Source organism: Bombus terrestris, chromosome 7, assembly GCF_910591885.1.
Source record: "Bombus terrestris chromosome 7, iyBomTerr1.2, whole genome shotgun sequence".
NCBI lineage: Eukaryota > Metazoa > Arthropoda > Insecta > Hymenoptera > Apidae > Bombus > Bombus terrestris.
The window spans coordinates 13,615,953-13,760,131 of record NC_063275.1 but is presented as its reverse complement, the minus strand read 5'-3'; the positions used below and the strand labels follow the sequence as shown (position 1 = coordinate 13,760,131).

Sequence of the window (144,179 nt, the reverse complement as noted above, 5' to 3'; positions counted from 1 at the left end):
ACCGCTCATTACCGAAACCGTTTTTATTGGTTACCGCGCGTGAAGATGTACACACTGAAGAGAAAAGAGAAGGCCGAGGTGGCCGCGAAAGGAAAGGAAACGACGTAAAGAAAAACAGGGGTTCGCGCGGGGCGGTTGGGGGAGTTCAGGGGAGGGGGAGGGGGACAAGAAAGAGGCAGAAAGAGAACGCAAGCAAGCCATCATCCAGCAGTGGCGGGCCAAGAAGCCTGATTATATGGTGGGAGTGGCATGAGGAGCTCCAGTTGGGCATCGGGTTCCTTCGTAATTCGTAATACGTCGAGATATTGCGCCCGCGGCAGAGAAAAAGGTCTTCTTTCGCGTCCGTACGTTTGCGAAATGGGCAGAAAAGGAACGAGAAAAAATGAAAAATAGGGGAAAAAGTGAAAAACGATGGATTTCATAGAGCCATTGCATGCGATATCGGATCGTCGAACTTGGTTTTGTAGTCTTCTACGCAGAGCTTTGAGGAATTTAGATGTGATAATCGATCGTCGATGAAGAAGAGCCAGTCTTGATTTGTTCTCTTTTTATCAAGCGAAGATTTATCGAATTTTGTGTAATTGTCATGTTATGTAGCTATTAGGTAAATCTCAGGTTAGAAGATGATATTTGCCTATTATTGATTTATTTTGTTCGCTCTTGATGTTTTTATTCGTTGTTTTGCTTGCTACAATATAGGTAATGAGTAGCATTTAAATTAACATACGAATATGGACAGATGTGTCCCTGTCAAATTCTCTACTACATTTTCTGATTTCTTTTTAAGGAATTGCTAGAGACAATTAGACGATCGATATTATGAACAACTCTATTGTATAAACCAAGCGAACAGCTACGAAGAAGTCGTATAGAATTGATAGACTGACATATTGTTGATATATTGATAATATGGTAAGCTTCAAGATAATCATTAAAAAACAACATACAGGAATGGGTATAAAAATCAAAGCGATGTTGAAGATGATCACGCGTAATCGTAAAAGCACACTTTGAAGATTTCAAACGTTCTTCTCATTGGGATGGAATTCTAATGGTCGTCACGCTTCTTTCCTCCTACTAGATTGACGGTAGCTTTCCGTCGAATCGTGTCATCTTTCTTCATGAGTAAACAGCAGCAAGTCTGACAATCTTGTCGCGAACGACGGATTGCATTGGTTCGTGGAGCTATTCGAAGAACGTTTCCTCCGATGAGAACCGTAAACCAACGGAAATGAGTCCCATCTGATGACCGCTACGGCTGTACAGTTACACTTTCGAATCTTCATAAATGAAATTAAATAGTCGGAAACTTCTAACTTTGTTTATACCACACAGATCAACGCAAATTGTTTTTTCGGAAATATTTAGAAATTTAACGCTAGATCAATTTTTGGGAATTATGAAGATTTAAGAATAGTAAGGATATGTCATATAGAATAGATATACTTTCGTAGTCTACGTAAATCAATTCGAAGCTGAATTCACGAAGTATGGATTATGGCTTATTACAGAATATTATATCATATTAAAATATTCGAAAGATAAAAAGAAAAGGAAAAATATACATATATAAAGGATGCAGTGACACGAAAATCGGTAGAGTGCAGGTACTTTCACCCAACAGCGTCACAAGAAATTAATATTACAGATTCGTTTGTAATTGATTCGAACGTCGGACCTTCTGGCCCGAAAATAAGATGCGGCGAATCGATACGATTTATCAAACGATGACTTAATTTCGTCGTGTGCCTGGAGATTTACAGGCGGTCGTTGAATCAATAATACGCCTAGCCAGGGGATCTCAGTGATATTTTATCGAAGACAGGTCCACGATTAGAGGCCAGGCCTGGGTTCCAGTTTATGGTTTCTAATTCTATTGGATCGGTTCGCGATAGATCAAGACGGATGGTTTGTGACGGGGCGACCGCGTAATGGATAGGATCATGATGGATACATCGCGTTCCACAGATATATTGTCGATCGTGAATTGCCACATATGGAATTAGGCGGCATAGTCACCGTTTCAGATTCGTCTCTGCGTTAGACGTATCGATTTCCCAATCGATCGGTTTCCTTAATTATTCGACCGCCCGTTAGATCGATCCCTTTCGTTTCACGTTACAAAATTGCTTTATCGGTGAACGGACTACGTGATTCTATTACTGTACCGAATGTAGTGAGTAAATAGAAACAAGCGCCGGGAGCATATTTCAACTGGGCCATGTTTCATATCGCGTTATGTAAGTTGTAATAGAGGAGAAGGAAAGCATGGAAAATATAAAAGTGTAAAACATCGTGTATCGTTAGATCGATATCGAAACCCGAGAGTAATTGCCGCTGTTCTGATGTGAACGAGCGCGTGCGTCGCTCTCGAGAATTTTGCAGGGATTATAAGGGAAAGGTGTAAATTATTGCCGCAACGTTTCACCTTGTGCATTAGTTTAGTTTTTATTGTAAACTCGTCGAGAATGGAAACATATGGCGTATTCAAATAAGTTGCACAGCAATGGAACCGAATAACTCTATATTCTTTTAACTTTGAGTTTTTTAATATCAGCATGCATGATCAATGTTTAGTTTCTCAAAAATCAGCTCATCAATTTCTCTAGACGAGGCTTACTTTCCAGTCACCGAGGTAATCAAATTGTAATAAAGTATACCTATTATATCCACGTATAACTTGATGCATCAGTTAAATATTGTAAGGTGTAAGGAAAACTTGAAATACTTGGTCTTTGTCGGCATACATCGATATGCGTTGAACAAAGATATAAAAGTACAGAAATATCAACATTTTCTACCTCTCTACTTTATTATCGCCTATTATTATTTCTTAACTGTCACTACTTTATTATCGATAAAATACTACACACGATACCAGTCAAAAATATTAATAATGTCGTCGAATCTCCAATAACATCCGAAAAATGTTTACCTTCGCTGCCAGTCGTGTACTTTTTGAATCGCAAGAACTTTGAACAACATTCAAGATTCCATATCGAGGCGATGCAATAGTTTGAATCTGCCGAAACGGGGAGAAGAAGCCGGGACACGTTTGCAGGTGTCCTGTTCGCGATCGTAGAAATGACCGATCGTAAAGAGTTCGAGGAACAGAGTCGTCAGAGGTGCGGCGTTGGCGTGGGTCAGGATGCCGTCGCGTCGTTGAAGTCGTGGAGGGAGGGCCGTGTGTCGTTCGCGAAGAATCCGCGGCAGAACGATCGATCAGAAGGGGGGCTGACACTAATTGCGGAGAACACTTGGAGGAACACGCGTGGTTCCAGGCTGGAACGGTTGGAACGAAAGCCGCGTGATTTATCGCTTATCGGAGGTGCTCGTCCCGTTGATTGGCTGACGAGCAAGACTCTGCCTCGCCGCGACACTCTTGTCTCTCGTCGATTTACGATCCGCGCGCACTCGACGACGAGCATCGTACCGGACACCGGCGTCCTGGTCGTGTCAACCGACGAACCGTTCGGTCCGCGAGCTGATTGGCAGCGAAATCGGACAGGAATCGACCTTCGACGGTCTATTAGCTCGCCGGAAGAGATACGCGACAGATCTAATAGGCGCGCCGGTCGGTCCTCGTGCTCGTTCCCCGACCAAGTAATGAGCCTTACGATAAGCTGTAACCGCTACGCAACGTTATTCGATGTGTTTCATTAATTTCTTCCTGGAAATCGGATGGCCGTAACTTTTTCTCACGAACGAATCTATTTCTCTATTTCTCGGTTCTCTGAAGCGACTGAGTAGGTTACATATGGGCTGAGAAGAAGCTTCCTTGCTATTGACGATTGGAGGGAATAATCAAAGTAAGAACTTGACGATACCTATGACTTAGTATCGAGAATTTGAAAGAATTTCTTTGTAACGTTGGTAAAAATGCGAAGGGATATTTTGTAATGTTTCTTCGAAAATTGTTTCGCCAGTTTTAGTAGGTTTTAGGACGATTATGATAAAGTATCGTTTTATTGTATGTAGAAGTTGGTAATGATACACCACAGAAGAATGTTTTAGATAGTTACATAGTTGTTATATTTTTTGATATATTAGGTTTGTTTGTTCACATCCTAGCGTTATTTATTTACATCTACAGTTCGTTTATCCGCGCTGTGTTCTTTTCTTACATTTACCGTTTCTTCGCTTACTACAGTTCCAATTTATACGATATAAAAAAATATGGAATTCCCCAACTTAAATACCATACACATTTTCGTTTAAAGAAGAAAAAGCCATCAAATCCCACGGAGAGGACAGCACAAAAGGCGAGGAATAGTCGGCGGGGAGACAGTGCGCGGACAACAGGTCGGCAATTTGCGAGACACGCATTCCTAGAAGCGGCATGACCGGTCACAACAATGTCCGCCAATTTTTCTAATGCGATGCTTACGGGCATTGGCAACCTTCCGGGAAGCACCGGCATTGTGTCGACGATTTTTCCCTCGCTCTCTTAGCCAACTGGGAGAGGCACACAGCTGGTGGAAAGCGAGGGAGAAAACGTAGTCGCGGCCGTTCTTCGAGGAATCGAGCATGCACGATCCGCTATAGGAATCGATCGTACGATACTGTTCTGCCATTTGTAGATACCAGACATGCACGCGCGGGATCCTTCCTTCTCTCAGATCCGAGGGGAGATTGAAACGCGACACGGTGTAACGCCTTTTCGGGACACCCGCCTCGAGATCGACCAACGACAAATGGCCAAACGAACGATCCTTTCGATAAGAGATACTAGAAGCTCTGATACCATATAATTGACCTGTTACCATTGCGTTTTCATTCGTAATGATCGATCGAATCGTACACGGTTCGTGTCTTACACGTGTTTCTTCTCTGTATCGCTTCGTGTCTCATTTATTGGTTGTATAAATCGCTTGTGTATCGTCGTGAATGTTGAGACACGTTCAACGGTACTTCTGTGTTACGGTAATAAAGATACGAGAAACAATCGTTCGATTACTCCAGGAGGTTAATATGCAAATGAAACGTTGATTTTACCGTTTTGAATAAATAACAGTTTTTAATCACTGGTAGATTTATAGATATCTTTTAAAATTCGTTAGAGTACGAACTGCTTCTTTTTTCTGGGTATAAACGTAAATTATAAGAAAAATGGGACGAAATGTATGAAGTATAAAATAAGTATAAAAGTGATAAAATATATTAGTAAGTATATGAAGTATAAGATATATTAGTCCACGAAATACGATTTTTATTGCCACAAGTTTCAGAAATTATTGAATATTTACATGCGGAAATAGTGGGGCATTGAAATATGCTTTCTATTCCTTTGACCCTTCTCCTTTCATTTTGATTGAAATCGGGACATATACAAAACCTCGATAATCGCGCTCCAACAAATTACTACGCTATAAATAATATCGATTTTTTTAAATGCAATTTTGACAGATTAATATCTGTGTCCGAATGGCCGAATTAATTTTACCTTGCGATTTAATCGATCCTGCTTCGTTTATTTCCAGATCAATTGCGTTTCCACGTAACAGATTAAAAAGTATCTTGTCCACGTAAAATAATAACGTATATTGCAAGGCATGAGCGCGATCGAATAAAATTATCAAGTTAAATACATCGAATTGATTTCAAATTTTACCAGTGTAACCGCGATAGTCGTGTCTCATTATAGTGTTAATGAAATTTCCAAAAATTTCACATATGCATTCTTAAAATTCTTCCATAATAAATGTTCAAATTAAAATACATACCATAACCAATTATGTATCATTTTGTGAAAGTACCTACGTAATAAATAATTCTCTTCGAATCTTACCAAATTGTATAATACACTGAATATAATCAAATAAATCAATCACAAAAAAACACTTGGGTCAATCAATATATCGTCCAAATTATTATCATCAACCTGTTGCATCAATATTACGTTTCCAGGTAGCGGAAGAAAGAGTATCGGTGGACGTGATTCTCGTACCTGATGAAGTACCGATTCTGAGAGAGCGCCTGAACCGGAAGTGGCTGTAGACGGACCCAATTACCTCGGCCCGAGGTTCAAGAGCGTACCGTTACGAGAAGCGTACGTATGTTGGTAAGTCCAAGAGAAAAGAGCCGGGCCACCCCGAATCAAATTGCGCGGCGTGCTTGCGCAGTTTCGCAAAGTTCCCGCGAGCCGGAAAGGCCGCATATTGGTGGCCCAGGCCGATATCAAGCGAGAACCAAGAGAGACAGCCCTCGGGATATATCGCGTTTCCGGGCTGCCCTCGGCTCGCGACCTCTTCCTCGTCGCGAATTCCTTCACGCCGCGCCGCGCCGTGCCGCTGCGCACGCTCGTCTTGGAGGTCTGCTCTTTCGTTTCTTTTTCTACTGCGTCTGCCGTGTACCTCAGTTTCTACCGAATTTAAGGCAAAGTAAATATTTAGTGGGAGTTGTCTGTTACTTTCTGTCCATTTCCACTTGCAACAGTTAGACTGGTAGTTTACTTCGTTGGTTGATTGACGTTCGATTTCTGCCAGTTCTTGAAATTCACTTCATGGAGTGAGCTTTCAGTATGTAAAATTACTTCAAGAAAAACTCTACATCTTTACTTTTGTATATCCGTGACTTGGAGACCACTGTTACGAAGAGATTAGAATTTAGTGAAACAAAAAATAATTCGAAATAAGAAGAGGACCATATTATTGTGCCCTTGAATATAAATTATGTTTTGGTTTACAAGGTCTAGAAACGAAAGAGCTATAAGTAGATTTCTATTGCTGTTTCTTGTAGCCTTCGACTAGAGCTACGAGGTAAACTTTTTGGTAATGTCCTTTGCTATAAATATATGAACGTGCTCCCTATCATAGCTTCTTCTATTGTATTGTAACACTGTAAGAGTGAGGATCTGGTTCAGCATACACTATACTTATACCTTTATTTATTTCAATATATTTCTCTATTACAAATTCATCCATTCGTTATTCTATCAGTCAACCTCAACAAAAATAAACAAATATACTAGATATCCGTATCCTACACTCAGAAGACAGAAGTTCGAAATTTCCTAGAAATATACCTCTTTCGACGATCGGCCAGATAATGTGCCGAATCGTACTTACTATAGCTGAATACGACTATACTTTTGATTCTTTGCTAAATTTGAAAATTTCTACGGCACATTGAAGAAACCGAAACTTGGTCAGTTGTGAAGATTTTTAGAGATCTTTTGTCTTACCAACTTATGCTTGAAATTGATGGAAAGTTATACTAACGTGAGATAAAATATACGATATTTGCGAGTCGTATCAAATAGATCGATAATACGGATTCTACCGTTGCCTGTTCGAAGCATCGACCTCGTTTCTGCAAAAAAGTTCACACGCTCCACCGGATGAGCGGATGTGCATTTCGGAACAGCTGATTACATATTTCGAGCCGGTCGACTTCCCGTTGTCCAAAACCTCTCCGTTATCCAAAAACGCTCTCCGAAAGTTAAGCTCTTTAAGAACCCTGTTCAAACTATAACCAACCGGATCTCGCTATCTAAACGAATTACGGTTACCAATCCGACAGATTCCACAATCAATTGTGTCGTTTCCACGGCGCTATCACGAGAAATCTTCTCGTCTGTGCCGAAGTAGGTTTCAAGAACGTGAGAATATAATACGATCGTCTTGTCCATCGACTCAGAGAGAATCGTTCATTGAATTAATAACGAGATTTTCCTCGCTGGCAAAAATAAATTTCTCGGGAATATTTTTAAGAAGAAAAGATAGAGGAAGCAAGGGAAATAAATAATCGGCAGCAGCAAGTACCGGTCATGAGGGTTGTTTAAATATATTTCACACTTCGTATATCCTCGTAGCGAGTTTTCGACCTTCGACCTCGGCCAAATTATCGACCCTATAAAAACCACGCTACCCGCCATTAGCATTCGATGGTGGCTGTTTTACGAGACACGCGTTCAAGGGCCACGGTTGCCGCCGATAGATCTCTTTCCTCTTCTCTCTTCTTCGATCATCGCCTCGAGTGATTTACCCGTAGGCGAATCGGCTGACAGTTTTACGATCGCAACAATAAATTCGCGAATTCGCTGCTGCGTGTAGAAACTTCTGATGACAGCAGGAAAAATTTGGTTGAGTCGGAAAGAACGTTAAGACATCGATTTCAATCAAATTTTACATTTACCTTCTTAGCCACGATTTTTCACGGAGCTGCTATAAAATATTACGAACTTGTGTGTTTCGTAATTTACTGTGATTTTTACAATTGTTTCTTTTCTAATTTTCCAACCAATATTGTCGGAATACATGGATATATCGTTTAGGATCAGCGATGAAAGGATATCGACATTTTCTCACTTGAGGATGCAATTTGTCCGTGAAAAAAGGAGAGCGACTATTACAACTATAACGTGTTAAATGATCCATGTACATCATGTTTATTCAATGATATTCTTGTATCAAGTTACTTTACCTTCAAGTGCTTCACAATCCGTATTTTGCTATTGCTTTGCTATTACTGTAAAATTAGAAGATCAGCAGAATTGTATCAAAAATTGAAATTGCGTATTGCGAACAGTTTCTTAACAAACATTCTGACCATTGAAAACAGTCTCTTACAAGATATTCCGACATTTAAAAACAATTTCTTACCTATTAATGAAATCCAACATTTAAATCTGTTGAGGTTATTATTATAGATGTATAAAGAGAGAAAACGCGTGGATAAAGTGTAAGGTAGAAAATATATATTTAATAGAGAAATGTAATAATAAGTAGGAATACAATTTGAGCTGGTCCAGATCCGAACGCTAACAGTGTTACCTTATAACTGAAAACCCCGAAGCCAATGTCGCCTATCTATTCTTTATGGTCTGCCTTCGTGCCAGTCTTTTGTCTATATGGTGTCGATGGCTTCAGCGCTTGAGAAAACTAAAAAGACCAGATGTAGAGTTTTCGTAGAAGTGGTGACCACTTCAACAAAATCCCCTCAACTTCTTTGATCGTGTTCACCCAAACATTCCATTGGACACACATATTCCCACATAATCAATAACAACTTCATTTCTTCGTTCCAAAGTTCATGATAATTATCGAGATCCAAAGAAGGGAAACACTGGCTCCGAATTCTCGAAAGTATTCTCTAAGAAGCAAACGACGCGATCTAAAAGGGAGCAAAGATCTCGTGGACGTGAGGTAAAAATCGCGAGGAGGCGGTGCGAAGCCAAAAGAAGCTCGCGATCGGAAAAGGACGAGGTGGAATTCTTTTTACATCGTACTGACCTGACCGACGCGATACGATCGATCGATCGATCGGCGGATGATCGTCGACGACCCAGACGAACCGTCGACTCGTGACCAGCCAGATCTACACAAGCGGTGCCGCAACGCGAGGAGGAGAGAAACACTTTTTACGATGATGGATCGCCGGTCGAACCGGCAGGAACGTTGGTTCGCTTGGTTCCTCGTGTTGGTACCAGTGCGCGCGCGCGACCAGCGGGCCAAAGGGATACGTCATGTCCCCTGGACGCACATAAATTCGTGTAAATCCCCATAAATCCCGGCAGAGGCGCGAGCGGAAAGCGACACACGAGAGGACGGACAGTCGAGTTGAAGCGGATACGCGCTTGAAATGCCGACTCCCTAGCAGACTCGAATTCTGGATGGTCTTCTCGGTAAATTTTGGAACTTCGCGAGCTACGAAATCGCGCTGCGTGATCTTCACTCGCATGAAATTCTTCGGAGTCATTGTCTTTTGCGAAATTTGGTGTTCGAGATGGGAGGTAGTGCAGGTAGAAATAATTTTCTGGTTCACCGACCTCTTGGGTTGCGAAGCTTAAAATTAGTAATATGCTGTTTGAATCAAACGTAGAAGACACGGATATAATATTATTCTTTAACTTTGATTCGTGGTTTATTTGTAGATCGAATTAGATAGTTGCACAGTCAAAAGCCTCTGAGGAGACACGTTAATGAATTCCACTTTTGGCAAGAACTCGTTAAAGCAAGTTCTTAAATTAGGTGTTTGTATCATTTCATCTATCCCTCGATACATTATACCACTATAGACAATGCAAAAAAAGAAAATAAAAGATAATACTGAAACCTAAAACACAGGCCCAAAAATACCACTATCGATCCGCTATCATGCAACGCCCTACTAAAAGAAAAAAAAAAGAAAACAAGACGAGAATGAAAAGAGTTCTCGCAAATGGGCAAAAACTACGATTCCCCAAAGGCCAGAAGAAACCTGCGAGTTTCCAGGTTAGCATCCTCCCCGATTTCGTCCGTGACGGTGCACAACGCCCCAATTAAGTCCGGGCAATTATCAGCGGCTAATGGAAGAGGAACGGGTCCGCGTCGCGTCGGACCGAGATTCCTTCACGGAAAGAAACACAGGAAGAACGGTTTCGGGACATCTAGCGAGGAGGCGGTGGTAGCAGGTGTACGGTCTCGAATCCAGCAAAAGGATGAAAGAGGAGCGATACTGGTGATGCTCCTTGGCTTCTCTCGGCTGTTTCAGTCGGCGAGAGACCACGAGAAGCGGAGCAGGAGATCGAAGAGTAGTCAGAGGGAGGCCGAAGAAGGTGGAGTAACCGTAGGAGGAGATTGCCGACCGACGAGACCACTATTCCAACAAGCGAGGCGACCGGCAAAAAGTTAATGAAATAATATCAATGCGGAACGCGTATCGCGGGGGTACAAGTAGTGGGCCAACGAGTATGTGATCCCCCTGTCTACCTCCCCCGCCCCACCACGCTCCACGCTGATGGCCTCCCTTCTTTTCCGCTGCGCGCCGAGACCCTCTGGATCCGGAATATACCGGGAGCAGAACCGGCACTCGGCTTCGTCCATGTCCCTATTGGCCTCCGGTAAACTTATCATTTTGTTGTATCGTGAATTTTTCTAATTGCTGAGACAAAGAATAGTGGTTTTGAGTGATGGTGTTTGCCTAGTTGAAGGGATGGAACATGGGAATTTTTATGTTTGTGAAAGTTTGGAGTAGACTAGCCGAGATAGTTTACGTATACGTTCGTTTGCTTTGTACTAGGAATTTTTTGTTAATATTCTTGTTATCAAATTTCCTTATTTAATAATTGTATTTAAAATACGTGCACTGTTCTTACATTTTAGAAATAATTATCGAAAAGGATCTTATCATTTTAAACGAAAGTTAAAGGAAGATACACATCTTTCAAATCCGAAGATACTCATCGTCTAAAACTTGAAACATAATTCCTATTGGACACGGCCTACACTTGATTCACACGAATTAGCCTCGTTTTATATGAATTGTAATTATATGAACATCAAAGTACAAAATTCGTGAAACTATAGCTTGATCGATCAAAAAGTGAAGACTCTTGACTGAGAAATACTTAGAAAACTATACTTGAACTCGTCATCCCGAGGCACGTTCCTCTGAAACATTAATCGCAACACCCTATGCACGCATGACGGAACAAAATCTCAACGACTGTACGGATAACGAAAACACCAAAAATCGTTGCGTGATCGATCGGACTCGCGAGGATCGCGTGCGATTCGGGTGCGAGCGTTCGCGTTGCCCTCCACGCGTACGGTTCAGAAAATTAATTTTATCGATCTCCCTGCATCGCTCTTCCGCAGTGGATCGATTAATAATGCAACGCGTTATCGGCGCGATCTCGAGCGAAGAACGCATCCCGGATTCGGTCATCCCGTTCCCGCTTCCTCGATCGCTCGTGCCCCGCCGCTTGCCGGCTCGCGAGCTGCGCCGTTCTTAAAAAAAGATCGCCGCTTTATTAACGAGGCGTTCCGCAATAAAGCGGGACGCGCGTATTGCTCTGCAACTCCGAAGGCATGGCACAGGGGCTGCACCCGTTATCGGTCGATCTTTCGAGCGGTTCCGCGCGAGTTCCTCCTCGAGAAGGAGGCAGAAGGCGTGTTCGAGCCACGGAAGGGTAGCTACGCGTAATCGTTCCTCTCTTTGTTTCTTCTTTTAACCGTTCTTTCGCTTTATGCCTACCGAACATGTTAGAATTTTTGGTTAAAGCAGATGTGATTGTGGCGTGTTTGAGGATAGTTTGAAATGAGATGGTAGAAGGGATAAATTGGTAGTATAATATTGCGGTGTCTTTCATTAACGAACGTCGTTCAAGGAGTAGCTTGCTACGTTTTACGTTCTTTTTAGACGTAATTTCTGTCGGCTGTGCTGTATGTGTTAGGATTTTAGAGATTCTGATTAGTTGAGTACATCGATACGATGATGGTATGTGGATGGATTTCATGGTACAACATCATCGATACTACGATAGATAAATGGGTGGTACAGTATTGGTGTGTCATATGCTGTACGATTACTTGAGCAAAGTTACAAATTTTAGTTATGAACATACCTGGTAAACCTCGTTGACCTATTCTACTTATACTCCTCTTACTCTACGTCTTACTATTATACTTATTCTACTTCTTCGTTTATATGGCACTTACTGTACCGATCTTCAAAAGACTATACGTACATATGATAATACTATTATTACGTTATTACTTCGAAATCTCCTAATATCTTCAAAATATTCTCTTCACTAAGAGGGAGAGAAACTAAAACCTCTCTTAAATTTTCCAGAAGAAACCATGACTGCTATTGAACCTAGAAAGGGAATAATAACTCGCAATCACCCATAGCCGTTAATCTCTTAAGCATAAATGTGTATAACGATAAGCAACTCCACTGAAAAGTCAGCGTGCCCCTGGAATTATCCGCGAAACATAGTCGCGGTGTTTGCGTTCCTTGGAGCGAGCCGTCAACGGGCAGAATCTACGAGGCGATCGCGTGCGCTCGTGCCTCCTTGGCTAGAACCGGCGGCGAAAGGGGAGCGTTATTTATCCAAGAGGCGCAACGCTCGAAATTATTCTATTAATAAATATCGCGGAGAGAGTCACGCGACTAGACGTCCAAGGAAATGTGGACAGGATACTGGGCGAGTCTGGGATGCCGCGACCTCAACTATGTCAGACTCGCGGACGTCGACGCGGAGGACGCGATCAGAAGAGCCAGCTTTCGTTATACGTGGTACACGCGCAATTCCAATAGGGGCCTGCATTAAACATTAAGGCATACCTCCCGCAGGAGGTGCACCAGGCGATTCCGATAAAAACCAGTCCCATTTTCCACGCGTACAACCGATCTGACGCCCCACTATGGCATCGAACGATCGCGGTTCTCCCTTCCAGCTGGCGTCCAGAGTTTCTTTCTGACCCTCTCTCGCGTCTTCCTTTTCCCTGATCGCCCTCGTGTCTTTCACTGACCACGGAGACTACGTCGCGTCGGTTGGTTCGAGCCAGTAAATCGAACCACGTCGATAATTCGTGCCCGATGCGCCCATGATCTTCTTCATTTTCTTCTCCTTCGTTTTTTATTTCCTCCTCCCCTTCTTCTTCTTCTTCTTCTTCTTCTTCTTCTTCTTCTTCCTTTTCCTCTTCTTCTTCTTCTTCTTGTTCCTCTATTTTCCATCGTTCATTCCCTCTTTTAGTCGGTCGATATTGATCGCACAGTAAGATTTCGAACGAAACGTTCTTCTTCGGGGCGTGTTGCATATCGCGCGAGCTTTCCTGGAATTCCAGCAAAGGAGGATGATGCGCGAGCGTGCCGCCGCGCGTTCCAGAAATTCGTTCACCGACTGAGCCGTTTGTAACTTCACCGTTAAACTCGGAAGTTTGTACGTCGAAAGCTGCCGCCAGTGACCGTGACGGTGGCTCTCCGATGCTTCGAGCCGACCACCTCTTATCGAGACCCTCCATTCGACAAGTAGATCGAACTGTTCGTAATAAAGTTCCGTGTATTCGTATACGTGTAAATTCGAAATGCGAGTTTATATCTTCTGCGAAAAACTGCAGATTGAAATATTATCGTTTTTAACTACTGTATATTAACTCTTCCGGTATGAACTGTTTTTTATGTCACGCATTAATAAATATTTGAACTACTAAGGCATATTCATGATTTAAATATGTACGTTTTTCGTGTCTCTCCAAGGATGACGAATAAATGGTACAAAAATCTAGGAAAGAATGCTGCTAATCGCTAGACAGATTCCAAAGTCGCTAAATTTTTCAATTGCAAACAAGATCCAGCTATAATGTATATCTTTGTTCGAATAACGTGGTTATAGATTCTGTTGAATGCACGTAAGCCGAATTTTCTCACATTGAAGTGAAAATTTTGGAGAGTCCTAATCATCAGTCATTTAATTCTCGAGAAGTATAACTACTATTACCAAAGCATCGTGATATAAAATTCTAATAAATTCGAAAAACTTATAAAAAATTCAGATGACCTAAGTAGCTCATATGCGCGTGTAACTTAAAAGTACACGGTTTATTTACACGCGTAAACGTTTATAGAGTTAAAATTACTAGTACCCATCGAATATAGAAATCAGTAAAAATCGATAAACGCGATTATCGCAAATAAAAATATTTCCTCCTAAGATGGAGAAAAAAAAAAATTAATCGTGTTCATTGAATAAAACGCGAGACACGGGTGGTCAACTGCATACTACGTGCTCCCGGTAATTTCGATTTGACAAAACCGAACGTTGAAACGACATAGTTGTTCGTGGTAAAAAAGGAAATCCCTCGCGGAGGTTCGTATCTTTATTCCACGGCGGTCCCCGTTTGTTTGCTCCGCTCGAATTCCATCGAACCGGACGCGCGCGTCTATCGACCATCGAGAATCTCGCAACCAGAGAAATCCCATCGACTTAGAGAGATCGGTGGCGCATATCGAAAACTCTCGGCCGAGATACACGCAGAGGGGTGACGAGTGCGTGGCCTTTTACGCGTTAAACGTTCATTCCGAAGGCGATCGGCGAACTCGCGACAAAGCGGCCGTTTTCCGTTTCTTCTTGCGGACGCGGGACGGTTTTGCTTTTGCCATAGGACGACACAGATCATCCGTCTTCCGACAGGCGGACAGGCGCGGTTCTTTCTCTCTTCCTCTTCCTCTTTCTCTCCACTTTCCTTCTTTCTCTTCTAGTACCGGCGTCGGTGAAGCAGCTCGCGACGAGACAAAAATCTTGGTCGATATATTTCTCCCGGATGCGCGGCGCGTCGACAGGATGATTGCGAATGTGAGAATCCTTATCTGTTCAGGCTGTAACAGCCGGCCGTTTTGTCGCGTTAGGCCAGAAGAATATTTATTACCAGGCTTTTTGAGGCGTGAAGGCGTCGGGTCCTTGAGAGAACCAAAGTTTTGGTAACGGCAGAGCCGGTTTGACGATCAAAGGCCTGTTGCACACCAATACACCAACAAATTCATTAATAAATTGACAAGCCATTCCTTTTTTACGATTTTATAATGTTTCGTTAAATAGGATAACGATGACAGATGTCACCGATAACGATATTTTAGTCATGTTATTTTGCAAGTTAAAAAAATGTTTCTATGTTTCTATGTTAATAACGATGTGATTTCTTTTCTAATTTCTTTTTAGGATGTAGATATGTAGATATGTAGATTAGAATAATAATATACTTGACACTCTCATAAGGTAAATTCTATATCTATTTCTTGTTCGATGTTTATTCCTCACTTTTGAGTAATATGGTGCTTGAATCGCTAGCATAGTTTCTTACTATTTATCACTTTTATTCAGCACATTCGATGCACATGGATGTTCCTTGAATAATACGGCGCATTGAGCGACCAATCGGACAGTTTTGTTATTTTATTTATCTACATTAAATATAAATGTCTGTGAAAGTAATACTCTCTACTAGAGTTCGAATTGCACAAAGAAGTGAAGGTTTCAGTGTTTGCTGCCTTTCTTATCCAAATATTGTTACGAACTCTTCAATTAATATATAACCAATTAACCATATTCCTCCTGGGACGCTCGTAAGTATTTAATTTCATACATAAAGATACGTGACAAGTAAATTGATATTCAGCCTGTCATAAAAGTCGTCGAAATAAAAGGGAGAACAGGAATCTGCGCCGATGCCAGCCGCTTCCATAAGACGCCTCCTGTTAAGACTGTCAACTACGGATTCATTTATGAAGCCACAAAGAGAACACTGAAAATCTTACCACATTCCTATTAACGAATGATCAAGTCGTTAAGCAGCCACTAAACAAACGAAACGAGTAAAACACTGTTCTCCTTGTCCGTTCTCCGTCTCCTGCTTCGGTACCGGTGCATCGGACAGATCGACCTCGGCCATAAGGAAAAGAAACACACGAAAGGAAGGGTAGTCGACAGGACGTCCACGGTATTACGAGGGAATACACGCGTGGAATATTAAACCTTTGCAGTAATCTCGTTCCCATGTGGTCGTTTGCAGTAACAATCAACCGATACCACATCGCTTCTGCGGTATAATAATATAAACGTCGATTAATTAGCTAACTCAAGGGGGACGGAACCGCTTGCAAGGCATTCACAGACAAAACGATAGAAATGAGTTGCGCCATGGGGTTGTTTCTCCATTTTCCTAAACTCTCATCCGACGCTATGGAGATTTAGAAGCCCGAGTCGTGGTTTATGTTTATGAACGATGCGTGGGACTCTGTGTTCGAACGTTGACATTAAATTATATTAAATGTATTAAATAATATTACCCATCAGAATAGTATGCAGAAAATCGGGAACAAACCAGAGATACAAGTCTTGCTTTTTCGAATCTTCAACAAGAACCTTCGCTATTTTATTAAACAAAGGTGACAATTGGAAGGTAGGCGAAAACCAAACATTAAAGTTATCAGTTTGTCATTATAAAACAAATAAAACGTGGCACTTCCTAATGCCTATGGAACTTGGAGCGTTAAAGTTGCAATCTTAAAACTTCAAAGATTTAAACATTACCCGTTGTTCGTTCCAAAGGCACAAATTTCAACGTTGATACTTAAAGCTTCGAAGCCTCAACTTCTGCAAGACTTGCATCTTCCATTGTTGTTGCATGGTACTCGGATCCCTTTGGCACGACAGGAAATTCGTGGCATGCGACGTCAAAGAGGAGGCAGTAACACAGCAGGTTCGCGGCTTTAATTGCCGGTGGAACGTGCACGCCGACGACGCGCATGCGAAACATTTATCACGATTCTCCGCGGCAGGAATTAATAAGCAATATCGTTAGGGATTATACGGGTGAGAGTGTGCAATTATCGAACATAAAATACGATTTTTGCGGAACACGCGAATGCGAAATATCAACGGAGAAGAGCCACGTTAGGAACGTGCTGGCGTCCCGTCACACCAATAACACGCCGCTCGACCGACTGCCATCAGCTACCGTATAATAATACGCGATTAATTATCCGCTCGAGCCTGTGGACGAGACCAGCTAACGTGGCGCGACGTACGCTGTGCCTGGCGCAGCTTGGAAATTAATGAAAGAAGCGTGGGCGTGCAGAGAAAAGCAAAAATCCAGAGGAATCGCTCGACCGATCTCGAGAGACGCGAGATGAATTAATAGAGAAACCCTGGCGCCCGACCACTCGAACATTTGATTTAATCAAAAAAACAAAAGCCGATATCCTGCTGAGATTCTACGGAGATTTACGACCACCTATTAATGATCTAAATAGCTTCGATTTGAATATCTTTAGGACGATATTTATTATTGGAAAATGGGAAGATCTCGAGGTAAAGATAATCATGATCGAACGTTTGTGCACGTGTGATTCTCTCGGTAATTCTCTAATTTCCCGTAAAGTCGGTTTTGCTGATTGGCTTTGCTGATAGGAGAGATTAGAATGAAGGAAAGGTGGTAATTGATTCTTGATTCTTGACACTCGATAATTATTATGATTAAACGTTTCACTTAAAAGTCTCCTGGGAAGTTTCAAAACTTTTTGTATAATAAATCGACTTTTCTTTTTTTTTTTTTTTCATTGGTAAGCGGATACAGAATGAAGGAAAAGTTGAGTCGTAGTATACGCGAAAGCAACACGGCCCATTCACTGCCAGTGCTTTATTCCTCCGAGCCGAGCCGAAGCGAGATTTATCGACGTAGATAAAGGGAGAATTTTAAGTGAAATCTGTCTCGTTATAAATTCGCCTATCGAAATGTCCGGTTTAACGAGTCTACTGGTTCGTGCGTCGCGCGTAAAGCATCGATTTTTCGCATATGCGAAAAATGGTCCGCTAAAGTACGCGCTGCCACGATGTCGTTCGTAATAGGCGTCGTTGGAATTTCCTGGCTGTCTTTTCGTCGATGTGTGTCTCGTCTGTTTACGACGTCGGGTCGTAAGCAGGAAGTCGAGAGAACGTGCGTCGGGAGAGGAAGAAAAAGGCGGAACAAATAGGTGGGGAAAGAGAAGAAAATGGCGTGGAAGATTGAAGAGGCAACTCTCGATGGAGATTCGAGAGTAGTTATTGTCATTTCGCGTTGCACAATAATACGGGGCTTTGATTAATTAGCGGTTTGATAGATTGCCTCGCAGTGGCGCGGAGTATGCAAAATAATGAATCCGGTATACTAACTAGGAAGATGAAGATGAATTATTATAACTAGAAGAAGAAGTGGAGAATGGGGATGGGAAGGGACGATAATAATAATGATGATGACCATGTGAATGGAGAAGGCCCTTTGCCAGTAGCTAGACCGTCCACGTTGTGTCGTCCGTTGATTTTCTTTTCAAATTCAATCGGTGTATCAATTTTACTTCTATAGACGGCTCGATTTTTTTCGCCTGCGAAAAAGACGTTAAACCCGAAGAAATATTGCTTCTGGTATTATTACAGTCAGCGAACGACGATTCGTCCAGGCCCTATAGTATGCGTGTCTCATTTGTTGCATTCACTCGTCAAACGTGGTTGAAACGTTGCGAATTGTAATATTCGAATACGTAGCAAACGCTTAATTCTGTGTAAAGATGAATGGATAACCGAGGTGTCTTCGACGAAGCTACCTGGTTACAATGATCGTCGCGAAAGCAAACTAGGGTCAGGGAGTAGCATTGACTCTCTTCGAACGAATGTACCAACGATCGATCATAGACATTAGAGAAGGGTAGTTGCTGATTATCATAAAAGACAATAGAATTAACTTCGCGTTGTTTAACGACCGTCGTAAATTTCTGACGCCAGGTTTGCATACATCATATGAATTGTCTCTCCTTTCTTTGTACGTACACGTTTATGTTAGTAATTTGCTGACAAGATTTCCTATGGATCGTACGTAGTTACGCAAGATTCGATACATCCATAATAACGATGGAGGAAATAGATTGCAAGAAATTGAAAGAATTTCTGTCCATATACCGAGTCCTCTAGAATTTTATAGAAACTGCCCTAATTTCTTCTATGGATAAAGTATCGCACGAACAAGGATTCTGGAAAGGATTGTAATACGTAGAAATTTAAGAATTAAATAACTTGATCAAACAATTCCATATCATATCGATAACGATAAAATCGTTTCGGATAAAGTTCCAGATCTTCGTATTCGATTTTCTAAAATGTACAATTTTAAATACATAGAATGAAAATCGAATAATATTTAGATAGTTCTCCGAACCATATGCATACGTGCAGACTGCAAAGTATAAAACTCGCGTGAACGTTTACAGTAGCCCTTTAGGAAAATTCACGAGCCACGAAATACGTAAAAACAAACTAGTAGGTGTTCAGTTTCGATGCCGAAAGAGGCGAGTTCCCCGGGATACGAGACGATCGAGTGACAATTACCAAAACGATCTCCGGTATAAGATGCTATATTTACACCGGCGCATTCGAAAACGTGAGTTCGAGGCTGCAGGGAGTCTGTTGCAACCACGCCGCTCAACCTGTTCTTGGATCGCCGTGCCATCGAATCGGCATCACTCCCGACGAAGAAGAAGAGAACGATCTCCACAAGGAGAGAGTGCACAGTAGAGGAGGAGACGGGGTCCTCGTTCGTTCAATAAAACTGGAGAAATCGCCGGCAGTAAAGCAAACGTACGAGGGGTCTAGACCCCACCCCTTCCCACATTGTCCCATGTAATTAGGTGGCCGTTCGGTGGAAGGCCGATCGCCGTAGAAACGCGGGTGCTCCAAGCGTTAATGGGAACCATCCTGGCCTATCATTACGCGTAATACGGACGTGTAATACCGGCTTCAAACCACGCACATTCGCACGGCCGGTCGTATGTATGTATAAAAGTTGGAGAGCGCGCGTAAAACCGACGTTTTCTACCTGACGACTCGTTCATCTTTTCTCTTTCTATCCTCTTTTCGACGTGCATTTTCTGGACAAGGGGCACGTCCACGAAACGAAAAAAGAGGCTAATAGAAAGGAGAGCGGCCAGACAGAAGATACACGATGGAACGTAACGTTCTCTATCCTCCTGGCGCGCCTAGATGTACGCGCGCGTGCACGAACACGCGCAATACGGAAGAATTCAGCGTGGCCGTGATCACGCCATTCCGAGAACCTTATATTGTTACCATTATCATTAGCATCGAAACGACGCAGGAGCGTCTCTCGAGGGACCCGGCTCTAGGCTATTTTGCGGGCTGGTTGACGCGGAAACCGACATTACACGGCTAGGCCAAGGGGATCCATTAGAAACCATTAGGCGCTTTACAGGTTAGGTTCGTCGCGGTGGTGTTCCCGTGACTAGCGAAGAAACAGAATTATCACCGGCTTTAATGTAGGGGCAGCCTTTTTACCGAGCTTCCTGAGATTTCCTAGGCTGGACACGCCTCGCTCAGAGACACCAAAGTCGCAATCTTCGCGGTACCGTTAGAACATCGTAAATTAATTATCCCTTCGCACCTCTAAGAGACCGTTAGTTAGTGGTTCACGGGAGACTTAATCTTATCGGCGTTCCTACGAATGATTCATTCGTATCAGTATAATATAGGGCTATGGTATTGAGAATTTTCTAAGGCATTGGAATTTCTACCCTTCGTACTATAATTCATTTCCTAGTTTGTTCTCAACTTTGGTCTTATTCCTTCCGGTCTTTGATGTTTCATCGAGAGACATCGATATGCGTATAAAGATATTATTACACATGAATTTTAAAATATAAGTGCAGCAAGTAACGAATTTACAGATTCCGATGACGAAGATAGGGATAGTTAGTTATGCATAAAGTGATTGCTTAAAAGAAACTGAAAATACGTACTCGTGTTTGAACGATTTTAACAGGAAACGTAAAAATTATTTGAAGATCAAGAAGTATTAAACACCGGATCCTTATATATCTTCAAAATAATTTTTGACCAAATCAGCCAGATAAACTCTTCGCTTGTTCTATCATCGAAATAAAATGTTACATCAAGGTTGATTCACGAATTCCAAGAAAAAGTATCAAGTCCAATAACAGTCTCATGGAAGAAGGCGTTAATTTACTCTATTCGATTACTAAGTACTTCTAAATGAAATTTTATAGTTAGAAATCCAATCGCATCGCTCGTGTACTCGTCACGTTCTTGGTAACACGAGAATATAGAAACGTTTCTCCGAGTCGATTCCTCTGGGCACGCCATTACTAACGACCGGATATCAGGCTGGTATCGCATTATCGCGGTTGATACCACTCGGACCAATAGAGACATTCCTATTAACGCTTTCTGTAGGTGGAATCGAGACGCTTCGAGCGGTTGGCGAGAAGGAAACATGTATCGCGACGCCCAAGGCGTTGTGAAGAAGATTCGCGTTATCCAGAAGCATTGTCGGTGCATTTCACGTGCGTGCTCCAACCAGATATCGCGGAACTTTATGACAGCTGTCAATAATCAAGCAACATGGAAATACTTTGGCCAGGTGAATTTAAAAATCTGTTTTCATTTTTATAACTTTTCTACTAGAGCGGACTGATACAAATTGCCGGATCGATACGAGTTAAAGCTGGTAGAAGTAGATTGATGTATGTTAAAGTTTTTAATTTCAACATTGGAGAGATAAATTTATAGCTAACTGATATTCATAGCGATAAACTATTGCAGTCTCGACTATGATACCTACTTTCTCTTCCAATAAATACGATTTCAATATTGCTGCTACTACCTCCTTGTCGCTGCAAACTCTTTCTCTTCCGAGATTGTTCAAATGCCAATGTGGATGGTCTCTTTGGCTATCACAATATCTGAATCCTAATTTTAATATTAATCATCATTGATCTTGTGTCTGTAATGACGCGCAACAGCTCGCTCGAATCACTAAATCTTAAAACATTCTACATTTTAAGATATTCTCTTATCGCCAGACTGCTGATATCCCAACGTAATTAAAGAAAAGCAACCTAGACAGAGGATTGTTTCACTTACTAGATATCCTAACGGGCACTATACTTTGGATATTTCACGTATTATACGAACAATCGCCGTCCACGATAACACGAAACAATCTTCGATCCTGAACCTTCGAAGAAACGCTCTTCCAAAAATTTATCCGCACCTTACCAATTTGTTCTGTTATCGCTCTATTACGGGAAAGATCCGGGCTTGCCAGTGGCACGAATTAATTGCCGCGTTCGAGCGGATAAATGATGGCTTGTCAGGACGATAACCGAAAAACAGTAGAAGCAAAGCGAAGAGGCTCGCTATCATAGATGTAACGCCTGTGCCGCGAGAGGCGGCCCGCTATTATCTTGCGGCGCGCATTCACCCATGCCACAGAGGATCTCTGAAGTTTATGGTGGTTGTCAAAGCAGCTGAATGCTGGCCGGGACGCGGAGGTCCTTTCGTCGGCGAAACGACGTCGTGATCTTCCTTTTCCCTTTATTACCCTCCGCTTCATCGTTTTTCCCGAGATGCTTCTCACCGCGGCTAGCGATTTTGCTTGGCATCTTCGTGAACGTCCACCGTGCCGGGTCGTGCGTGCTATTACGCGTGAATTTTACTCGCGCAAAGCATTATGTCTGATTTAAAGCCCTGTTTGCAATGACGCGACATTTTATTAAGGAATATCGGCGGGATAAGATGGTCGAAAGGGGTTGCTTCTGCGACCTTGGATGCTGGAAAGTCGATGGATGCTGCTTGCTGAAAATTCATATACAACCGGTGGATCTTGCACTTGCGAATTTATATGAACGATCTTGATAAAGAGTAATCTTGCGAACTCGTGTGAACGATCTTGACAAATACTTATCTTTTATTTTTTTCTAGTTAAAGAGAAGATTCCACACTTTGATTTGAAATACCTTTTTCAATGTATGACAAGGATGTTTATTTTACGTGCATAAAAATACATTTGGAAGTTGGTATTTTGGAGAGCAAAGTAGCAAACAGAAGTAAATCGGAAAGATGCGAATAGAGTATAGAATTTGATTAGAAGTTGGTTTCTTTTAAAAAGAAAAAGACTATAGATTATAGATGTTCATTGATGGTACTTGTATATTATATATAAGAATGTGATCTTTAAGATGACTCACGTAAATGGTCATTACAAGTTATATCAAGGCAATTGAAGAGTATTTAAATGTCGCTCAGCCTTATTCAGGATTACCTGCTACTTCTAGAAATAAGTATAGACAAATTAAAAATCATTATAAACAAAATTCGTCAAATTTTTACGTCAAAATATCTCCACTGTCCCAAACATTTGAACAACTTCATTCTAAGAGTTCAACAACTTTGACACACGAATTGTGGAAGTAATATTAGAAGGAGAATTGTTCTTTAAATCTCAAAATCAACTTCTATAAAATTCTGAGGAAGATTGAATTGCAATTTTCAAGATTACATACGTCCTTACGGGACTGTCAGACATTAGCAAAGCAATTGTCAAAACTGACGAGCGTGCGGTTCATCGCACCGTTGTAAACGAACCCTCAGCGAGTTGATGTTGATGTGACCCTGTCTCACGGATGCATTAGGCGATTAAGAGGCAACAAGTCTCTTTATCTAGCTGTAAGTACCTTTCTTTCGCAACCGATAAGCTTTACTGCGCCGCGTTTCGTTTCATTAACGTCTTCTTTTTTCCTCGCCTTTCCTTCGATATCCTCCTGTTCGACAATCCCAGTCGAGCATCCGCGAAGCTTCTTCGAAAGCGATCGAAGTGAAACGAACGATGATGAAACGTTCGTACGAGGGCGACGATCAAACTAAGAACGAGTATGCGTGTACACATTTTATCGACGGGTGTTGCATTCGAGAGGCTGCTTCTTCTCGTAGATTTTACGAGCTCGGCAATCTTCTCGAGGGTAACTAAGTTTCATCGAGGTAATTTAGTCGTAACCAGCCGGGACGTTCCAAGATTTCTAATTTTATTAGCCAGCGAATTTAGATAACGATAAGGAAAGCGAACTAGGATATAGTAGTATATCGGTATCTGGTTCCTAGTTGCGTTAGCCATCGTCCGTACCATCGCGATACTTACGATGCCGATAATTACAGTAATTGTTAAACGTTGTATGCACAGGCGAAAAAAATGACAACCAGAATGTGCGGAGTGTACCTGTTCCTCTGCAGTCGCGTTGAATGACTTTTCTCGATTTCATACTCGTTCCACGTTGCACAACCATCGCCACCGTACTACTCTCTCCCTCTCCCCTCTCTCCCTCGTTCCTCGATTCATGGCGACCGAGAGAGAGAAAATTACTAATACCAGAAAATTACGAAACGACCTCTAAAGTAAAAGAAGTTAAACACGGGACGATTTACGTTAACGTCTCTCCCCAGCCTGGCTTCCACGAAATCCTCCACCTCGAGGTCCTTTTTCCTTAGGCGTATCCTGTACTCGGCTGCTTTTACGAGCAAGAAGGAGCCAGGGACCGGCTGCACACGCCGGGCAACAGGTACACCAGCCGCGTGCGCGCGACCCGATCGCGTGTGTACAAACTCCAACGAAAAAGGAGGAAACGAGGCGGACGTCGGTGGTAGCGGGTGATACCACCCATTTCCGGCAGCCCTCAGGCCATCAGGTATCGGACGACGACTGCAAATAGCTTACGTGCTGCTGCGTGCCACCGTTCCACTCCTTTCGAACTCGATTCTTTTTCCGTTTATGTTTCTCTGGCTGCTTCTTCCAGCCTGATGGTCTCTTCCTTCGTGGATCACGCTTCATCGTCGCGGACGAACGAACTGGAAAACTTTTTTCGACCATCGTTTTAGAGTAAGATGGTGTAGTTTACGATGATCTGGTTAATAGAATTACTTGCTTTACGAACCAGATTTAGTAGGTTTTCGTATTATTGATTGATCAGAAGATATTAACGAGGATTGAAAGATAATACTCGTTAGAAGATTGGTGGAGAAGGTAGCAGTGGAAAATGAAAATGAAGACTGTGATCAAAGATTTGTTTAACGTCGGAGTTCTCATACCATCTGGATTTTCTATCATATCGACATCTTGAATAGCTCGGAGGAGTGGCTAGAAAAATCATTAGCTTCTGGATAGTTATAGGATAATAATATTATGTGCGTTTCTGAATACAGATTATTATTTCTTCAAACGATGATTACGGACGTTCTCAATTTGCACGATAATAATCTCGATAGAGTTGTACGTAATTAACACCAAAGGTCAATGAGTGCTTGCGATCCTAGTAGAGTTTTTATAAGTTTAATTGCATTCGTACTAATAATAATAATAATGATAATAATAATAATAAAGGCAATACAAAACCATCTTAAACTTTCGTACACTGTATCCAATTCCATCAAAACTCGATTCTAATCCATTTTGATGGGCTCGTTAGAAACGCACGACTGTCGAAAATGATCTTAGGAAGTTGAAATTAAAAATCTACTTCCTAAGAAGTTTTTGGATTTAAATTTTTGGATTTAATCCAAATGATAAGGAAACGTACAATCTCGTCGCGTTTTATATTCTCCTATCATCTTGTTACATCTAAAAGCACATTTAAATACATACGTTAAAAATATCGTTTCAAAAACGAAATTAAAAACCTACGACGAGCAAAGTAACATGAAATCTCGTTGCACTTCATATTCTCCTATCGTCTCGTTACATCTAAAAATGCATCTAATACCTGTTTATATTTGAGTCTTACTTGTACAATATTCCACGATGAAATAACTTCGCAACATTTGAAACAAAAAATTCTTCTCCATGCCTTACACGGATTAAACGAATTCTAAATAACTTGAACTTAAGATTATAACCTCGTTTACGAGATAGCGCGAATAGAAACATCTGGAGGTGAACGTATCGGCTCGTTGGATGTTCGCTAGGTTAGCTGACCCGGAACACTGCGTTTAGCCGGTCGTTATTTTTGCTTGTTCGCTCGCGTGCGGTGCGTGCGGATACGCGATATTCCTGAAGGAAATCCAGGAATGCTGATCCGCTCCGGTGGACGCGCGCGAGCGGTCGTCCGCGTATGGGCGGGCATTGCGCGCGGAGCAATAAACTATCGTTAATATACCCGCCGATCGAATACATTATCGTTCTAACGATTCGATATATAGAACGTCTCTGGTAATCGGCCATAAATTTCGTGCAACGAAAATTAAACGAAGAAACTGCGGGGTGACTTACCGCAGATTCTTTCAGAGCTTCAAAAGAAACCTGAAAAAATGAACAAACTCGTATTGTATGATGCTAGTCGTCGTTGCATTTATGCGGCAGTTTTATTGTCTTACTTAGTAATCTTTTTGTTCATTGTAAATATCTTTTAATTGCTGCAGATTATTACTATCGAGTGTATACGAATAAGTGACATAGATTTTGCGATTCAGTATTTAATCCTGGTATTTAATTCTGGTTGTGAGAAATATTTTCTAATTCAATGTTTTGACACTTCTTCTATCGACATCATTTCGTTTATTTATAACGTGAAAATTATTTGATATTACTTATATTCAGCGATACCTGGAAAGCACGAAAACAAAAAAGGAAAACTACTTTGTAAATAAATTCACGAATATTTAGAAGCTTCCTCTTCTCAAATCAGAACATTTCCTATCAAACAATTCAATCACAAAAGTATCTTTTAGTTTCTAGTCTATCGTATAATAAAAAATCGTCCAAGTGTAGAGAGTTAACGAAGATTAAGGATAACGTTGCTCGATAATATTTCGTACTTTGAAAAGGTATCTTCTGGCGACATTTTTCTCAGCTTCCCTCGATCGAGATATCGATACGAGCATTTGTCATACGGAGCGCATATTTATTTTCAAGAGGATATCTCGCCTCGAGGGCGGTTACGCAAGAATAATAATTATCGTTCCGATGTACCTGGAGAATCATGAGCGGCGCTGATCAAACGAATCTTCCGAACGAGTCGCCGGGAGTCGTGAAGGGTGGGGAATAGGGAGAAACGAGCCTAAGGGACCCAACGAAGTACCACAGGACCCAGCAGCACCTGCCGCGATCGAGCCCTTAAGACCTCGAGGTCGCGACACGCGGTATCGATCGTGTTCGATTCGCGGAACTTCAATTTTTATTAACAAACTTTCCTTCTATCCGTAACTGTTTACGAATTAATTCTTAAGAGTTGAAACTGCAAACGCTAATTTAAACCTTTAAACTCGATTTAAAAAAACACATATGTATCTACCATTTTCGATTGTTCTTCAAATCAACAAAGTTTCATCCTGATCCAAATCAAACTGTTCGCGAGCCTTCCTTGCACGAGATAATAAAAGAGTAACTGGAATCGACCCAACTCTCGAGTACAACATTTGAAGCACACCTCATAGCACATCTACTTTCTCAATATCGTTTTCTCTCGCATCCTCGAAATCTTCCACAAAGCATTAACCTCGTGATTCTTTATTAAAACTGCCATAAAGCCGGTGAACGAAAAATGTTGGGCTCGTAACTCCGAGTCAAGGAGGTGCAACAGGTAGCAAGGGTATAATCGTTCGATGCAATCAAGATCGTGAAGATTAACCTGAACGAACCGGGGGATGTACGCGTCAGGCTAGGAGCGTCATGCGTTCCGCAATTTTCACGCGGTGTTCGCGCCGAAATCGGCTCCGCGTAGGCAGATAATTGCTAATAGGTGGCCAAGCGCACGGCTAGTAGCTTGGTCTTCCACGTGGGAACGTATTCTCTCCCGGTAGAAAAGCGTAAAACCAGTGATCCACTGGGAAGTTGAGCCAAGAAATGTTATGCTACGTTAAATATAAAGATATTTGTTTCGATGTTCCAATAGATATATATGTATTTGTATATGCGACATACATAGATATTTTTAAAGTCAAAGCATAACATAGCTTAGCCTGGCTTCTCAGACTTCAAGCCGCCTTTGGCCTTGTTGTCCGCGGCCGCCAAGTCGGAAGGGAACGCTTATCAGCCAGCGGAATTGCAGCTCTCGCGGCTCCCGATGCCACCGCGTTCACCGCAGATAGACGTGCGATTAGAAATGTCTTGCTTCGATGTCAGCCGGCAATTAACCGTGCCTCGGTACGTTCTGGTTTATGAGAAACTTAGCCGACTTGATCAATCAGAATGGTATCTCCAGCTCCACTGAAAACCGTTTTCTAGGATCGAGTAGAGTTTTTAATCGGGTTTAATATTGTTAGCTTAATACCAACACTTCCGTATACTTCTACATACCTTTATTTGCAAAGTAAACTATCTCGCAATCCTGCCTGTTCCATCTAAATCGATATAACGATACTAAATAGAATTTCTACATTATACATTTAACGATCGCATTAATTATAAATCAAGATCAAACGATATGAATTTCTTTCGATTAATCTTCGCAGCTTCGAAGAATTCTAATTCGATGCTATTAGATTTTTAACGATGATTAAGACACAAGAATAGACAATGGGCTGCGCTTATTAATAATTAACGAGCGTCCTTTAACGACCACAAACGTTGAGAAAAATCAGAGCGCGTTAAATTATTTATTAAGAAGGATCAGATGCCACGGTAGCGATGCAGGAGCCACCGTTCCCTCGTTAGAGTAACCTCGCCGAAGAATCGCCGCGGGTGACATCGTTTAGCCTTTAATTAGTTCCACAGGATATTAAGATTTGCGGGCTACGTACACACATGTTCCATTTCCTACCATGTAAGTACGTGATGCGAAGATGAATAGGCATAGGAAACGAAAATCGATATCGCTGAATCACGAGTTGCTACGCCTTCTGACCGGAGGCGTCACAAGATATAATATATCGATTCCCGCCCGGCAACCGAGCTTCTCGAGAAGCTGAGGCGGTGGAGAAAAATATTTATTTGCTACTACCTATAAAATGAATGAAAATACATATGTAACTTAATAACGACGCGATGTCGAAGAGCGAATGGAACTTTATGAAGATCAAGCAATAAAAATATATAAAATAGCGTTTTGCACGGAAGACGTTTCCCTTTTGATATATCGATATTGAACTAAAGAGTATTTGGAAATTCAATTTGTGGACCGTGTTCACTTTAGAAAATTGCTAATAAAAAATATATTGTATTAGGAAAGTAAAAAATGAAGATTATATCGAATTTTTTTAACCAACAAAATATATTTCAGAAATGTTAATTATTTTAAATTATTCCATCTTCTGTTTTTTTTTTTGTCAGCATTAAGGTAAAGTAATTTTATGTATCTAGAAATGCTTTAATGAAATTACATTAGCTTATCAATCCGTTACTCGAGGAAGTTAACAAGAAGTGTTGATTCGACGTTAATTCGACGATATTAGAATTACTACTATCTTAAATAGAATAATTTCTTTATTAGATGGGGAAGCGAGAAATAAAATATGTTTCTTCTTCGCACGCTTAAATAGAAGCTTCGTCTAATTGCACAAAATTTGCAATAATAAATTTGCATAAACACGAGCAGTTTGGTAATTAGCTTAAAATGTAATTCATGTAAATAGTTGTACTTTCGGTGTACTTATTAAACTTATCCGAACAAAGTAGCAACCTGTGTAGCTTTCACGATATACCGGTTGCCAGTTAGATGTCAACGAACGAGTAAATACTACAAAGTTGTTCCTTGCGGCCAACTTAAACGGTGGAAAGAATGCGGGCAACGAGTCACCGCGATATTAATTCGTTCGAGCGAGCACACGGCGTTGATCGACGCGTGGAAGAAGCATATAACGAGGAAATAAATAGAGACAAGCTGGTCCGTTCGTTCGACCGAGACACGATAGGACGACAAACGGCGCCGACGTTCCGAGCCTTTTAATTTTCGTCGTCCAGCCTGGACACCGACCAACTTAAATCCTACGATCGTCGCATCGCATGCTGACGCGTCCGTTGTCGCATCTTCGCGATGTCGATCGATCACGTTCACGAGGAAACACCTGCGGTTCCGTTCTCGAAAAAATAAATCGCACGTGCTCGTAGGAATCGTTTTTTCGGGCCATCTGTGCTTAGCTTTAGAGAAAGAAAACGGAAAATTTAATCGGTCGATCTTTACTTAACCACGACTATAGCTAGTGTTTGTCAAACGAGAGAAAATAATATCATTGAACCGTTGTTGTCGTTGTTTATTGTTTTCATACTGTCACAAAATGTCCAGGTATCGTTTACAAGATCGATTAGTTTTTTAATTTCTTCGTTTCACTTTATACGTAATCATCGACATTGATCTGGGATTGATATTTTGTACGAATATTAAAACGAATCACTTAATGGATAAAATTAAATGATCGCTTATATAACCCATTGATCCCTGTTACGATTCTCGGTTGGTATCCCAAAAGAAGAAGTTAGAGTATACTCGTGATGCAAAAACTCGTACAATGGTGGGGCTTACTAACAGCCAAACTCATCATAACGAAAGAATCCATACAATTCAATCCTAACAATAGTTTCTCCGCAGAGACTCAGGGTCTAAAAAACCTCAAAGAATTCCACTAAACTGCTCGTTCGCCAAGGGAACCACGAAACACACCGATCAAAGGAACAACCAACGTAGAACAACAAGAGCCAGCATCAACCAGAGTCACGCATTTCCCTTCGCGCACCCGTGAGACTCTCTCATGCCCCTGACTCGAAAAAGCCACAGCTTCTTCACTACGTTCCAGAAACACAGCGTTCAAACGACGATCACGTAGACTCGCGGTGATACACACGCTTAACCACCAACGACCACGGCTCTGCAGTGGTATAATCGTTGGGTTAGCGTGGACTGTGTATTTTCACATTCCACGAGTTTACACGGTTTTGCTGCGAGTTTCCACCAAGCAAAGAGTTCCGTAGGTGGGCATGTAGGAGCCAGACAGACTATCCGAGTATCGGCCCTTGCGAACTCTCTGGACGATATCGACGTTTCTATAGGAGGCCTTATGCCGGGAGACCGAGGTGTGGACAGGACTCGATCTACATGAGAATACGATGGGCCCCATAACGAGAGAACGTGTAACGCCCACGCGATCGCTCTGGTATCCGCACTTCTACACGCGGCTCATACACGAACACCTTATCCTCTATTCTCTCCTCCTCTTCTTCTTCTTACTCTCTTTCGTTCGACCTTCTTGTCTGTAAGCAGAGGAACGATGATGAAGAGCAAGCTGCGCTCGGGGAGATCCATTCTAACGAACGTTGCTCGCTGGATTTATGTCGCCGTTTATCAAGCGTCCGATGAAAACGTAAGCCCCTACGAATAGAGGGAGGCCGACTGCTACATCCAAGTTCCGACGAGAAACTCGTTGATACCCCTATATTCTGACGTTGTGTTATTATTCCTGGAACAGCAGCCCCGGTAACTCGGTAGCCGTCTTACGAGTTCGTTGCGCGTCCCTGCTGTTTCGCTCAACTTGTACCTCTTTAAGGTGGGATCTGCCATGAACGTCAGACGCGAGCTTCTAGATTCATCACTCGTTTACCGTAACAATGACCTATATAAAAAATTACAATTTTTTAATGTTCTAATTTTGTAAGAATATCGCATTAAACGTGTCAATTGATACAATCGAAAATATAAACTTATCTTTTTATATAAACATATTATAGTATTTTTCTTTTAATTTGATAAATCCACATTTATTCGTAGAATCTTCTGTGTTATGACACACTTTGTTTAATGTTGCGTCGTTGCATGAAAAACGAAACGTAAGAAGAAAATTTCAACCAACGTTATGCACATTATCTCGTCGACGAACTCAAAAATTAAAGTAATACGACATTAATGAGAACGAAAAAAAAGGAAAAGAAGCTACAATAACCAATTGACGATTGAAAATCGCTTAGAAAATAACAGAAACGTGCTTCTCTCCATTGCATCTGTATTCCGTATAAAAGTACGTACAAGTGCGCCTGACCTTTATGGGAGATCCACCTTCAGGTTTTTACCGACCTTTGCGGTTTATGTAGATCAAGTTGGCGAAATGGGACCCGTCAAGGGATCCTAAATAGGACGTATCGGTAAGATTGGATCGCTCTTGTCGTTTGAAATTGTGGGAAGAGCGAGTCGATTCTTGAAACGTTCGTTCGTTGAACGTGATGAGTTAGAAACGATCCTTCGAGCAAGTTTGAATAAGAATGAGAGTACGAGCGGTGAACGGTGGCTGATGATGAGTTGGACTACGTTGAATGGACGCGTGGTGAAAGGGATGCATAATGCGTGCTGATGAGTTTGATATTTACGATTCTACGTTACTGTGAGCTATAAGGATTAGAATTCATATGAACAGATTAGATTGATATATGAATTCTAATTCATATAGAGATCGATAGAGCGTAATTCTAATCGATATAGTTGCATTTCCACAACTTAACGTCCGATTCTTAAATATGAAAAGTCTAACAGAGGCTGGATTATTATTATCGCGAGCATTAAATAATTAAATCTACTATCCTTCGCATAGTTCGATAGAATAATAAATACGTAAATATCATTTGAAATATAATAAACGTGTAATGTCAGCGTGATAAGGAAGCGTGATTTTTCCGGCGAAGTTGCAAAGGTTGAGAAAGTAATTGTAGACTTCATACTTTCCTTCGTTAAACGGAATATAAAGACGCGGCAGGGATGTAAGAAGGAAGAAGACCTTCGAGCAAACCCTAATGGATTAAATTTTACGCGATAACCATGGTTACGGGGTAGCAGCTATTCACTGGACTTACGCGATCAACCACGAAGAGAAACAGAGGGATGTTCCACGGGGTTGCGACGCTACGCTTCGCAGCAGTGTATCAACGTGGTAGAAGAAAATTTACAATTTCAAAAAATTGTTAATTAGATCAACCGTTCGTAGCTACGTAAAAAATTCTATAAGTGGATAAAAATACACGAATTTTTGTGCACCACTTGCACTATATGTATAGAGCATTGTTGGAAAGAAGATGGTCTGATTAGTTGTATCGTATAAACTCAACACAATCGTAAAGATAGATAAAACGGTACAGCAACGCGTGACGATGAACGATACAGCAGTACCTCCCTTGCTCCTGTGCCGTCTCGTTAGTCGTCTTTCCAGCAACGCATAGTCCTATCTTTCATGCAGAATTATTCTTTACTTATTTACGTTTCCTGTCTGATTTTTCACGTGCTTCATTCGTCTGCTTATATCTTGTCTCTATTCCTTTATATTCTATCCTTGTTTGTTAATATTCCACGTTATCCGTTTACTGTGTATGCTTATATTATATGCTATGTGTTGTTCGATTATTTACATCCTGGGTTTGCCCCTGCAAATCTTAAGTTTATATTTATGTTTATTTACATTTTGAATTTATTCATCCATATACTAGTTTGCTTCAACTACATTCTTGATTTATTTATCCTTTACATTTTCACTCTACCCGTTTACATTTTTCATCTTATTTAAATTCTCACCTCGTCCGATTATATTTCCCTATGTTCTGGTACCAATAGCGCATAATATGTACCTATATGTATGCGTAACACGGAACTCGTCGGATAACACAAACCGCCTCAAACTTGACTTCGAGAAAGGCTTACACCTCGAACAACCTATAAATTCTCTCAGACAACCCAGCTTCGTTTAACACACCACGCGTTCGACAAATAAACCTCTCCATTAAAGAAGCACTTAACCCTCGCGTATCTCGCAGCCCTCTTCTACACAACGTTTACAAATCATCGACTAATTGTACGCGTTTTCCAGTAGCCGACGATTAATACATAGCATAACCAAGTCTCTCGTAGAGGCGATCCGCGGCGTCGACCGGTCGCTGAAGGCGTACAAGCCGTTGGAGCGGCTTTTCGCCGATTTCCGTCGATTCATCCCGCCACGATCCTACGCCTGCACATATGTATGTACATACACCGTCATCATCGCACGAACGCCGCGTAATTACAGCTTCCGCCGTCTAAGCAAGCTAATGACTTACCAGGAACGATATTCGATCCTCGATCCTCGTCACACGTGACGTTCGATCGCGGAAGCGACGAGTAAGAACTGATACAAACGAGTAAATGACGCACAATGGTTCCATAGTCCAATGGTTCGTACTAGTAAATTTTACTCGTGACATTGTTATTTGTGCGTTACTCATTAAGAACGAGCTGGTTTTAAGGATTTCCTAGCTGTAAAATTTGCATTTAATAGTATTTTCTTATTAGGAGAAGAAACTGGTCTTACGTAACGAACATAGCGATTACTTTTATATTACGATGGTAAAATTCTTAATAATTCTTTGTCATTTTTGTATTTGTTCCTTTCTTTATACTTTTTCCATTACACGCGAAAATTCGCAATTCGGAAGGGATTTTTTAGTAGTATAATAGGATCATAGTAGTTCTAATATTTGGTACTAATATTTCACCTCAAATTTCTTTCGTATAAATGAGCTACTACTTTAATAAATAATAATCGGATCAATTTTCTCGATTTGATAACCATTGTAAAATACTATTCGTTACAACCCTCGCCCGTACCAAGCCTACGCAAAGACGTAAAGGGAAACGTGGTTCGTCTATTCCAGGAACGTACGCCGCGGCTAGATCGTGGTAAAATTATGAAAAAAACCGCGTACTACATCTTCATCAATTAGCGATGCCATGCGACCGGTCGAAAGCGACGTGTAGGAAGCTTGGAATCCATTGTACCAGGAATCGACGTCTCCTGGTTGCACGATCAGTACCCGATTCAGTGTAGCGTATCGTGCCTCGCCAAGCCGAAGAACCAGGCGGAGGACTCTCCCTAGGGAAACCGGGACGACGCGGGGAATGCGATTTGATTCCTTTAGCATCTCGATCCACACGAGGATAGGCGATTTCATTTCTCGAAACAGCGCGCATGACCTTCAAAGGAAAGTTCAGCATGGTGGATTCTGAAAACAGGAGGTCGGGACGCTGGAACACTTGCACCGGAGTAAAAACCATTCTCGCTGATTAGAATCGCGATTTGTCGGTTGTGCATCGTGTGAAAATTGCTAGACAATATAAAAATACATGGTTTACGTAATTTTCTCAGTGAGTAGGTTAAGTTCAGTTAACGAGGAAGAATCGTCTATTAACACGTTGACTGACACGCGAATTTTTTCCATATCTTTCCCTGGGAATTGCGATAAGTTGAAATTTACTACGCTGTAACATTGAATTTTTTCGAAATATTCCATAAAATTCGCACGCCTTTTTTCCGGCGATGAGTATCTTAATCATTTGCAACGTTAAAAATTTGTTAGTCCATGAAATTTATCTTGCTCTGATCGTTCTAACAAATTCGGTAACGTGGATCACCGATGGCCTATATAGGGATGATGCAGCTTTAGTTTTTGCCCAATTTAATCAAACCTTTTTCAAACGAACCGAGCGTATCGAATGCATTAGACGGAACAAATAAGTTTATTCGCATGCAAAGTTCATAAAGAAGTAGAAAAACAGACGTAAAATAACCGACACGAGAAGCAATTTAATGCAAATTTCCTGCTACAAATAAGGTTAATTGCCGAACAATTGCACATAGAATACAAGGAATGTATCAAGAGACATAACAAACCGTATCTTTGATACGTTGGAAAGGATCGATAGCTCCTCCTCTCGCGATCACCTAGGGCCTAGACCACACGTATGGCCTTTCCCGCGGATCGAAGCAATCGTTTCTGAGCGCGTTTAATTACAGCTTTCGATAATTGTAGTTTTTGCCGATGATCGTTCGATCGGACCGTAACGTTCCAGTTGTGGTTAATCTCTGCGAGGCGAAGTTTCTTTTTTTCACCAAAGCCCTTTTCATCCAGCTCATTAGAGCTCGTTTGTCCATCAATAAAGAATTTTTCTACATATTGCTGGGAGAAACGATCGGTTTTACGGCCGTTTTTAATCAGTTTGTATTCCTGCGAGTCTTTAAGTGCTTCCTATCGACAATTGCAACGCGCAAGAGAAGATCGCGCCACGAAATCGACGGATGGTCGCGTAAAACGTTTTATTTCAATCCTTTCCAGAACTTTCAACTCCTGGCGAGCAAAAATTCTCCATATAATAACATGCTGGTGATTCGCGAGCCTTTGCTACAACGCGGTTACGTTCTTCTCGGTCGATTCGAGTCTTTTCTAAATCGAAGATTTAATGGATATCGTATGCGAGAAAAATTATCGGTATGTTTCGTATGCTATCGCAACCGCGTGTAATAATTTGATGGAATCTACTTTAAATTTATCGCGTATGATGATTTTTCTGCTACAGAAACCATTAAAAAACCATACTGATCAATCCCGTAAATTAAAAATTACTTAAAGGTGGGAAAGTGATGATATTACGAACGCTGTTCCTCAAACTCACTTTAGAGTTTAAACATTATTTGTGTCATCTTCTTGCGACGAATAGCCTCGTGAAAACAAGTAATTTGTTTTTTAAGAATCGGATATTAATTGCATGCTTGTGTAACGAAATGAAGGAATTAATAAAAAGTGAAATTGATCGGCTTGGTCAGAGCGGCTCGTATCTTATTTCATCTTATGTAGTCGCATTAAAATTGCGTTTGTGAAAGGCGCATTCACCAACGAAACGGTTGCATCCGTGTAAACGCGGCCTAACGAATAGCGGGGCTTTTTGTTGGGACGTGGTAACGATTCGAGGGGACGCGAGGCAAAAGTCACGGCGTCGACGTAGCCAGAGCCTGGCCATCAGCAGCTCCTCTCTCCTTTCTCTGCGGTATCGTCCACTTTACTTTCTGGCCCTGATGAACCGCGTTACTACGTGAGCCTTGTTATACACGCCGCCTGCACGAAAGAGACGGAGGAACAATCAAGACAGGCGGAAAAGCTCATCAACGGACCAGCAACGAAGGAGAAGGGGCACAGAGATTAGGATTGAATCGAAGCCAGGCCTGTTTCGTTGGAAAAATACCAACTCCGGATGATTTATATGCCCGCTACGCGACGTTCGATTAACCACAAACAAGAAAAAGTTGATTCTTTTCTCCTTTCTCTTTTTTGTTCTTCGCAAAGTACGGAAGGTTTCGACGATCTGTTGTTAATTAGACAGTAACCCTTTGTGGCTCGAATTTTTATAATCGATGGATTAGATTATTCTCGTATTAACAATGGACAATTCACATAGGAATTGGGATATACTAACGTTTGTCAGAAGATACTTTTCAAAATTACCTCCAGAAGGTGATAATTCGAGAATTGAGAACCACAATGGAGTAAGCCGATCCACTGTTATTTTTATAAAATAAGCGTCTCGCGTTTATTACTATATTTTTTCATTATGAAATTTTCACGATAAGAATAGAACGACGACATTTCAAAAGCAGAAATTATCTACTTAATTAAATCTTACACCACTATGATTTTCACCTCGCATATTAGGATGATGATTAGCTTCTAATAAAAATGATTGCCATATAGCAAACGATTAGATCGCCTGATTCACAGAAGGTTTAGGATACGTTAAAGTTCGTCAAATTGTCTTCAAAACGCACCTTCCATAATTATCGTGAATATTAGCTTCGAATGAAAAGATTCGCATATGGCGAACGATCGGATCGGATCAGACATATGGCGATATAAATCTTGATTCATTCTATGGCTTAATATGATTTTTCATTATATCAGACACTCGATAATTAATTGTCATAACCAATAGCGGATCGATATTAGAAATATGTCGAATCAAGATCGTGACATCATGGCACCGAGTCAAAGGAACCGGACGTCATCGCTGGCGTCGACAAAAAATCAAGAAGAGATTCTATCGTAATTGATCGACGGGGTATCTATTTCGTTAGCGACTACCGTTCGGCTCGATTGGTTATCGAGAATCGATCAGGAAAGCTTCCGGACCGTTGGTTGTTCGCAGTCGTAGAAATTTCTTGCCTTTCTCGTTGGCTCGTAGCCGTTGAAAGATATGACGTTGATTGCTCGTCGTGAAGGACCTCGGGATGAACCGCGCGAGTCGATGACCTCAAGGGTGCTCGATTCACCACAGGACGAGCGGTGGAAGGGAAAAAGGACGAAGAGGCTAGAAGAGGGGAGAATCACTATCGGGGAAAAGTGGATTTCCATCGGACGTCGATCGTTCGCGCCGCTGATCACGGCACGTGTTTCTTCGTAATTTGCTTATATTATCTCGAAGATCGTGAAATTGAATGAAAGCTGAGGAAATATTGGAAGAGAGGAGAAAATAAACGTTAGTCGTTATTGCAAGTAATTGATAGGTTTATCTTTGTTGTATATGTAATGATTAACAAGAAGAGGAAAGAAAAATTCTACATCGCATTGGCCAACTACGCACATGCAGCAAACCGGAAGAGAAAAAGTGAAAACACCGTATGAAGATGCAGCGGCTCACAATACGCATAATCTGCATGTAACCCGGTAATTTTACGTTATTCTTCTTTTTAGTTGGATCTTGACGCTTTGCTTGTTCCAGATGATCTTCCACGGTAGAATTATGTGAAACATTTTCTCATCGTTGATATTTTTGCTTGGTGAACCTGAAGTACGCAATATTTTCTCGTTCTTCAATTACGAATTCGAAACTAATAATGTTTCATAATATACAAGTGTAATTATTGTGTGCAAAGTTTAAAATTAAACTTCAAGCTTAAACGATCTAAATAATACGAATTTGTTCCAGGTAAAAAGAAAGCGCAAAATTCAGACGTCTTTAATAATAATCATTAGTTTCATGGATTTTTCATGGACCAAAGGGGAAGAAAATGAGCGAAGGTGACGAAACCTGTCCGTCACGGTTCGTTGAACTATAAAAAGCATAATTAAGCCACTATTAACGCAGGCGTAAATCACGGTGGCCGGCACGAAGCGAAATTTCGTTTATCGCCGTGACTACGAGCTACAGGAATTTTAATTGCTCTTCAATTATCCCCGAAACTTTTGCTCGGCCGACCTGTGAACGCTGAATCTATCCGATGTCCAATCCACATCGCGGCAGCACCGATAAAATCCTTTCGAGTTAATCCTGTCTGAAAATAACCATTTAACGATTCGATTAAACGAAGCTCGACATAAATTTTTGCCGATCTTTCTTAACATCGACGGCCAGCGTGTAACTTTGCGAGAATTCAGAATTATCCTGTCAAGTACCATTATGGGGGACGAAATTTTAAAGTCGTGAAACAGCGGTAATTTCGATTTCCGTGTACGGTTTAGTACTTGAATCAATTTTTGGCAAAACCCTTTGGCCCACCGAGATTGAGGGATTTCAAGTTTCTTGAAAGAATAGAATTCTTTTCTTTGGTCTACGTTTATTGCATAGTTGATAGAACAAATCAAATCTTCTTCATTTTTTAAGCCGGTCACATAATTTATTGCCTAAGTGGCACTGCAATTACCAAATGCTTAAAGGTTACAATCAAATTAAAATTGGAGAAAAGGATGAAAAGTGGACGGATGAATTTCGTTTATTTATTTACAAGTATGTTTGGTTTGTGATAAATGATAGCATAAAGCAGATCTTCCTAATTTTTCAAATTGATAAAGTTGCTTAATTGTTCTTTGCACAAACTATTGCCTAAATAGCGATGGAACTGTGGAATATTGAAAGATGCAAATAAAATAAAAATTAAGAGATAAAAGGTAGATAAATCAATCTGGCGTGTTTATTTATTTACGAGAAACCTTCAGTGTCTATGGCGCGAATGATGAAGCAGATCTTGCCGACTTTTCAGGCCAACTTCTTCCCGTACCCTATTGTCTAAATAGCGATACGGCTAGTAAATGTTTAAAAATTAGAGTGAGATAAAAATTAGAAAAAGTATACAAAGATGACAAAAGGCGAATGTATCTACCTGAGGTGTTTATTTATTTAAGAGAAAACAGAAGTGCAAGACGTAAGTACGAAGGTGGAGAAACAGCAGCAGATTGGATCAAACGATGAAAAGAGCCGGTGAGTTTAGATACGCGCGTTCGACGCAGCCTCGAGAAGGCAGTTCGTTCCCCTGCCAGTACCTTTACTCTTCAAGGTGAATTTGTCGATAACGTCCCACGCCTACCCGTCCGAATAATTAATCACCTGTTCCCGATGAACTGACGTACCGTTAGAGAAGCCTGCCCTCGGGCTACGTTGATCTTCTAACGGGTGGAAAACAATTTTGGGAACATAATGGTCGCGCAACATCAAAGAGACCAAAGAAACAACGAAGCTACGATAACGGTGCATCGCTGTAATTGCTATGAATCGTGCTCTTACTTCCAATAGTAAAGTATCTTTGACGAATTTATAATCGTATTATTAAATATAGGAAAGGAAAATTTCGAGGAAATTAAGTGACAATCTGCAAAGAATAAAATTTTAATTATTTTTTAATATATGTAGAATACGTAATCGCAAAATCAAACATTACAACCAGTTCTTATACGCGTTTTCTTTTTTCCTGCGAGACTGCAATTTACAGGTTTAGGGGCAGCTTGTCGTAGAAGTAAGAGAATTACTTACGTTAATCTAAATGTATAGTTTTAAGAAATTATGCATACGTACGTATAATACAATTAATTAACCGATTTAATTGACGTAACTAAATAACGGAATAACATATTTCTGTCGCATGTATCAAGGAAAATTTCAAACAAGGAAACCAAACGAGAGGACCTGAAAGTGTCCCATATACAATTTCGAGAATTCTCGGCTGACTATAACACGATCCAGGTGACTATAAACCCGTGCATCCTATAGATCGTAACCCCGAAGCCTGGAAGGAGAAATTCGGTAACCCGATATCACCGAATTTTACCGAGAATTTTTATGTGGCCGCTTAATGGCGTTTTAATTGCGCTGCCTCAGCGCCTCGGTTGATTAAGCAGTAAATTCGTGTATTCATAAACCACTGTGCTTTACGAACGTGCATTTTACGTATGCATACATGCGTGCACACATTTGTACGGGCCCCTCGTGATTTTCATCTTGCTTTCGTACACCTTAAACCATCGTACCGCTTCTCCATGCCTGTGGTCCTTGTTGTATCTTTCTTTCAGACAATATTACAGGATGCGCATCGTTTGGATACTGAAGACGTCGCGATCAATCGCGAGATATCATTTGGTCTCGGTTTATGAGGCAATGGATAGTTGACGACAGCTCTTCGATAAAACAGAATAAAACAGAATTTAATTTGTAAGAGCTCTGGCTCTTACTTACGACGATAATTAATCTAACCGAGTTTGATACAGGATGATTCTTCCATTTCTGGTAACCAGAATAAGTAGTTTGAAAATAAATTTGAGAAACGAAGCAATGTACTGTGCACTTTATAATAATAAATAAATAAATAAATAATAGTTTCAATAATTTTGATAGACTGTTTAAAATAATTAGGGAATTCCTACTATTGCAAAGTTGAAAAGTTCTATCGCATCAACTAAGTGAATAGAAGCGAAGACTTTTCGTAGGCTTCGTGGCTAGATAGATTGACACGTTACTCGTATAATTTTGTGAACAAGAATAATTAATAATTTTATAGATGATACCTCCGATACTATACACAATCTACCTTTCGATTTACTTTCGTATTTATGTAAACTGCATTTTGTTTAATCCACATTTCAATGTGATATATAATTCATACTTTCCTGAGAATAATTAAAAAAGTACAACCTGAATAAATACTTTACTCTGAATATCGCGACTATTTTACTTTGGATAGTTTTTATACGACATAACATAAACATCTGAGATTTATACTTTTACTGGACTATACCCATCCAAGGGAAATCTCAGATAACATCAAACCAATAGATAATTCTTTAAGCGACTCGTTTCTCATTTAATTTCAAATATCTCTCCATCCCAGAAAAATTTTAAAGACACCCCCGGTATTTATCGCGCCCACGCGTATCAAAGGTTTCTCCTCTTTCCATGTCTCTTTTTTTTCTTTTTTTATTATTATCCGGTAAAGGGTAACAGTTTCGCCAGACACATTCTAGAGGCTTCCCTCAGAATGCCAGCCTCGTTGTATGGTGTTCGAAAATGAAGGAGGCGTGTGAACGAGAGAATCAGCTTCGGCAAAGCTGAAGCAGAAGAAGAAGAAGATAACGATAAAGAGGAAGGAGAAGACGAAGAAGAAGAGGAAGAGCGAAAGTGAAACAGGGATGAGGAAGAGGAGGACTGTGTCTGTGTATCAGCTACCTGCAAAACCACTCTCGGATGAGCTATATATCGCGAGTCCCTCCCCCGCGCGGTATCGCTTTAATTTTAAATTAAAATTCATGAGCGGGTTATTACCTTTTTGCCGGATCGAGTTACACACTTTTTCGGCAGGATACCACACGAATCCTCACGTGTCTATGCTCGTACCGCCACAAGAACGTTCGTTTCACGCCGTCAAGAAAGTTCAATGTATGCGTTCAGGTTTTCGCCAAACTGAAATTAAATTCGAATTAAAATTAATTCAGATTGGAAGTTTGGACAGACAAGCCGCCCTTCTTGCATGTTTGTTGATTAGATTAAAAGATGTTTTATATAGGAATACGTTGAACCTTTGGATTATAATTGCGCGCGTATCGCTTTCGGCAAGATTTGTTTCTTATTGTCATAAATATTAGGTACACTGAGGCTAGAATTATAGATAATTAAAGTGAGAAACTTGTACCGAAGAAAACAAAATGGAAAATTATATGTTTTACAAAAAAAATGTGACGTACGATACGTTATGAATCTGTAAAATTTTTATAAAAAATCACGAATTACTCACTTTGACCATTCTGTTAATAACAGCGTTTAATAATTTCTTCGTGATAAGATAATTGTCGTAGGATGCTATCCCAGTGTTTCTAACGAAACAAGAATGCCTATGTAGTTTCAATGTTCGACACGCGTCGATATGATTACCAGTTAGACGGAGTCCACGATTGGACTTCGAAACTGAAGCGAGTCCAAGGTGAGACGGTCGTTCCTTTTCAGCGGAGGAACCAGCTTCGGTGAACGAAGGACGACACTTTCGCGATAGCCTTGGTCCTTCGACTGAAATCATCATGATTCTTCGAATGCCAAGGACGGACATCTAACACAAGCCTCTTAGTCAACATTTAACAACCCCAAAATTATTTCGCGGACCATATTGAGACGATGATTTTGTCGAACAACTGGCAATTACTAGCAGAAAAGTCGAAAGAAAAAAGAAAAGAAAGCTAATGGTCAAAAATTCGACCGCTCGGTTCTCCCTACGACCAACGAGATCCGACTTTCTCCTCCATTATTTTTACACGCCAACGAGAAGGCATACGACGCGAAACCGAAATCCATCAGAATGGATCAATCGAAATGACTGGGCAGAAATTTTCGAGAATTCTATTAGCGTCGTTGAACAACGTAAATCTCGTTCACGATGACTCACGAACGAGATCGTTCGTTTGGTTGGGTCCCTCGCGTTCGCCAGAACGAAGCGTACCGCGTCATTAATTAGTGCCGCGTCTCGGGGATTCATTTGGGCCCCGGTAATGAAACTCGGCCAACACGCAACAGGTCTCGCCTTGATGTAGAAGAAGCTGGTAAATACAGAATTGTCTGTAAATACGGTCGACGATCGAGGAATCGAGGATAACGACTGAGGATCAAGCCCTCCGTCTCGATGCTTCTCTATTTCATAGCGCACAATAGCGGACAAAGTGGGTGCAATGGAGCCGCCTTGATTCGAGCTAAGCAGCTTTTCCAAACCTACGTGGGATTATTCGTGGCCCACGTTCGCCATTGTCGGCGGCTTCCGTAAAAATTCACTTCGATCCTCGCTCTCGACGACTTTTGTCTGCTGTATGAATTTTTTGGAATTAGCAGAGGCGATGTTCATGATAATATGAGCTAAGATCAACTCAAAGGGATTTCGAACAATAATTAACGTCAACGTCAAATTTTCGATCTCAGTTGACACTACGGATTTTTAATCACGATTGACATAACGATTGAACAAATATTAATTTACCAAAGATCTAACAGCAGTGGCAATGATTCTCGGCAAAAATGCTGTCGTTTTTAAACGACATCGAATTTCCAGCACGTTTGTAAAAATGATCAGATTTTAATTGATTTCGAGTCGACGTTTATTGGTTTACGCAAATTATGCAAATTAAAGTGGAGCAACCCCTTTGATTGTTAATATTTATCTACTATAAGGACTTGAAAGTGTGCTCGTACGTATATTTTTCTTACGTTTGATATAAAGAAAACAGAAAAGGATTATTTTCTAAATAGTTCGTTCTAAATTCTTCTTCGTTTTATCACGCTCGGCCAAACCAAAGGGTCAATAGTCCATTACCGGTGAAGGATAAACGAGAACGCGAGGATACTTTAAGGAACCCGAATACTGAGAAAGATCTCGCTGGAAGATCAAAATACAGATCCAAAAAACTCGAAGATCGATGACCTCGAATCGTTGGAAACTTAGCAGGCGCGTCGCAGGGACAAATCTGTGGTGTGGCACCGCAACCAGAAGAAAGGGATACCCCGGTCGTCTTTCCAAGGAACGGGGCAACGCGTCGCGGATGGCCGGTAAATCGAGATGAGAACGAGTTTCGAGAATTAAGGTAATCGAGCCGGCGCACCTGACAGAGGCTCGAATTACGGTCCCGTCTAAAGCCGGTATCCATCGTTGCAGGACATTTCCAAGCCACCCACGCCGAGTACAAACGGCGCTGGCTTCATCTGAAAACTGTTCGACCGGCTTTTGCTTCCCTTGGTTACGCGCGCCCACGCGCTTCCTAGACACGCGTAGCCGTCGCGACGTGGGAACGAGTTTCCACCAGATGTGATCTCCCTCTATCATTGTCGAGTAGTTTCACTTTCTGGCATCCGTATTATGCGGACACGATGCATGTTCCACGCCATAAATTTCGTTCGATTAGCCTTTAATCAGTATGCACATACATGAACCTTTTGCTAATGCTGCAACTATTCGAGTAAGTAAAGACAATCGAATAATTCAAAATTTTTCACAGGAATCTTATAAATTTAATTGAACGAATTCACAATTTTTCATAAGAGTTTTCCAAGTACAAGAGTGATCGAATCACAATCATCCACATCGACTCGTAATTCTTCGCAGGAATTCTATTTTCCTTCGTATAAACGCATTCTTTCGGTTTGATTCTATTAAAAGAATTTCTATATCTTAGTCGTTGGTGTTTGCTGGTGTTAAACGAACGGTTGCACCAACCAGAAAAATTTTAATACGATAGGAACGCCAGGAATGCGAGTTATTGATGGAAAAAAATATGGAAGGAAGAAAAATCTACGAACACGGTTCATAAACCATTGCCAGTCTGAAATCGCGCGAAACTTCCAAGATAACCGTAGGGATCATCCAGATACGTATTTGCCCCTCCTAATATTTTGATGTATTCGTTCCGATCGAGCGCGCGCAGTAGTGCGCAGGAGCCTTGCGAATTCGCGGGTAACGAGCGCGTAAATAGAAGCGGAAAAAGAGGGGAAAAAAGGAAGAAGCCTGGCCGCCGTAATGACTCTCCTCCCCAAGTACAGGTATAGTGACATTAACTGCCTGGTAGATTAACCATCGAGAAATAAGTCTCTCGCAACTACGGCTCGGCTGGAGAATTAATCCGTACGGCGTGCGTGTAAGCATCGACGATGGTCGGTCCCGTGGTCGTCGTCATCGGGAACGAAGGCTAGAGAGAGCTTGTTAAAACTTTAGTTAATCACGGCCTGGACATCGGTCACACGTTGTCATGCTTAATTCGCGATGTGCCCGTTCCCTTTCCCCCCCCCTTTCCTCTTCTCGTCTCTTTATCACACGTTCGGTATCCGTACGTTTCTCGTCCCTTTACTTCCTTTCTCTCCCTCTCCTCTTTCTTACATCCTACATAGATGTATCTCGGTCTTCGTATCGCCGGGCTGAAAACTCAATTACAGCTTAATGAATTGGCGCGCGGGACGACGGGACACGGGGAGCGGAGCTGAGGCCTCGGAAGAAGGTCCAGAAGAAGGACGAAGCTGCACAGAGTAACGGAGAGTAGCTGGTCGAGGCTCGGTAACAAGGCAGCCGCAACGCTCAGTCAGCGCACGTTGCTCTTACGGGGATACCAGATTCTAGATAGGAAGATCACGGGAATCGATTTTCCCTTGGCGGCTCCAAGATCGGCCCGCTCTCGCGGTATCGATCGCGCGCGATCATCTTGCCGCCGTTTCCCTCGATCCATCCGCGAATATCTATCTCTGGCGAGCAACGTTCTCCAGTTTCTCGGCTCTTCACACTGAACTGAATTCTCCTCGGTGAACCGGGCTTTCCCCTGCGAACTGAATTTTCCAGATTGAACCGATCTCTCGACGCTGAACTGAATTCTCTACGGTGGAACGAGTTCTCGACGGTGAACCGAGTTCTCTACGATGAATCGGGTACTGTACGGTAAAGCCAGTTCTCTGTACCGAACTGAACTCTCGGCGGTAAATCGAGCTCTCCGCACTGAACTGAATTCTGCACAATGAACCGAGTTCTCCGCAGGGAATCGACGTGTTCACGGTAGCACAGGCTTTTAATGGCAGTCCGTGGCATTCAATGGGAGTTTCATTCGCGGATGCGAGAGAATTTGTAAGATGGGAGTAATCGAGTTTTATTGGTTTTTATAAATCTTGGTCGAAGAGATAAGTCGTAAACGTTGGTGGCGATGGTAGCTTGATTTCCCTCGATGGAAACGCTGGAAGTCGTCGAAACGAATCGATAAAAGCGACAGTGATAATATATAGGCGACGTGTAGCAAACGAGTTTCTTGTTTCTGGCGCACGCCTAAAATGCCTCGTTGGTAGGGTAGCCGCGATCAGGTTCTACATTTCAAACGCGTGTTACCTGCGATCGTAAAAGCACCAATCCTATAAACCATCCTTATCTTTTCTAACGCTTTTTCTGAAATATTATTGATCCGTGGATTAGGAATATCGTAACTGAAAGAATTATTAAGGAAATATAAAATGAGTTACGTGCGTATAATAATATTATTTCAACTACAGATATACTTCAGCGATATATCATGTATTTTAAATCTCACCTGGAGCGATTTATTTCGTTTACGCGCCTTAAATTATTTCGCAGTATTTTATAGGTATCGGATAAACCTGCGTTGATATCGCGAAATTTTCAAATACGTTAAAAGCATCCGTCGAATCCACAGGTTTATTATCGTTATCGATCATATTTGAAAATATATCACGATAGCCTGAAACAGATTCGTGATTCCTTCTACCAGCCTCCTCGCCAGCGATACGGATCGATTAAATTCCTTCGTCAATCAAAGGATCCAATAATTAAACGATAACAAGAATCGAGATGAAGGAGCACGAGTGCGACGTGAGCCGCGTACCGACTCGAGGAGTCTTGGTAATTTCGACGATGCGAACCCGCCGCTCCGGTAATTTCAATGCCGGATACGAAGTGTACCAGCTCTTATTCGTCCCGTGAACTGTTTCGAATGTTTATATCGCGGTTTCGAAAACTGGTCGAACCGACTCCGTTCTCCGACCGATTCCACCTGGTACGCACGAAAGAAACGACGAGGAGAGAAGAAGACGAGGGTCGAAGAAGAAAAGAAACGGAAGAAAATGGGAGCAAAGAAAAAGTGGCAGAGAGCAAAGTTATCCCGGTTCTCAGAGGCGGCGCGAAACAGTTCGATTCGCATCCTGGCCTGGTCCAGCAGATTTCGGGGATACGGCTCGCGAAATTACCGGTAACTGCGTTCCGCGAGAAACGATCGTGCAAAGAAAAGTTACGGGCGCGAGCGGATAAAAAAGAGGCGCAGCTGGTTTCCTCTCGCGCCGTTTCGCGGAGAAACCGTGCTTCCTGTGCGCGCACACCCGTCCCTCTTCGCCGAGACTCGACATCGTTTCACAACGCGGGGCCCTCTCTCACCTGGGATTTATTTTTCGGCGAAGTGAAATTAAGTTTTATATCCAGCGGCTGTAACGAGGCTGCCTCGCTGGTGGGCGCCAGGAACCAGCAACAGAAACTACCGTGGCGATGATGACTCGCGTCCGCCGCAAGATTTCCAGATTCCCTTCACGGGTTACCTTCCCGTGGCTGTTCGCGAAATTCAGGATAACGACGCTGTATGGTCGATGAGGCACCGATAAAAATGCATTTCGGCAACCTTTGCTTCGAGAGGTTAATTAATGAACGGCGGATCTTGGGCGACCGATCACTTTGAGCAACGTTGCTCTTCTTTATTCCATAGCGGGGATAGAATCGTTTTATCGCCGATTCTATTTAAGATATCGACGTAATTAAGGTATTCGCGGTTATCTTTGTCAGATCGTTCCGGAATCCGTGACCTATGCATTACACCGCGATTTCCTGCGCCACGAGTGTCTTTTTAATCGATCGTTTTCATCAACGTTATTTATTGCGAATGTGAATAGTTTGTGGAAGAAGGATGACGTCAATGACAGCAAAAAGCTATCTTTGCTGGCTCATTCTATATTCACACTTTTCTGGGCAATTTCCCGACAGCGTCACATGTTCTTTAAACTAGATCGCTATCGAGAAACGTGTCAAGTATTATTGTCTGGGACAATCTGTGGCAAACAGCTTATTTAGGCAGAATAGATCATATTCTTTAACTTATTTAATAATAAGAAAGAAAATGTGAAAATTATTCTATCAAAAATATTGCAGAAGTTGCTGCAAGTGTTTAAACATAGCACGAGAGGAATATTCTGACGTGATCGCAAAAATTCTCCGGATTTTTGTCTTCAGTATGGAGGATGATTTACCATAACTTGTTTTCTTACGAACAAAGAAAAGTTCGAGTTCTTTTGCTCGAAATTGCAGCTGAAGTAACGCGTGCCTTCGCAACAATTTTCGTTTCTTTTACGATAAATAGGTAGCAGTAATATTACGTGATAAAAAATAGTCCGGCAATCGAACGAAAGTAAACTGGCGACCGACCTCGACTTTCAAAGGCGCGCAGGCTATTAAAATTCGGCTCTGGAACTTGGATCCCTTTCGTACGACCCTCCCACGCGTGTCGAGCGCCGTCTCTCACATGCAACAAGATTAAAAACGAGCGGCAAGAAAGTAAAAAAAAAAATAAGGAAAGAACAAGAGAAAGGGAAGGGCTAAGAGTCGTAAAATTCGAACAACTGTTTGTACGTTAATTAAGTTCGATAAATTCCATCGTGATATACCACGATTATCTTTTTGTGTATGCTATTGTTGTTGCTATTACAACGAGTTCCTTAAACTATACTTAATAGTATACCGTGACTTATATTAATAAAGGTGAATTAATATTAATAAGAATAAGGTTGATAATAATGCCTGTCATCCAATGTCTTTCAGGCCGTCAAAAGTATTGTCATTTAAAAATGAACCGTAAAGACGACGCACCGAGTACGTAGCAAGAAATGAACTTGCATTTAACAGTAATACACAAACAATTATACGCTTCAACATATTATTCTCTCTTGTGGAGGAATCCAATTATTTGGTAAAAGGTGAAAGAGTAATTGCTTTCTAACTAAAGGAGACTAGCAATTTTTGTCCTTTGCAATGTTACATCTCTTAACATTCGTGATAAGAAGACAGTGGATACTGGCAAATCAATGTTCTTACCAACACCATTAAATAAATGGAAACTAAATAGAAATTTGTCTTATTTATTATAACGACTACCCTATACAAGATATTTCACATAACTTTCTTTTTCGCATTTTCTGTGCACTGTTCTTTTACCTTGAAATTTCCAGCAATCGCCCTTGAAGAATCCATTATTTTAAAATACTCGTTATGTACAAACCTATCGTTCTCTTCGTAGCAATGTCGCCAAGCTCCGATAGCGGCTGGCAACGAAACGCTCGCAAGCGGAATCGATTAACGCGGAGTTCAAGGCACTCGAAAAATTATGCACGCCCGTCCTCCTACACCTCCCGAATGGCGAAGTGGAGCATCGAGCCGCGGGGCCGTGTATGAATATGCAACACGCACCTATAGGCTGGCCGTCGAGGGCCGTATAAAGGCGCGCTTACACGTGTGGTCCGGTGACGAATGCGTGCAGGTACATCGGTAAGCACATGTGTAAACCGTGCGTGCTTTACACGTGCGTGCCGAGGGTGGGGCACGTGGGTGACTTTCCGTTCCACCCACACGTCACGTTCGTGCCTCTCTCGGTCTTTCGATACACGTGAACGCGTGCGCTGCGATAAATATCCTACGGAAACCTCTCTTTTCTCCGTGTAACCGATACTTTAAAAGCGCGCCGGACGTCGGTTTTTAAGAGAATTAAAGCTTCTTAATTAGCCACGGAGACCGGTGTTCCTCGTCGTGTCTTCACGAACCCGTGCTCGACCATCGTCCGCTCGATGAATATTAATTGTCGCCTCATCCGGACGACGTTATCATGCCCGGTTACCCGGTGTGTCGTAAATAACGCGTTTGACGCGCGTGTACCGGTAATAATTTATTCGAATTGCCGTCCACTGGCGGACAAGCGCCGCGGTCACGTCCATTTTATGCTCGTTCGTGCGTCTCGTAAAGAGCGAGAAACGTTAAGAGCCACACGAACACGCGTACAACATATTTTCTAATGTCTTATTAATACGTTGAATTTAATCATTCCGTATAATCGGTATTAAGGAATCGTTGAAAGATCCTTGGCGTGATACCGGTAAGGAAGCATCGAAGAATTCCGTACCCGAGCCGTTTAGGAAATAGAACGGGTATAGGAAAACTATAGAGCTAACATAGCGTGCGACGATCATTCAAAGAGAATGATCACTGAGCTGGTTGATCTTAGGGATGCGGACAAGGAGGATGGAAAATTGCAGAAGAATGGAAAAGTTTCGGGTGAAGAACGAAGAAGAGGTACACGCGTATCGGCTGACAATGGGCCCGCCGGAATAAAGAGGATAGGGAGGGTATATCTGCTCGAACAACGACAATGCCCGTGCTCTTTTATGCGTCTTGCGTTGGCGATCCTCTTGTTCGCATAAACTGCGTCGAGCCAGATAGGCCTCGATGGCCGTACCCTCGATTAAAACTATCGATCGATACCTCACGCACCGTTTCTCTACCACTGTCACGCTTATTTTCTTGTGTTTCGCAACGTATAACGCAAGCTCACGTGTTCGAAACCTTTGCAGAACACGTATTAATCCGTTAAATAAATTCTCAGATAAACAATCTGAAAGATGAACTTTGTTGCAAATGGAATCACGAAAGAAAATTTTAAGTTGAATTCGTGGAACGAAATGGTGTCGTCGCGTCGATTATCATTAATGAGATACACGACATAGCGCGACGTCGTATGAAACCGCCGCTTTAAAAGTCACCTCGCGTACGTAATTAAGTTACGGCTCTTTGTCAACGAATGAGTCAGCTTTACTTTTGGCCGAACGGGTAACGCGATTCACACCCGCGCGTGCACGCGAGATTCGCCGAATTTACATCGTACCTTTATCGCGGTGCGTTCAGGTTTTCAGGGTTGTCGAATCGGTTCCGGTTATCTAAATTGCATCGGAATCGATGTCCATGCCCACGGTTTCCACTACGGTGTCATAAACCAACACCTGTTGATACCGACGCGTGTCCAGGGTGGTCTCCGACATTTCTGTTTCCAGCCAAAATATGTAACCTTTCTGTTCTCATTCTCGTTTTAAATATCTTACTTTCGTATAGGAAATATTTGGTTGTTTTTCAAATTTTACGATACCGATCTAGCCAATAATCGATTCGCAATGACGACATTTAAGCTTGATCAAGATGTATAAATCAACGATGAATCGAGAATTAGAAGTAGCGTTTCTAGCTTTTCATATCCATAAAAGGACTACAAAAATTAAATTACATATCGAAAGACACATAATAGCGAAAATATTTACTATTTAAGCATCGCTGGTTACATGAACGCGCAAAGATATTCCACTGGTCTGGCAGAATTTTCCTAATCAATCGATAATAGTAATCTGCAATTCAGAAATTAGAGAACCTGCAGATGAAGAGCTTGTCGAGTAACGAACTAGTCTTTTTACGAGATTTTTGAAAATCAATTTAACTATTATTATTTAATTATTACATATCATCTTACGTCAAATATAATCATACGTAGCTATGATTATAAAGAATAATATTATTGAGGTTCGATTGACTCGTAATTTAGCAATTAAGATGAATCTCGTGAAAAATAAACAAGTAACCTTCGTATTAAGTACGAACTTCTCAGGAATCAAGATGCGTTTTTTTTTCGGAGAGAATCGAGCGTAGAGTTCAGAGGTACCGATAAAACGTTTTTACAACGTGCGAATGGAACGTGCTGCACGTGGAGCGCAATTTATCACACCCACGGACGCGGCAGGTCTCTCTAACTATCAATCCGCGTCTCCCTCGTTCACCGGCAAAAAGAATATCGCCACGGCTTGCTTGATAAACGTTCCGTTTGAAATGTCGTTCATAAACGATGCTAAACGATCAACGATACCTAGTCCACCGTTAATGACTAATTAAATCTTCCAGCTTCTTCTTATCGCGTTATTGCTATCGTCGTCGTTTTCTTACGACTAGCTTCGCCTACATTGTGCTTCTTTCCTATGAATCGAAGCGAATATTCCACGCTACTATAAACCGGTAATTCTTTTCTGTACGAACATTCAGCGTTCTAACACTCATGAACGCGAAGAAATAAATATTAGATATCAGCGGGACAAGTTTCGAACGAGTGGCCGATCGTTTATGCTTTCTGAAACCGGTCGAGGTTATGTTCGTTCAACTTTTAGTATGTCCATCGGTGGTACACGGGTACACCGAGGGTATACGCCAGCTTCGATCCTTTGTGGAATATTTCATCGTCTGATTAGCGCTTCTGCTCTAATCACTCACACGCGCGTTTCCTGTGAACGGATACGGTCGGTGGCTTAAGGCGGGTTCACAGGCAGGTTCGCGGCCAGCATCCGTTAACGCCGCGCCGCGACAACACTTGTCACGCCATGATAATCTGACACTGAATAATGAACTGTGAATAATTACGCGAGGTGAAAGGCATACCATCGGTTCGTCCGCCGCCACCTCGGCACTGAGTTTCGACGTTTCCAATGGAACAGACGCCGTAATCGCGGTTGTGGGTGAGCCTTCAAAGGCCGAGGTCATCGAGCGACCTTCCAAGGTAACTAAGAAACTCATCGACGCGAGAATGGAAATATATAGGAAAGAATACGCAGCCGGCTACGAACATCTGGTTGAAAGCGATCTACGAGGTATTCGCTTTTCTAATTTACGATACGAGAGATCTCTGGCGCGAGTACGACGACTTGTACGTACGGAGATTTATGACGCTAGTTGATACGCGCGATGATTAAAATTTACCTTGCGAGGAAGATTTGTGAAGGTTAGGAAATTTAAATTTAGAAAGAAGTTTGTTTGTTTAAGATATGGATACTATTTGGCAGATGAATATTTTGGTAAACGATCAACATACGATATAGTGATATTTTTATAATACGAGGTTGTACACGTATAATGCTTGTGAATGTTAAGTAGGTTTTAAGATTTGATTGATAATTTCCATATTATGTACAATCCTTTATTAATACTACACGGTATTAAGTCCCTGTCACTTCTTGCTCAATAACAGTGTTGTGGTACTAGTAAAAATCAACATGTAGTTGTTAATATATTAACGATATTACGTTATATTACCTGTGTTTTTCTAACTGAACTATGCAGCTAGGTAGACCAATTACCAATGACCGAGGAAAGGAGAATTTCTTAGATTTCTTGAATCGATAATAAATAACACAAAATATGATATTTGAAAGCAAACTGTTCAAGTTTTCGTCGTTGCTTTAATTGCAGAAACTTCTACAATACTTTAGAATTTTCGCAAAATTACTATCCCCCAATACGAGAATGATCATATACTTTTGAAACAAACGAAAAGACACATTTCCAACTTAACCCTGCTGCGTTGTTTCACTCACTTTCTATCCAATTTAAATATGAAATAATTCTTATTATCTAATTTAACGCGTTAATCGTCTTCTTAAAATATTACAGATCCTTTTCGTTTACAAACGTGAAAGCAAAATTTAAATATGAAAATTTAAGGTAACATCGCCCTGAAAAAGGATCAAGGTTTTACTCTCTCCGAAAGTATCACAAATCACATGTTTCAGTGGTTGAATAATATTGTAAGCACCCCTTTATCCGTTTGTATTTTACTAAGACAAACTCCGTAATAAAACGATATTTGCATATCGGAAAGGAAAGTAATAGAAACGGAAGTCTATCGGATGAAGCGGTTGATCCCATGCTACAGGGCTCAGGAGATGGATAGAAGCCTCGGATAAATTCGTTTCTTCCTCGGACAACGATTGGTAGAGGCACGAACGCCGATGATTTATTTGTGAATCAACACGCGCTTCTAGGAGAGAGGCGCGTTGAAACGATCGCGTGGGACAAAGACGAAGCGAGTCGGCTCTACCGGCTCATTAATTTTCTCTATTAATGACTGCAATCAGCGGCGCGAGTATGAGCGCCTTGGTGAGCGCTTAATTCCGTTCTCGATTACGAATGATCCACGGGATGCAATGTTGACGCCTGACGACCATCGAAAGCAGGCAATCATCGAACCGGCTAAGATCTCTATATCAACCGCGTAATACTCTCGATAAGCCGGCTGGCGAAGATTGATGTCGGATAATCAATTCCCATGTAGCGTGTCGCGTCAAAATATCACGCACAATTCAACCAACAATCGAAAAATTGAAACGAATGACGAATGGCGTTTGTTTTCTCTGCTATCTATCGATAGCATATACATCTCGATACATATCGACAGATCTTTTCGAAGGGAGGCAAGCTGCGTGACGTTTGTCCTTTCACGGTAATCTTTATCGAAACGACGTTGCACGAAAGCTGCGTCCTTAGAGGTAACAATGTGAAACGTTTTATCGATATTCCATGTTTCTCGAAAAAGTTGCCAGTTGTTGCCCGGTGTTTCTCCGTGTTTCTTCAGGTTTCTGTTGGCTGATAACAAAAGTCGCTCTTTGCCGTTTCTCGCGGTGACAAAGGTGAAAAAAGAAGAAACAAAACACACCGCGTCAAAGACATATTTTCCTTCGGAAGAAATGTCGTTTTGGAACGGAAACAAAATTGTTCCTCTGATTACGTTATTTCGATGTGCACAAAATGTTTGCACAAGTCGATCTTTGTACCGTTTGCAACGTGCGACAATAGACGATAAAAAGTTCCTCGTTGTTGCTTCAATGAGTTCATTTCTAAAGATAGAACCACCACATGGTATTTTTAAACTCTGGACAAGAAACAGGGAGGATAATCTTGACTGGAAGGGGTGGAAAAGTACAGGAAGCATTTTGGGGTTGCGCCTGTCTTTCGCATCAGACTCGTCCTTTCTCCTCCTCCTTCCTTCCTTCCTTCTTTCTTTCCTCAGCTGTCCGTGTTTCCCACAGCTCACCCCGAAGGGGTGACTGTTGTTTTGGATAAAGATAAATTTCGCCTCTTCTCGGACCAGCAACTTCTCTCCCACCCTGAGAGGAAATATAGTCGGTTTTCACGACGCGAAATTTATCGAGGACGAGTCGTAAATGTCTGCAATTGTTTGCGTCCGGTTCCCGAAACGACCGGTGCCCCCTCCAGGGGTGGGTCTTGGAAAAACTCACCCTTCTTTTTTGAGCACGTATTTCACCCTCTTGATGGTCCTTTCTCGTGACACGTAATCAAAAGGAAATTTCGTGGTAGGAAACACAGCAGGGAAATACGGAGTACGAAATATAACGACGTAGCAAGACCATCGTTGAATCCGATGGAATTAATTACATCTTTGACCCAACTGCTTGGCAGACGTTTTGATGAGTAACGATGTTTCATTTGTAATCGTATATCGTAGAGATACACCGATCAACGAGATATCGTACTGTGAAGGCTCTGTGAAGAAGATGTCAGACGCCTACGGAAATTTGCAAAGAATAGTTACTGCACAGTTATGAAGTAGGCACATACTAATACGATTGCGTTAAATGAATAATACGGGTAATAGTAGTTTTGCAATAGGATTATGGTTACTAACATTTTTACAGAAAAATTATATAAGATGTAAAGATATAATGATCACGCTCGAACGTCTTTCGCTTTTCAATTTACCACTTGAAGATCCTAAAGTATGAATTATCCCTTGAATATATTATTCGACAATGTTCATAATGTATGATACATATAATATAATAATTACTCTACATTGTGTATTTATATTACTGGAATTCTTCTGCGCGATAATTTATCAACTAACTATATTGGTGACAAGTAACAAACCTCGAACGATCGTTTTATAATTTTTTCATGGTCACACTCCGAATGTGTCATTGTCATTCATAGTTATTAGTTATCCTTTCTTACATTTAAAATATTATTACGCCAAAGCGCAATACCTATGATTAACAGGATGAACAATTTATACGTAGTACCCTCGACAAAATTATTCCATAATTTGTTTATATATTATGCATATAAATCGATAAAGTTTCTAAATATTGTACTATATTCAAAAAGATCAGATGTTTAAGGGTTAACATCGGATAACCTAGTATCTCAAGAACAACCCCTGGACATCTGTTCAGAAATTCCCTCGTTCTTACGCATCTGCCGCTGTGACGTAATCTGACGTACACCAGGTAACGGGTCCCTTTTCGGTGACGTCACGAGGGAAGGGAGAGCACCCTTTGTCCCAAAACGATGCGAACATCTCGCGAGTAAAGACTACCATAGACGTTCGAAACACCAAAACAGTCGATCTTCCGTGAAAACGATTACGAACGATGGAAGACTCGGTTTCTTGCGGCGCTGATCGAGCAGCGGTCAGGATTTTTGCCGCTTTTAAATCGCGTGGATAAACGCCCGTTGGGGGCTGGCTGCTGCACGTCGAGAAGGCGACTACAAGAAAACCGGCAAGTGTTTGCACGTTCGAACGTTCGTACGAAGCGGAATGTCGTTCCGCGAAGAGACGATACGTCGAAGAAATCGTCCAGGGAGAAGAGGAATCGAACGATCACCGAACGTGACCGCTCGTGACGCCTACCGTAACTTATGCTAGGAAATCGAGGCCAGCAGGGGGGCAATAAGGATAACCGGGGAATTTGGTTTTTCTAGGCCGCGCGGAATTGAAGCGTTCCGTCCAAGCGTTTCGCTATTATTGCTAGCTATCTGCTTCGTGTCCAATTAACGCTAGAATATTATCGACCGATATAATATAAGATTTATATATTGAAGGGGAATAGAAAAAGTATGATAGATACGAGCCTCTGGATTATTCGTTTTTAATCTTGTTACGTAAGTACGTGATTAATATTCCATACTCGTGTGAAACAAAATATTTCCCATTTCCAAGACGTTAAATTCCAATAGAAAATTTGTAAAGAAGATAATTGCAATTGTACAATCTGATCCTGGTTACAAGGATATTCGCTGCGAAACGTATTTCCAGAAACTATTCACTTTATCGATTAGCCAATGTTGTATCATATGCAAGATATATATTTGAAATAAAGTAATTTCTACAAACATGATCAGCGTTTGAATTAATAATTTGAATGAACAATCCCGATATATTAGCAAGAAATCGATCGAATCCAAAAAAATCCATTGTAAATCTATACAGCTTCTATTTCGAAATTTATCTAGAAATTATGAATCGATCATTGACCGTGATACGAATCGTTCGCTTGGATCCTCGTTGTTGATCTCTTTTAAAAATAGTGCGACGATAATTGAGCGAAGCTTTTGCTATCTCGCCTGACCTCGACTAAAACACTTGCCTACCTTCGAAGGTCCTTCGTGGTCGAACAGGCCACGCTTGAATAATGCAGGAACCGGAAAGTGAATATTGATAGCCGATACGTTGTCTCGGGAAAGGACATAGCCAAGCAAACGAGAGCGAAGAATCGATATCGATGCGAAGATAAGAGCGTGCGCCCCACGTTTTCAACGCTGTTGGAAGCGGCTGAGAACGAAAAAGGGAACGTGAAAAAGGAGGATAGAAAAATTTGTTGTGGGCGTTTACGAGGATCATTTGTACTTTTTCGCGATATAAACCCAGGAGCTCGTTAATGCGCGTGCACACCGCAACATAATACGCCATAAGACACGCTAATAGTTGTTTCGTACCGACGACAACTTCGTGAAATAGGTCCTGTTTGCTGCCACGTACTTATACACGGAACACAGCTTGTCGAGCTCGTGTGTGCGACAAAGTCTCGGCTGCCCACGCGTTCAGGATGATTCACGCGACGCCTCTTCGACGAGCCGGCCAGGATAGCAAAAATTCGGGATTTCTTTTTTTGCCAGACTCGCTCTCGCAAATGAAAGACGCAGAAGCGCCGTGTAGACACCTTTTCATGTTGGATGGCTAATTAGAATGTAACATGGGTACAGACGTATTGTAGAACATCTACAAAGTTTACATTCATCGTCCACCGAGTTCGATCGGCAAAGAATATTGTTGCAACCGACTACGCTGTGGGCAGGGCAAACGAGATTCTGAAATATCATGAAAAATTGCTGAACGATTTTGTCAGGGTATCACAGGTACACGAAGTCTTGAAGTCTCGTACAAAAGTTCGGTGTACGATTTTTCTTATCGCGAATATTTCCAACAAATTCCTGGGTACCATGTACACACCTTCTCCGGTTGAATGGCTAATTAAAGTGTAATATAAAATACATACGTATATGGCAGAACTTCCATAGAATTTACATTCATTGTCCACTGAATTCGATCGGTGAAAAAATATTACCCAGCTACACAGTAGACAGGGTAATTAAGATACTGAAATATCGTGGAAAATTTGTCTACGATTTTTCTTATCGTGAACAATTTCCAACAAATCTCCGAGCTGCTTTATCTCTGGTCAAACAGCTAATTAAAATGAAACGCAAATAGACGCTTTTTGTAGAAAGTCTATAAGGTTTACATCCATCGCCCACTGAGTCCGATCAGCGAGAGATATTACGAACGAATGTATGTACATCGTAGAGGGGATCTCAAACAAGATCCTGAAATATCACTTTAAATCGATCCACGATTTTTCCAGCGACGTGTACTTATCGCGAATATTTCCAACGAACGATTGAGCGCCTACAAATCTCAATTAACTTCACGAATAAAATCACGATCCACGTTAATCACGGGCAACTCGATAAGCCTCGTATCCGGTTTAGATCGAACCTGGCCCCGTACGACTAAACGATTCTTCTCTTTACAACGAGCCTTCGCCTCCAATTAACTTATCTGCTTGGTCGAGCACACACTGGCACCTTGCTATCTTAATCCGCGCGATCATTTCGCGCCATTTGACGATTGGTATTATTCGACTACGATATTTCCCTGGCAACGACGTTTCGTTAGAGATACTGGAGAATCGATTCAACGAAAGCACGCGTGTAACTCTCGTTGTAACGAGCTTGGTTAGCACGCCATAACGACGGAATAATGGAACCTCTTAGTAGAACAATGGTGTTGGCAACACGACGCGTATACCGCTGGTTAGACACCTCCGATCGTGGGTAAACAGATTTCTTTCTCATGTTTGCGTCCTTTCGCAAGGAGACACCGATGCGTGGCAGACGCACCATTGTGTCCGCCGCGTTGTCAACCACCCACGCACGGGATGAGCTTTAAGAGCACGAACAGACTGTTCCGCTTGTTAATTTCGTATCCCGCAGCTTCTATCCCAATCGTGTACAAATCGGATCTTTTTTGTCGTACCTGACGATTATTATAGTTTCTTTTAGCAGGTTCCAGCGTCTACCTTTTAGATCTTTTTTGTAGCTTACTTTAAATTTATTCTCGTTCATTTATACGAAACTTAAATATGGTCATTTTAGAATTCGTTTCGGTGTACCTGGCGATTGTTCTACTTCTTTCTTTGCTTCTTGTTATTATTCTCGAGTCAACGTCCATAGTCATTCGTTAGTTTTCTGCTTGTTTTTGTGGAATTTGAATGTCCCTTTTGGAATACTTCCCGAGGAACTTGTCGATTAAGTTCTTTTTCCATTATTACTATCATTATACCGGTGTGAATATTTATGGCCATTTACAAGACTTTCATTTAGTTTCGTAAAGCACGTCTCTCTCGAGTACAGTTGACCGAATGAAACGCATTAGATGTAAAATATAAAAATTCTAATGACAAGTAAAAACGAGCTAAAACTGGCGGAGAAAAATATTTTTATCCATTAAGATCTAAATTTATGAAATAAATTATCACTATTTGAACTTCTCCAAACTTCAGATGATTTAATAAAAGAAGAAACAGTGAAATGAATGTCCAGCTAACCACTGAAGTTCTTTTTCATAACTTCAATATTGAAAACCAGAATGTAATAGCCACTAAAAAAGAATAATTTGAAATAAAATATTGCACGAACTTGTTTGATTTATTTTCTATTTCTTTAAAATCCTAGACATACGAATGATTGTCTGCAGGAAATGTCAAAAAATGCAGGTGTTACTTCGAAGAATAATCATTTACCGGGCTAAAGTAAACGACAGATTTCCCAGCAGTGGTGCTCGTGCGGTAGGGTAAGAACGTGCTTGGAGGAACGAGGGTGTGCCAAGAAAAAAAGTCAGCCACCTCTGTCAGGCTTCGTTTGCGGCACGAATCTTTCGAAGCCGCTTACTTGCATTCCCACACGTGCTCGCCCTTCCGTAGAGAATATACTGGGGGTAGCGACATACCCCACGTGGGAGTGCATGCTTGAAAAATTCTTTCACAATACTCGTTCCCCCACGGAGCCCGGATCCAAGAAAGAAATATCATTGTCCTCCGCGTAACGCGTTCAGTTATGCATTGTTTGAACGCGAAAGCCTGAATTCCCATAAGAATCTCTAGGCATTCTAGGATTACGCCCGTACTTTTCGCATTCTCTCCGTAATACCTGAGCTAAATGTCTATTGTATCGAAGACACTGTACTCGACATTTTTATTCTTTTCATAAGACTTTTATTCGTCTTATAAATAACATCTTCATTTATTCGTGTTAAACGTGTTCGTTTTGTAACACACCGAGTCTCGGATAAATATCGGGTCGTTCAATAAATCCTTTCTATAGTGTGTTTCACGAATACAAAACCATAAGATGCGCAATATATTATGAAGTCAAGAAAATAATCAGTGAATGACAAGTATGGTATTCTGGTTTTTACATATTAAAAAATTGTTAGCGAGATGCACTTACGAGATGCAAATATTTTATCACCATACAAAATGGTTTAATGATTCCCGAAAATAATATTAATCTTGAAAGATTTGTTTCATCCAAGAACTATTATAACGAGTAATATGTTTCGTCTATTTTATATATTTCTACGTATTATGCGTTTCCTGTGCATTCTTCTTTCTTTCAATTCCTCGTAAATAAATAGTCTATTTATGACAAATTTCAGTAAACATAGACGGAAGTCATGATCCGTTAAGTAAAACAGAAAGTTTGCTGATACAAGAGATGTTTAAAACCTTGAATATTTATCAATCAGCTATCCATTGAGATTAAAAAAAAAAAAAGGAAACAAAAGAAACGAAAATAAAATCAAAGTTGCAAGTATCCAAGTAACAAAATGATATAATAAAAACGAATAACAGGAACCTATTGGATGACCTGATATCAACCGGTGTATCTAATTTCTAAACGCTCCGCGTGAACATAGGGTGACAAAATTTGGCGGGAAACTGCACCCTCGTGTATCCTCGCTCTTAATAGACCCGACACGTCCTATCGTTGGCATTGTTCGGGGAAAAGCGATGACGCGATGCAAGTGTGTAACGAGGAACGATGACGTAAATGGGTCTCCACCGGCTTTTTGGCGGGAAGGAATAAGGTGTCCCGGCTCGAGAGAGGAGCACGCCTGCGCAGCTTGCCAGATTCCCACACGAGGAGGCTGCATGCTTCGAAATCCCCTACGTCTTTCCTCGTTAATAACTCCCTCGGCGACAATAGAACGACCGCTTCTCGTGTTCTTAGAGAGGGGGATGCTGACTGGAAGGATATTGCCAGTTGCCACCTGGAGGCACCGTGCGCTTCAACGTGGGAGCCCCACGCCTATGCCACCCCAAACAAAAACCAACGATTCCTCTCTTGCTAACTAAACTCTCCTTTGCCTCGGAATTTGCGTTAAATGTCAGGTTGAAGAAACTCGAATTAAAATTCTTCGTTACTGAATGCCTCGACTCGCCTGCACGAAAAATCTAATACAATGACTACAAGAAATATTCGCACATACCGATGAAGCGTTCTTTTCATTTCATTCTTATAGTTATCAAATTGTTGTGCTCGTATGAAACTAGATACTGCTAAATGATACGAAATTTAATACACTTGTACCTTGTATGCAAATATTCTTTATAGACACTGTATTACTAGTAGAATTGTAAGTCAGACATAATAAGTTATTGGTATTAATAAATTCCTATTTGATGTAAAATAAACAAAATTGTAAAATGGGAGGTCCGTAACCTACATTCTGTAATTTGCTAATTCGCTAATATTATTAGTTAGAAAGTTATTGTAGCAGAGGGGTCTAATTGTAAATTGTCAATTTTTCATCCTTCTAACAATAAGTGTTGGTATCTAGAAGAAGATATTGAGACACGTTTCATTGCCAAACTAAAATACATCGATGGTTTTGTCCTCTGCCACACAATTATAAAGATAAGTCAGGCAAATTTTCATTATTAGAAACATCAAATCTTCCATTCGTTTCGTATAACATTCCACGAGATGAAAAGAGCGAACGTGACGTATCAAAACCAGCTGCTTACCACATACTTACGTATACGTAACTTCGATATGTCAACTCCGATCGACCAATATAGCTCCAAGGACTTGGTAATAAATGAATCACGAATAGATTTATAAGAACAAAATCTGAGTACAGACATGGATATGAGCTCGAAATCCGTGAATTTCGTGTGTCGTCGAGCGATAAATCCGAGGTCACGAGGTTCTGACTCATCCCGATCCTTATCGATCCTGTCGACTCTCTCGTTGCACAGGGAAAGGTATCCGAGACAGGTAACCCTCGGGTGCCCGGAGATAAGTCACTGCATGTCTAAGCGTCGGACGATTATCAACCTCGTCGATCGTGCTTGATTATCTGCAATTCAAAATGCCACGAAGACGACGACAACGCCGGCGAACCGGGTACATCCGCCTTTATGCGGGAGTCCCGGTGAGTGATGCAGCCGGTGCGCTAGCTCTCCTGTTGCCAATCGAGCGGTGTTACGACATCCTGACCAACTCTGTATCCATTTCGGACCGTAACGGATTTCGTTTTGAGTTCATCATTCCCCTTTCGTCGTCTTCGTCGTGATCCAGTTATAACGGGACCATTATAACGTTTGCATTTGTACCGTGTGATATCCGTGCCACTTTGCCAAGATTATTTTTCACGATGTTAAACAACGACTACCGAGTAACGAACACGAGATCAAAACAGGCTCCGTTCTTAAATAGAATCCATTCTTGAGTAACCTAGTGCCGCAACAGCCTCTCCGGCGTCTTTTATAAGTAGGAACAATTACAACTTTCGAAGGTTGACAGCTTACAATTCGCATTGTTCGCGAAGAACAGCGACAATATTGGAACTTAATTAAAATACGCGACTGAGACAGGGTGCAACAGCGGAGCCACCGAGGGCGGTCGTGGGAACGCGACAGGGTCAATGCGTAGAAGGGATTTTCGAAAAAGGATATCGAGAAACTCTTTTTTTTTCCTCTCCACTCTGTGCGTTGTCGTAACACAGGACACGTAGCAACAGTGTGCGGTGAATGCCTCAGGGTCGTAGGAACCCTTTCTCGACGTCCGCGGCGACCCCTTCGAGACGTGGACGTTCTCTAATTTGCATTTGCAGGGTACAATCGGCCGCTCTTTTCTCGCACGTGTTTTCTTCTCCGCGTCGTCCTCGTCCTCGTCCTCGTCCTCGTCCTCGTCCTCGTCCTCCTCCTCCTTCTCTCTGTTGGGCCGACGAGTAAACGACGAGTAATCGTGACGTCACGTCACCGCCACTGGAAGCAAACCACCCCACAGCGTGGAACAGCTGCTCGCGATTTCTCACGCGCCCAAAAGCCATCGCGAGACAATTGAACTTGATTCCGGTTCGCCCGGGGTGGTGGCTCCTTCAAAGCGTATACGTGAGACGAGAAGGAGGAGAGGGAGAGAGCGAAGGTCCACCCATATGGGCACCTTCCTTCTACATCGTGGAACCGGTCCCTCTTGCTTCCGGAAAAATCGATAGACAGGTGGAGCAGATGTAATCGAAATGTCACCCCTCGCGGGGAGAACGCTGCTAATGCTTCTTCTAGATGGAAGACTTTATTGTCGCGAATTACCATCCGAACGATCTTCTCGACGGCCGGTCATCTGTTCGTCCTGTGATTTTCCCTGAGAAACGCGTAAGTACACGAGGGGTGGTCGAAATTTCTCGATTCATCGTCTTTCCATCATATCCATCCAAATTGTGGTGTTTATAAATTGACACGTTGCAGTGATAGAAGGCGCGCTGCTTAAACGTACGTTAAACAGATTTGTTTTAATCCCTGCAAATGTAAATATAATTTATTTTTAAAAATGATTAATTTTTATAATTTATTTTTACTACATCTATAACGAGTTGATAGAGTTTCTTGGTACCGTTATCGTTCCCAAAAACACTTTCATCTATCTAAACTATAAAATTGCGTAACTCGGATCGAAGCTCAGATACGCAATGGGTTTCACGAAATTCAGCAAAAAATTCAAAGCCCGTGCAGTTTGAACTATTCCATAAATGTATCGCGGCGATCTGTATGTTATTCGCGAGGTCAACCCGATTTCTGGCGGAAACATCGTCGAATATTCCGTCACGATTCTTTTTTGTAGGCTACGCGTATAGAAAGCGTTCCTCTTCGATCCAGGATCTCTGGATCCTGATCAAGGTGGGCCGACGGTTTTGGCCAGCGTTTATCGATACCGAACTATCTCCAGACGATTCGGCGATTCGGTCTCATATTCAGAGCAGAGGTCCTTGCATCCTGATCCCGCTGTTTGGCCTGGCTAGATAGTCCTGAGGTAATATGCATTCGCCGGCCAACCGAATGAATTATGCAGAATCCAAACAGACTCGATCCGCAGTCTCTCTTTATGCATCGATCTCTCTTTCTTCTCTTCTTTTTTATTTCTCTTCTACCAACACACGCTGCGTGTCGCACGCTCCTGCTGACCTAGAACCTAAAATCTAGGAGTCGGATTCTAGGAAGCTCGAGTCGTTCCATAGACCAAATATAGTTTTCGAATATTTTTCAACATCAGATTTACACTTGTTCACCCTCGGTTACCCTGGACTTTGTTATTTTATCGTATAATTAACCGTCTTTTTATCATATGGCTAATTGTAACTGTATCGTATCTGCATGTTTGGTTCTTATTATATACTTTGATACATATAATCGTATTGTATAGATCGTCGTTTGAAAAAGATAATCGAATAAATATCATATAACAAAATATATACTATGGTTCGTATATCACAGTACGTTTATTATAGTGGGTAGATATAAATGGACGTAATTACGAAATGAACTCGATGCTTATTAATTGCTTCTTCTTATATTAATAAGGAAAACTAAATTTAAATTATAGTTTAGTTATAGTTCGAAGATTTTATTATAGACTTGTTTTATTAAAGTTTCTGTTTAAAATTAGCAAGTGTTCGATGACTTATGGATGAAAATGTATATACTATTTGCGTTATTTATATTGTGGGTTATTTAAAACCGCCCTCGGCAAAATCTCTAATACCATGTAGTGTATCTTGAATATGATTTCTGTCGCCAGCAGTACCAGAAATTCTCCATTCGATAACTAGATTCAGAATCGTTGAAAGCCAAACAGAATGAGAGATATGGTTACGGTGTATTCAGACCAATAAGAGTTTCTGCAGCAACGATATAAAAGCGTGATTGATTATCGCATTAGCGAGTCATGTTTCACGTGGTAAAAATCGGTGGACCGAATCTGGCGGAAAATGACCGGCGACACACACACGATTCGATCAAGAGCAATTAACTTTGTTGTGGTCGGGCGACAAGTCGCAGATAACTGTCTCTTTCTCTAACCTTTTTCTTCTCTTTTTTTTTTCACGTGGCCGGCAACACGAGCATGTTGCTATGCGAATCTAGGTCCCATCCAAGAGTAGAAACTGCACTGAACAGACTCGCGTATCGAAATTCATTTATTCGGCCGCGCCGATCGGCGCAGTCCGATTTCCGCAAACGATGCTAATGCCGAAGCATAGCAATTCGTCCGTTTGCAATTGCCTCCCACTCCACCTTTCTACGTTCAACGTCGTTTCTAGGAATATTTGCGTACACGATATGACGATAGAGTTCCCGGATTGATGCTAAAGTTCGTTCTACTTGTCTTAAAACAGACGCTTGTGTGCCAAATAGGTTAATTTCGCAAGACGAAAAGAAACGTGTAGGCACTAAAATTTCAAAGCATCGCAAAGCTCCTGCTCGCAAGGGCATTACAGCGTAACAGTTTTTAGCCAAAAAGGAATTATACAGATTGGTTACATTTCTTATTCGGTAAAATGTATCCTTCTCGGAGTCTATGCTTTATCCATAACAAAAGACTATTATGAAAGGAGAAATTCTGTAAGACGTTACGTACGTTCAGAAAAATGCAACGCACGTTTTAAACGGTATACCGAACGTATGGTTCGAAAGAAGTTTTCATGCTTTATATGAAATATCTGTTAAGCATAAAATAATATAACTTGTTATTTGATATATTTACATACATGTTTGTGTATTATCGCAGTCGGAGCATTTCGTTGTCGCACAATGTGTATCCGTTCGAATACAGGTTGAACTTTATTTCCTACAATTTTACGCAGTTATACCTCGCTGTCGATAAAAACGAACACAAAATAATTCAAGAAACCGTTCATTTTCTAACGACTTTTCTCGCGAATAGTGTCCAGTTGTCAACATACCACCTCATTTTAACAGCATTTAAGAAGTGCTATCACGAGGTAAATCGATTCAACCGATACCGGTTTGCAACAAATTACAAAAATGAAAAACCATGATATTCGATTTACACCTGTAGCAAAAATTCCTTCAAGCTTATACGATACGCGTAATGTTTTGCGGATATCGTTGGCAATAAATTAATACAAACGTATACCGTTTAATACATCGGTAGCCTATTTCATTTTTTAATTCTTCTGTTTTTTACCTCGAAACCCCTTCGCCCTTGCAGTCTGTGGCTCACATAAGTTTCCCATAAACGTGTTGCATCGAAATCTCTCTGTCACGAGGCTCGCAGAACATAATAAGCGACACGTACGAGTATCCACGGTGATCGATCGATCTTGATCACAGCCCCTCTCGTGTATACGCATAACGTGACGAGAGAAGGCGCGCGACTGCAATATCTGTGCATACTTAATCGCTACGTGACCGTAGCGGATTATTGCAACGCGAAAAACGGTTAATTACTGGTGGTGTGGCGACACGCGAAACGCAATAAATGTGGCAAGTATTGGTAGCTATGTTACTCGTCGTGATAATTATTTATCGAGCAACGGTACCAAGTGCTCGTTCCCCAACGATAAATTGCATTTGCCACGATGTTATCCAATGGCTAAAAACTCAAATAATCTCACCGGAGATTTCGTTCTTTAAATAAACACATTCGACCAAAAAATTAAGGCTTCTATTCGATTACACCTGGTTGTTGGAGTTATGTGCAAGCATGTTCGCTATTAATCACTCTGTTAATTTTTGGTGAATTCTAAAGCATGAGACTTTGTCGCTCGAGGTTCTAACTTCGAAAGTACAACAAAATTGAAAGTGACACTGTATCGTGGAATTTTTGCAGCGACGATTTGCCTGTGACCCAGACGAATAATAGTCAGACGGTCAAGGACCTATTTTGACTGGAAGATCGAGTAGATGCGTATCGAACTCGCTACCAATTCGTTCATGAACCACCAAAATATTTGACGCGAGAAATCTAACCTCGTCGATCCCTATCTTTGTCTGTCATGGTTGATAATCGTGTAAGTTTCTCCGTTTATCTCATTTTATCTTATAACGTTCCTTAATTGAAAATTTTAACTGTTTATCTTTCTGTAAATTCATTAAATGAACTAACTTAACGCAACGACTATGTGATTAGGAAAGGAGGAATTTTACTGTTTTACGTAAGCTACAATTAGATATAAATAGCTCGTAAAACTTCAACGAACCTATTAACTTACTAACACGCTATAGATTATTAACAGCATCGTTTAGTAAGAAACTGATACTTTTAAAGACTTTGAAGCTTTGAAACCAAGTATAACTTACAAAATTGAATAAACATATTTTCCTAATTTTTCCAAAATTTTCTATCTTTAGACATCAAAGAACACATTAAGCATTTATTTCTTATGGAATTAAGACACGAGTTTTGATTAATAACCGATCGTCGAATAAAATGAATTTCGTTCGACTTTCACGGGATCGTGAGAAAAGATAGTTTCTAGATAGACGTTATTAACGGGAAGATTGATTAATTTGTTCAAAAGTGTGGGAGTAAGGTTGGTTCCGATCCCATGGACACTCGAACTGTCACGTCGATCTCAGCCGCTAATGAAACGTCCAATTGTCGCGATGCTGATTAATCGTCGGTCTATCGTTCGGGTGAGATCTCACTTTAATTTAATTGCCATCATCGAGCATACTCGAGGAGGGACGCTGCTTCTTCTTCTCTCCTGTTCCTTCTTCTGACCCAGAGTAGAGAGCTCCGCGTCTCCCTTGACGCGGTGGTTAATTAACTGAAGAGCCAGCAAATGAATGAGAAATAAACTTTCTACCATGACGAAGGATTGCTTGTGAACGATTCGATACTCGTCAGTTGATTTAACGCTATACAGTATCACGGAACACAGTCGAAATAATTATTATTTAATTCGTGTAAAAATAGAGCGGAATGGATGGTAAACGATGTAAGCGAAGATTTCCAATAGAAATAAAAATATACATTTCTGTTAATTTTATGTCATTTAGCATTTAGGTCATTTAGCACCTGAACGTTACAGATTTTCAATATTACCACCCTTACAGTAAAAAATGTATCGAATTAATTAAATTTATTCTAATTGGCATTTACGGTTATAGCTCTATGTTGCAACGACGTACGTAGAAACTGAAATAAATTATTCTACCAGTTATATCTTTTTCTACTGTATCCCACATTTATGTTTTCTCACTAAAAGGATCGTTCTTCATCTTTTCCGGCATTCACGGATCGTTTACCATATCAACTCTCGAATTACGCCACGCTGCTTCACGACTCTCCGCGAAGCTATGAATATTTGTCTCAAAACAGAGTTTTCTGTTCAAAGACTCGTCCAACATAAACACAAACCAAGTGAGAAAAGGCTTATCCTACTTTTCAAATCGTCCATTGAATCCCATTCATCCATAACAATTTAAGCAGACACGAGCACACAAAAAAAGAGAGAGAGAGAGAGAGAGAGATGTTTTAAAGGGGAGAAAAGGAGACTTTTACCTCCGACGCATTCGCGGAATACGGTACACGGCGGCGCCATAGAACATATAGAAACTGTTAAGCCAGAGAAAAGCAAAAGGGAAACGCTCAGTCGAGGCGAACTTCTCTCCTCTATTCACAATTTGCAGACGGGTGAAACGTCTCCGGCTGAGTGACACCGGCCGTATAGAGGTTCGTTTGTTTATATCGGCCAAATTATATTAATATTCTAGGTCCGTAGAACACATCTAGCTGCTGGGACGATTCTATGGATTTCACGCGTGCCTGCCATTGCAACGCGCGCAATGCGCACACGGCCTATCGTTCCGTTTCCTTCTCTTCTGTTTCACGCTGGCCTGGCCATTACCATTGCAACAGGAAGATTACACAGTGTCGTTGGTCGCGGCCCGGCAACGCGACAGCGACGCAAGATGAATGCTCCACGCTTTCGCGAACGTGCTCCTTGGGCGGGACGCGTGTTTCTACGCGGCTCTGCGAGACCCGTGCATCCGTGATGAATGCTCGATGTTAACCGAAACAATAATTCAGTTAAGACTACCGCTACGCTAGTCTCGCCTCGATGAAAGAGAGAGAGAGAGAGAGAGAGAGAGAGAGAGAGAGAGAGAGTCGTTGTTGGTACCATTCCATATTGCGTTCAGCCTGGTTTCCTTACTATTGCGTCGGTGTAATGGATTCTAGCTAGTGATGGCAACAAGTTCGACACTTACTGGATTACGAATCCAAGTCAATTCTCGTAAAAAAGTTTCATCTTATTGAGATTTAGGTATTGACTACTTGAGATACTTGACTTTCTGTATAGTACAATTCCGTTTGTACGAACCTGTCAGGAGATGAACAATTTGCAATGCTCAGAAGCTGAATTAGAGTCAACCAATTCGATGGAAGTTTTATCTCGTTAGGAATATTTATCTCGCAATATAAAAGCTCGCGATTAAAAAAGAAACTAACAGATTGAAAGAATTCAAATCTATTTCGTCCAAGTTTGAATCTGCTTGAAAGTGCGTCTTTCAGATGCTCGCGTTAATTCCGACGATCACAACAATTTATACGTTCTCTTCTGTCACGGTCGTTGACCAGCTGGTGAGACGAAACTCTCGAAACCCTCGACGACCGCACCTCTTAGATTTGGGTCAGTTGAACGATATGCGAGTAGAAACGAGAGTCATTATAACAGCACATCGGTTTTCGACCGGTTGTCGATCTGTTTTCTACCTTTTCTACGCAACACGAAATGATAACCGAGGTAGAAAGGTGGCGCCATGAGAGCTTGAAAAACCGGACGCGTGCTTCGAGGACATGGCGTCGAAGGAACACGGCGTCCTTTCGACGTTACATCCACGTAACCTTAACTCTGGTTCTCGCTGGAAAACGACGATGGTGTAGGAGATGAGGGTCTCTCAGCAAGTATAATTATTAGTCACGTTGTGGCCAGAGAATATATACCTGGCCGCGGACTGGCTGAGACCTACGTAGATTCCATGTTATTTTCGCTAATTACATTCATTATCGGATTTAAAGTTAGTAGACCCTTAGTTAGACGTGTTTCGAACGTCTTGTTGGTCTAACCCAACAACGAATCGGACTGTCTTCCCAACCTAAACTTTGTATTAATTGTAACAAACTGCAATCATTATTCTACGTTCAAGCTTTGTATTTTTATTTGATCTTAGCTTAAGGGCTCTGTCTATTTAATCCATTCGCGTACTCTCTGGACTCAACGAAAGATTAAGATAGGTAGTAAGAAAATATAACGAATTCAAACGCGTGGTCGATCGAGCGTACTTAGATTAAGATAGATACCTACTACGATAAATATACCACACGCTAATTAAAGCGATATAATGAAAACAAGCAGATAAATGCAATTATATTTTATCTCGATAAAAGTTGACATTAATCGTATAGAAAGTATCTAAATAAGTATCATGAATAATTGCAAAAATAGAAAATCTAAAATTCGTAGTCATAGTTTTAAGGGCGTCAAGAAGATTATCATCTATGAAAACAGTGAAAGAAAGTTCGATTGGAAACAATTTTATTGTCTTGTTTGCTTGGTAGTTTCATACCAGACCGGCATATTGTCGCAAAGAAGCAAATCGAAACAAATCAAAACTCTTTTTTGCCCGAACCGACAACCGTATTTATGAGATTCGCGTAGTTTTATCATGGACGAGCGTTACGCCCACGCACGATAACGTAAGCGTCGAGCGTATCGCGGAACAAAAATATTCCACTGGCCGAAAATCGAAGCTTTTGTCGTTGACTGACAGATACTGAGACAAAACGGGAGGAAATCGTTCGAATCGCGTGTCTGGGTCGTTCCGGGTCATCGGCTCGATGCAAAATATTTGCGAAAGCAACGCGAGTCTACGCTAAATCTCAACCGATCCGATGTGTTCTTTTCCTTTCCTATCAATGAAATTTTTTAAGCACAATCCTATCTGTAAGAACCAACACTGTCGATTACGTATATCGATCATCATTGATGTCCGTGACAATGTCACATCGATGGAAATAGAACTACGATGATAATAACAATTCGCAAGAAAATGATGTATCGTTACGAAGATCGGCGATCTTGATCTTTCGAGACATTTTAGCGAAACTTTCCACGGTCGATGCAAGGAGGATTGATTAGATTTCAGCCAATTACCGCTGTTTCTGTCGGGAGAAATGTTTTCGCAGTGGGTGGCTGACAGAGACAAACAAGTATCGTGACGAAAGCGATGCACCGTGCTGATTCGATGAATTATTATCGGAGAAATAACAGAATGCTTGGGTTACGAGTTGTTTATGATGTATTTCAGTTATGTTTAGAGCACCGTTTCATAATGTGACTTTCCAGAAGGAAATTCATTTAACTACAACAGATTCATCGAGTCTAACAGTGATTCTAATGGATGACACGTTGCATCATTTTAAGAACGAACAAGAAGTGATACGATTGAAATGAGAATACATACATATTTTTCGTATAAAAAAGCGATAAAAATTTTGAAAGAAACGACGAAAAAATCGTTTCTTCTGTTCCGATATCGACGTGTGCTACTACCGACGAGGGAATGGCGCGATCAATGAACAACGTCTGAGACGCCCACACCGAAAGTTACGCAAACAACGATAATCCCTCCATATCGGTATTTATTTATAGATCGGTCGGCTGGCTGGGTTAAACAATTCCTTTGATCGACTTGCACCGGGTTTTTCACGCCGAACAAAGAAACGCGTTCCAGTTCACGTGGAAACAGAATCTCCGTGTTCGACGCGCTAACCTCTTTCCTCTTACGAAACTCGTCGATCGTTTATCCCGCTTCGAAGCGTGAGTTTCATTCGCTAACATATTTCTAAAATAAGCAAAGCGCACGGATCGAATCGATATCGCGAATTCTCTCACGAACAACCGGACCTGGAAGAACCCTTACACGGAATTCGACAACTCGTCAAGCGATCATCGCGTGCCGATCGCGTGCTGTGTTTCGTGAAACGGCTACTCGATCCGACCACTCAATTACCACCTGCAATATACGTTTGATTAACATATTATATTTACTCTGGTATAATTAATCGGATCGAGTCCGACGATGGCGGCGATTTCACGTCAGAACGAAGGCAAGAGAGGGACAAGCGAACAAGAATGAAACATTCGCACGAGACGTAAGCTGAATTCGTTCAAGGAAATCGGCCCGCTACGAAGGCTACGAAGATCCTAATTATTATCGAAGGACCGTTGCGTGGGTTTCACTTCCAGACGATGTATCGTCTTCGGTGAAGCTCGATAAATCCGTGCTCGGCTGCTATCAATACATTAATTAAAACATCGGTGCACGGGTGCGGCTGACAGCGCGCTCACGCCCAGCCTCGATCACCAGAACATAAGAGTTCTTATTTTCATCCCTCGTGCTCCACCGATCTTATTTTTCCTCGTCGCAACCAATTTTTGTTTTTTCCCCGAACGAATTCTTCCTTCTACCGTTCGCTCGCATTCCACCACGACTTCTCGCTTTCTACCCGGTGTCGTGTACGATGATCACGCGCGTCTTCCGCGTGAATTAATCACGCAACTCTGTCGCATCTTCGCGATGACTCTGCACTGTCTATCTCTGTCTCTACCCAGAGATACGTCTCAAAACGTATAAACTCTGAATTACGTCGTTAAGTTCGGATTAAAAGCTGCTGAACCAACGATCGTTTAATCAAAGAAATTCTGTTACAAGGGTTGCACCAAGTCTGTTCGACGTGTGTACGCAGATAAACCGAAGAGCTCGCAGTCGAACCAAAAGTAAAGGAACGCTAACGCAGAACTAATTAAGATATCCGGTGTACGTGTCGGGACACGTACCGCTGCGCCGTGTCATAAATTCTTCGATACGGACGGAACGGTCTTCCACATCCTCCGAGGCTCGAGTACGTGATCAAAAGTGACTAGAGATTTCTAGCCGCGAGCGTGTGCCGCCACGATGCAACAACCGTGTGCGTACGTAGTCCCGGCTCGGCGATGCAACCAGTTGCATCCAGTTGGAGTAGCGAGTCAATCGTACGAGCTGCGCGACGCTTCTTCGTGCAACGTGGCGCGATGCGTCCCTCGCGTTTTCGAATAGGGGTGGCGGAACTGTTGGCGGGACACACGAAAGGGGGAGAAAAAGGTGTAGCAGTGGAGAGAGAGGGCGAGAGAACGAAAACAGGGGCTCGTCTTTGGTCTCCTCTGTTCGAATACCTCTTTCAAGGGAGGAGTCCTCGTCGGTGACGTCGATGAGGAAGCGGAGGAGGAGGAGAAGAAGAAAAGGGGAGGAGAGGAATCACGTCGTGGCGTGGGAATCAGAAGGGAGAGACCGCCTCGCCACCCCTCTTTTTGGATCCCTTCAGGGGGCGAGTTTTGCAACCTTCGAGACGCAGTTGCTTACCATAGTAATCGCCGTTGCTACTGCGTAGTCGTTCGCTGCGTGGGCTACCAGTGATGTGCTTAGCTTTATGATGCTCGCGAATTCGTAGATGCCATCTACAATTGGAAACTGTAACTTTCACGATTCGCGAAACGTGATTTCTTCGGTTCGAAAGTACGGGATTATTCTTTCGGACAATCTCCTGGTGATTTGAGATTTTGTGAAAGAAACGGTGAATAGGGGATGTTTTAACTCGGGGTGTTTTTCATATGACACGTCGGTGTGCTCGTTCATAAGGTTTGAAAGTTTGTTCAATTTACAATGGATATTAGTGAACGATCAGTGATAGAATTTTGGCAATGGTGTTAGAATGGTGGAGTTGACGTACTTCGCGGCGAGTCAAGAAAAAAGGCTCAAAGTGGTGAGTAAACATCTTCGCCCTATTTACTATCGAATCATAGCCTAACCATGAAATTCACTGCCTTCTATCGTGAAACTTAAACTACGTAATCTAAACGTCTCATCGACCCTTAAACTTAAACATTTCAAATCTCCCTACCAAAAAGTCCACCTATACTCGCGTCTCATCGATTCGTCATTGGAAATGACCGCTCCAGTCACAAGACTGGAAACGGGACGAAAAACCGAGCGAGCGCCTGGAGAAAAACGAGAACGGCGACACGGTCGTTCCAGTGGTCGGGGCAGAAAAGCGCGCGCGGGGAAGACGGTACCCCGCGTGAACCATTCGGAGTAGGGGAAAGAGGAACGAGGGGAGGTGATCCCCTCTTCCGATGACCCTCTCTCTCCCCCACCACTGGCTCGTGTCGCGTGTCCTACCTCCCACTCCTCCTACCACACGTACCGTACACCGACGCGAATCAGCGAAACACACACAGGCGCGCGTGCAAAGGAACGGAGAGAGTCGGTGTGCATCTGCGAGAGCGGTTGCAGTTGGTGCGTGGTGTTGGCGTGCTTGGAGAGGGACAAGGACGTGTGGCCGGGGTAAGAGAGAAGGAGAAAAAAAAGGGGGAGGGTACTGTAGGTGGGTTAAGGGTGGAGGGGTGAAGGAGGAGAAGGTGGTGTGGAGAGGAGAGTGAGAGCACAGCGGCAGAGGGTACACACCGGTGGCAAAGGGGAGGGGGAGAAGAAGGAACATCGTACGTGTTCCGAGGTGCATGCACGCACTCGTGTGTTGGCGGCCACACACGTGTGGCGCACAGAGAGAGACACACACGCGGCAGAAGAGAGGACGAGAAGAAGAGACGAAGGAGAGAGAGGTGACTCTCCTCGGGGCCTTTAGTTGCCGACTGTCCGCTACTACGCGCGGTGTTACGCCATCCTCATCGTTGTCCTTCTCTGTCTATCCTCGCTGCCTCCTCCTGTCGTCCTTTTCCGTTCTCTCTCCGCGTGTCTCTCTCACCTGTTGCGGCGCGTTTCTTTTAATCCGTGATTTTCGCCGCCCCGCACCGAACCAAGAAATCTCGTCGATCATCTCGCTACTCTCCGATGTTCTTTTCATCGGCAGGATATCGGGGGTTGACTTTCTCTCGAACACCAGGTCGCCTCGAACGAGCTACACCCGGTGAGTGATACGGGAGACGGTGGATCGAGAAGAAGAATCTTCTTGTACGGAGGACTGAATCCGTGAGAAGGGTGATAAAGTGATGGAATATTTATATCGTGAGACTGTATCGGAAAGATAGGTGCTTGAGTAAGAGACTAGTTGAAAGGAACGATGTAGATTAACGTAGAGGGATCGGAAGGTCGTGGTGTATTGACAACAGTAACGACAGAAGTTCGAATCGTTGCTCGAAAGCGTTGGTGTTACGTAGCGTATTGTAATCAATCGAATTCCAGGAACTTGTCTACTCGCTAGCTCATATAACTCGTGACACGGTGACCGACAATATTATGAGGACATTAACGAAGGTAAATGAACAAAAGTGTGGATACTCGGAATTACAAATAGGCAGTTAGTTACGAAGGTGGTGCTCGATCGAGAAGAATCGCCTGTATGTAAAAGACAAAAACACCGTCATGACATTCAACCTGCTTTGCGTTTAGTAATTTATCGATTCAGGAAATCAAGAATTAAAATAATTTAGATCGAAGAATTCCGCGAATTAATGCGTCTGCGCGCGTACATTTTTACATAACCACGATCACCGACATAAAATTATTTAAATGGTGTTTGGGAGAACAAGAGACATAAACGAGTTTGATGATACGAGTGAAGTGGAGTGATAGAAGTGACGTGTGCCTGGTCGAGCGCGTCTCTCGTCGCCACGATTGAACGACCGTCGACTAACAGATCCACGCTGCCGTCTGCACAAGAGGTGAGATAATTCCACCATTTGCACTCAAATCCTTTAACCTATATAGCATAAACTTCCCTCCATTTTCTCGCAGATTTTCAAGTTTAATCCTTAGACCTAAGGTTTAAACCGCCTCGACTACTATCTCGCTGTTCCATTATAACCCACGGAATACCATCTTCTAATTGATCCGTTACGAAGAAACCATCGTAAAACGTTCTCCCCCTTTAGAAAGTCGTTTCGCGGTCACATAGAAATCCGCTGGCTAGATCCACGCGATCGTCTTCGTTGACGTGTAAATGCTGTTGAATACGTCAGTAGTCTTATCAGAGCCAACTATCGAGAGACATGGCGTACTAATTGCTCCGAGACGGGGGTGGAATGTCTGGCTTAACGAGTAAAGTCGTCATTAAGACGAACGGTTGTTTCACTTATCGAGAATCGCTAATTACCGCCACGGTCATCGCGGTATCTCGCTTTCGATCATCGATACCACGTGCTCCTTCCCGTGTCGGTAATTAAATCACTCTTTTGTTCTCTACAACGTTTGCCTCCGCGCAAACCCCCGTTACAACAACGGGGAGAAAGAGCGGCGTAAAACTGTCAACGAGATAAGAGCGATAACTTTACGACACCTTTCCACAAAACGCTATTCGGCGGAGAGAAAATACCTTCAGAGTGATATCATTTACCGTGGAGCGTTCTATCGAGGGCAGCGCGTTTAACGAGCGGTAATAAAAGTATTTAATAAGCAACCGGCGAAATAATTAATTCCAACGATGGCGTTAATCGCGGTCATCGGGCCAGGAATTATATTTAAGGCACCGACCGTTACGCTCCTCGTAAAATTATATAGCAAACGTTTGTTTCCTACTCATTCGTTATTACTAGACTGCGCATCTTTATGAAAATTCATATTTTTATGGAACACGAGTCAAAGAAATAAAACCCACATAGAAATATCTGACTTTAAGCATCGCAACGAGCATTTCATTTTGCATATTTTATACGCAATATTCTTACGCATATATTATGTGCGCGTTGTACATTTTCGTGTATTTAAATGTCGCAAAAATACATAAGCATTCGCGGTCTAGTTATCGCACAGCTATAATTATCAGCAAGTAAAAGTTCTCAAAGAGAAAAGAATAGAAGAGATACGTATAATACCGAAAGGTACGAGAGGCACGAAACGTTTCGAAAAATGGCTAGCTTAGAAAAATCTCAAGGTACTTTATTAAGTTCCAAACCGATAAGTTCCCGAAGCCAGTACGCAGACCGACTACTGTGTAAATCGCATGCCGGGTATATGGAGTAGAAAAAAAGGTAAAAGGCGAGATAGTGGCGGTACAATGCAGATATGCGTGCCACGGGTAACGCATAATAACGATACTTTCATAATTCTCGTGCGCGCGCGATTCAGACGTTACGTAACTGGCAAATATCCGTGGAACGTCTCAGAATTGAAACCAGTTGTCGCACGATTCTACGATTTTCTTTCACACGCCTATGATCCACTGACTACCGCTATTCTACTATATGCCGCTTCACGATACGTCAATCCAAGTATGTATATATCTATATTTCATTCCGACCAAACAGACCAAAGAAATTCATTTCTTTCCATCCAAATGAATCGAGCTTTTCACCCAACTATATATCTCTGTTCCTATTCCATTTGGAGCAACGTAATTGTTACCGTCGATTAACAAGCCGAAGCCCGTAACGTTAGCCAGCTATTAATGAATTTGATTAATTGGCAAGTGGGTTGGCCAGGTACACGCTGTAGTAAGACGTCTCGTAATCACCCGCGTAGGAAGTTGTACCCATACCTTAATATCGTTAATTAACTTATTTTCGAGGCAGCGGGTTGTCAATGTACGTAGCGTTAACAGAGGCAAGCACCTGATCGGAATACGAGCACGTAATCAGTTTGATCCTTGGTACGCGGCAGGATATCCCGACGCGACAGGACAGTTAGAAAACCGGGCATTAAAATACATGGAGGAGCGGTCAGCATGTTAGTCGTTGCAAAAGAAATTCCACGGTCTGACATCGCTACGGTAACATTGTAACCCCGGTTGGTATTCCAGTAGCATAGCAACTAGTGACCGGCAGCGTACAGACAGCGGCATTTATTACGCGCGCTACGTAACGCGCGCTGCGCCGCGCGAGGAATCGTCTCGCGTGCCCGAAGTCGTTCGCTTCGACCCGCGTGTACAAGTACAGCGAGGGTCCGCGTCTTTGATTTTACATGCAATGTGGTTGAATTATGCCACGGCGCCCGGCCTCTCTCTAAGCGAGTAATAATTACTTCGGAAATTACCGCTTTAAAAAATTGGTTAATAACAACTGTTCCTGCGGAACGCTCGGCTAGAGATACTCATCGAGCCTGTTTCCTGTGTTGCGATGAGACGAGTCCGTGCGTCGTCAGCCGGAGGAAGCAAGCTTGGAAAATTTCTTCGCGCATGCAGGCGCAAACAGCCCTAACTACTTTAGGTACATAGATGCGTATCGTACACTTCCTGAAAATCTCGGCCGCTCTCGATCGCGGCTGAATCGCGCGATAATTACACGATGCTCATTCGCCGGCTTGTTTCTTGGTTCGTTCCTTGGGTCCGATGCAAATGAGCGAACTTTGTCGCGCGACAGTTCCTGCGGATAGACTGCGTTCCTGCAATCTATCGGATTATGCGAGGAAATACACACGAACGGTTGTATTCAAATAAAAATTGATACAAGCCCACGATTACGTTATTTATATATCTACATGTGTTACATGAACCGTACAGAAGCCACCATTGACCAACATCGTAAATTGAGAAGTGCAGAAAAGCGATGTTACGCTGTTTTCCAATGTACCGCAGAATTGATCATTCTCTTCGTTGAACATTGAATATTAATCGCGCGTTTATGTAGTCAAGTTAAAGAATTAAGAAAAACTGAAGTCGACCAATTTGTCTTCCGAGAGGCTCATATTAAATTGTTCTGTCATATTTATCAGAACAGCGAGTTCTTCGCGCATTCGCTGTAACGATAGACTTAGCTCGCTGGTGGATCTCTGGACTCGCGTGCGCCGCGTCAGCGCGCAAACACGCGCATACACAATACACGCTGGTGCGCGATTAGGCGTCGAACGGGTTTCGGTTTTTGCCACCAATCATTAAGCATTCCTGAATTATCGACGTATAGGTATATACAGAGGCGGTCAGAATTTCACTGGCAACGCGTCATAAAGAAATTCCAACGCCGCCGTAACCCCGGTTTCTTCCTGCACCGGTAGCGCTGTGACTAGTGGTTGTATGTAGTCGACCTTATACATATATCCGTCGTATATCACTATGCAGCTCTGTTGCGTGCACGAACTCGTTCGTCGTCGCGGTGACACGCGTGTGCGAGCTGCACCGACACGAACGCTCACACCGGCTCGCGCGTACCGAGTTACGTACACGCGTGCTACGTGCAAAGAACGCGTGTGCGTGTACACGCGTACCCCTAGAGGAGACAGATGCATAGCGCGCACGCATTTACATCTCGACACGCGAGACCCCTTCGATTCTTTTCTCGTTCTCTATCTCTCTCTCTCTCTCTCTTTCTCTTTCTAATTGACGTGCTCTCTTGTACTCTCTTCGCAAGTAAGTACTCGTTTGGCTCTATTCTACGATCAACCTCCTTGACCTATTGTTTAGCATTGGAAAATCAGTTTGCGCGGGATATCGAGCTTCTTGGCTTAGTTAACGGACCTCAGAAGAATTTTGTCGCTTAGAATGAATTTATTTACGAAATTCATGATAAAGGTGTATAAGTACAGGCGAGTACACAGAGATCGATGAATTTGATTTGATTATGGGATGTAAAGTCAAGAGGAATACGTTTCAGACAAACTAGTCGTTACAGAACGCTAGGTTTCTCTCTTAAAATGTTAGACCATAGTACGGATAATCATTGGAGCCTTTGACAGTTTTTTATTTTCTAAAAAACGTTAAGCTATTGCTCTTGGTTCTTATTCTTCTATAACGAAATTCATAGAAAAGTTTCAAACATTAAAGTTCCAAACGTACTTAGAACTTTGTTTATATAAACTTGTTTGGAAGCAAGTAGTTTACGTATAATTGGATTTCGTGTAATAGAAGTTCACTTTCAGACAAGTGGATTCAATCGGTATGATTTTATTTAATCAGCCACTAATCAAAATTTAATTTTCAACTAGGTGATCCTTGTATAAACAAAGCTCCATTATATTTATAGGTACATTGTCGGATAGTCGTAACATTTCGGTTGATAACACTGATAAACTGAACCTAGAAAAATTGAACTGGCAAACTCTTTTCGATTCAAGATTCTGATATTCTAATTTCCCGATTAGGTATCTAATACCCACGTGAATGACAATATGATGGTGATCAGCAAGGATGCGTTCGAAGCATATGTTACGTAAGCAGACTTGCAAATTCGATCGTCCTAAGAGCAGCTGCTATCGACTCCAAAGAAACAATCATCCTAGACGTTAAATTCTAGATCGTATAGGGAGACGGAAGATGGCCAAGCAGACAGACAAACAGAAAGAGAAAGATTGACAGGCAGAAGGTCCTGGTTGTCCAAAAGATTACGACGCCGCGCCGGTAGCACGTGCCCCATTCAAGACAAGTTGAAGGGGAACCACCCTCGTAACTTAACCTAACCTAATCCAACCTCCTTGCCGTGGCTATTCAGACCGTGACGAGGCAGGCTTCTTTGTGACCCAGGTTCAATCCAAGAGCCAGCGATTCAAACGTCTCTCCATCTCCGTTCCTTTTTCTCCTTTTTCCTTCCCGGACCTCGGCTTTCTCACTTTTTTATCGCGCCACGCATCAGGAAGTTATAACGTCTGCCCTTCGAACCTCTGGCTTTTGATTCTCGAATTCAGACAGCCAATTAGGATGAAACGACGAAGAAATAAAGAAGAGCAAAGAAGACGCGACACTAGCTGTTCGTGTTTTCGAGCGAAGATAATTCACTTTCGCAGTCGATGATTTAGTACTAGAATAATCAAAGCTCTGAAAATGAGTAATTTGTAATTTTTCATAGAAATGTTATAAATGTACTACAGCTTTTTTTCCAAGTTTTCTTACGAACGATTTTGATAAAGTTTTATTTCTTCCTTTGCATTATGTATCTTTTTCTATAAATAACTTTCATTTTTATTTCTTTGATACAAGTTACATAATTAAACTTTAGACAACGGTGACGAAAGTTCAAAAATTGTTGAACCGCCTCTCAATTGCGACAAGTTTCCAAATATCGTATTAGAGATATCGATGTTTCAATCTCGTCGTTTATCGCCCATAATTGTTTTCAATGTTTCAAAGGACAACGATCTTTAATAAACGTCAAGGAGAATCGACTACACTTTCGTCTTCTTGTCTGTCGTGCGGGCGCTTCTTCAAAACTCTGCTTACGTATCGGGAGCCACGCACTAAGCGGGCAATTTGTCAGTGGCAAACGGTTTCACGCTCCTTCGTGTACATAAATCACAGGAAGTTTCGGATAGTTAGGCCGTTTACACGCCCTTCAGAGTCCACGGGACTCCATTTACGAGCGTCTTGTGAAGCGAGTACCGCTTTTGCGACTCGCAGTTCCTTCGAGTTTTCTTCAGAGGGAGACGAAAAGTGCCAAGAGGCTTTGTAAGAATCGGCCACCCGCCGCTGCTGTTTGCCCCATTTAAGAACGACAACAATGCCAACACGCCTTCAGCTTGTAACGAACACCAATGTCACTGACCACTGACCAGTCGAAAATGGTATATACAAGCTCGTATCTCATCGCCATCAACAGAAAGAAGAAACGGATCGAACGCTTTTCGAAGAGAATAAAGGATTTTATGACCTCTTTCGAACCAGGTTAGGCTCACTTTGGCGACCGTTTAGGGACGTGTACCAAGAATGACCATCTAATCTGTTACGAGCTTCTTTCATCACGTTTATCCTCTGTTTTCGGCTATAACTAGATTCACAAAGAAAGCTATTTCATGCAATTTTCTGTGAGTAAATAATCATATACAATATTCTATGAAAATTGATCGAGTCTGATTATTCAATTACTCGTGCATATAATAAAGATATATTCCTCACTAGTAATTACTCTCAAAAACCTACATTCTTTCGAACGATAGCAATTTGCCATTACTTTTTGAATTATTAAATTTGCACATTTTTTTCGGTTAACCAGTTTGCTGCGAGTTTGATGTTCGATACCTGCTTTATATTGTACAATTTTTATTACGAAGATTATAGGGGAAAGATATGGTTATATGAATGACCTTCTGATTTTGATTATTAGGTGATTAAAAAGCCCAAAATATTTTTCAAAAGAGAGCTATGGGAGATTTAACGAAGAGAGAAAAAATGTCACTTGTCGTGTCTTTTCGCTATGATCTACATTTGAATTATTATGAGTTATATATTAATTATTATTATTATATATGAATTATTATATATTTTTTCACAACTTCTTGTTTTTTACCATATGCATAGCGACAGTCAGATTCACGCCGCACGCAGCGAACGTATTAATTACAACCCGTTGAAGATGAATTTTATTCTAAATTACCGTATGGTATTTGCGTAAAATTCCCGTGTCAGCTCTTGACATAAAGCGGAGCGTTATATTATCGTCGCGCCGCCTCTGTAAGCCACCGATAATAATATTTATTGGATGTTACCGGGCGCGTAACGCAACGGCAGAACAATTTACGTTCCCTTTGATGGGTCGAGGCTTCCTTTCAATGCCGTCTCGAAAGGATCGCGAAACTGTTCGGCAGGAAGGGAAGGGGCGAGGAAGCGTTTTGTGCTGCTGTTGCACTGAAAGGGAGGCTCTCCGGTTGCGAAACCATCGAAACGATGCCGCGGGCAATCGTTAATAATAAGAGTGTATTATGAGCCGCGGAATCAAAGTGTAGCGTGCAATTACGTGTCAATTCCGTCAACGTATTTCGTCACGCTGCAGGATGCCTTCGGTGACCAAAAAGGAACGCCCGTTCCTTCTCTGTGTGTACGTATACCTGGAGAGGCGTCGCGTGTTTGTTGCTTTCTTTTTCAACTTCACCTCTCCTCTCTGTACTTTCCTAGTCGCTGCCATTGGCGTCGGGACCGATTTAATTGCACAAGTTGAGGACTTGAACTTCAACTATACGTTCCTTTTCCTCAAATTTCCATCAAAGATTATCGATCGATTTTTGACGAATTTCATGGTAATATTACACCGCTGTATGAATTTCCTCCATACATAATTAAAGTATATGTTTAAAAGCGACTTCTACGATTCAATGCGGTTTCGTTTAAGGACCTGTGATCGCAGAAAGACACCCTCGACCAGTGGGTAACTTAATATAACTCCCGGTGTCATTATTCTTCCGGGGGCGAAAGAGAACAAATAGTGACAACGGAGGGTTACATCGCACCCCTACGGGTTTCGTTATTCCTGCGCCATTGTTTCGCGGTAACGTGCAACGTGGACGTGGGTCTAAAAGGCACGTATAGGCACGTAACACACACGCTCGGTTTACACGAGAAGCAAACGTACAAGGCAAGCTGCAACAGCGAACCTCGTCATAACGGTCGTCCAAGAGGTTATGGGGAATACGGGCGACAGGACAGCCAGCAGCCAGGGCCATTATTGTGTACGGACGACGATCTTTATGTAAGATCTTACACGGGAGAGACCCATGGGGTCCTGCGGCGCACGCCCATACCGTCGAGGGTGGCTGTGGTTTCACTATTTTTCTTCCCTTCTTGCTTCCTCCTTCGGGAGCACTGTAATCTTTCTTCTCGTCCTTTCCTCTCCCTCCCTTTTGCCGCCTCGTAAATCTCTTTAGGTGTTGAAACATTCGACGTAGAACGGGTTTTATGCCACGGGGTGGAGAACACGTCGAAAAAGAAACGTTCGGCTTCTTTGGCTCGATAAACTTTTATTTAATCGATACATCCACGTTCGCTTCTGTATATTTTTGAAAGTGTGTTACAGATTTAAAATTACGATATTGTCAAGAACGTATTCGTAAATTAATATTTAACATACACCGACTTAACGTCAATTTATCGAAGGCTATGGGTACCTCGTAACCGATTTCTTCCAATCGGTTATCCCTGACATAAAATTCTGAACAGTTTTTGCATATGTCGTGGTATCTCGATGAAACGGATGACTCATTGGATGTACAGGGAAATCGTGGCGAGAGGGTCCCGTAAGCGAAAGCAGCAACAGGTGGCAAGGAAAAGCAGACGCGATCTGCCGCCGCGTGAGAATCAATCACGGAAACAAATCTCCTTTATTTGATCTCCATTCATCTCCTGTCACACTGTTACGACCGACATTCTTCCAATTTACACAACCTGGTCTCTGTTCAATTTTCGCTGGTATCAAAAAGAAACATTAACCAAGAGAAATCTCTCAAAACGAGGATACGAGGAAAGTATCATATATGTAATACTATCAGCCAGAAATCTGAAAAAACAGACCCACTTTGGTTCTTGTTGGTGTCGTGAAAACGAGATCAATCATGCCACATATTTCTCCCCACGATCCCGACATACACGTACGATCGTTGGCTCTCGCTCCCAATCTTCACGGTTGACAATTATTGACACGATCGTCGGTCATTAAGGATCTTGTAGCTACAAGAGCTCTCGCTCAGAAAACTCGTGTCTTTTTTCAAGCGATTCCGACAGCGTCAACTCCCACCAAGCTTGTTCTCGTCGTGAAGGTATTCATCCCCGCGGCCAGCCGTGGATAGCCATTAATTGGCCCCGTTCCTCGAGAAACCGAGGAAAACGTTCTAGTGGTGGCAGCCGGGCACGGCCGCGTCCCTCTCGTTATAGTCGTCGCGTGTACAAACAGGATCTGGTAGTGGTTGTGGCGATAGGTTGGTAGGGGCAAACCCTAATGAGGATCCCCTACCATAGACTGCCGACCGGCCGCCGCAAAGTAAATGAGCAGGTGCCTCTGGTATGCGCCCCGCCTACGCTTTCCACTTGCTCTTGTCCTCCACCACGAGTTTCTCGGGTGTCTTTTTCTTTTCCTCTCTTTTTTTCTCTCCATGCCACGCAGCCAGACCGAGCGTGTCGCGGAAAAGTGGTTCTTGATATACTACCGAAGTCTACAAACCCGCGGACAGATTATGTTCGTATATGTCTTTCTTTTTTCTCTTCCTTTCTTCCTTTTTTTATTTTTATCGCGTCCCTCGATCGATCGAACCGATTGCATTAGGGCGCATTAGGCCGGGCCGGTATCATAATTCAGGATTAATTTTTCAAAGGGTCGGGACACCGTGTCTTCGTTAGCGAGTTGCAACGTCGTACTAGCAAGATTTTTATGTTGAGAACTTGTTACAGTGTCGGTTAATCTGCGACTGGTTTTTCGATGTTGCCAATGAATCCTGTGTATCTCGGTAATTAACATAATACAGCGATTTCGGTAGCGACAATGTGATGGTAGGATATTTGAAGGACCGATCTGTTCAGGGTGATTTGCACGTTCGACCATCGTCGGTCGTTAGACTTTTCAACCTTGAAAGACCTTCTCAAGGTGAGGAGACGCGGTGACATGTTCGGCTATATCGGGAGGAGAGTTCTCGGAGCTAGACTCCTCTTCTAGGGTATATACGTGGCCGTGAAGTGGTCTTCGAGACAGAGCAAACGCGCGCGCTTTTTAATACACTGGCCGGTACCTCGGCTGCGTGGACACGCACGAACGTGCGGACGCACCACGTGTTTGCTTAAAATCTTGACGCATGACCGGCCGATTTGTTTTTCCATTCGCAGGGCCGCGGCTACTCACGGTGTTAATCGAACACGTTCTATTATAGAATCTAATATGTACCTTTAGTTTCCATTCATTACTTATACGTTATTGTTACTTCGTTCTGTGAAAATTTGAATCATCTGTCAAATACTGTTAGCAACGAAAGGATAAATTACAAAATTCTTAAAAGGAAAAAGAATAACATTTTAACCTTCTTGGGCTATTTCTCTATGATTATAAATTATAACGAAAAATTTTCTATTCTAGATTGTCTGATTGTTTCGGAAATGACAGAGGAGAAGATATAAAATTTTAACCTTCACGGAGTGTTTCTCTATGATAATAAATTATAACGAAGAATTTTTTATTCCAGATTCTCTGACTGTTTTAGATATGCAAATATCGAAGTTATCGATGAATTCAAAATCCGATCCTGTTAGTTTTCCAGGAGACGAGTCATCGTCCGTCCTTCATGGACGTTACGCTATTGGTGACACACGCGTCTCGTTTCCTTCTTCTCGATCCTCTTTGTGCGATGACTCCCCGGCTTCGGAGGAGGACAGAGCCCCGTCCTAGGGACCTTCGTTCGTCGCGGTATGTAAATACGTGGAACGAGAAGACTCCTCATCTCGAACGACCGACCGCGGTGCATCGTATCGTATTCTGCCGCCATTTGTCTTCGCGATCCGGGATTACGTTACCACGATGATACACGATGACATTTATTTTGGGATTTGTACGGGTCCCTGTGGCCCTTCCCTCTACGGTGTGGATTCTACGTGAACGCATCTTTCGTCGGACTGCTTGCGCGTCAGTTCCTATAATGATCACGGAATGCTCTCAAAACTTGAATTTCGCCGTCACTGTAATGTGGACATCAAGAAATAATTAGGAGATTGCGTGGTCAAAGAGAGGATAACCGGTGACTCTAGAGATATTTAGGTTACCGTTGTATTTCCGCGAGTCTTCGTACTTCTTCGTACTTCTTCGTTCTTCAAATATTACTTTCTTATCAAATGTCATAGAGTTGATAGAATAAGCTTGGAATCTCAAGCTTAAGATCATGGCTGAAGCAGTAAATGTTAGAATTTCCTAAATGCGAATTTTAAGGTGTACGGATTGTGATCTTTAAGGTTTTTAATTTCTAAATCTATATAAGCATATAGGCAGATACATATGTAATAGTCGTGAATGAGACGTGATTCGAAAAGTGAGCATGACAAGGAAGTTAGAGTGTCATCTTAATGTCAAATATTATTCATTAGAAATATACGTGGAAAATCGTGTACTAATCGAAAAGGCAAGTGAACGCGTTGCTGAAAGATGTTGTAAATAAATATGTTTAAAACTCTTGTGGACGAAAAGCAGAAACTGGTTAAACCAAACAACGAATCAAGCTTCCGTTGCTTTTCGTTAAAAAAGAATAGACAAAATATATCACTGAATTGTTAATTATTCAAAGATGAAGAGCTTGAAGAAGTAAAGCTGGAAGCTTCAAAAAGTTCAATTTCATATCGTGTCAGTCCTACAATCTTTGCTTTAAAGCTCAAAATCTATGATTCCTCGTGAAGTAACGTATGTAAACAGAACACGATGGAAGATCGATAGATTCTTGCGATTCGAAATTGAATAATCGTGTGAAAATTGTGTAAACGCAGATGCCGTTAAGGAGCCACCACCCCATCGACGAGATACGGGATAAAAAGGGAGCACGTGGCAAAGATCAAACAGCTGGATCATCTCGTGCGTGCGTGCCTTTAGGTAAGGATCTTTTTCTTGCGGAAAAGGTGGGTACACGTTCGACCCAGGTGCAACCTCGGAAACCTTGGAAGGCGTGCGTGACAATGCTCGTATGCGCGTGTGGGATTCGTCGTGACGTGAAAGTCGTTCGAAATAAGAAAAGAGAGAGAAAAAAGAAAAAGAAGGCACGGCTTCCCTTCGACCAGTATAACATGAAAAACAGAAAGAATCTACCTACCAATGTATGAAATACGATAGCTTCTCGTGTAATTTCATTAATATCTACTTATCAATAACATTTCAATGGGAAGAGATGTAACTAACTGCAATTTTCCCACGAAGAGACAGATGCGTGGTGAGGAAGTTACAATGGATATAAAATATAAACGTATAGGTAGAGAATGAGGCAACTACGTCACAGAGGAGTTACGTCAACGCGACTTCGATGTTGGCAAAGAAATCAGGAAACAACGAAGCGAATGACGCGCCTATATGAATAGCTATATGAATAGCTATGCACGCGCCAAGCATCGAGCCTGTAATTATCGTATGTTTAAATTTTACGGATCAGTCGCCGAAGAAGCGTGGGTAGCTTGGAAGCGAAATATAGCAGAGATAGGTTCGAAAGTACGAGTTTTCTAGAAGGCATCGGTTCGATCGCGTCTCATTAAGGCTAATGACGTAGATGGCATAATTATTCTAATACGAGAGAGGTAATTCATCCATCCCGAACCTATCAATTCATTGTAATTATACGAAGCATACGTTCTACTTTCTGTGGACTTTTTTTACCAAATTACACGTCTCACAGCAGTCGGGCGTGCAACAAGGAGATCATGATTTATCGAACGAGACTCGGGTCACCGGAAATTTTATTAATCTAACCGATATTCCTCTTTCTTCTTCTTATTGAATTAATAAAACGGGATCCTACTATCCGGTAAAAAGGACCTTCGCGTCGCGCGTCCATTAATATAGAAACGCGTAGTTAATACGTCGCAAATGGTGTCTGCGTGTAACGCTTAAAAGGAAATAGACGAGCGTTGAATATATTCATGGCACACGAGTTCCTAAAATAAATCGACTTGAGTATTCTGCACTTTACGGTTCTCCGTGTGGTATCGGACTGTCGTCGTCGCGTCGTTCGGTTCTTCCGTTAAAGAAAAAGAAAAAAAAAGGAAAGAAAAGGAAAAAGATGGTAAACACGAGCGTCTAGAAAAAATTGAAATGGTCGGAGCGACCACTTAGCGAGTACTCTCGACGTAGTGGACACGTGTCTAAAGCGTGGCTAGAACCTTAACCACGTGTCAATATCTCAAGGGACGTTTTGTTTACGAAAGTCATAGACGAGGCGAGACACGTTAAACATTTTTATCCAAGACGTTGAAAAATAAAGAAAAAGAAATTGCCGAACACTTTGCTATGCCTACCATGCACGAGCTACAACGATCGCGTATACATAATACGTTTCATGGTTCGTTCCACCGAACGACATACCGTACCCGTTTCACGAGATGAATAACACTAGAGACTCGCAAAAACCGGAACTCTAGCTTGCTCATTTTTTGCCCGCTTTTTCCAAGTCGTTTCACGGTATCAGTTCCGCGAGAAATTGTTTTCCAGTATCGTTGTAGTTTACGTTTACGAACGGTCATCGGAGAAAAAGCAGTCACGTGATCCCCATCGGCGCGCGCACACTTGTTGCGCACCGTGTAAAGAACGCGCCAATAAATAATAGACGCTACTTGTTTTACTCACGTCGTCGCAGCAAGAAGAAGGAAAGAAGAACGAGCAAATCGTCTGGAAGGCATCGATCCCCGTCGAGTCTTAGGATTCTCAGCATCCAACGCAACGTGTTCCTTATCAACGAGCTTTTGCGCGCGCAAGCACGCATCCTCGGCGCGTGGGCAGGTCCGAGTAGAGAAACCAGTAAAAGAGACTTCCCTCTCTGTCTCGTTCTTCTCTTCCGCCGAGCGAATCCACCACGATTCTCTTTCTCTGTCTCTTCATCGGTTACCTTGCCGGTAAAAACAGCACGAGGTGGCCGGTCGCGCGAACAAGAGTAGGGGGATAGGCGTGGTTCAATTCTCGTAGGTGCACTCGGAAACGATAGTGTTCGTGTGCCCACCTCGCGCCTACTGAGCTCGGTTAGGCCGACGTGAACGCGAAGGGGGGCGAGTCTGGCCGAACAACAAAGGTGGTGGGGATAGCTGTCACGGGCCGAACAGTGGGGAGAGAAGGGGAGTTAAGGTTCGCACACACGAAAATCAGTGGGGACGCGGCCTGTGCACGTGTAGAAAGAGAGAGGGGCGAAGGGAGTCGAACACGGCCGAAGGTGAAACCCGCGAGCCGTCGTAGTCTCGCAGTCGGCGCGAGACCGCGCTACTGGAAGGGTCGGTGTGTTGTCATATATGTGAATGTACGCAAACGCCTCTCTCAGATTCTCTCTTTCCACCGCACTCACCTTATATTCACCTCACTCGCACGAGAATACCGACAACGACAAACAAAACCATTAGACGACAGAGTATAGGAGAAAACGCGCGAGGAAAGAAGAGACGAAGTTGGCTGCGTGTCGCGAACCACCCCTTCCCGCTCGCCGAGTGACCGAAGCAGAGAAACAGTTTTTTTTCTCATCTCGTACGTAGAGGAGAGACGACCGCGTTCGCAAACCGCGTTCAAAAGTTAAGTACACGCGATCGAAATTTTCACATCCATTTACAGCGTCGCTGTACGACAATTTATACAATACGATATCAACACGGTGAGCCAGGGGTGTGATCTTAGAGAAGAGAAGTTACACGATCGGTTGGATACCGACGGACCGAAGAAGTCTGTGATCTCGATGTGCCTGGTTGTATATTGTTTACGAAACGTATCGGTTCGTAGCGTGTTTATGCGCAGCTCACGAACAGAACTGGGAATAAGTGCGTTCGCAGGAACGTGTGTGTTTACTGAGCAAAGGATACGCTTTTGACGACTTCGATCGTCGATCGACGAGGAACTTTTCCTCTTTAAAATCGTAGTGCCATTTTGTTTGATGAAATTAAAGTAGTGAGAGACAGAAAAACGAGTGTCGTGCCGCTGTATTACCGTTTAGATAGGAAAACGAAAAAGGAAAGATAACAGGGGCGCAGCGTGGATTGTGTGTGATATTCCATCTACGATCGATCATCGTAGTATTATTGGTGTTGATTGTTGTTTGATAGTCGTCTATATCTATCGCCCGAGTTGTGTTAACGACCGTGTAAAGAAACTCGTTGCGACGGCTCGGAGACGATCGCTACTGTGATAACGAACGATATTCGTTTCGAAATTATGTTCAGTGCCTGCCTCTGTGATTCGTGACATTACTACCGTCGGAAGTATACCTCGAAACCGTCGACTAGATCACCACGTTTAAGTGTCAGAACAGAAGGAGTTGAATTTTGAAAGCATCGGATGCGCGGGAGCCTTTAACGATCACCGGGTAAGCCATAGAAGGCGAATTTCTTTTACATCGTTACGTTGACATTGTGCGCCACGCCGGCCACGAGATACACGCGTTATCTATCAGTCGAGTGACTATGTGACAGAGTTATATGATCATCGTTAAATCTGTACAACGTAATTACCGATACGAATCGTTCGTATTTATCAAATTTCCGATGAGAGGTTTGCGTCGCACATCTCCGTCGATTTATACCTTCCGATTCTCGAAAGTAAACAATTCGATCAGTTACTTCTAACGAATGTCACTTTTACAAGCAATAGGGTTATGTAAGTTTTTCATATACATTAAGTACTTATGTAAAGTTGAATGATTATTTTACTTTTTGTGTGTAACCTCACTTGTTCGTGAAATCATTTCCAGCGTTGTTTTTCGCTATCCTTTATGGGTATATCGAACACCAGTGAAGTAACGATCCAAGGAGAATAAATTTCACGTAAAAAACGTTGTGGAAGCGATACGATAACCAATAATTGATATCAAAGCCGCTTTTTCCAACCCTCGACGACAATGTCGGGCACATTTATAATCCGTGTCACACAACTCTCCTCTCATCGTCACGTGCGAGGGCGGTTTAATGCCACGCGTCGAGCTCGTTGAAGCGTCGCGGCGCTAAGCGTCGGAAGTAGAGCGGATGCGCGTATTACGGCAGACGCGCGTGAACATCTCTTTTCACGCACGACCTTTTCCGTCCTATAACGTCGCAACGAATTTATAAGCTCGTTTAATTTTATCATCGACAGATCAAAACTTCTCGCGACTCACGTTCCGAGGCGACTATGTATTTTTTTTTCTCTCTCGTGGAAGTTTCACGTGGTCATGGAACCGTGGATCTTTCGTTCGTTCGTTCGTTTGCTTGCCTTTTTTCCACCGCTAACCTGTTTACACTTGTGCACTCGTGCATGCGTGTACGTGTCGATGAAAAAGTTTTTTTGTCGCGGGTTAACCATCTTCGGGCGTAGGTAGCAGCGTCACGTGCGAGGGTGGCTTAATATCGGAAGTGGAGCGAACACGCGCGTTAGCCCAGCCACGTAGAACGATCTGCTACGACCAATCTCTTTTACGCGTGTCCCTTCACGGCTCGTGACTCTGATGCGCGTGCTAAGCGTGACGCGCGCGTGCTAATCCTTTGTGTCGATGTTGCCAACGTGCGAGCATTTCGCTAAATATTGCCTTGTTTAAGAATTTCACGTGCGTAAAAGAATTATTCGATGCTCTTCTATATATAATACATATATGTATAACATCTCTATTCTGATTTTATCGTACCAACGATACTATTTTATCTTTTCTACGTTCGATATTACATTGGGTAGATTGAATTCACTCAGTAGCTGATTCACGCGTATAACACAGAGTCTAGGATAAGAAATATATCTACTCATTTCTACGATTGACGTTAGTAATCGTATTAAAGCCCGTCACGTGAAAGAAAATCGCCGATGGTGACGTATTCATCGGCTTGGAGTGTAATCAAAGTTTATTCACGCGTGCTGCGGCCAATGGAACGCAAATCGTACGAACCGTAGGCTCTATTGTCTTAATCGGACCTGTGTACACCGATAAGCGACGAAGTCCAGCGTTTCTCTTTCGGCGGGTGAAAAAGCGAGACGGTATACCAGGTGTCAGGTGTCACGGCTGTCCGGTTTCGTTTGCAAACACGCCGAACAACAAGAACGTTTCTTGTCGATCCTTCTCGAGTGCTTCTTTCCAGGTGGTTCCTCGAACGGCGGTAGTGCCGCTGCGAGAAAATATTGTTTTTGCTCGTCGACTTCGTAAACCGCTCTCGAACCCTGTTTATTTTTTTCTTCTTTTTTTTCAATTCACAATTCAATACAAGCTAACTTGCGCGAACTCGTTGATCATTAATACCGACGAAGAGCTATTATTACAGTTTACGCCGGGGAACATATGCGCGACAGTGTTTTTTGTGCGCCACGTTACTGCAATGTGCATAGTTGATCCGTGCGACAGGCGTGCACGACGCGATTGTAGCATAGGTAGATTCCATCGATCTAATGGTCTAATTGTCCGCTCGAAGTGGGCCTCCTCGCCTCTTCGTCTCCCTCTTGGATCTTAGCTAGGATAGAGAAACGTGTCGGTCGCTGTTTCCTGACGATTGCGCAATTTCTTCGAGGACCGATCTTCTCGAGAGGTCGCCACGGTGTAAAAAGGATCGCGGAGCGCCGCCCATCGGGCGACTTGTCATTCGTCGATCCGTATCTATGCGGACGATTTATCGTGCTTTATGCACATATTCGCGCCCGCCGGTTGCTGGCGGTGCAGCGTTTGCGCGCCGCATGCGGGCAGCTGCATCAAGACCAGGGCCGCCCTGCGCATAATGATACATTGCGCCGGACATGAAAGTTATAAGCTTTAATTCGAGGCTCGCGCGATTCGCCGTACGGTGACCGTATATCGATCGCCAATTTGCTATGCAGATCCAAGGCCTTTCGGTGCGCTCCCTGACGCAGCCCCTGCAATCTTCCCTCCCCTTCCACCCTTTTCACCCTTTTCCATCGTGCTTGCCAGGCCATCTCGCTTCCACCGACACGCGGGAGCAGTCACTGTACAGAAATAGAATAAGCGAGGATTAAAGTACGCGCTATCGCCACGATAAGATTATACTCCGGCTCCGATCTGAAGACGATTACACGTCTTGTCGTTCGTGGCGAGTTTTCTTGTTTCCCGTACGTTCCAACGCACTCCTCGGACGCTCCTGTGTCTGCGTTAGCGAAAGTCTATTCTTGCGATTCGTTCGTTTAAGACACGCGAATTTAGTTCGTCCAAGGATATTCAATGATTCTTCTCCTAGATCATGCGAATCGAGAAGCATACATTGAGAATAATGGATATGTGTTACTGTTCTTTTTTCAGTTTCCGTGTTTTCTACTCGCGTTGCTTCGCAAAATTCTGCCGAATTTATTATCTCACGCACGTGACCAAATCGCGCATTCCGATAGAAATTCGACGATCTATCCTCTAGAATCTCGTCTAGATCGTACGAATTGACGTAACGAGTAACGTATATCTAGTATCGAGTAGTATTCGTTATCCGTTCCGATATCATCTTCGATCATCGAGCTCTGTATTTCCATTTATAGACAATAGAAGCTAGAAACGTATTCACATTGTATCGATAAATGTATGCCGAACTCGGATTGAATCAGACCACAATGATACAATGTCTTCTTTGACGGCCGCAGACTTACGTAGCGAAACAAAAGACGAAGAAAATATTCGGACCTGGTGAATCAGAATCGTACGCGTTCCGTTTGTGCGGCACGGTCGAACATGATCAATCTCTCGCGGCGCAGCGCGGCTTCGCAATTAGGAAATCCATTTGATGTAATTGCGCGAACGACGCGATGGCCTGGTAGCTGGTTGGTCATTTCTCGGCTACCGCGGTTAATCAAACGCCTGTAGTCATCCACTTGATCATTTACCTATACCCATAGACCGATATCGAGACCTGCTTCGACCATATCTGTTGGTCTTTGCAGTTCCCCCACGGGTATACCGATCGTTGGGTTTCCAGGCAATACAGGACGATCGTTGTTTCCATTCGAGTGTGGATTCGATGAGACCGAGCCCTGTATCGGTGCTGATCTCGGTAGCCAATCGTTGACGCGTTGTGAAGGACGAAGACGATAACAAAGACGACGATCGTAATGGCCGCCGATTAACGACTTAACGACCCCCGTTCGGTAGACTACGGTAAATTGTAGGTATGTTCGCGGCTATGGACAGGATGTTGAAACTGGATCGTGTCTGACTATATAAAGATGTGATTGTATCAAGGTAGTTTGTGGAAATTTGATAGTGGGTTTAACGCGAGAACCGGCTTCAAGAACAAAATAAAAAGGATCAGAACGATTTGTCGCTCTTTATTGAAATTATAGGAACTTACAATTCTGGTATGTACTTCCTTCGAGATAGGGATGTGATTTTAAAAATTAAATTCGTGATTGTGAAAATACAAGTTGAGCTTGTTTCCTTTGAATTAGACGTTTTCTTTTCCAAATCCTCTCCTCTTCTGTCTATCTCAGCGCGAAGAAGACTCGTTGGTTCTTTTGATATTAATCCCGCTGTGATCGTTAAACGTGTATATTTCAATCTTGCTTTGATCTCTTAAATTGAAAAGACTTTTTAGAAAAATGTTCGAAAAATGTTTAACATAAGATTAAAGTGAGAAATCATGCATCAATAATAATTCTATCGTACTTTGCTCGAACTAGAGATATTTTTCCAACGTTAAAGATATACAATTGGTTCGAAAGAACGCAGTAGAGTTAACAGGATACGCTTTATACAAGATTTATAAGGAGCGTTACTCGATCGTAGTTTCGATCTGCAGCAAATATCAGCTCGATCTTTTGTCCTTTGGCCCGTAGCTGGTGTAATTTCGAACGTACGCCCACGGAAATTGGACAACGGCGTCGTAATGATCAACCATTATGCTAATCGCGCGCGAGGATAAATCTCGCACGATGATACACACGCGGTGAATTGTCACCTGCGTGTACAAAGACAGTACGCATCGCGGGAAGAGAGAGAAAGATATGCCATGCAAATTGTAGCCTGGTTCGCGTTCGTAGTTCACGCTAGAGCTACGTGGCTATTACGTTTCAAATGTAAACGCCACATAAAGGACACACTCTGCATTGTTAGACTAATGGTCTAATGAACTGAACAACGTCTTGACGGAAGAAAGGATCGAATGATACGTTTGACCCGCGTGAAATGAGGCGGAGCTGGTGGAAAACCCACCACGAAATTTAGGTTAGAGGTGGTGCACGGTGCTTGCACGAACAATTTCTTACACAGCATCTATAAATATAAATACGCGTATTCGATCGCAAACATTCGCAAACATTTTGATATCACTTTACGACTAAACAAGAGTATTTTCATATAAAATAGATAAAATTAAGAAAGAAGCTAGGTTCGATCGAAGATACAATTGTTGAGATAAACAATACTTTTTGATATTTTAATATTTTCAATGTTTAAATATCTTTCAATGTTTTCACGTTATGATAAGCAATATTTCTTAAATTACGAAAAGGATGCTGAAATATATATTTAGTCTGAAAATTAAATACTAAGAACAATTATGGCAACGTGCTGACTTTTAAACCTGTTAGCTTTTAAAGAATGGAAAATATAGTTTATTATGTTCCTCCTCTGTGGTCTTCATTTGTATAAACATGATACACAGTTATAATTAAATAACCATATACACGGATATTTACACGAACATTTACATTTACAGTAATAAAAAATTCTAAATATCAACTTGGCAAAATGCAAAACGCAATCTGATACAGCGATGATGACAACAGTTTATCTAAAGTTATAAACGAAACAAGCAGAAGAACGAGTCGAGGAAACAGGTAGAGGCATACAGCGTAGCCCGTGTGAATCTTTATCTACCTAATTCGTCGGTCAGATGGTAAAAGACCCGAACGAGGCAGCGCGCGTAGGTGGCTGGCCATGGAGTTTCTTCATCGGCTCGCAGGTGTAACGCTGGTTAACATACGACCAATCCCTTTTGACGATATATTATCCTCCGGTTGTCCCTGGTCGATCTCCGACGAGAATTATGTGGAAAGTACTGGCTTGCGTAAAGTGCTGCCTATTTCTCTCTCGATTTCTGTGTCCTCGAGCGAATGGACCCGTCTTTGGACTCGCTGTGCCGTCGAATTATTGTCCTCGTGAATCTGTGCTGGAAACGTGGCATAAATTCTCGTTTCTTCTCGTTCGAGGCAACGTCAACGTTCACCGTTATGCTAATCCACCTTTTTCAGCTGCGACACGTACATTTTGTTTCCTTCCTTTCTATCAAAACGAAACTTCGATAAAACTACGAACAGATAAAACTTTAGATATTCTTTTGTAAATTCACCGCGATATAAAAACCTGTATTACCATATATATATTTTTCATCATTTTATTATCTCAATTTATAAATTCAGATCTTTCGATTCGTACGGTGCGTATATACGCGTTACCGGCGTACGTACGCGAAAGAGGTGGAGTTTCGAGAAGATGGAAGCGGCGATAGCACAGAGGCAAGAGGATAGAGTTGTTAACCGTACCGTGAAGCGTTACACAGGGATTACCTGGCGTTGGTGGATGAAAGCGAGGGTTGCGCCAGAGAAAAGCTGGAGGGGTTGCTACGACGTCCTTGACCGTGAATCATCCCCGTGCAGTAGCCAGCCTGCAGGTTGGTTGGGTCGTACGGTAGGATGCACACCGGAGGCTATCTCGTCTCGTGCTCTGCTCCTCTAGAAATCAATAGTGTTCTCGTTTGTTGCCGGTAGGGAATTGTGCCAGCCTCTAAACGGATAGATCTCCACCACGAATCTGTATAACTCGCGTAATCTGTCTGATTTTTCGATACTAACAATTTCATCGGCAAGCTGTCGTCGTTTAAAACCACTGTTAATGTTGCAAGTTTGAAGGCAAACCGCGCTTCAACGAAGGGGTATTTAAACTACCGTGTTATTATGCAGATTTTACGACGAGCGTAGTTTGCAGTTAATAAGTGTCCGCTTTAACAAGAGTCTGGGTAGCGTGTGGATTTAATTAATTGTTCTATCGACGGACTGTTTTTCTTTTCGGTTGTCTGTTATTATCGGAAATTTCGTTTATCTTTATGTCGCTGTGCTGATCGTTTGAATTAAGATGTTATTTGCTGATCGTGGTACGATTTCGTCGAAGCCAATGTAACAAATCTTTATTGCACTCTGCAAATACATGATTAACCGTACAGTAGCGTGTGCAGGTCACGTTACATATAGCAGTTGTGTAGATCTCCACGTCAAACCATAAACGAACGTACGGAGATTTCATATTCGCGAAAGATTTACGATCGAATCGACGTAGATTTCCGTTTTGCAACATGTACCACGGGTGACGGCCGCTTGAAACTATGTACATATTACTCGGTATATAGCCGACAGGTTGAATCGACAGACGCGGGAGGTTTCGTATCAACTTGGGAAAAAATCACGAAAACTGTATCTACCTTACGCGTAGTACGTACAAGTTAGCCAACCGATACTCGCTCATATCCGTCGATGTTTCATGTTCACGATCTCGTGTAATACACCCACTAACGCGAGTTGGTTTTAACAGAGTAATTAACACCCACGCGAGCCAGTTAGCTGCCAAGCACGATTGACTTTGCTTTCAAAACAGAATGATTTGCCTTTCGTACTTTTTTTCGCGTCGCACAACACAATCGTTTTCAACGTTCAAACTTTTACTATCGTTGACTTCGAATTCTCTACCATTGCACTGGATATATGGTATATGTCAAATTCTCGCGTTATATTCAATGCCAGAAGATATTATAGAGCGATAGAATCATAAAAGACGCGGAACGAGTCAAAACCGAGTCAGACATCAAAGTCTGTTATTACGAACAAATTATGAAAGCGTTAAATTCAGTTACAGGATCGTCTTCTTATGTACTCGCGATCAGGGTGACGATACGAAAGAGTCTCGTGCGGCTCGTGAGAACGAGTCACGAGCACGTTTTCCCGGCGGCGCGTTCTCTCCCGGAATTCCTCTTGTTTATATAGGTCAGGAGAGGCGCGTGGCGCCTATCGATCGACCCTGGAGTTCGAGTTCAAGGACGCGCATCTCGTTTCAGAGGCTGCGCCTCGCGCGGCTCGCACACGTGCAATCCCGTGCAACCCTTCGCTTTACGTTGCCGGCTCTCTGTTCGCGAGTCATCGTCGAACGTTCTCTCAGAACCTGCCTTTCTTTCTTCGTTTATTTGGATCGACTAACATCTTCCTCGTGTAACGACAAAAAATACGTATAGAATAAACGTGTAAGGTATAAAATGAAGGAAATGAAGGTATAAAACGAAGGGAGGAAAATAATGGGTGTTAGGTGAAAAATGCGTTTTCGATCGATTAGCATCGTTATTCTATTCACGATCGATAATCGTAATTCCAAGTTAATTTCTGGCCTCCCTTCGTCTGGATGCTGAAGACTGCGTGTTCGTCCGGTTATTGCAGAGGTGCTTGTTCCTCAGTTGCGGTTACTCGCTTCCGTAACGACCGCTGAACGATCGCCGGCGCTAGGAAAACGATCATTTTCTATGGTCGAACAGGTAGCTGGGTTGGGCCGGGTCGTTAAGTAGGTGTACATACCTGCCGCAATCGCGAAGTCGCCAAAGAGGCTGGCTACCGGAGTTAACGATTCCCCGCAATGCCTGTACTGTCGTTGCCGATCGTCTCGTCTTCGTCCTTCTCCCTTAGACTATCGCTGTATCGTTTTCCGAGTCTCTTCATCGACGTTATTTCCTTGCCGTTCTTTTTTTTCGCGTTTATAAGATCCGCGCGCCAACAAGTTTTTAGTCTCGCTTCCTCTCACGTCGAAGAACTACCACCGATATGCGTGGGCAGATAGATAGATCCAGCCGGGATGAAAACGAATCGAGATATCGATAGCCGCCAACAACACGCGCCTTTGGCCGAAAATGAAGAACGACCAGTCTACCCCCTCGTGCTGTTGCACATATGCTCGTGTATAGCGAGACAGAGAGAAGGTCGTTATCGACGATCGAATCTTGGTACTCTGCTGATTCTCGAAGTGGGCTTACTACGCTCGACGTTCTCTCTGGCCTGTTGCAGCCAGTGGTTCCCAAAAAGATGGTCGTGTGCAGTATATACTTCTGACAAGTTATTTCGAGCTGGCCGATGTCGTTTTTTATTGCGTCGTTGATCGGTGGCGACACCTGTCTCGTGAAAATCCGATAATCGCGAAAAACAGTAATTTTGCGTGGATGGTCTCTCAGCTGGGATTTTTTCTCTTTTTTTTCTTAATAAATTGCACGGTGTTTAAGCCGTCGGAGTATCTTACGTCAGATTTATCTCGTATCGAGATTATTCGTTCCCTTGGAGTACGATGCGAAAACAACGTGGAACGTTATTCCACTCATGCATGCGCGTTTTCTTTCCATCCCTCTCCTTTTTTAATTAATCCTTATCCTCACCTGGCGGACGGAAAAAATTATGCCATTAACTGTCAAGAGTAAATCCGAGTTTCACGTGGCTCAGGTGGCGTAGAGGGCAATCCATCGAGATTCACTTTGGTACACCTGTTACGAGCGGCGTGGACCTCGAGGTTTCTCTTTCTTCCAGGTCCTCTCTCTCGCCCCTCATTTGTAGGTATCGCGGCCCTCCCACTTCTCCGTTATTTGTTCGTGCAGGTACCCTAACTGCTTATGCTCGGCCTTCTCTCTTCGGGGACCCGCGGTCTCTCGCGCGGCAATAAATTCTCTCCGCTGCTACTTCTTCGCCTTGTTCCACCTTCTTCTTCTCCTCGTCCGCCGCCGCGCTGGCCCTCCATATTCTACCGACAGTTTTTCTTCGCCTTATGTTCCGTCTCCGCGACTCTCCATTGTGCTACACACCGCCTTTAAAAGGTACTTTCATGCGCCTCCGGAGGCTCCAGCGAAAGGGTATCGATCTTCGATAGTTTCTCTACGAAAGCGTTGATGCCGCTGCTTGCCATCGGTTCGAACAACCGCGTCAGCCAAGGCGTAAGGCAATGTCACTATATTTTTCCTTTCCTTCCTTTTTTCTCTTATCTGTTTGTAATATTCCTCTTTTTCTACAACCCCCGCCTTTGTTTTTCGTAGTTACTCGACGAAGGACATTCAGCTTTGACGTCAGCTGTCAACTGGCGGGATTTATTCAACGATGAAATTCGAGGTTTGCCCAGCGTGGCGTCTAAATCAACCTCGCGGGTATCTACAACAAATCAAACGATAATTATCGGTTCGAATTGACGGTGTCGATACAAGATTCCTGCGATCGATAGCGCGCGATAGAGAGGCGTTAAATATCGGGAGACCGCGAGAAAATAATCGGTACTTGACTCTAATCAACCTGTTCCACCATGCACCACGATAAGGGTTTATTAAAGTAGTTTATTCTTTTTTCTCCTTGGCGATTTCCTTTTCGCCGATTTCCTTCGTCATTTTGCGGAGAATAGCCCGTGCAGCAGAAATTATCGCGTCGATCGATCTACCGTTCGCACTTTTACATCGTTTCGATCGATGGATTTTCCGATCGGCGTCATGAATGAACGAGAACGATCGAGCTTTAATGCTGACAACCAGTTTCGAACGCTAGCGCGACGATGCTGTCGAACGTTGATTGAATCCACTCATAGCCGCGTTAATTACACCGATCCCAACCGGTTATTATATAAAAGCTGCTCGAATGAACTTTCGGTTTGCGCGACGAATTAAGTCCGAGTTGCAAATTTTTATTTTTTTTTTTTTCAGTTAGGTGTTAGTACATATTCATCAGGTGGTTATAAAAAGAATTTTGCACGTATTCCTATTTTTCAAATGCTTTTTTGTGAGATTCTATGTCTCACTTTTAAATTTTTGTAGTCACACGAGGATGCTGTTAAATGGTAGAAAATTAGATATATTCGAACCTAATTAATTGTTACACAAATATTTTTTGTAAACTCTGCATGCGAATCTCCCGACAGTAATCACTTTAACGATCGTCTGAGGGAATATTCAATTTTTTGCTATTTTTTTCTTAAATAAGTGAACATATAGAAAAAGTAGTTGACTTTATACTTAAAAATACATATGTAAATATACAAAACCGCAAGCTATTAAAATTTCCCTTGGGTATATGTTCTACATAATACATATATAAATCGCACGACACTTGCGTCACGTTTCACTGATTCTGGCTGTACGGTTTATGTGGGAAAACTTTTAATTTTTCATTACTTGTTTAGATACAGATCTATGTATAGAGTGGCTTAAAAATATTTTATGGCGCGGCAACGGTGCAGTTCCCGTAAATTTATATCAGTGTTTTCAGTGCTACAAAAATGATCTCAGGGACCATATGAAAGAACATAGAGCCTTATGAATAGCCCAGGTCTGAATTCGACTTTCGTCTAGCGTACACTATATACTTACATGCGTCTGGTAATTACAAAGTCGAGCCGACCACGCGCCATCGTAACTCGCGCAATTGACGCTAATCGTCGAGACACGTTTTATTGGAATTCATATACCTATAACGTGTAGAATCTATACACCTTCCCGCGCCGCGAGATTTCACGGATTTATTTCATACGGTGGCAATCGTCAGCAACTAGGCGAATATTCGAGCGTTGATTGAATCTCACTCGCCAGTCTTATTGAGAGACACGCGATACTCGCATGGACAGATCCACAAACCGAACGAATCATCCTGAAAAATTCCCTGCTACTTCTCTAAACAGGTGTTACGTTAATAACATAGGACCAATGGGCGTGATTCTTTTTCCTGATTTTTGAATCGTTCGCGTGACTGACACCCATCGAACGTACCGATTACTCGACGATCTTTCGAAATTGTTTCTCGATACGCACGTCGTTACATCGAAGGAGAACACCGTTCGATACAGAGAACGAGCGTTCATTACGGTTACTTACTACTTCCTTTATAGCAGGTTCGCGCGTAAAGCCGCGTGTAATCCCCGTTTTTTGTATTTTTCTCGTTGGTCGGAATTTCGATGCAACCAGCGAGCAAAAAGCTGCAACTGGAGCGTTATACTTAACGCGGTCCCAGAGTTTCGCTAATTACATACGCTTCATACAAGGGTGATCGAGTCTTGTTTTCTTTTATTGCGTTCAGAGCCAACATTAATAAATACATTGAATCTATCGAGTAGGAAATGATAGGATGTACTTTTTTCAAAAGAGGACATGTAAGAGTTATTCTAACTGAATGGATAACCTGTGAATTCGATCACTTGCCATTGGATATGATCGATTTGAATCGATTCGATCATACGATATTCCTTCATATTCCTTTTTCCTCTTTCCTCTTTCCACTTTCCGCGTACCTATACGTGAATAGGTATGTCTGTATTGTTCATGATTTACATCTATCGATCTTCTTTAATCGGATCTACATACATAAAGTCATGCACATCAAGCCGTAAAGATTATCTGGTAGGATGATGGTTAAGCGCGTACCTGCTTTTCGTCAGCGATCGATGCTCGTCACGCTATTTCACGTTCTCCATATCGAATTTCCATCGAAATCGAAATTTCAAGTACCTAATACACTATTATACAATTTCCGACTTCTTCGAAAGGATATACGTTCACGCGAACATTTCTTCTTTTTTTCTTCCATCCTTGCACGCCTAGTCCACTGTCGCGAAATAAGAAAAGTTACATTCTCGGCTTTCTTGTCCGGGACTTTGCCCTTTGCAACGATTGGCCCGTTGCATTACGTCATCTCGGCTACCGGCAGTCTTGAAGGGAACAGGAAAGAAAGAAAAAAGAAGAATGTGCCGCTTCGGGTCCGATGCAAACGAACGAAGTAGGTCGTCCTCCTAAAGTCTCGTTGTCATCGGAATCCTGGGAGACCCTTCTGTCAAAGGGGTTCTCAATCTGGTTCATCGACACCAAAATCTCGATTTTCCTCCTTGGAAAGTTTCCACCTCTACGATTCCACGGTCATCGTATCGGCGTGTTTCTCTCCGGTTTTTTTATCAATGACTTTGCAAGAATGAAAATTCTCACTTCACACTCTACCAATGTTGATCTCAGATTTTGTCGTGGATCAACTCGGAAGCCTCTATTTTGTTGGACCTCCGGATGCCTCTCGACCACGTCCTTCTCCGATAACAATGCCTTACACTCGGAATTAAGCGTAATCTCCAAGGAAGCGGCTAACCAGACACGGAAATATGTTGACTCGTAACAATATCGGATCAGTCCTGCGGGTGTATGTATTTCTCACTTGGGAACGACCTAATCTATGGAAATGTCCCTGAAAATTGTAAGTGGCTTCATAAGATAACGCGAAAGGTTTATCGGTTAGTTTAAATCAAACGCCTCGATTTATTTATCACAGTAACGTCTGTTAAACGTTCCATTTATACCAATGATCGAGTGATATGGATCAAGTGGTCGATCTACTTGCTCCACTAACGTTGTCCGATCATCTAAAAAGTATGAGACTCGACGATGTCTTGAGAACCATCGAGTTTCTCATTCAGCTGCCCCATAGAAGTCGCTAATTACGCGAGAGCTACGCAGTGGCATCGTGCTATCATCTTCACAGACTTTATCTTTCGATCCCAACCCCTAATCCTCTTCGTCGGCTGATTCTTTTACCTTTCGAATTCCTAAATTCCTGGACTCTCGGTTTACGACGAAAGTCCATCTAGGAGGTCGAAGGCGGCTTGTCCCATTCGTTACCGGTAGATAAGCTGCTTCTTGGTCCACGGTGCTCTTCTCTTGTTGCACGAAGGGCGCACCGCGACTAGATTTCCTCTATCGCTACGCTTTTTATTTCCATACGAAATTTTGATTCCTGTTCAGTCATTCTGCTTGTCGACTTTCTCTATCGTTACGTTTTTCATTCGCTCGTTCATTCTCAGATAAGATTTCGATCCTCGTTCGATTACTTTACAGGTAGCTCTGCTCCTATATCGTTACCTTTCTCGTTTCTATACAATAAAACTTTTGGTTTTCGTTCAGTCATTTTCATTTTCTTTCTCTAATTTATTTAAATGTACCGACAATACAACGTTATTATGAATGTCATATATCACTTAACACATTCATGAGGAAGACGTCTACGCTAGGATATTTATTAATGCCACATTGATCAACTCATATCTATTCAACAACTATATAACCAACATAGAGGGTCTCGCTAGTAACTTTAAGATCTCAGATAGTATAGAAAGTTGACGGATGAGTTTACCATCGGTGGTCACGAGCAGCCGTATATATACACAATGTATAGCGCGACACCGGGGATCACGTCGCAAACGTGTTAAGCCACTTCTCCAGCCAGCATTCCCTTTTCTCGTTATATTTACTTTGTATATAAGTGTAAGATAAAATGGGACGATAAGGCTCGGAAATAAAGTGTACAATTATATAAAATCTAAGATGCGTTTATTACCGATCCGTTCATAGTTAGCGTTCACAGATCAAGAGTGACAATTGTTTTATTTCTCTGATTCTTACATGAACTTTTGATTTGTCTTTGCAGTTTCGATATTTTTTCCTAATTTATTAAAATATTCCGATAACGAAACATGAACGTCGTATTTCAGTTAAGTAGCTTTTTGATTCGTAGAGCTGTTTCTTCGTTGCACAGAGAACAGCGAAGATGATACTTCGTCCGTCGTTTGCCTATGTTCATTCCTTATATGCACTTCTGATTTCTGTTTACAGCAACTCCGATATTGCTTTCTAATTTGCTTAGATGCCATCGCAGATAGCGTATCTCAATTTCGTCCTTCACTAGCGAACACTTCCGGATTCGCATATAGAAATGCGGGGGAAGATTTATTCCTGCCGCATTCTTCGGGGCGACGGAACGAGCCCGCTGGCCACGCTGTTAGTCAGTTGGTCGGTGTACCTGTTCCCGGTTTAATGGATTCATTTTGACGGTTTTACGATTCGCTGGGAGGTCGATGTCTCCACTCGAAAATAGACGGTCATTCGGGACATTGTTACTACTCTCGATGTGCGACGAGGGCGAGAGAGTGGTGATGAGAGACGAGGACGAGCCGAGGAAAAAGAGAGAAAGCCCGTGGCGAGCGTATGGAGTGGCAGTGAGTGATTTAGAAAGCTACGCCGTCCGCCAACGCGTGAAACCGCGCGAATACGCGCTCGATCCCCCAAGATAAAAAGTTCTCGTCCTACGCGTCGCGGTGTCGATGTCCTGCCGAAACTAACCAGCTTTCCTTCCCTTTACGCATCCGTGCGCGTAATCGTGATATACTTTATTATCTCACTTATAAATGCTAACTCTCTAAATAGATCGTCACGTATCTTCTCCTTATCGGATTTTAATTGTAATCGCGATCAAATTGCTTCGTATCTGATCTAGCGTGGATTTTTAAAGCCTCAGAGTTTGTTGACGTCGTGATACTTTCGTCATATATAACCGATTAAAAATCTTCGAAGCTTTCGTATCTTATCATAGCGCGTCGCCTGATTCCGATCCTCTTCAGCTCGATTACCAAAATGCTTGCAATAGACGCGTTGATTGGAGTTAACCCTTAAACTTTGCGTGATGGAGATAACGTTCTGGGATATATCAACACTGAATTTATATCGAATTACATCGGCTAGAATTGTTTGAGCAGTGACATGATTTATTCCTATTGACTATATTTGAATTCGCAACTGATACAACGCTCGATTCGAAATTCAAAACTATGACAATGATTATTTACGATAACTAAAGTGCTTCAGGATCCGCCAGTAACAATTAAAGCATTTCAAACTCCATTCTTCTACTCCAAGAAATCGTCATCCCCTAATAATCTTCTGTTCGATCGTACGAACCACGACTGGAATCTCGAATGGATACTGACGTCTGTAAGCCGTAGTCTGGTTCGACGAGCCGACCAAAATTTACGAACTTGTCACGAACGTCACGGACAATTCCTCGCAATGATTAGTCGTAAACAACGCCGGTCTATCGGGTTAGAGACAGTAAACGATGGGGGCGGACATTCTAAGCGTTCAGCCGTCCTAAGCTTCTCCCATGATGGTTCTTTTTCTCTCACTCGTGTGCGCTTATTTTTGCCAATTTAGAGAGACAACGAGCGGAGGCATGGAATTCCACGAAGAGACGAGACGTCGCGTGGGGCCACCATTACGTGGCCCCATGGAACAGTCGTAATATCGCGCGATACCACCGCGGATACCTATAACGCAATAATGTGCCGACTTTATGCGACAATTATCGCAACGGTTCATGGGTGTAGAAAGACGACGAAACCAGTGAGATCCCATTAACCGGCTACGGTGGGCGCCCCAGCGTGTGGCACCTGTCCGGAATTGCGTATCTCCCGTCGACAATCCTTCTCCTCTGTTCTCTGTATTGTTTTAGATACACGATGCGATCTATCCTTTGTGGCTGTTTCTTTGTGTTCCTTCTGAGTACAAAAAAAGGATGTACGATCTGTGTATTTAGGAAAAGGATACAGAGGCACGATTACAGGCTGGAGAATTTTTATCTTTGGAAAATTTGTCTGGTGTAGTTTAACGCGACAGTAGTTTAATGTGAATATTTGGGTGGAAACCTGGAATAACGATCTGTAACATATTTTGGTCAAAAGTTCTAGAGTCCTCGACGATCGTACGCACAAGTCGTTGATATTTAGTCAGAACGCGATATAATTGTGAACGCAAGAAATTGAAACACGCTGGACGTTTGAGACTTATGGAACAGTGTAACTTAAAAACCGCTTGTTTATTGAACGTTTCCATTCGTCTATTCGGTTAACGAATATTATAATTTCTCGATAGCTTACGTACGTTGTCTAGTTAATTTCAAAAGCCCATACCGACCCTAAAAAAGAAGTTTAACATCTTCTGGTTTGTGATTTAGGGTAAAAGGGTTTACGGTCTGGAGGCAGCGATGATTTAGCTCAGCTGTTCAGGGATGCAGCGAAGGATATCGTAAAGCGCGAAGAAAAATAGTTTTATCCCTTGAATATTTTTCCTTGCGATCATAATACAGGCAAGCCGTTTATAACACGGTTTTCTCACATTAGAAAATGCTTAAAAATTGAACAAATCAATACTATCCAAGAAAGTTTTTAAATGATTAGGATATATATTGCTAGAAAGAAGATAACTTTTAATAATAGTCGCAATGATCGTTAGAAAAAAATAAAAATTAACGTGTATTATTTGAAATTAATATATATATAACATTTTACCAATTATCGGTACTTTTAATAAACATACTTTCCATAACTATAAAAGGGAAATTCTCTAATTTCGTTAATCTTCTTAAACTACCCTACGTCATTTTTTCACGATACGTCGGAACTTTTTTCTCGAAGATTCAGTATTTTCCTTACTCGCTTTAACGGTTTTAATCTGCGTTCTCAAACTCGATAAGAAAATCTTTTCAGCTGAAAATAGCAGTCACTTTCAAACGAAATAGCGATCTCGCGATTTTCGATCTCCATTGTACCAATTTTCTCTGTCGTGTAACAATTCCGTGGATAAGGCGGATCGAGTCGAACGATCGAGCATAACAAAGCGATAATTACCAGGGCCTCGGTAACAGGCAGCCGCCACGGTAATTGACCGAGGGCTTCCCGCCGTGTAACGGCGCAACAAACTTATTGTACTCGGACACGAGCGGTGCCACTTTAATTCCGCGCGATATTCATCCGCAGATGGGCGGCGAATAGGCGCGTAGCAACAGGCCGCGTCTCTTAATGAGGCGGTCCGCTGTTTAACACGTTGATTGCCGCGCGAATTTTATATATTTTACCCTGGAAGCTGCAACAGATTGAAATATCACAATAATATTATAATTAGACTACGGATTTCTGTGCACATTTATATTTGCACGAATACGATTAAAAAGACAGAATTTCTGTAGAAAATTGTTTTACTTATCGAGTATTATAAATAGCACTATACTTTAGGTGTTTTATAGATCTCTTCATATTACGTGCGTGCATGCAATTTTCCACTTTCAAATCCTTTATATGTTGTAAATACACAAAAATCTATAGTCTAATCGCAACATTTGATTCTTACGAAATGTTATATTTTATTCGCGCACATTTCACTGACATTGTTATCAAAGTTGGCCAAATCGTTGACGATCTTTCAGTCGATGAAATTTATCTTATCGTTCAATTTTAATCGTTTTAAAGAATTTAGTAACATAGCTGACCGATGACCACCGTGGCAGTCAACGCGTTAATTTGTTGCGTGCGAGAAGTCCGAGCTGCCGTGTAACGAGAAGTCGCGGTGACTCGCCCCGGAATTCTCTTCTTTCTCTCGTTCCTCATTTCACGGCGCGAATGAAAGTGCCGCGTTTCGTCACGAGCAATAAATCCTCGGTATTAACGAAGCCTTCGGGATGCACGCGAGATGAAAGTCGATGAATGGAGATCGTTAACTCTGCCGGCATCTCGCGACTTTTCGAACGAAAACGGGATATCGGAAAAGAAAGAACGAGTCTTGGGACTAAGAGGTGATATTCGTTGTCGATTACGCGAATCATAAAAATGTTAAATGTTGTTCTTGTGGAAATAATCGACATGGTTTATATCGCTAATGATATTATTCATGTACCTGTATAGAGATAGGAAAGATCAGGTCGTGGCGTTTTGATTATCAGGTTGAGGATATTTATGAGCGCAATTGAGAACGTAATGCCTAGACGAAGATTTACTTTGCATATTTCATATTTTCATAGATGCGCAAACCACCGTAGATTATCCTCACTAGCTGCTATAAACTCTATGTTTTCGAATAACCACTTCGTGACCAGGACAAATAACATGTCTATCAAGTCAAAAGAAAGAATCTTCGAATTATTCCATATTTTATTTATTATTTGTTTATTCGTGTGCTCAAGCTCTCTGACATCCAACACGCAAAAAAAAGAAAAAAAAAAAAAGAAAATGCACGCTTGAAGCAATACAACATCGTTCTTTATTGATCCTGTTAGATGCTTTTATGCAGAGAAATCGATGTCTCATTGTCCTAAGAACCGAAGGGAAGCGTAAATTAGCGATGAGTTAGCCGATAATTAGTCGCGGCATTTAGCCGGTCGATTCGATGGTTCGTCGGGCGTGCGTTCAGGGCAGGAGAAATTTTTAAAAATACACGCACACTCGATGAATATCGTGCCGTAAAGTAATAACGAAGTTTGTGACAGCGAACGCGGCTAAAAATAATGCCGTCCTGAGGAACGATCGATGGCGTATTCCACCGTGGACGAGACTGGGTGGAAGGGAGAACGAAAAAATCGGCGGCTTTGAGAAGGAAGCGGCGAGGACGAGTCCGTACGACGTGTAATTAAAACACGTTAATTCGAGTCAATTAAGCTGGACGCTTACGAAATCACAGCCGCCAGAGTACGCTGCCAATATTCTTAATTACTTACGCCCACGACCGTATTTCTTCTTCGTCCAGCCCTCTTTTAGCCGACGCGACGCGATCGAAAAGTCGCTCGCGATAATTAACCACTGTCTGATACCGGTTATCGCGGTTAAATCGTTGGTGGCGGGTATTAAAGACCGTTCTTGAAAATTTGTTTTCAGAATTGACTCGAGAGTGACCTGTCTGTGAAGGCATTTTGTTCTTGTCTTTTGCGTGGATACTTCTCTTATCGTGTTCATCGTTCGATAAACACAAACGTATTTTATGTATACAATTTAACGCCTTAATGCATACGCCTTTTCATTATTCAGCGGTTGAAAAAGATTCAATTCTTTTTATGATAGAAAATAGCTGACAGTGATAATTAATTGACGCGATGTATCTTGTATGAGATATAGTTGTTACAAAAGATATTTTAACTCCCATTATTGGCAAACTAATCGTATAAGAATACCACTACTAGGAATGATATCGAATTTAGTATACTTGGGCCTAATTAATTATCATCTGACTGTTATAATAAATACAGTGGTATAGTGATAAGTGCAAATATATTTCGTAGTCACTGCTCGGCGATTCATAATGTTCATATACCTACCTATTAACTACATACACCTATACGCATTACATACATAGGTATACAATCATACTTCACCACAATCACGTACTTTAAAAGATTAATAAGCACGAAACTCGATAAGAATCTCATTTTACAGTCCTCTAACAACAAGTGCATCTGACTACTCTAACAGAAAAATTGTTCTCCATAATTTATTTTATTGTTCGTTACAAAGCACCGTGTCTATAATTCCGAAACATTTACCGATCTACCATTGCTATAGTAAAAGGGTATCGTCCGATGTAAAGGAAGTACGATTACGGTAATTCTTTTTTTTTCCCCCTTCGGCAACGAAATAACAATCGTCCTGTTTGGTTCAGTAGCAGGGAAACGCGCGTTCAAAGCAAGATCCGTTTCTGTATCTCGATTTGCGGTTTTTCCGTTGGTGTTGTCGGAGGAAGAGCCTTGTTCCATTGATTTTTATCGTGGCAAAAATTTCGCGCACCGCGGCGTACCGCGGTTGATCGCGTTTTTCCCGTTAACATTGTAACGCGCGTCCGTGCCGCGCGTTTCGAGCGTCTTCGTCCTCGCTGGCGCAGCCCAGAATTCCGTGCCGCCTCTCCCGAGTTGGCCAACCGATCCTTGACGGGGAATCACGAGTATTCGATCCCTCCCGTTCTTGCACGACCTTTTTTCCTTCCTCTTGGTTCGTCGTTGGAGCGAGGCCGGTGTACACCGTACCCGGCCACGAAAGGAAACCACGCGAAACGCTTTTATTGCGGCAATCAAACCGCGTTTCTTCGCGCGGAAACTTACGAGCATACGGCCATACGAAAACCGATCGACTACTCCGTATTAACACGTTCGGCGCATCGTATACGATGCCATAGCCTTTGCTTCATCCGCATTTTCTTCAGCACATGCAATTCGTAGAAATTTTTATACCATGTACACGCACCGTGTTTTAACATATTCGTTACTATCGATGAATATTCTATGACTTCTTTCAACTTATGAGAAATTTAAAGATGTAAAAATTCGTGAAACGAATATGATATGCAAAAGTATATAGAATATTCAAAGTAAGCTATATATACTGCTTATAACCTTTCCCACATCTCTATTTAAATTTTATTCCTTTAGTTCTGTACATAAAAATATGGATTCAAAGCGTAAGCGATGCTGTTGCTGACGTAGCTGTTGCGTTTTTTGATTGTATGTTTAGATAAAATGATTTGAGAAGAGAGACAAAACAGTGAAAACTATATTGAAATACATAATATTGTTTAGAATAATGATCTCTCTAATGAAAAATAATTGTTTTATCATTCCATTTGACCTAGGTTTTTAGTGGTACGTACGACAGTAGAAATGAACACGACGTATATATACGCACATATAATCTAAAATGCTGGAACAATAAACGCGTTAATTCACAAAGCAATAAAATTGCAAAACGAAAAGGTCGTCGCAGGTCCAAGCTGACGTTTGGAGGCCACGAGCAAATAGTCCGAAGGATATGCCTGTGACTGGCATAAATCGGTATCCGTTATGCGTCTCTCGATTCCACGCAAGGATCTCTCGCGAGACGTCGTGTGCCGTGTCAAGAACGTCGCCCTGGTGGATGGACGCGATGCGCTCGCGAAGAAGTTCCCTCGTTGCTACGTGCACCACGATTTTCTGACATTCCTTTCCCATTCACCTATACCAGATACGATCCTAGCGAAGCGTTTAATCGTTCCGCGTGGTGAGTCGACGGCTAAGCAACGACCGGAAAAGACGCTCGTGGGCGGAGAAGAAACTTTAATCGCAAATTTTCTTCGTAGCTAATCCCGATCGAGCGCGGATGCCGTGCCTCCTGTTCCTCTTTTTTCCAGCTGCTTGGTAACATCGAACGATCAACTTCGTTTACTCTTGCGCGGTTTAATCTTAGTTCTCTAGTAGCGTATCTTTCGAAAACTTCATAATTTGTGTAAATTTGACGTTACGTATGTGCACTATCTTCTATCAGAACGTTCTGATATTCTGCCATTTCGAAACCAAAGTTTCGTCGCTTTCTTCATGTTACGTCGTTCGTTATCGTTTGTCATTATTTCATAAGAATCTGCACGATTATAAGTTTACCTGGAACGTAAAAAACATGGGAAACTTTGAATATTTCAACGTATCTCGAAAGGTGAGAAAATACAAGATAGAGACATTTTTACCAACGAGAGCAGTATACATTCTAGTTTTACTTTGTTAATATTTCTACGTGTAGCGTTAAAGAGGATAGCGATAGTCATTTGCGAAATAATCATACTAAAAGTTAAGCTACAAAACCTTGCTCTTTGGAAAACTATATGAGCTATTCGACTAACAACCAAATAGCGGAATAATCACAGAGGTATCGTTCTCTTTCCTTCATAAAATCATTGACTAGATAGAAGACTTTAACCTAAGTACCACCTCGCGATATCCATCGCAACTTTGTAAACTCGCACGCAAACTCGACTTATACAGCGTAACATCCATCAAATTAGACGTGCTCCGTTTCGAGTAGCTCGTAAACTCGCAAAGTCGCCTCGACCTAAAGTTGACTTTAATATACCAGCCGCGTGCTATCAAGTCACCGTACGCTTCTCGAAAAATACAACGTGCGCATTCGTATCAGAGTGCTCCACCTCCTCTCTCCGCAGTTGATTCCACGAGATTCACAGTGCATCCGCCGGCCCGATTAATCACGGCCGTGTCAGCTACCTATTTCGGTCGGTCGTGGTCAGTATCTCCCTGTAATTCGCGCGCGGTCGGTTCACGAAAAACGGTGGACACACCCCCTCGGTTCGTCCTATATACGTTTCGTTGTCCATACGCGGATCGTTGGAGGGAAGAACGGATCGACGCGTTTAGCGAGCGCGAAAAAATAGAGGATACGCGTTCGTAACGAGGTGCAGTGGCGGCTCGGCCGTAGCGTGCTCCTGGTGTGGCACATACAATCGTACGAAGGATTACTTAGCGCGGTAATGACGATCGGTCGGCAGATGGCGGCCACGATAAAAACTCGCCTTACCGCGGCCCCGTACTCGCCATATAATACCTTCTCCATCCGTCCATCCATCCTTACGTGTCTTCCTCTCCATCCCCGCCGGACGTTCTCTCGCTCCTTCTCTTTTCGTCCTTCTCGATCTGCTTCGGTTCGCCACCGTTTGTCTTTTTAACGGAGGCCTCTCCGTTGCGGCTGGTCCCTTCATTTATCATGTTCCAATAATTCCACCGGTAATAAAATTGATTTGTTCGTGGGCAACGATCCTTCTTGTCTAACGGTAACCAGGCTGGAGCGCGGCTACGGGCGCGGTCGTGCCCGATATTCCTGTAAATTCGGCTGAGATCACGCGCCACTGTTGGAAAACGCTGATACGTCGGCGGAATGCGATCTTTCGAAGATAAGAATAGATTTTTCTCGATTCACGAATCCAATAGAAGTGACGTTCAGTCGCAGGTTCCTAGTTATCTGTTTGTAAAGTTAAGTAGTATTAGATGTCTTTACATTCAGTGTAAAGTATTTGTACATCGCTTCGTTTATTACGGCTTCTATGTAGCAATTAATTAGGAGCAAGTGTATTGAATTTCATATTATTTTGTACTACTTTCATATGGCTGTAAGAATTTGGTACTATGAGAGTGAAATGTAGAATTGGAAAATAAGGGTACGTGTAAATAGCTTTTGTAGTCAGTTGTATATACCGTGTTTATTGCGATATTACGTATCCCTGATCTTTTTACGCAACTATAAGGAAAAATTCTAACAATATTCCAATTTGTAGAATTCGAGGGCGGAAATTTACGTTGGAGACAAAACGTTTGAGAGATTGTGCGACGAGATACCAGCGGCGTTGAAATCACCGGTTTTCGAGAGAGCTTCTTTAAGTGGACGATCGAAGTGGCACGTGAAATCAACGAGTGGTCGCGGAGGAGACCGAGAACCGATTTCTTTGAAATTTTTTATCGTATCGTCTGGCGCCAGGAAATCGTTCCACCGTTGCAATATGGACACGGCGATGTTTTTTCGGAGTAATTTCGCGCGGGTGCGTAATAGGATGAGACTCCGGAACGTCTCCGTAACGTCGTTTCGGCGGTACGTTTGAGGAACTCTGTCAGCGTGCGGTTAATCAACACTTCGTTCGACCAGATCGCTTTTTGTCACGTCTCTGGTTCCCCTGTTAATTTCTTGCTACACCATGAGATTTCATTTCGTAACTTTGAATTCATGCGCTACAACGTTGGTGTATTTATTTACTCGAGGAAGACAGCAGATCGGTGGTGATGAGTGTATCGTGGACGGTGTGGCTTTCAACGGAGACAGGACACGCTCGAAATGATGCCGTGGACACCCACGCCGCTTGTATCGAATGTCGAACCAGGATTATCCCGTATTGATTTACGTGTTCTCGGACGTGTTCACGCTCGTATCTCGATTCGATAATCCGATGTGCACGTACGCGATAAGGCAAACTTGTACTTGGCTTCCATCGAATCGTAGTTTTTCAGAAATTAATTGTAGCAACGTTGGGATTAGATGATATTAATACTTTGAAAATGGGATTTCGATTTGGAAAACTTTCGATATTCTATTTCCTTCGCTTTTCGAATGGATCTGTCCAATATTTCATAGTCTGTTTCGTATGTTTCTTACGTATGTATTTGACAATTTTGTTATTCTATTTCTTCCAATTACCCGACGTCCGTAATTTTAATATTTAGATATTTGTATAATCTTAAGTCGTAAATAAAATCTACTCTCATATTTTCATTTTCACTCTCTTCTTGCTACGGTACATTTGCCATAAAATGAGAAACAATTTTCTAACCCTCTCTATCGATCCAATAAAATGAATTTCGAAAAAAAGATATTTCTTTGCTTCTTCGGGCATCCAAAGAACGTCGTCCATAATGACGGAAGGTTTTCTAGTCGAGGACGCGTAGTAATCGGCGGTAACGCGTTTCCGGTCCAGTGACGGTGGCTAACACCTGGAATTGCTAGCGCTCGGTCAGAGTCGCGGGTGAAAAACCACGAAGAGCCGGATAAAGAAGATCGATACGTCGATGGCAAGGGGATACAGTCAATGACTCGGTGCGATCTGATATCTAGATACGGTGATACCGTTCGGAGAAACTTTGAAAATCCGCGGGTATGCTCTCGTCGGTCGAGCTATATAATTTTAAAAGGCTCTTTCGATGTCTGCCGGTGATTTATGTAGAAACGCGTCGCGTGTTAAGGTTGTGCACAGAAACTGTGTTTCAGTCGACGAGCATAGCCAATACTCACGGTTCCATTCTGCTGCGGATAATCCTATAAACTCTGGTATATTTCACGTTTACGGTCCCCGCTGCCGCTCTCGACACTTCGTTGCGTTTTAGCGCATCGACAAATATTTATCGTGCCATTCAATCCTTTTTCCATCCTTTTTCCGCTTTCTATTCGTGTTTCTTTCCGTGCTGCGAATAAATCATAGTAACGTCGATTAGTATAAAGCCGGAAAGAATCCCAAAAGCATATTCTATTTTATTGCGTCGCGTTTTCGTTTCGTGAGAATTGTCAGCGAATAGAGACATCGTTGTTGGATACAATTGTCTGTATGCCATTCGATGGATATTGCTTGCCTCCTTTCATAGCAACGTTGAAACATAAAATGCAGTGGGAACAATTAAATAGTTAATAACGATTAATGATTGGTAATTTATTGAATGATTATGTCTGGATACTGCAATCTGTCAGAAACGATCGTCCGAGATCGGGCCAGATCTCGAATCACAAATAAGAAAATGACTCTTCGTATCGTCCATATCAGTCGTTTCTTTCGAAATACTTTAAATGAAGTTTTCTCCCATAATGACGTAGAACGATTAGGCCAACGATTGCATCGCATAAAAGAACAGTGGAATGTTTCTCTCGGAATAAGGAAATCGTCGTTCGATTAAAGAACGTTTAATAATTGTGAGAAAATTGAAATTTCTATATTCATCAACTATTATCCAGTTTCGTTATTATTGGTATCATCGTCAGTCCGTATATTCATCGATTCTTTGTTATTTCCGATTATTTTGTACGTGAATTTTCTCGATTTTCCGGATAGTTACCAGAAGCCGGTTAAGTAAAAGTTGCAACGTTTCACGGATGGCGATAATCAATTAGAGAACAGGTTGTCCGATGTTAAATCGGTGGAAAGCGTGGTTCGTTAAACGAATTATCGCTACGCTCAAAATGTTTCATTTTATGGTATATATTTCACGATGCACGAGTTACACGCCTTTTATTTATGTGTTTGATAGTATAAAATACACACAAACGCACACGAGTTATGTTATTAAATTAGGAATTTGATTTACATAATATTTAAATAATATCTAAATACAGAAGTGATAGTTCAAGCATAAAGAACGCAGCGATGTATGTAAGTGAGTATAGATGAACAAGTCAGGCCGAACACTTCGTTAGTAGAAGATTCCAGCGGTTATCTAGTCACAGATAAGTTGGATAACAGTCACAGGGCATTTTTACTGTGTCCGGTTTTTGCCATCCGGTTTTCGTCGTCCGGTTGAAAATGAACGTTGGCCGATTGCCGGCTGGTGTAACGCTCGTTTTCTACGCTGCCGTGCCGATTACGCGCATAATCGTGTGGCATCAAAAAAGCATAGTAAAAAAAGAAAAAAAGAATTAAATAGCACCGCGACGTAGAAAACGTGCGTTATATCAGTCGGTAGTCGGTCAACATTCATTTGCAACAAGACGACGAAAGCCGGACAATGTGAAAATGTTCATACGCGTATATATGCAACGACTTTTAAAATAGCAATATAAGGACATTGGAATTTCTTTTTTAGATTTTAATTAATCCTCATATATGAAACATAAAAATATTTCCCTTTTACAGGAGAGATATTATATTTTAAACGGAAATAACTTTTTAATTCAATGAAATTACATTAACGAAGTTAAGTTACGTTACACTCTTGTAGGTAATTATAACGGCGTCTATTATAATCGTCGATAGAAACCGCGATAGCTCGAACATTTATTATTCTTCTCGACCGACGTCGATCTCTGACGTTCTTTCCCATTTTCGCGTAGTTTTTTTTTTGCAACGCTTGATATGCAAACGCTTCAAGCGCCACGAAAGAAGAAATTCTATCAGGAAGCGTAACCGTCGAAGGTGACGAAAAAACGATGATTCGACGTTCCATCGCGGTTGGGCTCGTGCTCGAACGGAGGAATGCGACAATAACAATGTTGCGGAAATGCGTGCGTGTTGAATGCGTGTCTTTGTTGTTTCGGTTATCATACGCACGCGTGCGTACACGATTGCGTTACCAGAAATTCCTTCCGTTACAAGCACGTTGGTATTCACGACACGTGTATAATAATCGTAGGATTCCTTGAGTGTGCCTCGAAGAAAAAGAGAATCGAGACCGCGATTACCGTTCTTATCGAACATGCTGATTAGCGACACGAAGGTTGATTAAATCCATATTTATTAGAGAACGAAGTCCTGATTATCGAGCGAAACGATCAGCGACGATGGGTGTGTCCTCCTCGAAGGGAAAATAGAAGCGAGATGAAGAGATGAGGGAGAAGGGTTTGAAAAATAACCGTTCGATCCGTATCGGGAGCGTTACAGTTGAATTCCACGGACTGGGAAAACGAGCAATTTCGTAGTCGTGGTTATTTAGTTTCTATTCCGGGCATGGTTTCGTTCTCGATACAGTGTTCTTTTTTTAGATAGGCAGAGGGGAAAAAGGAACGGACGAAGTCCGAAGCCGATTAAAAGGGTCAGATCGGTGGTTCCGTCGCGTTAATTAATCGACCCCGTTCACAACCGCCTCTAATTGGAAATTTCCATTTTCCGTCTCGGCTGTGCACTTGACTCTGCGCTCCTCGCCTCGCGTCCAACATCGATGCGGTTGCCGATCGAATCGAGTCGCTGAATTACGCGGAAAGGCGTTTTCTTGCTAACTTTTGTGCGTCGGCTGACCTTGAATCGGTTTACAAACGACTTTGATCGCAACGATTCCGCGTGTATGCATTCCGACAATTCGCGTGCGTGCGAAACTTAAAACACGGAAACGACCAAGGTCGAAAAAGAAACAGCCGAAGAGAAAGAAAAAGACGAAAGAGATATAAGCAGGTCTAATCTAATCAATCTTAATGACACGTCCCTACTACGACCGTTGTGAATTCTTCGGTCTCTCGAGAAACTCTCGAAACTACCGAGTTCATATTCTCGACAGCAATTGCAGTCATGGAGACCGTAGAACGTGGCAACCAACACGGTCGAAAATTAATAGTTAATTCAGCCACAAACGAACTCCCAGCTTTTAACGTTGCCCCGCAGCCGCGAAAGATAGATCTGGCGCGCGGCACGCGACGTTCATTAAGCCTTCCAAGGCCGGCTGACGAGGTGGGTCTTTTTTACTGGAAGGCACGGTGCCCCGTGCGATATTACGTCCCCTCTCGTTCCCGACCGCTGTTCACTGCCGTCTCGTCGGGGGTGGTTACTTTACGTGCTGGCTAATTTGCACCGGCCACTCATCATCCTCTGCCGGCTTATTACTCGGCTCCTTCTCCCATTCTCGTTCTATCTCCGTACTTATCTTTCTCTAACTTTACTTACCATGTTCTCATCTTATCCGTCCCGTTTCTTCTCCTTTTTCTTCTTCTTTCCTTTATTCGGCCGCATATAGATGTTTTCTCCATTTTCGTAACGAATATTTTCTTCTTAAAGACGGTCACCGATGACTATAATCAGCAGGATATTTACGAAGAACGAGGTTAATGCGAGAAGTTGATAGGAAGTTATTCAAATCTGCGAGGACCATTGTTTCGTCGAGTAGTTCAAATCGTAAGGAATGAGCGTGTGCGTGGCACAATAATAAAAATCTCGATAATTACGTGTAATAGAGTTAAATTTGTCCTTCGTGTAAAAAAATCGAATTAAATCGCGATTATTCAATCTTGACACTTTCTTGAACTCATTTATGAATCTTGACTCATTTATCTGCATGTGAACTTGTACTTTTATACGAATCGTTTGCTCCATGAGTTCAAATAAATGAAATTTCATTGCTTATAGTCTGTTTCATCGTATTTTTGGTCCAATGCACGCTGTAAACCGTTCAAATTCAGCTAGTAGGTTAAATTTCTATAAATATTCCATTTAACATATCCGAATGTTTTCAACGAGTTTTAACTCGCCATTTCTAGTAAATAGTTTCTCACGATTAATCATTCGGTTCGTTAATTCTCGCAGACGGTTTATACAAATTTTGCCTGTTATATAAGACATTTTGAAACTTTATTAACAAGTATGACATTATGCTTGATATCATCAGGTATCCGACTAATTATAAACAAAGTTCCACTTCTTTCTTTCTTCGTATCCGAGAGAACGTCGTCATCCATTTGCGATTACGCGGCACATGCCAATAAGTCGTCGCTACGATGCTGCTGGAGCTTACTAGCTGTAACTATTAACTACGTCCTGTAGACTAATCGCGACGAATAGTGGACGGAAAATTTCACCGGTGCGGGGCGATACTAAATAACGCGTAATGGGCTTGTAAACGCGGCGGCCCCGCGCCGCGATGGATATTAAATGAGCGGGATTAGACGAGACCGAGAGGCCGCTGCAACGCGAGCAATTAAGCTTCGAGGGAACTGGATTCGTATCGTGGTGTACACGTATAGCAGTTCCCCCCTTTTGGTCGAACGTGACGGGTATAATTTTGATTAACCGGCTCGGTTAAACGAGCCGGTGCGCGCACGGTGTGTCGCGGCTGTTTGTTCTCGCCTCTCCGCCGATAACAAATAGCCACGTATTTACGTAACCCGCATCGCGACACAGATTATACGACAGTCTTCCATTTGTAACCTCCATGCTAATCACAAACGACTACCTGTTACTCTGACATTAAACGAAAATTTCATGCGTGACTGTACTCGTGAAGTATGAAGAAGAAAGAAGCGAAGTCGCGTGTATTTCAAATCGGATCTTCTATCGTATTGGCCGAGAGAACTTGGTTCGATCTCGCCATTTTTCCATCCTATCCTCTTCAACCGTGTTGCCACACGTGTTCGAAAGAAAGCGATTGGTTGCAACGAATTTGACTTATTTCGATCCCACGTGCATTTACGGCTGTATGTATGGATATATATGGTATACCGTGTATATAGTTACTACTTTAATATAGTAGAATCTGTACAGTATATCTAAGTATTATAATTCAGAAACGTATTTCAGTTCTGGACGTTACTTTGCTGTTCGTTTCATTAGTTTTTATATCGCACCTCCTCGATATTTCATATAATCTTGCCATAGGCTCGTTCGAGTGATTTTCTCATTTTTGATATTTTGTACTTGCCACACCTTAAATACACGAAATTTCCTCCTTCTTTCGTTGCCACATTAATAGCGACGTCTCATAATGTACAAGTTTGATAATTCTGTGAAAAATTTAAGATTCGCTATGTCAGATAATTCAAGATGTTTTGCCTTACTGTACGCTATAATGAAATTCGTAGTGTATCAGCTTGCTTTTCGCCTATTAATTAACCAGATGCTGCTAAATATATTAAATTTCGTATTATTTAGTACCGGTAGCTCCGTATAATCAATAAAAAAATTTCTTGTTATGAAAACGAGATGTATAGAATCTGATGAAGAAACGCTTCGTTGAAAGATGAGCCATTCCCTAAAGTGAAAGTGGATACAACTGAACTTTTAGAAATTTTAATACCAAAACACGTTTGATCTATCCCTATCTTATACAATCTCGTCGTTACATATTTCGCGTTGTTGATCGATTCGTCGAATAAGCAACTCAAATACTTTTCGTAGCCACTGTATGTATAAGAGCGCGAGAAACCTATAAATCTGCGCCTTAATCGGTGGCCGGTATCCACGCGGCTCGTAATTCATTCGCGTGGAGAGAAGCGCGCGATTCGTCTGACCAAGGGGGACAGGCCAGCGACGCGGCTCGTTTCGCGAATCATAGCGGGGCGATTATTTTCGCGAGTGAAAATGCCATTGCTCAGCTTGGCTAGATGGCTCGGCTCGTTAAGTGCGGGGGCTGACATCAAAGAAGGGCCACGGCCGGCTAAAGTGCTAAAAGCTGTGGTCGGTTGGCCGAGCTGTGTTGGCCGCGTTCTATACTCGGCCAACTTCTCCGGGGCTACCGATACACACCGGTGTGGACTGCTTTACGCGATGGCGTGCAAACTGCCTGCAGTCCGCTGCCGAGGGAAACAAGGAAACAGAGAGGGCGAGGGCGAGGGCGAGGGTGAGGGCGAGGATTTGCATACGGGAGATCGCCGCGCGGTTCGCATATGAGGGGAATGTTTACGATATCCGCATAATGAGGGCGTGGGTGTTTCTATTAAGGCGCACAGCCAGGCCCTGCATGGATAAGCGTTGCCCTATCCGAGCCATGGATCTCCCTGTTACTCTCTTCCTCCCTCTGCTTTCAGCTTTGCATGGCTGTTACCTACCTTGCTTTTGTCGGTCGCTTTTTCTTCTCTCTTTTTTTTTTCTTGCTTTTTACGACCATTTTTATTTGGTTTTATTCCTTCCTAGCTGTTCTTTCCTGTCTTCTCTTTCTGATTAATTGACACAGGAAAGACGTGTGGTTGTTTTTCTCGAATCTACTTCGATCGTTTATAAACGTCGAGTATCGCCTACTTGTTTTGAGTTTCTCGAGTCTCGTTTATGTACTGATTATATACGTATATATGTAACTTGAAATTGTACGTTTTACCCACTTGAAATATCGTTTCCGATTTCAAGCGAAACTAACGTTTTTTCAACTATCCCTCGATTTGGAAACAGAGGAAGAACAATTGACAAGTACCGTAATTTTAATTCTAGTTCCCGGCTTGTCGCAACATTTTCGGTATTTATTCCTAGGTAATTTACTGGAACCGAAAGCCCGAAAGAATTCTTCAAGAAAAGTGTGCAGAACGCAAGCGACGTTTGTCAATAGCGCCGCAAAGTCGCTATCTCGAGCGTGGTAAAATCATGCATGACGTTTAAACGACTAATTAGTCGAAAGTGAAAATTATCGTAGCACTAAAAGCGGTCGTAACTCAAAATCAAAGTCACATAAAACACGCGTAGCACGATTTTCTCCATCCATTATTCCAATCTACCATCGAACAAAGTTTCAGAGGGACATGTAGATGTATAGCTATGGAGCAACGCGCGTTCTACTGCCACGTAGCAACACCTGAACTCTACATTAACCTGATCAAATACATCGAAACATATTTAAACCGGTGCGCTTCCGTCCCATAGATTACATTTCACCTTTTCCGCCGTTTCTCTCCCTCGCGGCTGTTATTATTCTAATTTACGAGGAATGGTTTCTGTCTTGCGCGACTGATCACGGATACGTCGCGGATAAGTTATTAGCCTAATGTTACGCTGGAATTAACTTAAATCAGTCATTTATCGGTAACGGTTCGGGGAAATTGCAGGAAGACAGCGAGTAACGAAACGCGAGAAAGGGAGATAGAATGGCTGGATAATAAATGAACGTTGTCTAACGGTATAGTAACTAAATAGTTAACCACACCGCGTTACTTTTCCTTACCTTTTTCTTCATCGTTATTAACGATTTTTGTACCGCGTTCCTGAGTACTTTCTCGCGTTTCTTGCGCTGATCCACAGTTTTCCGTGCTTCGACAGTTCGTGCCAAAGAAAGAAACGATCGTCGAAAGAATCCACGCCAGTTGTACAGTATACGGTGATTCTCGGAGGTAAACGAAGGTACACGAAAGAAACTACGAAGTACGTATCTTGTTCAGAGAAGATGTTGCGTGCAAAAGCGCGGTCCGGCGACAAACTTCGCAGACGTGTCTCGTGGAATTGCCCACGCTTCGGCCAGCCTCGAATTAACCCGCAATTACGCGATAACGTTTCTCGCCAGATTCTTTCGATGCATGGCGTGACACGTAATTCTTCGTTTAAAAGTATTCAGATAGATAGTCGCATATGATAACTAATTTGGATTATTAAAGGAAGGATCAGTCGTACATGTACAGCGAAATACAATAGAAAATCTAATAATCCAGCTAGCAGGATCGATTAAAGAAAAAGAATCGATTAAATTCTTATTCCAATATCGAATGTATGACTTTTTTTCTCTGGCATCAAACAGCGGAAATCAATTTACATCTTGCAAACAAATATTTTTTTAATGCTAATCTATTATTTCTCGTGCGATTTTAGAAACGGTGCACACATTGATAAATATACAAATGCAGTATTTAATATAGAAATTTATGGCACACTAACTTTCAATTCAAGCGGTAATTACAAACCGGTAGTAATTACATTTTTCGTGTTATATATTAATTTGAACCATCACGTTTATGATGAAAACTTGCATCAATCTCTGACATTCCAGTTCTTCGCGAAGATCATTCAACAGAAAAACTTCGGAGTTAAACTTCATTTCTCTGCATCGTTGAACGCTTTATGAATACTTTATGGACACTTCCTTCTCAACGAAGTCGAACATCGAACGTCGATACAGGTTTTTTACTTCACGGCCGTGTAGACATGTTACGCCGAGCTTATTTCACTTTTTAGTTATCATCGTCGACGTAGCTGCAGGCTGTACGGCCGCTTTCCTCGGTCCATTCCCTCCTGTCCATCAAGATTTTAACTAGCTTTCTCTTGATTTTTCTCGATTTTCCTCTGGTTTTCTGGTACTGGCATACAGCAGAAGCTAAGGTCGCCGTTACAAGCGTTACGGTGTGCATCCGTATTCCGTGAATCTGCAGTTCTGCTGCACTGCGGTGCTATGATTCTTCCAATGCGGCTCGAAGACACCTTTGCGCAACAAATCCTCCGCATTCTGGCAACCACTTTCAAACGTCCCATGAAAAATGATTAGTTTACGAAGAGATTCTTTACTGGCTGAAGTTGGTTCGTTGCACTGCGATGATATTTGTGGAAAATTTTACAGTGTAAAGGAACTCCAAGTTTTATTTTGTGAGTTTATCATATAATTTATACTTTATACATTACCTACTTATTAGTTTGCTATGGACACTTTAGTGCATTATATATACGTGCTAATGTTAATCGAGAATTTCAATTTTTTAAAAGGAACACTCGATCAAATACAAATATTAGCACATTAATGCATTACCCATACGCAGAAACAATATTACGATATGTAACAAAATTATACTTACGTAATTTGTAGGTATGGACGTGTAAATCAAAATAAAATAAATGAGAAGAATATGCAAAATTTTGATATAGAGAATTGTGTTTGATGTAGAGAATTGTGACCATTTCTACGACATCCCTTGTTACTGTTTCTTACTTTTATCACAAACTTAAGTCGAGGAACCAAATTTTCTTTCAAGAATAGTTATTGATTCGCATCGTTTCAATCTCGTACCAGAACTCCACCCAAAATATAAAAAATCTTCTCATTTGTTGAAACGAAAAGTTGGTCACAAAGATGCGTGGCTCTTAACAGACGTAAAGAAATATCTTCGTAAAAATGTTTCGCTGCAACTAAAAATACCGCCAGGATACTTGTCGAATCTCATATTTTATCAGTGGTAGCCGCGTTACAGAATATTATACGCGAGAAATATGTTTCATCGAATATAACCCTGTGCAAAAATATCTTACTCATCGTATGAGAGCTTTTCCCTTGTCTGCGAATCGCGACGCAGGATTTTCCAGCGATCTCGATAAAATACGAGGTTTTCGCGTGGAGTGACGGGATTCTGGAATTTCCATCGCGAACCGGTGGAACGGAGACAGAAGAGCAAGGGTTTCGCGTTCCAGTTATTACAGCCGGCGTTATCTGCACGCGGAGAAGATTTTACGAGCGTGGTCGCATTATCAAACGTCGTTGCTCGAAGTAAACGCTTGCAAACGACGCTGCTTGTTACGCGGTCAATGTTATTAGTTCGTGGAATGCCTCTAGCCTGGCGTGACGCAAAGAATCGAGAGCAAATAGGCAACCAGGAGCAAATGTTAAACGAACCAGCTATTTGTTTGCGGCTAGCGAACCACGCTGGCCTCACGCTCTGTTCACAAAAGAGATGCTCCTTCTAACATCTATTTTCCTTTCGTTAATTTCCATTCTTTGATGCTTCTGTTAATTTTCGATCGTTACAAATGTATAAAGCGATACATTGTTCTTAGAAGCCTCGAGTTAATTATTTTAATTCATTACTGTTAAACGTTGCAATCGTAGAGTCGTTACTTTGTTAGATTTATGTGATTGAAAGTAAAAGGGGGACGTATGTTAAATAATAATAAGGATGACAGACAATGGTCGATTATCTCTTTACGGGATTGTTTCTTATGTCACGCGTTAACATCGACGAAGTGTTTAAAATGCTAAGACACGTTCGTGGCCTGGATACATCACTCGCAGCCGTTTTTGGATTCCTCGGAAACTAAAAGCTTGTGAGCAATAGCCTTCAAAAATACACGTCTTCGCTGAAAGTGAACGATCACTGAAAACACATCACGTTCATCAAACAACGATAGAATTCATTGAATAAACTGAATCTCGAGTAATTAGCAAGCCTATCCGCGAGATTCTCGATGAAATAACGACAAAGAGCAACGAATCAAAAACACAATACGTTGTTATTAGAACGAGAAGTATCTACGTGAGAAAGAACGATAAATCAAAAGTAACAAGAGGGAAATTTGTACGAGGTCATCGCATCGTAGGAGAACTTCCATCTCTCACCGATACAATTCCCATGAAGAACAGAGAACATGATCCGGAGAATCCGAGGGCTTGAACATTCCAAGGCTTCGCTGAAGCCTGAAGACCTGAAATCCACCCGCATGAAACGTTCTCGCAGCCGGTACAGGTGAATCGTTGGCTGTTCGAAGGACGCGAGGTCTCTCAGCTGCTGCTTCTCGCCGGCTCCTTTTTAGATTCTCCGGTCGAGTGGCGGATCGCTAATGATCGTTCGCTGGTTTCACGGCTGCCCGTGCGAGAAGTCGGACGTCGAAGTCGGCGACGCGGAGACGCGAGGAGGGTCGGAAAGGTGCGAAGCGTAAAAAGTTGACGGGAAAATCGCGGGAGAGTTTAATTACCAGAGAGAGAGAGAGAGAGAGAGATGGAGGGAAAGGAGGGCGTAGGTAGCAGCGTGGCGCGCTGCGGATGTCAATCCCAGTTCGTAACGACCGTCGAAGGGATTCCACCGAGTTCGATAACGATCGCTTTGGAGAGTAACGCGCGGGTTTTCAAATGGCGGCGCCGCATGGCTGACGTTCGCGCGTCTTCCATCTTCGTACGATGGTTCGCTCTAATGGCAGGGAGCGCCGGTTAAATAATTACGTGGCGGTTCAGCGTGTCGGTATTTAAATAAGAACGCGTTTACGCAGGCTCGTCTATCTTGCCGATGGCGGCGAACGAAATGACGCGTTAAATATTAACGCGCGAAGGATCGGTGCACGCGCACAAGCCAACGGTTACTCGAAGAGGTTAAGGGGAAGAAAACGAGCAGCGGAAATGGAGATAAGTTAATAACAGTCGGGATCGGGTAAATGGATCGATTTAGAAGGGGCCCGAACACTATACCGGGAAACGCGAACCGCTTTCGATTGATTACAGGAAAATTATTTCGTGTAATGCGTTCGAATGGGCCCGAGTTTGTTTTAATAGAATTAGAAATTGCGCTGCGTAGTCGTTTATTATAAAGATCGGTATTTTTTCCTTTTCAAATTAGATGGACGAGTTTTCATTTTGCCGATGTTTTATCGTCTGCTCTTAAGCAGAGCGCGAGTTAAACAAGCTATAAAAGAGAGTCGTAAAAGATGGCAAAAAGTCCAGGTTCTTTTATAACATTTTTAAACCAGCGCAAAAGAAAGCGAAGCGCGCGAGGAAAGTGAACTGTTCGAACAGAAGCAAGTATCGTAAACATTGTTCTTCGATATTGGTCGTTTCTCGTTGTTGGTTTTAGAAGAGAAAGTTCTCGTGTTGTTTGGAACACACGCTTCTATGTGCCGCTTCCTCTTCTAAACGCATCGATTTCAACGTGATACCGCGATCGATGTGATTCGATCGATGGTCGATAAAAATACCCTTCGATTTTAATAGCTAACGTACAACGATTGGGTTTGAATCGTATAATCTTAGATTACTTCAGCTCGTAGCAATTAAAATCAACTGATTTTACAGAAATCCAACTTAAAATATCGTAATCGCCGCTTAATCCAAAGAGTTGCAAGTTAAAAATCTTCGATTCCTTTCATCCTCTTTCTTCGCCGATAATTCCGCTCCATCTGCGGCGAATATTTGTGGTTATCGCTAACTTGCAACTTCAAAATGCTCCATATACAACCGGTTTTCATAGAAATTCAACTTCGTACGTGAATCGTCGCGAATCTGAAGGGTAACAAGAAGACGAAGAGAAGAGCGACGAGAAGTTGTCGCGTCACTAAAGCGAGCAGAGGAGAATTGACGTCTTATTAAGCGACGGATAACGTCGGCTAGTCATTTGGAGCGTCAACAGGCAGGCGAAGGGCATCGTCCGTTATCATCGAGTCGTTCTGATGCCCGAGTGATTCAGCGAATTCCCAGCGTCCCTTTAGAACGGCACCGGTCAACCGATTACACGCCAATCGGATCGATGGATCGCGCTAACTAGATCGCAAGAGGAGGTCGGTGCTATATCGACTTGTAATCGTGGCTACCGCGACAATAGACGATCGAATTCATAGATCAATCGTTGGAAATCATATTATTGCAGCTCGTTTTTATAAGAAAAAATATTGAAATGTAAATTATTGAAACATCTCAACGTATTATATTTTTACGCGCACTCGTCACACAGCTTTCACTTGGACAACATTTAATTGAACGTACAAATTTTTCTTGACCAACCTCTTAAATTCTTCCAATATCTCGATTTAATCAATCGTTGATGCAGTGCCTGATACGATATATGGAAACGTTGTAACGATACGTACATATGTGTAATCTGCGTTCAAAGATCTTTAATTTGGAGAATCGAAGGTGAAATTTGGTAAATCCGAATCGTAATTCGTAACGAATATTTCATCGTAATTCATCGCAAACACCAACGTAATGATCTGTTTCTACTTTGATAAATCTAGGATATAATAGTAAGATTTGTAAAGTATCAACTTCGAACAAAGCCATCTATCCATTATCTTCAAGTTGTACGCAACGAAAGAGTTAAACGAGGCAGGACTCGAGATCGAGCGCTTCGATAATCGCTGTTACCCCATCGAGTCGATCGTCGCTACAGGGCGAATAAATTAATTTCGCTATCCGCGAGATCAAAGCGCGGGCATGAGGATAATTAATAACCTTACCGCGGCGTGACGACGTGTCGCGCGCATAAAATCGAACCAGAACTCATCGAGCGACTTAGAGACACCATCCTCTTGCGCTCACGCAGGCCGCAACCGGTGCAGTGCGTGGATTTTCTGGATCAAGCCGTTGATCGTCGTGGAAGTCGTCGTTCCGGTGTCGGAGAAAAAGGACCAGAGACAGGTTTTCGTGGAAAAGAAGCGTCGTCTTCTCGCGGCCTCGCTTGGGGATATATCGTTCGCGAAAAGAGGCACTGGAGAAGAGCGCGTACTTGGCGATCTACGAGCCTTATAAAATGCTTACAACCATTCCCGGGTGACGTTAAGTATGATAGTCGGTTTTTGCATCTCCCGGGAACGGCGACGAGCCGGACGTTATTTATTGGCCGATGGTAGTCGCGATTAAAAAGCAAGCAAAGTACTTGTCGCGAGCTCGCGACAGAGTTTTCGAGTCCTTAACGATCGAAACGCGTTATAGTACGAGAAAAGAAGGAGAGGACGCTTCTTGGATGCAACCCTTTTGTGCCGATCAAATGTCCTGGCGTCTTATAGAAGGTGTACAGGAAGGTAGGAAAACTGGGAGGTAGATCGAGACTGAATCCGTGAATGTGTTAGTGCCGTGCGTGTACGATGTACGTACGGAGGGAGAGGAGATAGGTTCGTCGTATAGCTCCTTAAATCAACCCTAGTTGGCCTGTCAACCGAGCGGCGCGCGTTCCCTTTCGCGGCGCACAAATTACCACGCGTTTAATTACCGTCCGATATACGAAGGGGGGCTATTAATCACCACGCCGATAACCCGTAATTTTCCAGCAACGATAAAATCTGTCGCACGACACCGAGTCTCGCGTATGCCGCGACAAACAGCAGCGGCGTATTCGTGACGAGGTATATCTTGCTCTTTCTCCTTGCCCTTTCCCTGTCTACGGAGAAAGAGGATGATCCGCCGTGGAAAGGGAAAAGGAAGGGAAAAAGGAAGAGCGAGCAGGAGGCAGAGGAGGTGGTATAAAAAAGGAGAAAACGCGCGCGGAATACGATCAAAGAGCGATCCTGTTGCTTCCATATAGATTTTTCTCCCTTCCGCGTGTGCTGCACTTTCTCTTCGCGGCGTCCGTGGGCGTATTCGCGGCGGAAAATAGAGCAGCGGAACTCCCCTTTGACGTCTCGGAGGACGAACAGCTGAAGTCGGACGATCGATAGCCTGGAAACGAGAGCGAGATTGAACGTGGTGCAGCGCGACTTAACTGGCTGCCAGTTCCATGACTTTTAACGTTGTTCTTTTTCTCTGTTTTACTTTGATTCGCTGAATTCCCATTGATCGTGAGCAATGGTCGCGAGCAATGGTCATGAACGTTGATTGAGAAGAAACACAAAATCCGGCGATGGGTTTCTCTACCCGTGGCCTATGTAGATACGAACGATTGGCTTCTCTTCGGTAGCCCGTCTGGTTTTTTGGTAGCAGTTTGCCGGAGTCCCACCGCCACCGAACCCAGCTTGCCTGCCCTAAGGCCACTCTTTCCTTCCGAAGGAGGAACGGTGGATGGACGATCGTAGGGATGGATTCGAACTGTTCTCGTTTATGTTCTTCGATCAAACGCAGAGCCCTAGAGACTCTAACCCAGCAATTGCGGAGTAATAACGAAGCAGTTGCCTTTGGTTATTCTTATGTTTGTTGAATAAAATGATTCTTATACGAATAAAATAGCATTTGCGAGGGAACGAATTTATCGACTTATTAGGTATGGCGTGTACATCGTGCAGTGAGTTTCGGTGAAGGTAATTAAGAATGGAAGGGAAAGTTACAGCTGTTTCCAGCTAATTCGACGATGTACGACAACAGGTTGTATAGGAAGGGTTCCCTTTGCGGTGTGGGAGAAACGTGTCTCGATGCGGGCGCCGGAACAAGTTTCTTTGATTTTCGTTTTGCTTGACGAGGTGTCTCGTCGTTTTGTTCGAACCGCTCGACCAGCTGAGTAAGGTTGCCTATAAAATTCCCTCTCCGATGAATATAATTGTCCTTGGGGTTTTAACCATAACCTAACGATATACAAATACCTCGTTCGATTCTATAATTTAACAAAGATATATTCAAAGTTCAGTTTGTATAATATGCGAGTTGATTTGAAACTTTCCTCTCGGACCGATGTATATAGAAATTATTTTTGATAGTTTGACATTATCTGTCTCGTGACATGCTGACATTTTGCTATTATAAGGAATTAAATTAATTATTAAATACCATCATAAGACCAGGAAATCACGATTATATAAACCACGAATATATAAATATTTAATTGCAGAAATAGGAAAGAAAAATTCATATATGCATTTTATATAGTCATGTGCTTGAATTGATTCGCAAGCGGTTCGTATCCATCGTCGAAGCGGTGGAGCACCCGGTATATGGACAGATCGAGCGGGAGAGAAAGATCAAGCGCTACACCCACGCCCATGTCTCAACCTGTTCTGTTTCTCCCGTCGAGCCGCGGTTACAGGTGCCTCCCCGAGGGCATTCCTGCTGGAATTCTTCACCCATGATCTTCTCCCGGGCCTCCTGCAAATTCTCGTGACGCAGTTGCGTCGCGGCTTACCGACTTCGCTTCAAATCGTCCCCAAACATTCCTCCTCCTCCTTCTTCTTCTTCTTCCTACCCAATATTTATCTTCTCCCTTGCCTTAATATTCTCTGTATTCGTTTCTATTTAGAGATCCATTACACGCTGTATTCTCTTTAGAGATACATTGTCAAAGACACCGAAGGTGCGTCGAATGCGCCACTCGAAGGAATCTAACTAGCCGATTAAGTTTCTCCTCTCTCTAACGTAACACGGTGATCGCGTTGCGTAATCGGTGACGCAAAGCGACGCCCGTAGTGATTTCTTCGAACGCCGACGCGTGTCCAGTCGAATCAGCCTCAAAATGAAATTGGCCGACCATTAAACTATTCTAAATGCCCTTCGACGATATGGTACCGGAGAGGCAGGATATTCCAAGAGAGAAAGGAAGCGCGTGGACGTGTGGCGCGAGCAGACCTCTCGAGTTTCACGAAACTCTGTGTCGTTTCGTGCTTCGATGTCTGCCGAGCAGGCTTCGCGAGCGTGGAATATAATCGTTGGACGCGGAACAGGACCCTTCGGTGTCCCGTGATGGGCAGAGTCGAAAGAAACGCAGACGAGGGAAGGAATAAGAAGAAAACGAAGAAGCAGCAAGCAGGAGGAAATAGGAAGAAATAGAAGACGAAGAAACGGAAAGGGGAAGAGAGGATGGCAGCCACGCACGCCCACACCTCCTCGTCGGGGACCTGTTCTCGGCTTTTACGTTCTGACATCTTTTCACTCCGTTTACGAGTCCCCTTTACGTTTTACGACCGATCATCGGGGCCCTTTCTCTCAGCGAGATTCTACCGACCGTACTCGGCCGAAGCGAAGGGAAAAAGGAGGATCCAGGGAAACAACAAGACGATCATCACGGTAGGAAGAACAGGCACGCCGAAGACCGCCGTGAGACTCGTTATCCGCCGTCGATCTTTCGATGCCCGATACCGAATATCGCGGATATCTTCCTGTGAAATGGAAAATGGAAGTGCATCGATGCTCGATCCTCTGTATAAAGGGAGATCGCGTCGATAGGGATTACGGCGTGCATCGGCCAGGGCGTATATCTGACCGATGAACTTGAGTGGTCGGATGCGAAAGATAAAAGTATATTACGCTACAATGTAGTCTTATGGAACAAGGTTGTTTGTATGTTATTAATAAGACGGGTGTGATTCATCTTCTTAAACTGCAGTTTACGATCGTACTACAAGCAGACTGTTTGTGATATACCGATGTAAGATGATTTAGTCGAGTCGATTCCTTTTAGGAATTAGGGGTTGATCGTGTTTGTTTAATTCGTTCGTTCGATAGTTCCGCTAAATTCGTGCTTTCCTTTCGACAAATTTTAACTAGAATAGTAATCAGAGGAAGAAAGACCTCCTCTTTTCGAAGAGTGTTTAAGGGATACTTTGAAAAACAATTAATTTAGGAAATACTTTTAAACGTTACAGCTACCGATCTCTAACGTTCCTATTCTATATAAAAGCAGTCGGTCAATATTATTTTTAGAACTTCTTGCCACTTGTAACTACTTCTCATAAATAATCTACTAGCTAATTTGCCGCGAATGATATATTACCACGAATACATCATACCCAAATAACTATATAACTAAAGCGATCATACGGAACCCAATAAATATATACAAATTACATTTTAATCAATCGCAAGAACTAAAAATCCGAAACCGGTAATTTCGACAGATTTGATAATTCCGGTCTTAACTAACCGCGCCTGCACCCACATACTTTCGTTAAAATTCTGTACCAAACTTCCAACCTCGATTTTCACACTCGAATTAATCTCACGATCTCATGAACGTCACCCATTCGTCACTCAATCCTTCTACCGGAAAGAAATTCAAGAAGCTTCGCGGAGGCGTAAAGTTGAAGGCCATTCGGCCTCGCCGCGTGTCGCAAGCGTTGGCCGTCGAGTATTTCTGCGTAATTGAAGCGGGCATTGCCGCAAGTTTCCGCGGAGTTGATTTTCCGCGCGTTTAATACTCTGCGAGGCATTCGCACGCCTTCGCCATGAAAGGATTCGTGCCGCGGCGAGAGGAACACGCGTGGTTCAAATCGAATTGAAAGAGCTGCGCGGTAACTGCGCGCGTGTACGCGCTGGAATGTGATAGGCTGGAATCGCTGGAAAGTCTTCGCCGGGACATCTGTGTCGCGACCTCGCCTTCCGGGAACGCGAATTTCTATTCTATCGATGCGACTAATTGCGCTGGAAAATCGTCATTCCCGTCGTCTTCTTCGCGCGGTTTTACGCGCCGATGCATGCTTCAGGTTACGCGAGTCGTAAAAGGGCGGCACGTTTCATCCGCATTAGTCACCGGGTATATATTTTACGAATAATCGCCGCAATAAATCGAGATTGGAAATTTCAACGATCCACGTTCCCTGTTTAATTTATTGGAGGTAATTTAGGTAATCGACGCGGCTCAAGCTGTTTCAGTTTATGGAAAGAATGGTAAAGAGGCAGGTTACTTACGACCTATAGAGTTACGAGTTTTCTCTAGTTTTTCACCGGAATCTTGTTGTACGTAGGTTGCTGTATCGTTCGGGTATCGATGCGACATGCAAAGAAGAAGGTGTTTGTAGTCGAATGGAAGATATAAAATATGCGGAGGAGCCACTTCTTTTATTACAATACTTGATCGCTTACGCGGTATTTCTTGTCGATCGAAAGCCAATGTCTAAATATTGGCTTTACGAGAATGACGATCCAGTGAGGCGAAAAATCTCTTTGTGTTTCAAAGTTATTTACTTTGCAGATAACGGTATAGGCTTAAAAAGACTTTGTGAATGGTCCTTTACGGTCGTTAAGAGAAGATTAGCGCATATGAAAGTAACTATTTTAACGAATAACGTAGTTTCTCTTTTCTGTGATAGAAAAAAACGACACAGGCGTACGACAATAATAGAAATGACAAATGACAGTGTATTGTACGTAAACTTATCTTTCTCATTGTTCGTTAATTTCATAGCTAGACTTTCCGAGAACCTAATTTCGTAGAATAGTCGATAAACATCCTGGATATCACGATCACAATGATTTCGTGGTGATCAATTATTTCGCCATAGACGGGTTGCAGTGGACGCGCGGCAGGCGATATTACAAGTTTTATGGCGTCCCTGGACGGGTCCCCTGTAACTTCTCTCCAGTCAGAGACGGAAAGTCGCCTACACCGAAAAACGGGGGGGTTCAGCTCGATTCGTCGTTTGTACACGTTGATTCATGCGCTCGCAGCGTCTGTCTCTCTCGCGCGCCATTTAAATTTCAAATAGTCCGCTGGATACACCTCTCGACTTGCACGTGGTTTTATGACAAAGTGCCGTTGTCGCATCGAACAAGACGAGTCCTCTGGTCCGTGCATGGTTCCATTAAAATAAACACACCGCAGAAGGAACTGTAAGCGGCGTGGGAACTTTCGCTTACTCGTCGTAATCACATTCATCTTTAATTATCTTCCATTCGTCGGAACGAAATTTTAACGTTTTTGAAGACGTGAATTTTTGTATATCGAATCCACGTATAAGAATAAGGCACAATTTCTATTATTTACGAAGTCTAGGTTTTGCACCATTGAATTATTAAATTATTATCAGCAAAGTTAGAAATTATCGATATTAATGAATTTTTCTCGTATGACAGTAACAAATTTTACGAGAAAACAAATAAATCTGGTTACCTGATTCGACATAAGATTGTAAAATTGTAAAATCCAAGCCTATAACCTATAATCTGCAACTTGCAAATCGACTAATATTATTTGTTGCTAAGTTATCGGGTAAAAGGGTCTAATTACACGAATTCTTATCCTTCGACAAGTTTCGATCGACTTAGTCAACTACGCTTGAACGACCTGGCGATCGACGAGCTCCCCTTTCAACGGTGTCTTCCAATTTTAATGAATATGCGAAAAATCGTTCGAGGCGAGAGATCGAACGTCATCGTTCACAGCGACACGTGCGGCGTCACGTCTATTCGATCGCGCAGCCACGCTCGATTCGCGCCATCGATGCCATCTCGGTAAGCGAAATCGATCGATCGCGCGATCGTCTCACCTTTTATTTAATGGCTACACGAAGCTCAATGACGGGCGGTCAACCTGTACCGTGTCGGCGAAAAAAAAGCGTGGACGCATTAATCGTGATTTATTGCGACCGCGACACGAGTCTTCGCGAACGGTGGACGTCGCGTTCTGTTTTTCGTTACATAGGTCGGTATCGACCTGTTGGCCTATCGAAAGCTCCACTGTCCTGCTGTTCCCTTGTCGCGTCTCTGGTTCGTCGCATCCATTCGGTAAGCAAGAAACTACAAGCGCAAAAGGCGAAGTTCCTCTCCGTCTTGTCCGAGACTCTGGACTAATGACGCGGATCCTTTGAACGCGCGTAATGGCGAATCGTCGGGCGGATAACCGCGAGATAAGGTCGCGTAAGCGTAGCGCGTGCATGCCGGAGATCCGCGTTCGCGTCCGGCACTAAAAGGATGATTCACGAAATTACGCGGTGTCGAGAGCGATCTCATAAGCAATCGGAAATGAGCGCGCCGCGGAGGCTGTAATTTAACAATATCCGAGATTACAGGGAAGGAAAAGAGAAGTAAGAGTGGCGTGGTTTTCGTTGTTTCAGGACGAGGTGGGAGGCAGTACGGTGGTAGCCGAGGGTGTAGTAGGCGGCATAAAGGGCCCAGGCGGCGGGTGCCGCGCATCCTCGATGACGATGGCCGAGAGCGCCGTGGAGGACGCTGCAGCCGCGCCCCCGGGTCCGGCCAAGCCGCCACCGCCCTCCTGTACCAACAATAACACCCTAGCGGCGACTGCGAACCGGAACCATCGGAACCTCCGCAGAAGGAAACGACTCGACCAGGTCTTGGACATTCTGCAACACCGGAGTTCGCCGTCGGAGGGTGAAGTATTGAAGTTCGAGGGAAGCGTACCAGCATCCGAAGAGGAAGAGGACGTGTTTGGTTCGCCCAGGTCGACCTCGAGATCAGCCACGGATCCACCGTCCGGTATCAGTTTGCTACCCCTGAGGCTGAAGAGCGAGGAGCCCGTGACGTCTACCGAGGAAGAGTCGAACACGAACGAGACCAACACCACCGACCAACAACAGCAGAATCATCATCCTCATCATCCGCACTATCACTCGCATCATCATCGTCACCGGCACAGGCATCATCACAGAAACAGCAACGCCAATCACCTGTACGATCAGCTTCACCCGCCTCATCAGAGATCCTCGGTGCCCAAATATGCGGGATGCACCTGCGTTCAGTGTTCCCAATCGACCACCCCTCCGATGGTGCTACCCTCGCCGACATCCCCGTTGACTCCTCTCACACCGCTCACTCCGTTAACTCCGCTCACTCTACCGCCGTTGACGCCAGGATCCCTATCGTCGTACAGTTTCGAGCACTACATGCACACCAAGTACCTGCCGGATATCTTCAGAGGACGCAGTCACTCGGACTCGGACCTGGTGCCAGGATGGGACCAGAAGCCGCCGCTCTCGACCTCGTCCGTATTCTTCAACCATCCGTTAAGGAGTGGTTTCTTGGAGAGCGATACGACCAGTCCTCAAGAGTCGCCGTTGGATCTTTCGATGAAGAGTCTAATGGCGTCGGCCGCGGCGGCAGTTTCCGGTAGACCGCCGGCTCTCCAGTTACTCCCACCGGGGATCGTGTCGAGGGGCTCGGTGAGCGTTCCAGTAGTAAAAGGCGACGTGGCGTCGCCGACGACGAAGGAGAGCGTCGCCGTGAGGTACAACCTCGAGGTATCTCCCGTGGTGGAGGAGATGCCGCCCGGGGCGGACGTGGCGTACGTTTGCCCGGTCTGCGGGCAAATGTTCAGTTTGCACGATCGTCTCGCCAAACACATGGCCTCGAGGCATCGCAGACAAGGTCCTCAGGACGCGTCCGCGAAGGCGTACCTCTGCGACGTATGCAAGAGGAGTTTCGCCAGGTCGGACATGCTCACCAGACACATGAGACTGCACACGGGCGTCAAACCGTACACGTGCAAGGTTTGCGGCCAGGTATTCAGCAGGTCGGATCACCTGAGTACTCATCAGAGGACGCACACAGGCGAGAAACCATACAAGTGTCCGCAATGCGCGTACGCCGCCTGTCGCAGAGACATGATCACCAGGCACTTGAGGACCCACGCCAGATTTCCCGACGTTCAAACGCCTAAGAGCGAACCTGGCCTTCTTGCTGGCGAGGATAGCCCCACGTTTGCGCAAGAACTAGCCTCCCCTTCGGCAACGATCAAGGCCGAATGACGACGACCAGGTGGATGACCGCCGCGTTTCCCGCCCGTGATTCCAAACGGATTTCGAGAAGGTGAGCGACCTGCTTCGACGAACGGTTTCGGCGCCGAAGTTGCAAGGTCTCGACAGAGACGATGACAAGACACGAGGATCGCAGAGGACAACGACGGAAGGCAAGATCGATTCGTCTGGGTGGAATTGGCCCAACGATCAACGAGACTCTACGATTCGGTTAGAATTAAGGAAATTTTTCGTTGTTTAGGAATTTTGCTATTTTCCTAACATTTCGCATAAAATCGTCGTTATTGTGTAACGAAATACACAGCGTTATCGGTCTTGAAATTTTACGCGTTTTTTAACAGTATTATATGATATTCGTCTTCCCCGTTGTTTCTCCTAGAAACTCGTGCGACGTTCATCTTCCGGAGTCCTTTGTTGTTCATCGAAGACTTGGCTGTTCGGAGATCATTTCGGAAATGACTGTCGCCTCGCGTGAAATATTCGTTTTGTATCTGGAAATTTAACAGACTGTCAAATGATTCTTCTATTCGCGTAAAATAGATCGATTCTTTTCCATATTGCAAACTCTTTTTATTTATTTCCTATTTTCTGTTGATCCGCGAGAGTATCGTTCATGGTTGGAATTTCTCCGAACAACCGATCACTGTTAAACGATGGTTAGTCTCTCTCAGTCGATATTCTTGCGTACGAAACGGAAACGATTTGAAAGCATTCCCGCGGGAATTGCGTGTTTGCTGACGCATATCCGCGCTTCGAAGATTCGAAATTCGAAACATGACGCGCGAAAGCTTCATAGCTTGTTCAAGATACTCGCGATCTTCTTGCGATGTCAATCTTCCATCGAAGTGTATCGTTGTTTCGCGAGATACTCGTTCGTCGACCTCGTCTCGCGAGGAAGGAGACGAAAAGAGGAGAAACATGTGCCAAATTTTCACGGTCGACCCGTTGTTAAGCCTCGTTCACATGGTTACATATCGGTCGAGTTGAGTACGTTGAAGAAAAGATCGTTGGTGATGTTCGTTATCTTTATAGGAAAGGAACACTTGTCTCTTTCTGAATCTGGTACCATAATCATTTCATGCTCGTTTCCCTTTTAGTTGGACTATAAATTAATTATTTAAACTGTCGATTATTTTAAACTATTTTTTCATAAAATGGTTTTAAAATAAAACTAAGTGGGTCGTAACGATTCTTTCAGAAGTCCAACGCGCATGAAAATAGATTCGACGTTTCAAGGAAAGCTGGTGAAAGTAATATTTATTCGTCAACAACGATCTTTCCAAAACTCAAACGTTGTTACTCAAAAACGAAATCCTCAATGAGACTATCGTTTGGTTGTTGAGAAAAGAACTGTTAGCTATTATAACGACTATTAAAACAGGAAAGAGAGAGAGAGGGAGAGAGTATGTGTGTGTGTGTGCGTGTTGCTTTATTGGGTGTTCTGAACTTCCTGTCGACAGCGTCGTGTTATATATTTATCGAAAATTCGTTTGTTACTCGCGAAAACAGCGTGAAAAGGAAAGGCAGTCGAGCGCTTTTGGAGGCTGCCTTTCGAGAAGATTTTAGTCTCGAGAAGAGAGAAGGGACGCAGATGGATCCGCGAGACGCGACGATTTTCCTTCGTGTGCAAAGGAAAATGGAAGAAACGAAATAAAAACTAAGAGAAAGAAAACGAACGTAACCGTACCTGCAGAAAGAAAGAAACTTAAAGCATAATAAAAGCGTTTAGATGTAACGTTAATTAGTGGGTAACGTTAATATTATTATTGCGTTTTATTATTATTATTATAATAATTATTATTATTATTGATATGGATATTATTATTATTATTATTATTATTATTATTATTATTATTATTATAATTATTATTATTATTATTATTATTATTATTATTAATGTTATTATTATTATTAACATCATTCTCATATTATAAACTGTTCGGAGTGAGAATGTTGCGAAAAACGTGCGTAAGAAAGAGAGGAAGTTATTTTTTTATACGAGGAAACTTTGCGAAAGGGTCGCGAGAGAGGTAAAGGAAAAGGAACACCGAGCGCGGGCTACGAGTTATCTAACTGTAAATTTATTTAGTATCGAAATTTGCAAAAATTCAAGAACGAACTTAAAAGGTATATTCTCCTGTTTAAGGGAAGGACTAGTCCCCTGTCGGAGTTCTCTTCCAAAGTGGCGCTCTCTCGCGAAGCAGGTGGGCGAAACGCCTTTAACTATTTCGCGTTTCCGGTCCACGGTGACCAATTCATTAACTAGTGTATTTCGTCGAAACGCGGTCTGAATTCGACCGTTCGGGATTTTGCGGCGCAGACGATCCCTCGAAAAAAATACTCACTGGTACGACTGGCGGATTGCGTTCTCGCGATCGCGACAAAGATGACAAACGTGTACTCGACTATCGAACCCTTTGTCGACAGACGCTTTAATTGAAAGTTTGTTAGAATTTCCGAAAAAAGAACATTTCTATTAAAATTGAAAAGAAATACGCGGCAATCGGAAATAATTAAAGAATTAAAATCACAAAACGAGTCGTAAATAATCTTGTCGCGAATATCAAATGTGATAGAGATGTGTCGAAAAAGCGTCGACGACACAGTGTGTTCGCGTATAACGTATCATCGGAGACTACACGCGGTGTCAGCTATATACTTCAACCTTGCTCAACCTCGACCGTTTCGCCTTTTTCCTTGCCATAACTCGGCCGCTGTCCAGTGTGTCTCCCGTTCGTGACCACAGTAAAACGGGCAGTGACGAATATCGCGAGTCACGCCCTGTGTAAACACGCACGATGCTCATCCGTATTAACACACGCGACCACACATGATATTGCATAGATATGTATATATATATATATACATATACACGCTCATAGACACAGAGACAGAATACAATATTGTACATCCATAGACGCGTTGTTTAGGAAATACACGGTGGTAAGGTGCGCGTAGTTGAAAGACGCGCGCACGCGCAGGTACGTATAGCTGTATTTTTGTATACCGATGTTTTTTCTAATTAGTCTACCGTTTTAAGCGTTTCGAGAAGGAACGGAACGTGTAATTAGCCGTTAAGGGGAAACTGTCGCTCTCTGCTTGCCATTTTAACTTGCCTCTGTCGATCGAACGATTACTCGGAAGGTGGCTTGTCGGAGTGACAAGAGAAGGATACACGAGGGAGAGACCTCGAGGCGGAAGGTTTCGTTTGATGGGCCTCGACGTTTTCTTCGCAGAGATTGTTCGTATTTCGAAACATTGAAATTACGACGTTTTGTAAATTCAGAAACTTATGTTTTGATATCGTGAGAAATTGTGCAGTTTGTTTTTGTTATTTTTTATTTCCTATTTTTCTTTTTTTTTTTTTAATGCTATTTTGTCGTTTTTTTTCCATAATTACTTTCTTTACTTTTCTTTTTTTTCGATATGAAATCACAAGGATAAATTTGGATGACATAAATTGGAACGAAATGGTTGTCCGATCTGTTAAATTTTCGTTGTGTCGAAACTTCCGATTCGATATCTGACCTTCGCGCGATTCAGCCTTAAACCTGAGAGAATCTCTCGCGCAACGAGCCCTTTTTCGCTTGATGAGACGTATGTAGATTGAAACGAAACGATATAGAAGGGACATAATTGTATAGTAAAAGAAAGACAAAAGAATAAAAAAGATGCGACACGTTCGTCGTGTCTGCAGGCAATTAAGCGATCGCCGTGCCAGACAACCTGTTCTTGTAATTATTAACACTCATTTAGCCATTCGTATGATTATAATTATTTCTATTATTATTATTATTATTATTAATTATTATTATATTATTATTATTAATTATTATTAATTATTATGCCTAGTTACGTTGTTAAGTGATTAATCATGTTTAATGCTTCTATTATTTATTTTGTTATCCTATTCGCAAATCAAGCTTCCTATTTTTCGTCCTATTCTTACATTCTTCCTACCCTTTTTCCCTTGTTTCTCGTTTCATCGAAAAATCCTGTCCGATTCTCGTTGTTTTCAGGGCGAAGAAGAGCGCTCGGTTTCAATTACAAACATCCGTCGCATTTATAAGCTCGTATTCCAGCTTCTTCTCCGCCCTTCCGCGTCATTTCCTTTTCTGCACATTCTGCGCAAAAGAAGTAAATGGCAAGGAACGACCAGAACGGTCTTTCCCGCGATGATTTTTACGGTTCCGTGACATTCTGTTTACGTTTTGTATAACGACGAACAAGAGATTCGACAAAAGAAAAAGGAACAAAAAAAAAAGGATAAAAATAAAGCGCTCACAAGGGTTTCTGTAAATTATTGCCGACGACGATTGTGTATGTTAATTTATAAATTATGTTGTGTTTACGAATCGTGCCAGAATGGAAAAAAAATATAATTTTTCAACGAACTGCCACGCGCGTTTTCATTCAGTCTATCACGAATCATTCCAATGTATTCCCCAATTTTTCCTTCTTTATTTTCATCTCTCTTTTTTTTATCTTAGGTCTTTCCATTCGATTCTTTTTTTTTTTATTTATTTTCCTTTTATTCGTGGGTTTATTTAATCCGAAAATTATCACGAAAACGGTGCCGTGCCTTCATCGTTGTAGCGTTTCGAAGGAGATTGAGGTGTCGCCGAGCTTCGTCGAATCATAGAATACATATCATCTTTTAAGGCTGAAGATACACGGTAAAAACGTACGTAGAAGATGAAATATTTTTTCATGGTCGGTGAAATAATACAGGAAAAACTTAGCAACTGTATCTGTCTATCACTTGCGTACGATCAGTAACGCAAAACGCAAAAACGAATCGACGATTGCATGTCTTCACGGCCTTTTTTTAAAGGAAAGGGCTCGAACGGATTTTGCGATATTCCCTTTGTACCCGTTTCTACGATCACGAGTCGATAATCCTTGTATCTGTACATCGAACAACAAACTGAATCTGTATGTTGCTGCACTCTTACGATGAAAATATATATACACGTTAATTGTTTCTACATTGACTGTGATTTATCAACGAACTTCACCAAACTTCATTAGCTTTCACGAGTTGCTGCGAATACGCGCGTAAGTAAAACTTGTTGTTAATTCATTTCACATCATAACTATATCAGTGCAATTGTGAAACTAAACGTCATTGGAAAATCGTAATATTGTATCGGTATGATTATTGGATTAAAATTGTTCAACAAACCAATCATATTTCGAAAAATAAAAATCTTTCTATTTATAAAAAAAAACATACAAATTCCAAATAATTACATACCTATCGTTAATAAATCAATCGCACGATTTTCTTAAAATAACGCCAGTAGATGTAGTTAAAAAAAAGACATGCTTCGAATTACAATTGCAAAAGAAATAACAAAAGGAGAATGAAAGGAAGCGAAATAAATGCAACCACAATCGGTGAAGGAAGAATACAAGAGGCGAATTGTTAGCCGGATAAAATTTCGTTCGACAACGTGCTGACTCGATACATTTACCGAGGTGGACGCACGATGAAAATAAAACGACGCGC

The 144,179-nt window shown here is 42.5% G+C and overlaps 1 protein-coding gene and 3 long non-coding RNA genes across 9 annotated transcripts; 1 reads left to right on the top strand and 3 right to left on the bottom strand.

The window, feature by feature from the left end:
* Positions 1-40,500: 40,500 nt before the first annotated feature.
* LOC125385509 lies at positions 40,501-90,636 on the bottom strand. Its single transcript, XR_007224897.1, has 3 exons — positions 90,168-90,636; positions 42,388-42,525; positions 40,501-41,246 (listed from the first exon to the last, which is right to left on the bottom strand). It is a non-coding gene; the product is annotated as an uncharacterized LOC125385509 (long non-coding RNA).
* Positions 74,218-143,655, top strand: LOC100651803 (chorion transcription factor Cf2). 3 transcript variants are annotated; one of them, XM_020863660.2, is made up of 2 exons: positions 74,218-74,998; positions 137,009-143,655. In XM_020863660.2, the coding sequence occupies exons 1-2, from the start codon at positions 74,948-74,950 to the stop codon at positions 138,656-138,658; spliced, it is 1,701 nt and encodes a 566-aa protein (XP_020719319.2). In that variant the 5' UTR covers positions 74,218-74,947; the 3' UTR covers positions 138,659-143,655. The 3 variants fall into 3 exon arrangements, 1 of the variants encoding a protein (XP_020719319.2); XR_007224892.1 differs by lacking the exon at positions 74,218-74,998 and adding an exon at positions 75,579-76,913 and having other exon boundaries at positions 137,009-137,138; XR_007224891.1 differs by lacking the exon at positions 74,218-74,998 and adding an exon at positions 90,767-91,878 and having other exon boundaries at positions 137,009-137,142.
* On the bottom strand, positions 96,774-100,192 carry LOC125385508. Of its 4 annotated transcripts, none has more exons than XR_007224896.1 (3): positions 100,071-100,192; positions 98,025-98,189; positions 96,774-97,627 (listed from the first exon to the last, which is right to left on the bottom strand). It is a non-coding gene; the product is annotated as an uncharacterized LOC125385508 (long non-coding RNA). The 4 variants fall into 4 exon arrangements; XR_007224895.1 differs by lacking the exon at positions 100,071-100,192 and adding an exon at positions 98,310-99,710; XR_007224894.1 differs by lacking the exon at positions 100,071-100,192 and adding an exon at positions 98,933-99,701.
* On the bottom strand, positions 110,275-124,369 carry LOC125385510. The gene is made up of 3 exons (XR_007224898.1): positions 124,032-124,369; positions 116,716-116,885; positions 110,275-113,534 (listed from the first exon to the last, which is right to left on the bottom strand). It is a non-coding gene; the product is annotated as an uncharacterized LOC125385510 (long non-coding RNA).
* Positions 143,656-144,179: the final 524 nt, after the last annotated feature.

Excerpts from the sequence above, each read along its gene's own strand:
- LOC100651803 (XM_020863660.2), top strand. The coding sequence starts at position 74,948 with ATGGTGGAGTTGACGTACTTCGCGGCGAGTCAAGAAAAAAGGCTCAAA. Across the intron at positions 74,999-137,008 it reads AAGAAAAAAGGCTCAAAGTG|GACGAGGTGGGAGGCAGTAC; the intron begins GTGAGTAAACAT and ends TCGTTGTTTCAG.